The following is a 123,676-nucleotide window of genomic DNA, read 5'->3' as shown; positions in this document are numbered from 1 at the left end:
TTTTCTAAACAAAAATGTGTACTTTTGTTAACTTAGACCTTAATGTTTTTAAATTGGTCTAAATTATCAATTTATATTTTTTTTTTTGGTGTAAAATTATCAATTTGTGTGTGTGTGAATATTTATGTGATATTATATTATCGTTCTTCAATTTTTTGGGTCTAGATAGCAAACTCACACACACTGTTGAAAAGTGAGAAACACGAAATTCGAACTCATGAGCATCTACCATTTCAAATGTCTATACAACTACGGGTTAAAATGTATTTTAGTTTTCTATCATTCTTAAGTCTATCTTTTTGAATTTGGAAAATTGGAAACTAACATTTTTATCTTAATAATTTCATATCAGATGTACAAGATAAGTAAATAAGTTACAACTAAAAAAGGAAAAAAGATAAGTAAATAAGTTACAACCAAAAAAGGAAAAAAGATAAGTAAATAAGTTGATTGATGTTGATGCATCAAAACTGAATTGTTTAAAGGAACACTATTACCGCTAGCGACTAATTCCTACTTCTCACGCTATTCTTCACTGCCTAAAATTTGACACGGTATGCTCCAAACGTTATTGTGCAATTTGTCATCTTCAAACAAAACATTGAACATCGTTCTTTGTTTGAATTTTGAGTAGGTACCTGATTGTGACATGAGTGTTTTGATATCAAAAACTTGATAGCATGTCATGGGAGGATCTATGATAATGCGGACCACAATTTACTGCAGCCAGCAAAACCACGCAATCATATTTTAGTGACCGTTCGATCAAGATCGAGCGATCCTGATTTGAGCTCGGTCTTTTAATTAGACGATTAATTAACAATGACTTGACAGTGTGACTACAGGGAAAAAGACATTGCACGGAATCCTCTTTCCAACAATGCATGGTGTGATTATAGTCAATTCAGCCTAGAATTTAAAATATATATATATATATATATATATATATATATATATATATATATATATATATATATATATATATATATATATATATATATATGGGTCTTGCTACAAGCCACCCTTTGGTGGTGTCTTTTAGCAAGTCACACCTCAAGGTGTGATTTGCACTTTTTAGTTATAACTTTGCTAAAAGACACCTTCATAAAAGTAAGTTGGTGTCTTTTCGCAAATGCTCATAGAGTAACTTGCTAAAAGACACCTTCACAAAAGGTGTCTTCTAGCAAAACCCTATATATATATATATATATATATATATATATATATATATATATATATATATATATATATTGTACACTACTAAAAATCTCATCTTTTGTTACTGAAATTTTGATCACTAAAGCACAAAAATTGGTCACTAATTTATTTAGCGATCGAAATAGAGACCTTGTTTTCTATTTTGATTGTCTTTATAATCGTTATTTCAGTCGAAAATGTTAGACTTCTTTTTTTACAGCAGTTTCTTTTCGTTGGTATTCATAAATAATTTAACCAACTTAATAAAATATTAAACACACTTTGTTCATACTTAACTAATGCTTCTTTCGTCCTTGTGAGCTTAGCTCAGTTGGTATGGACAATACATAATATATGCAAGGTACGGGGTTCAAACCCTGGCTACCACCCAAAATCTAATGCTTCTTTCTTTCTTTTTTTTTTTCCGCCCAAAACTAATGTTTTTTTCTCTAAATAAGTCAATATTACAAAATAATTATTCTATATACAATAATTATTCGTCGAATTTTCGTTGAATAAGCTATGAATCGAAGATAAGAATGTACCGAACGATAACAAACGAAATAGAAAGGTTACCTTGAAGGAAGAAGAGAACTAGAGCAGAGAGAAACACTAGGGTTTTTTGTTGGTTGCAAGCGGTAGGGTTTGGTTTGGTTGTAAGGGAAGGTTAGAGGGTTTATAAAGTGATGGAATTGTACTGAATTAATTTCAAAACAAATATTTTAAAATTGTGCTAAAAAATATATAAACAATATATTGCTAATATATTTCAAAACAAATATTATTTTTTTTAGACCGAATTTTCTAAGATTTTCACTTCTCACCTCTTTGAAATTAAAATAATTATGTAGAGTTTTACGACACCGTGGTTCTATCTGACTCGAAAGATTAGTCTCTACAATAATTGTAAATAGAGATAACAATTCCGACTAAAATTATCCACTTTTCAATGAGATTAATTTAAAATGTTAATCAATAATTAGTAATAATTTTTCTTGAGAAGAATGATTAGTAGTAATTTTAGTGTCAAAAACTAATAATTACTAATGAATTTATTGAATTGTCAAACCTTTCTTTCTTATACGAGAGCACATTTTATGTTATGATAGATGTATAGAAAGAAAGAAATGGTATAGTCAACCTAACAATTGGACTTAAAGTGGTTGCGTAGTAAACTTCACCAAAGAACAAATCATTTAGAAGAAATTGAGTTTGATTTTTGTATGAAACAATTTTTGATCGGACTATATTTATCTCACAGTCACACTCCAGATTATTAGGGCCACATTCCCCTAAGAATTAAAGGGTTAAGACAAAAAAGAAAGAGAAATACTATTGTTAGCGAAAAATAGGCCAGCGAAAGTTTCACGACACATGTGAAATATTTTTAGAGTATTACTTTTCCCACCCTATGTCTTTCCTCGCGCGCCCTATTTTTTTTCCAAAATTACCCTCGGAGCTTTCCGGATTATATAATCCGGAATTGTGTGTTCTTTTGTTAAAGGGTGAAAAAATGAGTAACGAGTTTTTCCGGATTTTGTAATCAGGAAACTTCAAAAAATAGGGCGCGATACATGATGTTTCCGGATTACATAATCCGGAAACCCCCTAAACACCCTTTTTCAAGGTAAAACAGTTCGGATTATATAATCTGAATTGTATCAGCACAAATTCTAAACATGTTTGTGAAGGTGAGAAAAACACAAGAAGGGGGGTTGAATTGTGTTTTGAAAAATTCTTCGTTTCTCCTAAAAACTGAACACACTGATCAGAAGCTAAGTGAGACAGCTTCTGAAGTGATGATCAGAATCTAAATGCAGCGGAATAAAACAGAGAGAGAGAAGAAGAACGACACAAAGCAATTATACTGGTTCCTTCCACAATCCGGAAGTAGTCCAGTCCCCCTTGCACTTCCAAGGAGATTTCACTAAGAGTAATATCTGATTACAATTGCTCAAGCACACAAGCAAGAGACTTCCTTTGCTCAAGCACACAAGCTAGAGACTTCCTTTGCTCAAGAACACAATCAAGAGACTTCCTGCTCAAGCACAACTGCAAGAGACTTCCTAACTAAACAAAATTACACAGAAAATTGTTTAAGGTTGAACACTTGATATACAATCAGAGGTGCTCATAATATAAATCAGATACAGACTCAATGAACTTAAGAATTTCTAAGATATGACTTTGAGACACAGAAATTCTAAGTGAATGCAGAACAATTTCAGCAGAGGTTTGGCACTTGTAAAAATGTTGTGAGTCTTTCGTTCAGCGTTCTTGCATTACCAAATCTCTAGGTCTTCACTCCTTTATATAGAGGTGTGAAAGAGACGTTGTGAAATTGCCAGCACATCAAAGAGTCGTTGTTAAAGCTTGATCTTTCACCAATGATCTTTTGCCTGATTTGGTTGTTGTCCTATGAAGAACCAATTTGAAATCCATTCCTTATCCAAAGGAACATATATGCAGGCGAAACCGTATTCTGGAGCTGTTTTCTTGTCTTGTAGCGTGGACACAAAACAGAGTAGTGGAGAACGTGGTTGTACAATTCGTACAAAGTACAATGTCAACGCTTTCGTCCAAATTGCAAGCACATGCCTTCAAACACCTTTGAAATGACCGTTGCAATGTTCCACTAATTTTCTGCTGTGTTTTCGAATCCAATAGACAGCTTTTGCAATGTAGATTCTTCAATCTTTGAATGTTCTGCAAATCCAGTTGATCTTCAGCTTCTGGTGAAATGACTTCTGATGAGGCAGCTTCTGATGGTGCAGCTTCTGCAGCTTCTGATGGTGCAGCTTCTGCAGCTTCTGATGGTGCAGCTTCTGATGATGTGGCTTCTGGACCTCTTGTCTTCAGAAGCACTATTCTTCAGGAGCACTACTTCTTCAGGAGCACTATTTCTTCAGGAGCAGCTTGACTTCAGGAGCGCTTTTACTTTCAGGAGCGTATTGCCTTCAGAATCATCTAAGCTTCATTTTCTTTTGCTCTTTATTTGCTCATTCAGAACAAATCAATGATGTAACTTTTTTAACTGTGGTCCTGTACACTTGAACAAATATTAGCTAGTCCAATTTACAATTTTTAATACCTTGTTATCATCAAAACTTTTTAAGGTTCATTGTTAAACACATTTTGTTCCAACAGTTTGTAACATGGATAGTCATTTAAGGGACAATATAAATCTTCCTAACTCTCATCCTTCTGTTTTTGGGTCGTTGTTACCTGTTCTTAGTCAAAAATCGGGTTTTCGGGCTACTTAATCGGATTGCTCCGAAACTTCCCCAGAAAATCAGAAAAAATTCAAGGACCATGACTCCCTTAGAAGGAACTTCTTATGGGACTCTGCCCCTTAAAATCCAAAATTTCATCGTTTAGACCCATTTTTAATTTTTTTTAATTTTTCATATTCTCAAAAAAATCCAAAAAAATTTGCATTAGTTTTATTTGATTTTTAGAATTTTTTGGTGCTATTTTTATATTTTTATGATTTTATTTGACAGGTTTTTAGCATTTTTTACTTAGTTTTTTTTGTTGTTTTTAAAAGCAAAACTCAAAACTGCTGAAATGTGAGAGTCTGATGGCTGATTATACATAAGAATTGTCCGGATTATAAAATCCGAAATAGTAAACATGAATCCGGATTTGATTTTAAAATCCGGAATGCACAAGGACATTTTTGGAAATTTTACAGGGCGTGGGAGAAAGCCATAGGGTGGGAAAAATAATTCTCATATTTTTATTGCATGATTATTGTTGAATTGCTTGTTATCCACTCACCACACCCATGTATTCCGCTAGCACTAAATTTTAGTTGGCCAAAGGTTTTCTCGAAATGCTTTCGTGAAGCTTTTTGTCGCTGTAAATAACATAGCTCAAAAAGAAAATACAAAGGTATAAAGCGAGAAGATCACAAGAAATTTTTTATATTAGTTCACAACTCAAGCTGGATGTTACATCTATTCCTACCCGTAAGAGAGATTTGCCCCATTCACCGAGGACTTAATTCTCTATAACCAAATTGGTTAGAAGTCATTAACCTCCACTTCAAATGTTTGGTATTAATGTATTATTATTTACCAAAGCCATATTAGACCATGTGATTATCAAAGCATCAACAAACATACATGATTTTGATCATGTCCCACCAAAAATCAGGTCCCACCGAACCAACTCAAGTGTTTTTGATCATGTCTCGCCGAACCAACCTAAGAAGTCTCTCTTATGCATTCCTCTCAAGGTACCTATAGAAGTCTCTCTTATGCATTCCTCATGACCCATTCCTCATAAAAGGCTATATCCACTTTCCCGTCAATTACAAAAGTTTGAGTTTGTGATTATGTCTGCTATGACACAAAGTCATTCTAGGATTCTAACTCTCCATAGCGAGGATAACACAAATTCAATCATGTATCAATCCAAGTATTTATTTCTTATATAGAGAATATAATGAGTACTTGATTGATTTATCACAAGATCTACCCAAAACCATAGAGGATTTGCATTTGCGCTCATCTTGTTAAAGGCTTTTGTGAATGTTTATCCTTTATGAACATGCCTTTTTCTTTTCTCTCATTGTATCTTTGTTTCACTAAATCATTTCTTATTTCTCTTTTCTCTCTACATGGACATTCGGCATAATCGTCTCGTGTAGTTAACTGACAAAAATTGTCAACCTCATCATTAGAGATGAACTTTCTCTTAATTATGAGAGAAAGACCCATTGAGAGCATATAATTCTTAAAATCTAGCTATGTATACGAGTTTTTGCCACAGCAGTATTCTAGCTTTTGTGTAGATGAAGCCTTGAATCTATCTATGTTCCAAATGTAGAAGGCTCTCTCTAAGTACCAAATATTCAAGTATTCTAGACATACAAGGTTTTTATGATTCCTGTGATCACTTTTCATCAATATATTGTGCGACAACAGATAAAGTTTATCCTCGATGTTAGATATACTTAATCCAAAACTAATCGTACCAAATATCAATACGTAATTTTGTGTTTCACTTTCCATAAGTAGATAGTGAATAAAGGCATATGTTGTATTGTGGTATTCCGCATATTGTGCAATCGTACTTAATAGTCGTTGTTTTGTTGGATATAAAAAAATTCTGATTATTACTTCTAGCAGAAGGTAAGTACTAGATAAACTAGTATCTGGCTGATCCAACAGTTGTTAAAGTGAACATTACAAGTGATAACATTTTCAGCGAAGAAAGTTGGTCACTGATAGGCAAAAAACACCAATTTTTGCAACTATACCACCAAATGTAGTAATTATGAAGACAAACTGAACACAAATACTTTGGAAGATCAAAACCCAGTATAAAGCTTCTTATCAAGATGGGAAAATGTTATAACTAATCTATTTGTTGAAGTTAATTACTTCTAAACAACATAACTTTTTTATACAATTTAATAGTGGATAGCTCATATTTTAGTCAATATAGCATCATTCAACATCATCATGTGGGAACATTGATGTTCTTTTTATTATGTAATTACCTTGTATAGCTTGTGTGTGGCTCCATCATCATTCTCCGGAAGTTCTTTAAGAAAACTTGGCAAGTCAGCACTTCTGGGTCCAAAACTTGACAAGGATATAAAAACTGAATTTTAAAAAGGAGGAACAATCTCGTGAACGACCGAAAATAGGGAATCAAAACAATTAAGTCGAAAGATGGTATTTCAAAAACAACTCCTGCAATAGTATTTCAAGATTGATGAAGGTGAATGGAGCACATTATTTAAACCAAATAACTGGTATTGTCAATCACAAACAACTCTTGCAATCATCCAAAGTATACAAAGGGCAGCGAAAAGAAATGTGAAAAGAATGGCTGATACATTCTAGGGATAAAGAAGCACTAGAAAAAAAAATCAAAAAGAATCTGCATTATATCATGACAAAAGTCCACAATCACATGTGAAAAATAGACCAACAATATAAGAAGAATACTATAATAAAGATTTCAGATCCAGAATCATTATAGATGAGATGATGCTGCATATATAATATACTGTGGCAACTGTTAGCATAAGCAATTAAATTACTATCTATGATATGTACCATTTGTAGTTTAAGTAGGATTATGGAAATTGAACAAGGTGCTGCATGAATTATTTTACCAAGCAATGATTTTGTTGGACTAGAACACATAATGTTTTCAATAACTTAAAAGTTGATGCTTCCTGCCTCACAGACAAAGCATAAAAATGTAAGTACTATTTTAATAGAGTACATGAGCAATTAGTATCAAGTAGAGATTTTACATTTTATAAGAAATAAGTTTTTATTATTTGGTTAATATATTTCAAATATTAAAAAACAAAAAGAGTATGAGGGATACTTCAGTCCTTAAGGATACTCCAAGTCAAAGTTCTTAACATACAACACTATCTTTTTTTCTTCTTCTTCTTCAAAGATCAGATAATTCATTCATTCAAATAGCTAGAATAGCCGGCGATTACACCATGAGTAGATCACTACTCACTATTGGGGTAAAGTACAAAATTAACGCATAATCAAAGAGATACAACTCTAAGCAAATGACTTGCTCCTAGCTTATACATCTACTAAATTATGGTTAACTTGGCAAGATGATACCTTCATTTTCTCGACCATTCATGAACAAAAAACCACACATAAACAAAAAAAAAACCACTATATTTTTTTTGGTAGTGGTCGGGGTTTGAACCCCGAACCTTGCATATATTATGTACTGTTCCTATCAACTGAGCTAAGCTTACGAGGACGAAAAAGAACTATCTTAGAAACAATCAAAGGGATCATCGCACCATTCATGAAGCCCAATAACCAATTCCAAGACAATACCATCATTTTCTCGACTAGGCTATCAACTAGAACAACTTGATTAGAGAAAATGCAACTATGATTGCTCAATAGGTCCGTTAAATTGCTCAAATTTTCAGAAAAATGTTCATCGAAAGTTAGGACCCGATTGAGGTTTACACACACAAAAAATCGATCGGGAGTTACAATCCGGTTGAGCATATTAAGGGGATTATTGAGCAAGACCCAAATACAACTATTCCTTAATTCTCAATTAGCCCAAAATATAACAACATATGTCGTGGCAAGTATGAGGTGAGTTAGAAGTCCCACATTGGATTAAAAGTGAGTGTTGAGCAATTGATAATGAGAGTATCCATAAACTCAATGTCTTAAGGTTTTAGGTTAAGATGTGGTGTCCAACTCACTTGTGTTGTTGCTCTTGATCCAATATAGATGATAATGTTATCACAGTCAACGGTTGGACAAGAATTCGATCGGTTCCTTGTATCGAAAGTCTTTCTTACCAAGGGTGTTCAAGCGGCGTGTCCGTTGATGTGCTGGGCGTCAACGAAGGTGCATGCAAGTAAATGTGGACGAAAAAGCTTCCGCTTAAGGGAAAGCATATAACCAGATGAATAAAATGACTCGCACTTGAATGGTTGATTGTTGTGCCAAGTCTGAGGTGAGTTAGAAATCCCACATTAGGTCCCAATGTGAATGATCCTTCGAGCTCCCCTCATAACCCAACAACATTGACCTCCCTTTTTCATTATTTACTAAAAGATACACACTTCAAGAATAACTAGCACTGAGATAACTCACCCAACATCACAAATTGCATCCCAAGCCAATGACCCAAATATACGACACAATTTTCCTAAATAAGTTAATTCAAGTACGTAATGCACTCTTCCATTGGAACCTAATGCAACTCCTTCCTTAGAAAAATCTAAAGGAGACAAAGATGAGGGATAAGGAAATATAAACCGAGGAAACAGAAAACATAATGTCATGTGAACTCACCCAACATATATCAATTGTCAGACTCAAATGAAAGCGGTTCAAGGTCTTCAAAGCTCAATGGAAATCAGACACCAAACCTTCCTCCCGAACAAAAAAGTCTTCTCCACAATCTAAAAATCGCCAATAACACCTTACCACCTGCAAACACTATTGTTGGACGGGGACTGCAAAAAATCTTGAGAAGGCAACCATAGAGAACGAACTCGCACACCATGCCTGAAGGAGACTAACTCCCCTTTACAACTCATCATGCCAAAAGTTAGTTGTTATAATAGTGTCACTGTCAAATTAACCAGAAATTGATATTCATGTCCAAAATTTTCCTAATTAACAAGGAAAATAATTAAAAACTAAATAAACATAGTAACAAGAGTAATCCTTTTCAATGTTTTCTTAGTACTATATATGTATAGTGTTTCACTTCTCTGGAGCGAAGGATAAATTTTAGATAACAAAATGTGATATTCTAACATTTGATCATAAAATTAGTTGTTAATTTTTTTTCATGGTTATTGATATATGTGCATATTTCTGTAAATATTATAGTCAAAGTAATGAGTGTTGAATAAAAGGAGAAGAGAAAGAATAAAGACTTTTGAAATATGATTACATGTTCTGAGATGATTGATAATATAAATAACTTGATACAAAAGACTAACCGTATTTGATATTTCTACAAGACCCCAAATTGCATAGAAATAGGAAATCGGGAAGTAATTAATATATGTAGAGACTAATTTGAAAATATAATTATGTAAGACCCTTTAAGATGATAAACAACTAACCCTATGCAATATATGAATTATTTTCCGATTTCCTGATTTCTATAGGATTTGGGGTCATGTAGAAAGTTAGATGTGAATCCTCTTCTCTCTTTATCTTTGTTCTTTGGATTGGTTTTAATTGCTCTACACAAAGGTTATAGGTTTGTTCCAATTTGAATCTATATTTTCTTGGACTTTGTAGCTTTATTTCCTTTGCTATTTGTTTCGCTTTATCTTGTTGAATTCACAACAAGTGGCACCATGTAATCTTTTAAGTATTCACCATCGGTACTAAATGGGATATCGAGAAATTTGAGAAACAACGATTTCGGTGTGTGGAAAGTAAAGATGGAAACAATCTTGATTCAACATGTGTGTAGGTGCTTTGAAGGATGAGGCAAAAATGTTAGTCGCTATAACTCAATCAAAGAAGACAAGACGGAGATGATAGATAAGGCAAGAACTGCCATTATCTTGGTCCATGGAGATAAAGTATTGAGAGAAGTCATGAGGGAGAAGACACCGACAAAAGTGTGGACCAAGTTAGAATCATTGTACATGAGCAAAAGTGGTTGGCACAATGGTTATGCATGAAATAAAATCATTATTCGTTGAGGGTGCTAGAATCAAAATCTAAGGATCATGCTAACGAGTGTTCTAAAGACATTGTTTAAGAAATACACAAATAGAAAATATGTCCTGGAAATACAAGTAAAAATCGAATATCTTCAAGGAAGCGGTCGAGAACAAGGATAATTAGAAATGACAATAGGAAATGAATGAGGAAAAGAGTTCACGGAAGAAGAAAGTGAATGAGGAAAAGAATTCATGGAGAAGAATCAAACTTAAAAACTTGTGGAACTACCTAAGGATCAAAGGGTAGTTGGATGGAAGTGGAGGTCGATGCCTATAGCAGGGTGCAAGAATTTCTTGGACTTGATCAGTTTTGCTATAGAGGGTAATTCCAGCATTCAAAGAGAGCAACAAGTGGTTGATGGGTAAATATTGAGCATTACCACTGATTTGAATTCAAGGTGGAGAATTATGGGGAATATGTCTTCAAATATGTTTTCTTGTAACAAATATTCAATTTACTATGAGCCTTTACAATAGATACAAAAGAGTTACAAGAAATTAGTTTCAAGAGTTTGTTCATCTTCAACTCTTGAAACTAATTTTTTGTAACTCTTTTGTATCTGTAGTAAAAGCTCATAGTAAATTGGATATTTGCTCTCTCCCGCAAACACATCATGCTGAATTGCGTAAAAAAACTTGGTGTGAATCCTCTATTCTCTTTATTTTTTTTCTTTCGATTGATTGTTTGATATCTCTGCACATTGGTTCTAGGTTTGTTCTAGTTTAAATCGCTATTTTCTTGGGCTATTTAGTTTTGGTTCTCACTATTATTTGTTCCACTCAATCTTGTTGAATCCACAGTGGAAATTACTTTGACATAGATCATATATATCTACAAATTTTGACATTTAATCTATGACTATTTCTGACATCATCAAAATTAACATCAACAATGTGTGTGTCAAATAAAAGTGTTCATAAAAAAAAATCTAAAGTAGAAATTAGAAAGATATATAGGTAGAGACAAAAAATGGAGGGAGAATATATATAAATAAAAAAAAAAGGGAGGGAACGACAAAGAACACTACTAAGTACTAATTAGCATAATTGACACCCCGATGTCAAATTTAATATTATAACATCTCATATAATTCTTTAGCACATATATGTATTTTAAAATTCTTCCTCAGATTAAAAACTATTATAATATAGATTGATCATGCCTATAAAATTTGATATTAATTTAAATCATTTGATATGTCAATGAGATAATAAAAATTAACTCGTTTAATGTATCTCATTTAACATATCAAATGATTTCATATTAATATTAAACTTTATAAACATGATTTATATTATATTAGTTTTCCATTTAACAGAAAATTTTGTAATATGGATATAGGTAAATTGCCCTACATTTAAACACATTGATATGTTTATACCATGCACTCTCTTACTTAGAGAGTACAAAAATAAAAAGGAAACATAAAAGTTGCCCCTTGGGATCTGTACAGTAACTCATGGCACAACTTATTCCTCTGATATAATAGAAATTGAATCATGAATAATAAACAATATAAATATATAATTAAGTAACCAAAGCAACAACTCACAGGATTTTGTTTTAACGTTGGATTAAAAGATAACCTGCTTAGAGGCTACATGGTGGATTTGGTTTGGTTTTATTGGAACAAATGAAGCTGAGTTGAGAAATTTTCAACACTATTTCAAGCATTGAGAATTGTCAGAAGAGCATGAGCACACAAAAGTAATGGTATAAACATCATATACTAAAGGCTTTTTTGTGCTCACTCTCTTCTGTCAATTTCTGTGTCCCAACAACAGCCTAAATGTTATGGGTTAAGATTCTCTCCATTTATCAATCTCTCTAGTTCTTTCATTTGAAGAGATAAAGACACAAAGAAGTATCGACTTCTCAAGAGATCACTCATTTTAATACTATTGTTGAAACATGGTTAATGTGGAATTCTTAGGGCAATTTCTATGTTCCAAATTAAGAAATTCTTTTATACCAAAACAAGTACATATACAATTAAAAACATCCCAGATATGGAAACTTCACAGGAATAATTCAGAAGAAGATTTCAGAAATGCAAAAGGGAAAAATACTAATAATTGAATCAGATCTGAGGAAAAGAGACATACCTGTTAATAGAATAAAACATCATGGAAACATATAGCCAAAAGGAGGAGAGAAAAAACAGCAGATCTCTAAAATTGTTTGAGAAAGGATAACTGAGTTGTTTAAAATTTAGAATAAAACACTGAAAAAATAAAAACCACATAAAGATAAATAAACTTGGAAGTGGACAAAAATTAAGATAAAAAAAATTAAAATAAGAAAGACAAACACAAATTCCAACCAAATCTTTTTTTTTTATTTGACGCACTGAAAAACACTCTCTCTACGCCTGTATCTGTATCTCTGTCTCTTAATGAGTAGTGTTGTTTACTCAACTCAACAGAGAGAGAGACATGCAACACGTGGATAGGGCATGTCATCAGATCTCGTTAAACTGATGACTGATATGTGAGGATAGAGAGGAGAAATGAGTGCTGCTGCTTTTGCAGATTGCACTATAAACAAGGTCTGAGACTGAGAGGGTTTTCAACAGTAAAAATATCTTCATAAATGACAAATATGAGGCTTGGTTTGGTTTTGTTTGCTTGACCCAACCAACTCAAATGGACATGGAGTAGACTTTTGTACATGTGTGTGGCGTGTGTGAGAGGTCAAGAAAGAGAGAGACACTACTCTTAAATGCTCCTTTGCTTTTCCCACTTGTGCAACCGAAATTATCAGTATAATCATCAACTAACACACCCCACCACCCTCATTCTAGGTTGTTTAATGGGTGCCTTTTAGGGTTGTCGATATTACATAATTGAAAGGGTTTGTCCAGAAGTCCTAACTCAACTGGCAAAGGCCGAAATTGCAAGGCCGGACGTCGTGACCCTGGTTCGAACCCGGGATCTCACAGTTGTGTGTGAGTTTATTTTTAGTGGATTATCACTTCATCTAAGACCAAAAAAAAAAGGGTTTAATGGGTGCCTCTTAGGGTTGTAGATATTACATAATTGAAAGGGTTATGTTAATCGCTCTCTCCTATATTAGATGACTTGATTTGATCTTGTGTATTGATCATATAATATACTTTAACTATTCGTTTTTACTAATATATAAAAATAAATAGTATCATTTAGGATGTTGCTTGATTTGTCTCAATGAATATTCGTAAAATATCAAAAAATTTATAATTTTGCTGATAAATAATTAAAATATAAAAGATTAAAGTTATATTTTGATGTTTGTGATAAAATCAACAGTATCGCTTAATATGGACGAAGGGAGCAATGCTTATAGGGCGTTAATTAAGAAGAAGAAAAAATTGTATTGATTTTTTTTTTTTTTACATTTTCAAAAGTTTTACTATACAAGTTTTAAAAAATTTTATTATATTTATTTTCTTAATAACTAGTGTCTCAGGGACACTTTATTTTGTTGAAGAAATTGTCTCAAGGGCACTTAATTTAGTACTCCCTTCGTCTTAAAATAATTGTCTCTTTAGCATTTTTTTCTCTTTCAAAATAATTGTCACTTTAGAATAACAATACAACATTATTATTATTTTTCACTATTATACCGTTGTTTATTGAATTTCATTCAACTTAACTACTCCACTAACTACAATTAATATGTGTATTTTAGTTAATGATACTAATTTTATCATTAAAATCAACACAATTAATCATTTCTTTAAAAATCATGCACAAATAGGGCTGGCAATGAACCGAACCAACTCGAAAATAGTTCGAGACTCGATTCGACAATTGAATCGTTGGACGTGGTTCATGAACCAAATGAGCCGAACTTGAGTTGAAAATTAAGTTCGATAAATAAACGAGTTGAACTTGAGCTAAGTATGGTTCGACTCGTTTGGTTCATGAACCAACTCGATATATATATATATATATATATATATATATATATATATATATAATTGTTATTTTATATATAAAAATATGATATATAATTTATTACAAATTTCTTCTAATAATTATGTACTATTTTTTATATAAGTTATAACTAATTTGATTAATAAAAGAGAGAGGAAAAACAAGCTAATTACCTTGAACATGCTTTTAAACAAATATGCGGACTAAATAAGTCCCACATCGGACAGTTTTGAAAAAAATTAGAGAGGAAGAGCTTATATAAAGAGAAGTGCATCACATTGAAAACATGTATCGGTAGCATACAAATTGAGCTACAGTAATAAATGTAAAGGGCTAAATGAGTCCAACATGCTCCATAGCTTTATTATTTCTTATAATTATAATCTTATTATAATAAGATATGAGTCCAACATGCTCCATAGCTTTATTATTTCTTATAATTATAAGATAATTATAATAAGATAATTAATAATTATAAGATAATTATATTTTAGCTCTTTCTTTTTATAATTATAATAAGATAATTAATATGAGTCCAACATGCTCCATAGCTTTATTATTTCTTATAATTATAAGATAATTATAATAAGATAATTAATAATTATAAGATAATAATATTTTAGCTCTTTCTTTTTTTAAAAAAAACTTTTGAAATATAAAATTTGAGTAAACGAGTTGAACCTAACGAGTCGAACCGAGTTGTTCGTGAACTTTAAACGAGTCGAACTCGAGTTAAAAAAAAGGTTCGTATCGAACTCGAGTCGAGTTTCGAGCCGAACCAATTCTTATCGAGTCGAGTCGAGCTCAGACAAGTTCGACTCGACTCGGCTCATTTCCAGCCCTATGCACAAACCATAAACGACTATTATTTTGAGACGGAAGGAGTATTTCTTAAAGTTAGATGTTGATTGTTATTAGTTCATAATTTAATTTTTGTTTTGTTATTGATCTAAGGGCCAATACATATTTAAATAATGGAAAATGTTAATTAATGCTCCCGGACACTAGTTAAATAACTTAAAGGTTATGCTAACAAGTGTCTTTATTAGTGCACTAATTTAGGAAACTAAAAATAATAAGTTTGCATTGAATTCAACAATTTTTTAACTTTTAAAAAGTCAAATCTATCACTTTTCACCATTTCTCAATACAACATTTCTAAGTTTGTACTCTTAACCAATGCCCTAAGGGTACTCTTTAGCATTTCTCATAACTTAAATAAACTTTTATGAAATTAGTGCAATTAGTGCATTGAAAATTGAAAAAGTTTGATATTTTTAAAAAATAATTACTCCATCTGTTCCTTTTTAATTGTCACATTTTGACTTTTTACACAAACCAAGACAACAAATACTTTTACTACTTTTGATACAATAATTTATTTTTTTCCTATAATAACCTTAATCATTTAATACTTCATTTCATATATTTCTCTCTCTACAATAAATATATAAGGGTAATATAGGTAAAGCCACATTTAATGATACATTGAACTTTGAAATCGACAGTTAATTAGAAACATATTTTTTATGCAAAAGTGACAATTATAAAGGAACGGAGGTAGTACTATCAAGGCCCTTAAATAAAACACACATACTCCCTCCGGTAACATTTACAAGCAAAAAATCACTTTTTAGGTTCATTGAATACATAATGTATTTTGTCTATATTATTGACCAAATACATTAAGTATTGAATGAATCTAAAAAGTGTTTTTTTGCTTATAAATGTGACCAGAGGGAGTATGAAGGATGAATGTAATGATTCTTGTTTAAACTCGAGATTCTACATAAAATATCTCAACAACCAAACCACTGAGTAATAATAATGATGACCGATAATTGATTGTTCACTATATAAAGTGATCAGTACTCCATTTATATATCAACTTCTTCGTTCTATCAATATTTCTATATCTTTTTTCAGTTGAGCTCTACCATATTTCTCAACAAAGTTTCTCATAGGTTTTATTTTAGTAAAATGGTGTGTATATTTGATAATCGTTTGAAACTCTAATAATAATGATGGGTGTTGCTTTTTTGTAATTAGAAGTTCTAATGATATTTTGTTCTCGCAACTTTAATGATAAATCCATCAATGTCGTTTCGACAATAAAAAACAAATATTATAGTCTTAAACTTCAACCTAAGGATGATGGCCTTGGTCTTCGTCAAGATTTTAAATGTTTTCAAGCATTGATACATCATACTTCTTATGTTTTACAATGAGTGTTAGTTTTGCTAAATTTTACACATTAAGAAGTGAGTATATTAGAAGAAAGAAAATAATAAGTTTACCAAATTATCCTTATTAGTTATTAGCGTGGTTTATATTATCATTATCATAAATATGTGTAATATTATGCTTTTGAAATAATGTACATATACAATTGGAAAAAAGAATTAATAATACTACATCAAAAATTAAAAATGATATTTATTTTGAATTAATTTTGTTTGCTAAGGTGACATTCATCGTAAAGTATAGGTAGAACTGTGGAAGACCACATGTGACGTCACTTCTCCACTTTCTTAATTAGAAAAGGCTTAGGCTTCTTTATAGACGTCTATTTTGTTAAAAATGTTAGACCATGAGCCTTAAAAAAACATCTTAGGCCCCGTCTACTTAAGTGAATATGAATAATATTATTTATTATTGTATTAAATTTGATACTTTAAATTAAATGATAATTTTTTTAACCTTTTAACTAACTTTAGCTTACTAGTATACATTACTTTTTTTTACATATTTAAATATATTATTATAAACCGAATTGAAGTATAATATTTATATATACACACACACACACACACACACACACACACTCAAATTCTCTAAAAATTCATGCTAAATATCAAAAGGGAGTTTATTCTCGTTGATTTAATTTATTTGTTCGCTAGTCTATTTAAGCTTAGATCTTATTACTTATTTAAATATGTTCAGAAGAAATAGATTTTTAAACAGGCAAGTAGATCATATCAAACTTTCAAAAGGCCAGACTCAAACTTAAAAAGTAAGTCTATGACAGACCGCAGACCAGACTTGTGTCAATAGTAATTAATCACATAGTTTTATATACAACGAAAATTGTTAAGATAAGATTCATATTGAACTATCAACACGTTCCTAAGGGCTAGAACGCCTTCTACGAGGGCTCTGGTAACACTCCAAAGGACACCACCCACAAACATCCGACAACATGAGATAATTTATGACCAATCCTCGTAGATTCATCACTTTGCCTTGTTCCAAAGCTCTTGTTGGGGGGCTGTGGATGGTCAATATATTCATAAGGGCCTAAAAGCCCTCTAGAAAGGCTTAGGCGTCATCCAGTAGGGCTCCTGAGACCTAGGCGCGCCCTTCCAGAGGCGTCGCCTTAACCAGCTTCTAGAAGCATCTAGAGCTTGGTAAAATGACTTAAGGCCCAGCTTGCTTGAGGCTTGAGTCATGCTGAAGCAAGTCCACAAAGAGCTATAAATATACCACTCTTGATATCACTCTCAAGGTATCACATAATCAATCTAAACCCTAGATTCTATTATTGTATTCACTGCAAATACACATATAAATATAATTTACTTTTTTTATTTAATATTTGACATTCATAAAATTTGGGCTGGCTCCCACTATGTAACATGTTGGGTGAAGTTCTGTGTGAGATTTTAGATGAAGAAGTTCTATTTGATATGTGCGAGATCTCATTATAAAAATATTCACGTGGTAATAAATTTGTGGTTTTGATGGTACAGGATTCTTTTTCACGTTGGTATTCATGTCCAATTATTTGTAGCTACCACATGCTTTGTATAAATTAGGGTGTACGTAAAACATCTGCATGCGTGGTTCTCTGCTGTGCTGAAGACACAAGCGTGGTTCTCTGCTGTGCTGAAGACACCAACTTGTGCAGTGTCATTAAATCTGGATTCAAAATCTCACATAAGCGAGATTCTTTTACCTCAAAATCTATTTTTTTTAAAGCTGAAACAAACGCACCCTATATTTAAAATCAAGGCAAAATTTTGTATATACTAATTCATCGAAATTGACACCAGATAAAATCGAACATCACATTTTAATATGAGCACCCTCCAAAATCTCAATCAATAGCACAAGCCAATCAGGGTTATTATTTTGAATCATTATGTGAGATCAACTGAATATGCACCAAAGTGAAACTGTTTGGTGATGCCAAGTATTAATGGGATGGTTCAACCCGTTGAACCCTTAATGTTACCATTATGATTCGATTATTTGAGTTTTTTTATCACAATTTTGTCCCAATTCAAATGGTTTAAGGTAGTTACCTTAAACCATGATCGAAAGATCTTTCGAGTAGATGTTTGATTTGGTTTTTGATGCATTGTCATATAGAGATGACTTTTTTTTTAGGGAATATAGAGATGACTTATCCCATGTAATTATGATAGGGTGAAGTATCCTTGTCATGTCTGTACGATTGAAAAAATTTGTATACCATTATAATTACAAGTTTTTTTTTTTTTGACAGGATAATTACAAGTGGTTGGTAACTTAAACAATTTTTTTTACTTTCTTTTAACTCAATCTAAATAAATTAAGTTGGAATTTTTTTTACGCTACTTCCATTTTTTGTAATCTATTAATTTATATATATATATATATATATATATATATATATATATATATATATATATACATCCTATTTTATTACTTCAGTTAAAACATTTATTTTACACTACAAAAGGAAAGAAAGAAAGAAAAAACACTTATTTTCACCTTCCCTCGTATTTTGACCAAAAAGAAAGTGAAGATACTGAGGGAAAAAATTAAAGGAATTTGAAGAGTGAAATAAATTGTTACCCTTTACTAGTTTGTTCTTATATTCTAGTGGCGAGGAGTTCAGAGGTCACGGGATAAACAACAAGAACAATACTTCAAGGTCATAGGAGAGGAAGACGTCATATCTCAACCAAAAACCTTAAAATATTGAGTATATGGGTCACCTCTCTTATAAATCCAATATTTTATCCATATTGATAAACGATGTGTGACTTAACCCCACTCACACTTGTTATAGGGTGAAAAATGGAGTTACGGATTTTTCCGGATTTTTTAATCCGGAAACTTCAAAAAATAGGGCGTGTTACATGATGTTTCCGGATTACATAATTCGGAAACCGCATAAACACCCTTTTTAAGGTAAAACAGTTCGGATTATATAATCCGAACTGTATCAGCACAAGTTCTAAAAATGTTTGTAACATGGATAGTCATTTTAGAGACAATATTAATCTTCCTAACTCTCATCCTTCTGTTTTTTGGTCATTGTTACCTGTTCTAAGTCAAAAATCGTGTTTTCGGGCTACTTGATCGGATTGCTCCGAAACTTTCCCAGAAAATCAGAAAAAATTCTGAAAAAGTAGGGTATTTTTGGAATTTTTTGAAAAAGTAGGGTAAATTTGTATTTTTGTGGATAAAGTAGGGTAGAAATAAAAAAATTTCCAGAATTCCTTCTTAATTGATTGACACTGCATTGGCGGAGCCACGTGGGGGCAGGGGATGGCCATGGCCCCGCCATTATTTTTTTTGGAAATTGCCAAAATATCCTTGGGTTAATATGAAATTTACGACCATGCCACCGTCACTTTTTCCTGAAACACTCTTCTCTCTTCTATCTGGTCTGGCGTGAGTTCGACCTTCTTCTCTCTGAACTAATCCGGCACGGCGGCGCCCTCCATCTCTCCGTCGAAGCTCACCATACACTTACTCATCTTCTCTCTGTATCCATCTCTCTCCGTCCGTCACGGTTGCACAACCACAAACCCTAATTGTAAGTTATTTTTCAATCTCCTCATTTGATTTTCCTTTTTCGTTTCGATTTTAGAATCCTAAATCCATTTGTTGGTTTGTTGTTGTTGTTGATGATGTTTCTCTTATTGTTATTGTCTGGTAATAATTTGATTTTTGATTTGGTTTCACATTCAATTTCCAAATGATACACTGTTCAGTTGGTCTTATTTCTATGTTAGTTTGGATTTTTCATAAGGGTGAGACATGTAATGCATCATCATCCAGCCTTTATTTTGAGAATGGGAAATAAACTGTCTGCTAAGCTATACTGTTCTACTGTTACACAGTTACAGTTATACTGTTATTTGATTTCGGAAACAGGTTAAAATTGATTTTCGGAAATATTAACTTGAGTTTTCCCATATAATATTAACTTGTGCATGCTTATCTTTTTTTCTCAAGTGTTTTTCTTTTGGTATGAGTTTTGTTGTATCGTATGGCAATGACTTTTGAGAGGAGGATGTAATCAATAATTTGTTGTATCGTATGGCAATGACTTTTGAGATGAGGATGTAATCAATAATTTGTTACTTTTCCCACCCTACAGAGACATGTCTGGAAAGCCAATTGTCCAGCTTAATAGGACAACCTCTGTTGAGAAAAGGTGATATATGTATAAAACCTGGATGTTTTGCATCCATTAATGCCAATAATATCAAGCTTATCTACCTAAAACGAAGCTTGGTGTTCGAGTTATCGAAAAAGCCTGAAAGCTTTGTGAGTAAGGTGGTTGGAACTTTTGTGAGAGCCAGAGTAGACTCCAATGATCATAAGCTAAGGAATTCATATCAGCTTGTGAGAGTCATAGGTATAATAAATTGCATATAGATCTTGCTAGCTTTTTAAAGCTACTTTATATTTCGCAATATTTGGTTCTATGTATGTACTTTAAATGATTGATCATTTCTCTTGTTTAACTTTTAGGTGTTGAACATGATGAAATGTCTAATGGAATACTCTTGCAAGTTTCCCTCATGCCTAAAGCTATTTCCATCTCTGAGCTCTCTGACGAAGATTTCACAAGGGTACATGTAAATAGTTTGCAGTGAAAATATTATTATCATGGAATACGTATTAATTGTGTTGTTTTACTTACAGCAAGATTGTGAGGATTTACGGCAAAAAGTGAAAACTGGATTGCTCCCAAAATTAACTGTTGTAAGTTGTATGATACATGTGGTGAATTTCTTTTTTCTCAAATATATAGCAGATGATTTTAACTTCTTTTTTCCCTGCTGGCATTGGAAGGAGGATCTTCAAGAGAAGGCTACAAGTCTTCAAGAGGATATAACGAAACATGTATCCATTCTTGACTCTATGCATGTTAATATTTATCTTATTTTTTCCACTGATGTTCAATTTTTTCTGATCTATAACAAGTTTAGGTTAGATGTATGTTTTGGATTCTAGCAATTGAATACTCAGATTACATAAAGCCATTTTCTGTAGACAATCCTTTTATTAGAATAACAATTATAGATGATCACAATTCTCCAGTGAGTAAAACAAAATAGCCTTAGACATATAATAAAATTCATTACTTAGCTTAATTTCAGTCGAACACAAACTCTATCTTCAGAACTCTTACTTGCGATACACATTTGTGTTCTTACATGTAATCTGTAATTATTTTTGGTTCTGCGATTACCACTTTATAAATTTGTTAATCTATCACATTTTCTGATATTTCCTTGCTTTATGAATATGTTCCTGCTAGTGGATTGTGACGCGCCTAGTCTACTTGCAGATTCAAATCGAGCGTGTAAATAAAGAATATCCTTCTTGTATCATATAGAAATGATAAAATGAATTCTTAGTATCATATGACTTTAGCATTGTATACATTTCCCGCAACAAATTATGTCTTTGTCCGCGACCCATACATGTGTGTAGTAAAACGTACATGTATCTGGTTCACGTTTAGATTTAATACACATATTTTTTTTCTTAAGTCTGGACTAGTATATTATAGTGCCTCCTTGACTGTTTGTGTTGTACAAAAATTGCATTACTAAATGAAAAGGAAGAGCTTGAGCGACCACAGAAACTAGAACAATTGTTAAGGCGCATACCATCAGTTTCCCCCGAGCTTATGGAGGTAATGCATAATGATTCTGATGAAGAAAGTGGGGAAACAGATAGCCAGGACCATGACTCAGATGAGGTAAGTGTATTTAATTGAAGATGGTATAGATTGTAGAACAAAATTTGGATCATGACTTGGATGGGATTTAGGGTTTAGTGTATTTACTTGGATTGTAGAATATATACCAAATTTATTCTTAGATAATGTTAAATCCATAATTGTTTTATGCCCTTGCTGAACATGAAAACATTTGTTTTTTATTTTTCAAAGGAGCGTAAAAACAATTGATTTTTTTTCTTCACTTTATTGGTATTTACATGTTTAAAATCAATTGATTTTGAAACATGTACTTTTCAGTAGTTTTATCTTAAAATCATGCCCAGGCAGATATGCAATTTTGAATAATCACTTGTCCTTTATCGTCTTTTGTTAACCAATAAACTTTGTATGTTCTTTGCAGAACAAAATAAGCTTGGATGGCAAAGAAACACATGAATGTCTATTCAAGGAATTTGAGGAAAATGTTGAGGTGAGAAAAGGACTAAATGAAGACGATGTCTCTGCTGCACTTCCCAACAAAATAAAGGGTAAAGATTTTGAGCGTCATACAAGCCGCAGCGAAGGCGAAGAAGAAAAACAAAATTACTCCAATGGAAATAATGGTTATTCAGGTATGCATAAGCCTAACAAACGGAAGCGGTATAGTTCAGGGGAATTCGTTGGATGGGCATCAAGACCTCTCTCTAGCTTCCTGGCATCTATAGGGAGATATGAAACCGAACCAATGATGCGAAGGGATGTAAAATCTCTCATGTTTGAATACATTACGGAGAAAAATCTTTATCATTCTAAAGACAAGAAAAAATTCTTCCCTGACGATAAGTTGTTTCCAATCTTTAAAAAGAAAGTCATGTCAAAGTACAAGATATATCCCCTACTCAAGTTTCACATTGCGGAAAGATCGGTTGATTCGGCTGGAAATGAAAATCACGACCAAAACCAAAATTGTTCGACAGACAACAAGCATATCGATGATGAAACATGTATGGAAAACAGATTGTCAAGCTTAATAGAAAAACCTTTGTTGAAAAAAGGTGATACATGTATAAAACCTGGATGTTTTGCATTGATTAATGTCAATAATATCAAGCTTATCTACCTAAAGCGAAGCTTGGTGTTCGAGTTATCGAAACAGCCTGAAAGCTTTGCGAGTAAGGTGGTTGGAACTTTTGTTAGAGCCAGAGTAGATTCCAATGATCATAAGCTAAGGAATTCATATCATGTTGTGAGAGTCATAGGTATAATAAATTGCATATAGATCTTGCTTTCTTTTTTGACCCACTTTATATTTCTCAATATGTAGTTCTATGTGTGCACATTAAATGATTGATCATTTCTCTTGTTTATCTTTTAGGTGTTGAACATGATGAAATGTCTAATGGAATACTCTTGCAAGTTTCCTTCATGCCTAAAGCTATTTCCATTTCTGAGCTCTCTGATGATGATTTCAGAAATAATTTGCAGTGAAACTATTATTTTCCTGGAATACATATTAATTGTCTTGTTTTACTGACGGCAAGAATGCGAGGATTTGCGGCAAAAAGTGAACACTGGCTTGCTTCCAAAAGTAACTGTTGTAAGTTGTATGATACATGAAGAAAAAATGTTTTAGCTTTCGAAGGACGATTATCTGAAACAGTAATTGAAAATAGTGAAAATTAGTGTGATCCAAAATAACATTTTTAATAGTTATTCTTGATTCTTGTAGCGGTTTGACAGTAAACCATGTCATTGTTTTAAGTTGTCATTCGGCGACTATCCGCGACACAGTGAATTGTTTTTTTTTTCTTCTTAATTATATAGCGGAAAATTTGAACGACTTTGTTTTCCCTATTGGCATTGGCAGGTGGACCTTCAAGAGAAGGCTACAAGTCTTCACGAGGATATAACAAAACATGTATTCATTCTTGACTCTTTACCGGTTCATATGTATCTATTTTTCCACTATTGGTCAACATCTTCTGATTTATAACTTGCTTCGATGTATTTTTGTGGATTCTAGCAATCAAATATGAACACTCAGGTTTCATAAAGCCACATACTTTAGCCATTCTGTACTTATTTTGGCATCGATGTTTGTTACTCTTGGCATTTGTAAATCTATCTTATTTTCTGACATATTATGTGCCTTATGAATGTCTTTCTGCTAGTGGATTGCGAAGCGCCTAGTCTATTTGCAAATTCAAATCGAGCGTGCAAGTCTCAGAGGAAGAAATAAAGAATATCCTTCTTGTGTCATATAGAAATCATTATATGAATTAATAATATCATATATATGACTATAGCACTTTAGAAGAATAATGATATATAGACTATACTATAGTGCATCCTTGACCATTTGTGCAGTACAAAAATTGCATTACTGGATGAAAGGGAAGAGCTTGAACGACCACAGAAACAAGAACAACTGTTAAGGCGTGTGCCATCAGTTTCTCCCGAGCATGTGGAGGTAAAATATGGTGATTCTGATGAAGACCGTGGTGAAACCGATAACTAGGAGCCTAGTATCAATGACTCCTCTTCTTGCTGTGATAGTGTGGACCATTTCTTTCTCCATTTGCTTGATAAAACACTTGTTTGTACTGCTTCCTTAATTGACAAGTGTGAGAGAATAAGGTCTATAAGATGATCTGGTAAGCAACTAATTATGTCGGACTCCACGTCTATCGTCTTTAGACACTTTGATTGTTTTCTTCCCTTTAGATAGATATATTCAGATTCAGACGAAGGGTACACACATGAATCAAAAATCAAAATAGGTTAGTGTTTGTGTATATAAATATGTACATACACAAAGAGAACCTTGAAAGTTGAAACTCAAAGTAGTGTAACTTCAATATTAAATAAATATGAATAGCAGTTCTTAAATATTCTGAAATCAAATAAGATTAGCACTAGCAGTGTTTTTATTTTTTTAAGGAGTCAAACTAAGTTCACCGAAATTGGCACCCAAAAAACCTAACCTCATACCGGACCTTGAGAGGTTTATAACCGTGTACTGAATTAAATCTCTATTTAAAACTGAGTTTCAAGCAATGAAAAATATGATTTGAGTCATGAATCATAAATTACCATGTCCAATTAACTGATCAAGTAGTTCCGGAGAAAAGAACTTGATAACCTTTTGAAAGTGATAGGCTCATAGCTACAACAAACAAAAACATTAATCAGTTTAATGAACTAATTAATTAGAAAAGAAACAATTAACAAAGAAAAATAAAGAAGAAAGAATGCATTACAGTAATTCAGAAATTAACCAAAGTGAAAGGCGCGGCTATGTTCACAAAGTGAGTGAAATTCAGTAATTTAGGCCAAATCTATTTTTTTTTTTTTTTGAATTAAAACTTACATTAAAAAGGAAGAAAAGATTACAATATCATATCATTTTGGATATGAATGAAAATGGGCCTAGGGAATCTATTGGTCCAGGGCCTATCGGGTTCAAAGGCAGCCCAACGAGCAATTTCATGGGCAGCTTTATTCCCATTACGCCTAGTCCAACTAAAGGTAATATTCTTACAGCCACACATCTGAATACAAGACCGTATTATCTTCCCCCAGTAAGATCTATCCCCATCTGATGAGAGAAGAGCGTTAATGTTGACTTGAGAGTCTGATTCGATTATCACAGAGTCCACCTGCTGTTGAGCGATGAAAAGAAGAGCTTCATAGATTCCTAGTGCTTCCGCAAGTTTTGCATCCCCGCAACTTCGAACAACCCTTGTAGCCACTGCAACCGTGCCCCCATCCTCCCGACGAAGGATCAACCCCACACCCCAACGGCCATCACAGATCAAGTGAGCATCCACGTTGAGTTTGAGGAATCCCCTTGCAGGAGGACTCCAGCTGGTGTTGCAGCTATGCATGCAAGGATCGTTTGGTGAAGAGCTTTGGGAAGGAACCGCATTCTGGACGGTGAATTCTTGAAGGAGAGCTGTAGCTTTGGTGAGTGTTTCTAGAACAGGTACGTGTTTGTTTTGAAAAATGAGTAAATTGCGAGCTTGCCAGATCTGGTAAGTTATAGCTGCTATTGTTGCCATAGTGTCGTTGTCTATGGTAGAGAGCTGCTTAGATATCCAATCTATGAAAGTGGTATTGGTTGAATCAAATTTGATGGATAGGTTTGATGCAAACCAGGTCTGTTTTGCCCAATAACAATCCATAAACACGTGACTAATGTCTTCAGTAGATTCTGAACATCTAGGGCATAAAGGGTCTGTGATCATGCCTCTCTGAAAAAGTTTCTGCTTGACAGGGAGTCCCTCATGAAGGATACGCCAAATAAGGTGAGAGTATTTTGAGGGGATTTTAAGCTTCCAGAGTTTTTCCCATTTGTTAGAGTCCATATTGGTTGAGCAACTGGCTTCTGGGTTATTGGCCATAGAGTAGTCTTGTGCGGTTAAGTAACCAGATTTAACAGAGTAGTGACCATTACTAGTACCAGCCCAAACCAATTCATCTTGTTGAGGGTAGGGTGTGAGAGGGATTTGGATGATCTGGTCAGCCTCAAAGGGGAGAAATAGGGAGTGTATAGTGTCAGTCTTCCAAGATTTGGATTCAAAGTCAATAAGGTCCTTAACCATATTGAGGGTAGTGTCCTGAGGTTTAGGGGTCCAGACTTTATGGCCATGCTGGTTGGGGAGCCATTTATCAGTCCATATGTTGATGGACTCACCATTTCCAATCATCCAGTAGCTACCTTTAGAGAGAAGGTGTCTTGCCTTTAGGATGCTATTCCAGGTGTAACTCATATTGGAGGAGGGCTTAGCTTGGAGGAAGGAGCACTTTGGGTGGTATTTAGCTTTGAGAACCCTGGAGATAAGAGAGTTTTCATTAGTAATAAGTCTCCAGCCTTGTTTGGCAAGCAACAAGAAGAGGAGTCATTGATACTAGGCTCCTAGTTATCGGTTTCCCAGCTCCTACACCGTTATCATGTACAACTCCATTTGCTTCCATGGTTATTCAATCTTGAGTTACAAAACACAAATTGCACAAGCCTCCCCCATAATGTTTCCCCTTTTCCTTTCAATTTCTAGATCTTCCCAACACCAACAAAATGGGAGGTGATTTTACTCCAAATAACTTGAGAATTCGAAAATCTTCCCCCAAATTTTGAAGTAAAAATCCAAAATCAAAGTAGATAAATGAATCTTAAAACTCATGAAATGAAATCTGCAAACAGAAAAGGCTTGAACTTTAAAGATTGACACATACAGCACTAAGATTTACACATAATTGTAACAGCAGAAAGAAAAGCTAAGATAAATTGATTATTGAAAATGAAAATTGATAAAAAGGGATAATAGAAAAATGAAATGAGTAAAGTAAAATTGAAGATCGGTGATGAAAGAAGAAGTACCTGAGCTTAGCTTAGGTTGGTGAGAAGAAGAAGAAGAAAGCAAATGAGAGAGATGGATGATTTGTTCTTGGTTAGGATTGTTGTTGATCGGGCGGTTAAGATGAAATGAGATCTAAAGGTGGTGGACTGGTGGTGTGGACCATTAATGCTGCTCGCTCTTGACTCACTCACTATCTATGTATGTCACTCAATTTTCACTTTTCTTTAATTTAATTAATTCATTACTCCCTCTCTTAAATCATTTTATAAGTCCTTCTGAGCTTAGCTCAGTTGGTATGCACAATGCATAAAATTAAAATAAAAATATGTAAGGTCCGGGGTTCAAACCCCGACCACCACCAAAAAAAAATCATTTTATAGATTTTTTTTTTGCGTCCGGGGTTCAAACCCCGACCACCACCAAAAAAAAATCATTTTATAGATTTTTTTTTGCTTTAATTAAATCATTTTATAGATACATTCATTAATAATGTGTGTTATCCTTTTAATTAATGGATCAGAAGAAATATATAAAGGGAAATGCTAGTAACATGTAACTTAAATGGAAATTTTGTTTGGTAAATTGCGTCAATTTATTATTCTAGAGATTGAAAATTATTTTATAATAAATATTTATAATTTATGATAGGGTTAACAATGAATCGAACCAACTCAAATATAGTTCAGAATTCGACTCGACAATTAACTAGTTGAACTTGGTTCATGAACCAAATGAGCTGAACTTGAGTTGAAAATTAAGTTCGTTAAATAAATGAGTCAAATTTAAACTATCATAGTTGGGAAGTGAAAAAAGTATTTTGAGGATATTTTCAATTTTAATTGTTGAATTTTATTGGATTTTGTCTCTTTTATATGCACTAATTTTGTTGGTCTGTGGTAAGTTCGAATGATAATTTTAAGTCTTTTCTAATTAAATAAATAATAAATTACACGCCAACACAAAAAGGAAATATGCCCAACAACTAACAATAATAATAAAATAAGAGTAGTCTCATTTAATAAGAAAAAATGATGAAAAAAAGTTTCACATTGAAAGTTAACGGCAAATACATTGTCAATAGTCTAAGCTTCTAACGTCAAAAAAAAAGGGGGAAATTCTTCCCTACCCATGCCATTATAATGGGTACCATTACCCATCCTTATTTGTCAAATAATAAGTGGTCCACGTGAAAAGTTTGTTAACAAAAAATGACAAAAACCTTTAAAACCAGTTTTCAGAAAAACCGACTTAGAAAGTCCAAATTAAAAATAAAAATAAAAAAAAATGTTGGTATATTAAAAATCCAAAAGGAAAAATTACTCGTCAACCTTTTATTCTAAATCCAAATTATCAAGAGATTACAATAGTAAAATCACAAATTAAATGGTGCAAAGAAACAGTTTTGTATTATTTAAAAGAGGATTTTAATTATTTTCTGTTTAAAGAATATGTAGAATAACATGAGCTTTTAAAAGAAGGACTTGAAAAATTAGCCAGATAAATTATGGATGGATTAATAAATCCGTTTGGAAAAATAATACCACAACCATTCATATTAGAACCTAATTACAATAATATAATTGAGATAAGAAACCAAATTAAGTGGTTAAAAGAAACAGCATATTGGTTTCTAATAATTGAAGATGATTATTTTACATACTGGGAGTATGAAAATTTTGCAAATCTTTTAAGCCTCAAAGTACAAAAGTTTACACATGGCTAATAAAGGATTAGGAGAAAAAATACAAGATATTTATGAAAAAATAGTTATTTTGCAAGAACGACTAGAGAGAACAGTTTCTTTTATAGAAACAGTTTCTTTTATAGAAACTTCAACAGAATATTGGATAGACAAAAAAGAGTTTAAAGAAAAACTCAACGAAAGATTATCCAGATTAGAAGATAATCAAAAAGGGTTAGATGAAAAACTCTGCATGAAAATAGATGATTTAATTGATCTAATAAGTCTTTTACCCAAAAGAGACAAAAGTATAACTTTGGAAGATCTCCAACTCCTGTTTAAGGGGGAGAAGATGAAGAGGTAAAAGAAAAAACTACCTCGCAACAAATACAATTCTTTGGTCCTAAATATTAAAATGGACGAGACAGAAGAAGAAATAGCTAACCAGCTTAGTGAATTACAAACATTAATGGCGTCATTAGACATTAATGTAAAACAAAAAACAATAGAAGAATCAGACGAAGAAAATAAATTTGTCTATGATTTTGATTCAGAAAGTTCCTTTAGTAATGAAGAGGAACAACAAATAGGGTTAGTAAAAACAGATCAACCAGAAACCTCAGAAGCAGGTGGAAAACGAAAAAGAGAAGATCAAGAAAAATTTAAAGAACAAATGGTAATACAAGAAAAAATAAATGAAAGAAAATATAAAAGTATACCATCAAAATATATTCCAATTGCAAATTCGCAAAAAGAAGATGATGTTCTCAATCTTGATTGTATTACAGATAAAGGAAAAGAATTAAGAGAATGGTATAGAAAACATAAAGTAAATGTTCAATTAGATGTCCAACTAAAAGCCTTCAGCCCAAAAGATATCTTCAATTATCTTAAAACCAAAACTTTTGGAAATGCGATGAAATTCATACATGAATATCCAGATTCAGAATTACCAGCTACGGGAAATGAAACTGTAGATTATATATACCAGATCTTAAGAACAGAATTCATAGGATACGAAAGTATCGATGCTAAGAACGAATTAGAAAATACATTAATTCATAAAATTTTTAATTTAAGAATTTGTGATATGTGTCAAATAGATCCATTTATATGTGAATTTGAAGAATACTACTATGGTATTCATCCAACAAAAAGAATAGAATATAATTTATTAAATCTATTCTATAATAAACTCCCAAGAGGACTGGGAATAAAAATGCAAAGAATATTCGAAGAAAAAACAAATAATGAAATGGGTTTGGAAAAAACCTTAGGAGCAAGAATAACAACACTAAGACAGTGGATAACTGAACAGTGTATAGAAAAAACTGCATTAAAAGAAGCTCAAATAAAACTTTGTTGCAATCAGCTACAGGAAAGAGTAGGAAACTATGGTTGCAATAAACAAAAAGGACGACGAAAGAAAAAGATGATTGGTTCTGGTGAAAGAAGAGAAGAATTATACTACTTAACTCTTCCAAATAAGGTGGCTTGCCATGCAAGTAAAGCCAATACAACTTCTTCCCCTTTACCAGACAAAGCCCTTTGGCACTTTAGACTTGGTCATCTTTCTTTTTCTAGGATGAATACTTTACATTCTCAATTTCCCTTTGTTCATGTAGATAGCAAAGCTACTTGTGATGTATGTCATTTTGCTAAACAAAGGAAACTTCCTTTTGCACCCACTTGTAATAAAGCAAACAAGCCTTTTGAGCTAATACATTTTGATATTTGGGGCCCTATTTCTGTTAAATCCATTCATGGTCATTCTTATTTCTTAACTGTTGTTGATGATTTCAGTAGATTTACTTGGTTAATTCTCATGAAGTCTAAAGCTGAAACTAGACAACATGTTATCAATTTCATTACTTTAGTAGAAAATCAGTTTTCATGCAAAGTTAAAATCATCAGAAGTGATAATGGCCCAGAATTCTCTATGCCAAGTTTTTATAATTCAAAAGGAATTTTACACCAAACTAGTTGTGTTGAAACTCCCCAACAAAATGCTAGGGTTGAGAGAAAGCATCAACATATATTGAACATTGTTAGAGCTCTCCTTTTTCAGTCAAATCTTCCAAAACAATATTGGTCCTATGTTGCTATTCAAGCTGTTTACATCATGAATAGGGTTACCAGTCCTGTTATTGACAATAATACTCCTTATTTTCTTTTATATAAACAGTTGCCTGATTTACATGCTCTCAAAGTGTTTGGTTCTCTGGTATTTTCCTCTAGTTTACAAGCACATAGAACAAAACTTGCTCCTAGAGCAAGAAAATGTGTTTTCTTGGGGTATAAGCCTGGCATGAAAGGAGTAGTTTTGCTAGATATGAACAATAAGGAAATTTTCATTTCTAGAAATGTTACTCATCATGAAACCATTTTTCTTTATCAACCACTCTCATCACCTGCTACCTGGCAATACTACTCAAATAACTCTCCATCATCTGATTCTCCTTCTTCTTATGATGTCACTGATTCTCCTATTTCACTCCCCACATCTCCACCATCATCACCCATTCCTTGTGATAATGTTGACTCTTCCATCACTACCAGACCTGTTAAAACAAAACAACCTCCATCTTATTTGAAAGATTATGTGTGTAATTCTTCCTCTTCTACATCATCACCACTCTCTTCAGGTACTCCTTACCCTATTGCATCATATCATTCACTTGCACACTTATCACCTTCCCATAAGTCTTTTTCTATGTCTGTCACCAATTGTACTGATCCAAAAACCTACAAGGAGGCTTGTCAGTCTGAGCATTGGTTAAAAGCAATGGATTCTGAGTTAGATGCATTGGCTAAGAATGGTACTTGGACAATTGTTGACCTTCCACCTAATATTAAGCCAATTGGAAGCAAATGGGTCTATAAGATCAAGCATAAAGCTGATGGCACTATTGAAAGATATAAGGCCAGATTGGTGGCTAAGGGTTATAATCAGGTTGAAGGTGTTGATTTTTTTGATACCTTCTCTCCAGTAGCTAAACTTACCACTGTGAGAACTTTACTTGCTATTGCTTCCATCCATAATTGGAATCTCCATCAGTTGGATGTGAATAATGCCTTTTTACATGGAGATTTAGAAGAGAATGTTTATATGCATATACCTGATGGAGTTACAAGTGCCCCCAACACAGTTTGCAAGCTACAAAAGAGTTTGTATGGCCTCAAGCAGGCTAGCAGGAAGTGGTATGAGAAGTTAACTTCCTTATTACTTGCAGAAGGTTATGCACAATCAGCTTCAGATTACTCTCTTTTTACACATCAACAAGATGGTGATTTTACTGCTTTATTAGTATATGTTGATGACATTATCTTAGCAGGTTCTTCTCTTACTGAATTTGCTAGAATCAAATCCATCTTAGATGCACAATTTAAGATTAAGGATTTAGCTGTTCTGAAGTATTTCTTAGGATTGGAAGTAGCTCATTCCAAAGAAGGGATCTCCATATCACAAAGGAAGTATTGTTTAGATTTATTGGCCTCTTCTGGATTACTTGGTTCCAAACCTGCTAACACTCCTTTGGACACTTCCACAAAATTGTATCAAGACAATAGCAAACCCTTTGCTGATGTGTCTTGTTACAGGAGGCTCATAGGCAAACTACTTTACCTTAACACCACCAGACCAGATATTACATTAGCAACTCAACAACTCAGTCAGTTTTTACATGCTCCCACCACATTACACTACAAAGCAGCATGTAGGGTTATCAGATATTTGAAGCAAAATCCTAGTCTTGGATTGTTTTTTCCTAGAAAGTCAGAGTTACAACTTCTTGGTTATGTAGATGCAGACTGGACAGGATGTAGTGACACAAGGAGATCCACCACTGGTTTTGTTTTCTTTCTGGGTTCATCTTTGATATCTTGGCGCGCAAAGAAGCAACAAACTGTTTCTAGATCTTCCTCAGAAGCTGAGTATAGGGCTCTCTCCACTGCAACTTGTGAACTTCAGTGGTTGCTATACCTTCTAAAGGATTTGCAGACTAAATGTGTCAGACAACCAGTTTTATATTGTGATAGCCAGAGTGCTATACATATAGCTTCCAATCCAGTTTTCCATGAGAGAACAAAACATTTAGAAATAGACTGCCACTTGGTAAGGGAAAAGGTGCAGAAAGGAGTATTGAGACTGCTTCCAATTTCTACTGATGAACAACTTGCAGATTTTCTAACTAAACCCTTGCCACCACCTAAGTTCATTTCATTTGTATCCAAGCTGTTATACCCTAATTTTGGACCTAAAAATACTTGCTCAAAATGTTTTTCCATCTTTAATGTGTCTATCATTATTGAAGATTGTCAATTTGCTATTGTTTTACACTAATATTTTACTCTGCTTTATCTTCCAATTTTGCTTCAAAAATCTTTTCAATTGTGACTTTGTCCATAATTTCTTGCATTTTAAACCATCCAAAGTGTCTTTCTTGCATTGCAAGTCATTTTGAATCTGTCTCTGATCAATTGCATAGTTCTCTGCATTTTATTTCAATGTTATTCGCAAAATTCATAAAAAGGGTATTTTAGTCATTTCATGCATTCAAATTCATTTTAATCCCTGAAAATTGTCTCTGAGTCTTTTTAATTGGTTTGAATAAATCTTTGCTTCAATTCCATGATAAAATCCATTTCAAAAAATTGCATCTGAGTCATTTTGAGTCAGTTTAGTCCCTAGGGGCATTTTGGTCATTTCACATGAAATTTTGACAGAGAGAGGTTACTTTAAAGTACCTCATTTATGTAGTTGGTTCATTTTAGTCCTTTTTGTGTTTTTTATTGGTTTCACTTTACGTTGTTTTCAATTTACATTTTTTACCCAATTTTATTTTTTATTTGCATTTTAGTCCCTATTTTTCCTATTATTTTCATTTTAGTCCCCATTTTTCTTTTATTTTCATTTTAGTCCTTTTGTTATTTTCCTTTTTTAGGTCTGTTTCTTTCTATTATTGCATTTTAGTCCTTTGCAGTCCAATCCTTGTTTCTAACAATTGCAGAAAGGTCCCTTTTGTCCAAGTCATCAGTCCACGCCACATGTCAGCAAGCTATTGGTCCAGAGGCCACTTGGCAGCCTATAAAAGGCCACCTAAGCCCAGAACAGAAGGAGGACCATTCATTCAGTGCCAACTCAATAAACACCTTTCCATTCTCTCTCTAGAATCAAACAAATCAAAACCCAAAAAAACTCAAGAACACGATGAAGGTTGAAGCAAGCTTCAAACCCTAACCGTTTTCTTCATCCACAATTCCAACAAAAATCATCGAATCCACATCCAAAACTCATCAATTCATATAGAATTAAGCACCACAAGATCATTAGAAGCAGCAATTTCATCAAGAACGAAAGAAACAATCACAAACCCTAAGTTTCCAGAATCAAATTCGAAGCTAAAATCAAGCAAGTTCTTGACGGTTCTCAGTGATTCTTCGCAGAATCTTCATCCCTGAACCGTCTCTTCTGCAATTCAAGCTCCAATTCGTCACGTAGGTGACAAATTCGAAGCGATCACAGAAGGAAGAGAAGAAGAGAGAACGAGTTGAAACGGTACCGATTCGAACATATTCACAGAGGCGAAGCAGCAAGAGAAGAAGAAGAGGATTTTTACCGATTTATTTTCGGTAAAAAAAAGAGATCCAAGGAAACTCAGTGATTCAAAGAAGATCTTCGAACTTTCCAGTGTAGTTCTTGTTCCTATTCTCCGATTAAAATCGAGGTAACTCTCTCTTCTTCTTCCTTTGTACTTTTTCATAAGTTTTCGTCAATTCAAAAAGTTTAGATCTAGGCCTCATCCGAAAGATTTTGAGAAAAAGAGCCACATATTCTAAGAGAGCAGAAGACGACGAACACAACGATGTAAAAAAATTCAGAAAAGCCTCCAGGTACGGCGGCGCCGCCGGCGAACCACCGTACCTGCCGTCGTTGTGTTCGCCGGAGAAGATGATCGGAGAAGAAGAGAGTTGCAGAGCTTCTCTCACTAGGAGAGAGCTTAGAGAGAGAGAAAGGGAAGTGTGGAATGAAATAAACCGGTTTCCAACATATATATAGAGTGTGAACCGGACCGGTTCATGTGAACCAGACTGGTTCACCTTTGGCTCATCTTTCCTTCAATCCTCACCGTCAGATCTAGGCTTGATCCATTTGGATCGATCTGACGGCTTGTGTAGCTTCCTGTGATCCAAATCCAGCATATGTGTGGGCCTGGGCTTGCTTTTCTGCAGATTTCCTATTTTCTTTGTTTTTTACTGCTTCATACACTATGTTTCGATTGTTACACCACTGCTTACCTAAAAAAAACTTTGATAAAATTCTAGAAAGTTTCCTATGTGTTTTTAATGTATTTCTTGATATTCTTGTGTTTGTTTTACATATTGAAAACTGTTAAAAAATATATGTGATGTTTCTCATTAGTATTTTCACTTGTTTTGTTAAATTTTGGGAACTTTTGTTATGTTCTTGATTCAAATACTTGGACATATGATGGTGCTACTTGGTGTGTGATTCCATGGTATATATGCCTCTGAATTAGTGGTTATTTTACTGTTTGGTGTGATGATTTGTGACTTACTTGTGTTACAAGTTATGTAGATAGTTCTATGTGGAATTAAAGTGTAAAATAGGTCTAAAAATGTTTCATAATTGCTTAGTTTGATACTTCTCTCTAATCCTCATTGTTAAAACTGAAATGAAATCTTTGAAAATTAATTGAGATATGAGGATTATGGGTCATGTATTTGCTTTGTTTTTGTGATACATTCTTAGATGTATTTTGCTTCTTTTTGTTAAGTTTTGATGCTTTCCTTTGTTGTTAATTTTGTTACTTTGTTATGCATTTTTTTTTACTTGCCTATATTTCACTTTGATACCTTATGCTACTAACATTTTCATCTCATGTTTCATACATTCCATAAGCATATTTCATCCTTTAGTTGTAGTTTATTTCTTGCACTTTAATTTTCATGCCAAGACTTAGCATGTAAAAACTTAGGGATTTTTGTACTTTACCTTATGCTTTTAATTTCTTGCAAGACCATAGAATGTAAACTAGGGCATATGTAAGGGACAATGGACTCTAATGATGTACACCGACACAAGCACCGACACATGCACACACATCACATGGATATTTTAGATGTATGTTTAGGGTATGCATGCCTTAGATGTATGTTTAGGGAGTGTATGTTTAGATGTATGTTTAGGAACTTTGAAACTTAGACAAAGAATCCTTTTTTCCAAAAAATATGAACAACATCACTCAAATAATTTTCCAAATAAACCTTGGGATCAAAATCCCATTGAATTTTCCCTTTATTTTCTTAAACAAAAATCTTAATGAATTTTAATCATACTTAGACTTCATTTTTGCAAAATAACTAATTCCACCTCACTCTTTTCCAATCTTATGCCCTTGAGGCCTCTCTCTCTTATTCTTCAAAATCCCTTTTTCCAAATTAAAATCAACCAACAAAAACAAAAAAACATTTTTGGAAGAGAACTACGGTGGATTTGATCCCTTAAAAGGGTACGTAGGCAAGGAACCAATATTCCTTCAATTCAAATAAAACAAAAATTCAAACACATTCTCCTCCCTCCAATTCTTCACTTAGTAAACCTTTAGGTGTAAATAACACTTTCAAATAGCATTTAAAAATAAAGCGCGCGCGTAGAAAGTAAAGACGGTTCCTATAGGATATTATAGTCGTTATGGGTGCCTAACACCTTCCCGTAGCGAAAACGACTCCCGGACCTCGATTCTCAAGGGTTTTTCTTATTTTTCCCTTCCCAAGAAAAAATGAGATATCAAAGGTTAAAAAAGGTTCAAACTTAATCAATGTTTGACACCCGAAAAACCAAGATAAAACACAAGCTGGGTTTGATAAACGTTTATCTTCCTCCAGCTTGTGGGAGGCTATTGAAGCACAACATGGAAAGCTTAGAATGCAAGATATTGAATGATAAAGAAGAGGAACACACTACACCAGCTTTACTTGTACCGCAAGAAACCAAAACCCTAGAAGGAGAAGACAGCTGTAACAGTTTTATGAGTTAGTTACAAGTGTAGCAGTTATATGATGTATGCAGTGCACAATAAGCTAGTCTAGTCTTGCAAGCCTATGTGTATAAATATCAAACACCTTGTAACAATTCATTACAACTGAATAATATCAACTTTTACTCTCTTTTCTCTCTTTTCCTATTTTCTGTTAGTTTTTCAATAGGTTACATCGATACTGGTGCAACTCTATGTTTTGGAAGAACATCCATTTCAAAACAATGGATAAAACTCAAAAAACCAAAAGAGTTTATCATTGCTGATAAAACAAAACACAAAATTTGGTATGTTTTGAAAAATGTATTTATTAAAATTGAACATAAAAGTTTATGTTAAATCAATATATAATCATGATTCAGGATTAGATCTAATAATTGGAAATAACTTTTTAAAGTTATATAATCCATTCGTTCAAAAAATTGACACAATATCATTGACATGGTTTAATGTCAATAATCCAGAAGAAAAAGAAGTTATTACCACAAAAATAATAACCAAAAATGAAATTTTAAAGGCAATTTCAGGAAAACTAAATGTATTAAGAAGCATTTGGGAAAAAAGAAGATTTTACTTAACGGTAGAACAAAATCTAGAACAAAATTTAAAACAAGTATGTTCTGATAATCCTTTGGATTCTACAAAAAATAAAATACAGGACTTAATAACCATAAAGCTTAAAGACCCAAAGAAAGAGGTTAAAGTTTTATACAAAATGCCATATTCCCCAGAAAATAAAGAGGAATTTAAAAAAGAAATTACAGAACTATTAGAAAAAGGTTTAATAACACCTTCAATTAGTCCACATTCAGCCCCAGCTTTTTATGTCAGGAATCATAGTGAGATAAAAAGAGGCAAGGCAAGAATGGTAATAAATTACAAGAAACTTAACGAAGCAACCATTGGAGATTCTTATAAACTACCTCGAAAAGATTATGTTTTCGAAAAAATTAAAGGTTGTAATTGGTTTTCATCTCTAGATGCAAAATCTGGATATTGGCAATTAAGGCTTTCAGAAGAAACTAAGCCTTTAACAGCTTTTACTTGTCCAGAAGGACATTTTGAATGGAACGTTTTACCATTTGGTTTAAAACAAGCACCATCAATATATCAGAATTTATGGACAACACCCTTAAGGGTCTTGATCATATTTGTTTTGTCTATATTGATGACATTTTAATTTTTACTAAAGGGAGTAAAGAACAACATATTAAGGATGTTATAACTGTCTTAAACAGAATTAAAAGCAAAGGTATTATTTTATCAGAAAAGAAATCGATACTTTTAAAACAAGAAATCGAATTTCTTGGTCTTATAATAAGAGAAGAAGGAAAACTTGATTTATCACCACATGTAAAAGAAAAACTTCAACTTTTTCCAGATCAACTTGTTGACAGGAAACAAATCCAAAGATTTTTGGGATGTCTAAATTACATTGCTAATGAAGGATTTTTCAAAGGTCTAGCAGATGACAGAAGGATTTTACAGAAAAAGATATCTTAAAAGGTACCATGGAAATGGACACCAGAAGATACTGAGGCTGTAAAATCAATAAAAGAAAAATTAAAAGTTTTACCACAACTATACAACTCAACAGAAAATGATTTTTTGGTTGTAGAAGTGGATGCAGGTCAGTTTACTTGGGGAGGAGTTTTACGAGCTCTACCTAATGGTAAACAAAAATTGGGACTAGATCTCAATGGATATGTTGAGGGCACAACCCCACAACAATCCTATATCATTGATGGCGAAACCCATCAGTTAAAATCAGATATCCCTAAAGGGCGATCAGATATAAAATCAGTATCAACTGATTCAAGGCTTGATTATTCAAGTAACAACATCCGATTTAAGGATAAAGAACTTCTACTTTGTAGATATATTTCAGGATCATTTAAAGATGCTGAAACAAGATATCACATAAACGAGAAAGAAACCCTTTCTTGTTTAAAAGTTTTAGAAAAATGGAAAATGGATTTAATTCCATCAAGATTTTTATTAAGAACTGATTCAACTTATGTTAGCGGATTTTGGCGCTACAATTTAAAGGTTGATCATAAACAAGGAAGACTTGTTCGATGGCAAATGCGCATCCAACAATTCTATCCTTATATTCAACTAATAAAATCAGAAAACAATTGTTTTGCAGATACATTGACAAGAGAATGGAGCAAGCTCTAAAAGTGCTTCAAAATAGCCTAAAGCAAAAAGATGAACAGATCCAGCTTCATCAACAAAAGATAAATCAGCTCTCTTTAGAGAGGGGGGAGATGATTAAAATGATTGAAGAACTAACTAAGTTCGTAAATGTTGAAACACCAACAACAACGATAACAACAGGCGAAGAACCAACAAAAAAGACTTTGAATGAACAACAAAGTTTTTCATCAACATCTTCAGCATGTTCTATGCCAGAAGAAGATACAAGGAAGTCATGGGCATACAAAGTCGAAGAAGAAAATGAAGAGCTAAAAAATGGTTTAGACCAACCAAACGTTGTCGACCCAGTCAACAAACAACTAGGAAATAAGGTGTATGTAATCTTTGACGGTCTAATGAAGGGTATCTACACCAATTGGGCGATTGCAAGCCTTCATATCAATGGCAAAAACGTCAGACACAAAGCTTATCCAACCCTGGAAGAAGCAAAAAAGGCTTACAAAGCTTCTTACAAAGAAATAGCCATTGCAAAAGACATTGGTCAACCATCAAAAATGGAAAAAAAAAAAAAAAAAAAAGGTCTCAGTGGGATCTATCATAAATCTCCAGAAAGAGAAAAATAAGCCAAAAACCCTGGATGACTTCATGGGAAAATGGAGATGGCTAGTAAACTTCAGCGAAGAGCTAGCACTTGAATGTTTTTACCCGGTCAACACCAAGTATGGGGTGAAAGCTAATACAGTTCCAGGTATACCCAAGGAATTGCTCAAAGAATTTTATGACTATGGAATGCTCAGGACTGTATATCTTGAGGAAAAAGAAGGTCGTAGGTTCCAGGAACTTGCTGATCTTCCAAAAGAAATTGGTGACACAGCAAAGAGGTTTAATGATTTTCTTGCTAAAGGAAGAGAAATATTCCTCCAATTCGAACAAACATATCCATGGTTCGAAGAAAACAATCAGATGGCTGTAAGACCACGAACAATTATAAAGATAGGAATCTCAAATAAAACCTATCTAGAACCAAATACAACAAATGTTGGATGGACTTTAATTTCATTTGTCCAACAAATGCAGTATTTTTATGATCAGTTAATTAAATATGGCTCATCCATTATTAATTACAAAGTTTTATATGTCTCAGATTTTTGTTTCATGATCTGTGATTCAAAGAAGAAGGTTTCAGAAGAACACCTTAGACAAACACTTCACTTTGAAGATTTATTTTCAGGATTCGAAAATGGTCTCTACCGGATCCCAAATGAAGTTCAGCAGGAGTGTTGTCAATACTTCTCAAAATACAAAGGGCATATCTGTAAATGGTGTGCAAAAGACAAAGTGTCGGCAGAAGAAGACAAAATATCGACAATTCCAACAATTGGAGATAAGGCAAAAGAAAAAGCCTAGACACGCGTCATGTAGATATCATGATGTAGTAGTGGAATCTTATCATCTGAGTCAGATGGGGTCCACTTAGAGATAAGAATCTTATCACTTTAGGTGGTAATGCGTTTTCTTTTTTCCTTTGCGTGCTGTAATTGCTTTTCTTTTTAGCTGGCAAGATTGAGACATGTGACCAACTTGTGAGTCTCATCTGCCTATAAATAAGAGCCTCGATGCTCACTTGTAAATTACAACTTAAATCAATGAAGTAAGTAACATATAGTTTGAAAAACGTTTTTTGGGAAAGGACTTTGCAGGATTTAGAGTTGTCATAACCAAATCAAAAGATTTTAAAGCTTCAACCATCAATAATCGAAAGATTATTTCAAAGTTCAAAAGATCGAAAGATCAGAATCATCCAGCCAAATTCAGGTACGATTCTATATTTTACAATCCTCAGAAATTTATAATGGAATTTAGCATGATAAAAGAAAATTCATCTGGCTTTATAGCAAATGTATTAGTAGATCATATAGAAAAGGTAGATTTTACCTTAAAACCAGAAGAAAACTTCAAACAAAAAAGTATTTTTTCTTTAATAAAAGAAAAATTATCAAGAGAAAACATTCTAAAATATGGAATGATGGTAGGAGAAGTTGCTATACCAATGGAATCAACAGATGGATTTGTTGTAATATCCATAATAGATAAAGATGAAATTAACAATAGATTAAAACATCTATCATTAGAAAAAAGACAAAAGATAGGATATATTCATATATCAACTATCCAAATAATCATAAAAAGTACTTTTATGAAAGGAATAGATTCAGAACTAGAACTTCTTATAGAAGATGCTAGAATGAATAATAAACATTCACTAATAGCTCAAGGTGAAGGAAATTTAAAATATGGAAAAATAAAATTCGACATAAATCTACAAATAGGCTTGAGTCTAAATGATATAGATCTAAACAGATCTTTAGTAATTCATTATAAACTCAAAGATCAAGGTCTTATGAGACCAGGAAATCATTCTTTTAGTATAAGCTATAAGATGAACTATGCATTAAGTAACTCTCATTATAGTATAGAGTTTAGTGGAAGGGAAAAGATACAAATAGATGAACTATTTGCTCCACTAATAAAATTAGAATCACCAATTCTAAAACCATTAAAAAGGTCAAAATCTATTATGACAATAGAAAGAACACCTCTTCTAGGACAAGAAGAAGGTACTAGTGAATCAAAGTTTCTACCAGCAAGAACTTCATTAGATAGTAATGAAAAGAAAAGACTTAACAAGACTTTATCAGAAATAAAAACTGAACTTTTAGGCATTAATAGAAAATTATAATGCCAGGAATAACAATAAAAAATGAATTAAGTTTATTCAAAACAAAACTAGAAAAATTAGTTAACAAAATAGAAGAAAATTTCTTAAGAATAGAAATGAAAAATACGCTTTGGGGAATTCGTGATTTAATGATTTTACAAATTTCCTATGTAAAAGAAATGATAGAAGAATTAGAAGAAACAGAAAATATTTCTGTTACACAAAGAGAAAGAGCAAAAACGCTCTTAAAACCATTTCAAGGGTTAATTAAAATCAAACAAATGTTAGACCAAGTTCGACAAAATTCCGCTGGCGACACTGCGCCCAACCTGGTATCAGAGCCAGTCATACAATCCTAAGGGATAAAACATGAAAATAAAAATAAAAATAAAAATATTTTATTTTCAAAAAAGGCAAAAACTTTTTAAAATTGCTTTTTTGCTCAACCAGCTTAAAAAAGTCTTATATGATAGAATTTAACCTGTTAACCGATTTAAAAAGTCCATATGGGTACAAATACCCTGCCACGTCAGATGGGTACACAAGTTGTCACAAAAAAAAATAGTCTAAGCTTCTACATAAGTTAAAATGTCCCGCATCGGTGGGTTTAAATCAATACAGATGAGGTTAGCTATATAAAAAGAGGGAAGTGTGCAATGGAGCTTCATTGTACTAACACTCAACAGTAAGCGCTATTGTTGTTTTTGTATTCTGCACAAATTTGTGTGTTATGACTTTTATTTATTTTAATATGTACCTTTTAAAAAAATTAAAAGCTCAAAATTTTAAAAAATATATTTTAAGTAAAAAGGTTCGTGAACCTAACGAGTCGAGCCGAACTGTTCGTGAACTTTAAACGAACCGAATTCGAGCTTAACAAAAGATTCGTATCAAGCTCGAACCGAGTTACGAACCAAACCAATTCTTATCGAGTCGAGCTCAGACGATTTCGACTCGACTCGACTCATTTCCAGCCCTAATTTATGACATCTTTAACATGTGTCTTTAAAATACAACTTAATATGATCTATGATTAAATGATCAAAATTATGACATCTTTAACATGTGTCTTTAAAATACAACTTAATATGATCTATGATTAAATAATCAAAACTTTACGTGAATCATATGTCAGTTTGGTTGTGGGAAGGAGAGGCAAATTATGATTATATTTTATGATAATTTGTTAACATAATTTTATTTTATTTTTGAACAAGAATGGGCTACAAACTCCAAAACAAAGAAACTAGAAACTAGCCAATGAAGCCAATTCACTAACCAAAACACAAACATTTGTTTGTAAGAATTTGTTTTTTCACACCTCCAAACTTTCCCGCGTTTTCTATTTTGTCATTTATACCATCTTTTAGGTTTTATAATTTGAAGCGTTGTTAGATTCTAAAATCTCAAATGATTACTTTGAACCCTTCATCTGACAAATCATTTTATTTATTTATTTGTAAAATCTTAGTTCGAATTATATAATCAGAAGCGTGTTATCTTGCCTTTAGATTATATAATCCAAAACCTATACACACACATTGCACCTAAAGTTTATGATGATATCGACAATGTCAAAGCCAAGATTCCCCCACTCCGTCTCTAGTTAGTAATTCTTCCAACAATGTTAAGGCGGAGTTTGCACCTTCAGTTAATCATTATATTGATCACCAAATACATTTTACTACTAAAATAAAGTTTACTTACTACACATGCCAAGTTGTTGATGCGGGGTTCAAGATGAAGCAAGGAAGTTAGAATTTGCTATTGTTATTGAAAATCATATAATGGAGGAAATGATGAAAAATAATTTGTGACTTGAAATTAGGGACGAAAAACACAAGCATCGGATGACTCAAACTTTTTAAGGTCATGAATTTGAAGGACTTCTAAAATAGGAAATAAATAGGATTCTTCCTGAGTTTTTTTTTTTTTTTGACAAATGATTCGAGTTAACAATCTCAGTAGTATTTCCAAAAAAATATTCTAGAATTATCGTTAAAATTATCAAAGTAAATAGAACCATTTTGTAGAATAAAAATGGTCAAAGTGTAACTATTTTAGATCACATAGCCTAAATCTATCATTAAAATTATATAGAAACACAACTTAAAAACTATGAACTAAAAACATATTTAACCCAACACAAAATCACAAAATTAGGTGCGCTTGAAGGATTAGTAGAGTGGTAAAATAAATTATCCTAGAAACAATAAAACTGAAACCTATAATCGTATATATAGTTCTCAAACCACCCTGATTAGTAGTTTGCACTCCTCTCTTCAATACCTTTTCCGTCAACTTTCACCGGACAACCTTTTCCGCCGCCGTGGCAGGGTTGAATCGATGACGGTGCCTTCTCAGAGATGGGGCTACATTCGAATCATGTCTGGCACAATCATCGGAGGCATCCTCGGTTTCTATGTTATGCACCGTATGGAGATTCGTTACAAGGTTCAGTTGAATAATCTGAAACCCTTTTGCTTTTTCATATTAATGATTTTACCTTTTTAGTGTTTGAAATGTGTCGTTGTTTGCAGGAGAAAATGAATGAAAGGCTGAGAAAATATGAGGATGAATTGAAGAGGAAGATGAAGAGGGAAGAGACACTCAATGAGTTTGAGATTGAAGAATCATCCAAGTTTTGAATTTCCATTCCGTATTGTAACTTTTCTTTTTGAGGTAGCATTTCTGCTTTCGACGACGAATTTTTTAGAAATTGTAGAAAATTGTTTTTAGTGCCATAAGCAGTAGTTTCTGTCAAAGCTGTTAAATCTTCCACCTAAGGAAAAGAGATGCATAGAATATCAATATGGATTATGTTTGAGTATCATGATGATTAAACCCGTTTGAATCAGTTTATTTTGTTTTTTGTTGAATAATAATAACAGTCGAAGAAGAATGAAATTGCTGCTCGAATGAGACTTGTTTTGGCTTATTGAGTCATATTATTTGACTATTGGGTGCATCGTGAGGTGATTGATTATAAAATGATTAATCCAATGTTATCATAGTGGGGTCGTAATGTCGTATAGTATATAAGCAGCAATGTTGTCAATTGCAGATAGCGAAAAATAGCTGATTGTGAATATTCCGCTACACAATTGTATACAGCACCAATTTAACTGCTATTTGACACATTTTTACTAAATAGCATATCGTAGAACAATAGCAGTACAGCGCCGCTATGGCTGTTATTTAACAACACCGTATATAAGAAAGGAATCTGGATCCTTTGTTGTTGTGCAGACCCTGCAGCAGCAATAATGAGGGTACGAGTAGAGTGAAAATGCATGAAAGATGGAGTAAGAGAGGTGATGAGAAAGATGGAGAGGTGGTAGGAGAGGACCATCTATATCCTGAAATTGAACTCTCCTTTACTTTTCTCTACATCTATATCTACTCTCTATCTCTCCCTGAATCTTACTCTCTCGATTGTTTTATTATTTTTTAACGAAGAGATAGGGTGGGATTAAGAGAGAGATAGAGCGTGAGGAGAGAAATGGAAACAAAAAGTGAAGGAGAGGATCTAAATCCCTATATCCTCCCTATCTATCAGATTCAGATCCCTTCATTCAGTGTTCCCTTCTGCACTCTCTGCTGTAATAGTCTCAATCACTGAATTAATCTAATGGCGGAGAAACAAATAGTCAAATAATTAAAAGAAATCTCTAAACCCCCAAGTTAACTGTAATCAAATCTTCATGAAGATGTCAAAACATTTACCAACCTACAAAGATGTGGTTATTTTTTTTTGGATGGACTTCTTCTTTGGGACACTGATTTACTGAAGTGTTTTTTTGGGGTGTGTTAGTGATCTACTAAAGTGTTCTTTTGGGGGTATATTAGTGATCTGCTACGGTAAGCCAGTAACAATTTCTTTATGTCGTATGAATTTCTTCACGGTTGGTGACTTTTTTTATGAACTTGGTAATATCATATCATAGTTGACACCATTTATTCCAACGTTGTACTTCATGTGTGCGCTTTATGTTGCTATACCATATGTGTGTGACTGTCTATATATTTACATGAGTTGAAGACGGTCTAACTGTCTTAAGTTTGTTTTTTTTTTTTTTTTGAGTAAACTGTCTTAAGTATTTGTAATGCTCAAAATTTAGGAAACTAATTAAATACAGTGAATTGAACAGATTCAATATGGCTCAATGACTATCTCCATTTTACAATATAATTTCATTAATTCAATTTGAAACTTGTACATGATAGTGGCAAGTAAACCCATAAGCCCCTAACTCAATTTTACAACTGCGATGATCAGTAGAAAACAAAGGTTGGACCATAGTTTCTTTGCTTGAGCCTTATTTGCTTCCACCTCCTCAATCAACATCACCATCAATTTATTTGCTTTAGCAAGTTGGTCTGTTGAAGCCTTACAAGAGTTGTTGCATGATATCATCTGTTCACTCTGCTTCCAGAAACAAATGAACAGTTTGTTTTAATGTTGTTTTTCAACTTTAATTATGTTTTTCACAAAAAAACACTTAGTTATGTTGATTTTCAGGGCTTAATCACAGGTTGATTGCATTTATAAGTAGTTTATTATATTTATACATATATATTAACTAAATTCAAAAGGGGAGGAGGGTGGCCATGGCCCCATGTTGGGCCACCCCCTCTCTCTGCCACTGGATTTGCCTAATGCATTGGATTGTAGCAGTAACTTACCATTCATTGGTGAGTCAATTTATCCGTTACCATAGTAGCAGTAAAATGAAGATGTAGCAGAGAAGTGAGAATAGTTTTGTACAGTAGTTTATTCGCCATGATGCGGCATGGTTCGTGTTTCTATCCCGTCGCTGCTTCTAAAGAAGAGGCTCCCTTCTCAAAGGCCATGGTGTCCTAGCCGAACACAGCTGTAAGATGAAGAAAGAATGTGTACAGTATGGGCGAGAGCAAAGAGATGATCTTCTCGCCAATTGTGGTTGGTCTAGTTGGTAAGGAGCAAACTCAGACCCCACAAAGGTGTGAATTCAATTTTTGATGACAGCGTTATGACTTCGTTGGTGCACAATTTATATGTACCTGTGAGCTCTTTGAACTTTATCTTCACTATTGATAGAAAAAATATACTTGAGAGAATCCATTTCAGGGTGACACCACAATGAATACATTTCCTATCACCAAAGTATGTGGAAATCTTAATAGTCTCTCTCCTATGACTTCCTTATTATTTTCCTGGTACATTGACTTCATAGTTTGTTGAGCATGAAATGCGAGATGGCCTTCACAATGAAAAGCCAGTTTAATTTCTGATTGGGATCATCCCTGTAGTAATGGGATGAATTATGTTTTGGAAATGAAAGTATAAGAACTCAACATAAAAGTAAACAACGGAAATGATCAGTTAGTCCATACTAAAGAAGAATTATACATAGGTTCGGAAATCGGTTTCTATTGCTAACAAACTATCTCCCCCGTTAACAAATTAATCACTAATATTTGTCTAGAAAAATGTTGAGTATCTAAAGTGACCATATCACAAGTTGAAAAGTCACACCAAAAAACTACTCTAATAGCGCAAATTAAAAAGAACCAAAGTTCATGCTAGGTGTGGTAAGTTCGCATTCCTAAGTAAAAAGAAGAGACTAATAATAGTATTATAAGGAGTTCCCAAGTGAAAAAGAGAGCATCTTTCATAGGATTTGAGTCATCTGAAGTGACTATCTCAGGAGTTGAGAACCTATAGACGGACACTACTCTCATGAAGTGCACACAGAGAGCCAAATGTTCATTACTTTTTTACAAGAAGGGTCAAATATTTTTTATCTGAAAAAGAAGGGTCAAATATTCATACTACTTAGATTTATATGCATGGTTTTGCGTATATCAAATTGGATTAAGGCTAATGCTTCAATGTTCCACCTTTTAACCAAGTGGTGTGCAAAATTATTCATATCTACGATGACTCTAGAATTTCAAGTCGTGGGGATGATATTCTATAATAAGAAAAGTTAACAACATACACTGCCATATAGGTATGTTAGGGGGTGTCATGGAGTCTCGCTTTGTTCCATTTTTACTCAATTTGTTATCACTTATGAGTGATAGACACACGAGATAAACCATTATGACTCATTAGTGGAGTTCACTTAAAAAAAGACCTATCTAACTACCACTTGTGTCTATCTCTATCATAAATGGACAACAAATAAAGCAAAGTAAATGAAGTAAAGCCGAATTGTATTCATGGGCAGAGCCGATGGAGGGGGTGATGGATGACCAGAGTCGAACGAGTACTCTAGGATGTGCATTGCTAAGGAAGAGAATTAGAAAACGCTAAATATTCTTTTAATTCCAGTGATAGTTAATGAAGATTTTCTATATATCAACAAAATACTTTTTAGCACTACATATTATTTATCAAATACATCAATGTTTACCGACTCGTAACTCTTGCTAAAAAGATTTGAGAAAGTGTTGTTTTAAGATTTTAATTGTGTCGATCAAAACTGTTTACACAAGTTTTGCATTAATGATACCAAACATAGAAGTACAGAGACAGTTGCCCAATAATTTGTCGACTAGATACACAATAAGTGGAGTTGAATCATCTCTAAAAATCAGGTTATTTCGTTTAGGCTCGTTTTTCTTTGGAAAATAATCATATTTGACGACGTATTTGATATCAAAATTTTGATGTGAATATATCATTTTCTACTTAACTAATGCTACAAGTCACTATATAGGATTTGCAACAAGAAAATGACTCATATAAAGTTGAATAGCAAAAGGGATTGGGTTATCAAAGATGTGGAAAACAATCATACCTTAATCTTTCTTTTTTCTTCTAATGAAAATGGCTCATTTAAAGTTGAATGGCAAAAGGGATTGGATTATCAAAGATGTGGAAAACAATCATACCTTAATCTTTCTTTTTCTTCTAATAATAAAGCCTATTTCTATTGGCCTTTTTTTTTTTTTTTTTCTTTCTCATTTAAGGCAATTATTAAATAAAATACATGACCCAAAACTGATGTTTCTCTAAATTGAATCCTAACTGAAAAGAACACAGATACCGTGTGAAAAGAGAATCACACTTGAATTCAAAGGTTAGATTAATGCACAAAAATCCCTCTTGAGCTCCCAAGATGACAGCACCTCGACAAATATATAGATGTCCTAGCCTCAAAATTTCTACTCTTCGTCTTCATCGTCATCTTCGGGAGCCTCTTTTAGCCACTACAGACAAGAATAAATAAATGACTTACATAAGAAAGTAATGCATCTCATGGGATAGTTGAGAAGATGCAAGTAACATAATATTAGTTTTGTACGTGTGTAAAAATAGACGAAGATACTCACTTGAATTAATGGTTGAGCTTGGTTAACAAATACTTTATCCGCCTCATCCGCGCCTTTCTTCTCATCTTCCCAACTCAAAATAGCATCTTCTTCAATAATATCCTCGTTATACATGTAGTGCAATATCTGAAAGCAGTTAAGGAGTCAAAACACGAAGGAAAAGAGAGTCCAATGTAGTGTGAGAATATGAATCTATTGACTCCAATCATTTTACAAGTATTGTATATAGACAGCATGAAAATGGGAGATCTCAGTATAACAAAATAACTCTACTTTCTGTCAGCAAAGCAAGTAGGCGAGCGTGAAAATTTGTTGGAACTTCAATTGTGTTAGGCGAGCGTGAAAATTTGTTGGACCTTCAATTGTGTTAAAATTCATTTCACAACATTATTAACTCACTGGCTTTAGTTGTGATTCATCTTATAAGTATTTTCCTATGACCAGAGGATATAACACTGTCTAAAGTTGAGTCCATGTTATAGTTTTTCTTTCTGAGGTGCATAAAAACATCACGCATTAAGAAGCTTAATTCATGAAATATATAAAATTATTTTTAATAGTAACAGATGATATACAGCAACTTCATACTTAGATAACCTTTCTGACATGCTACCAACTGAATAAGGACAACTCAATAACCTAACCAGTAAAAGATAAAAATACCTTTGTGAACAATGGAGCAAACTCCTTCGCAGATTCCAAACACATTTCTTCAAATTTTAGAATCACTTCGATCTGGAGCAAAAAAATTGGACGTATGAGTTTATTTACAAAAGATAGTTTTTTTTCTTCACAAGCCTTATAATGAACATTGGATGATGTCATGATGATGAAATCACAATAAAAGAAGAGTGGCATAATCTCAAAAAAGATCCAGATTAAACTAAAAAATAATGCAATTGGTAATTCTTCAAATTAAAGAACACTACGCATATGAACATGAGTAACTTCAACAAGGAGAAAGAATTAACAGATGTACCTGCTCGTCCGTATCATTCAGATAGGATGCAAGAACCTTTTTCCACTTGGTAAGTACAACATGAACATTCTGAACCAAGCCATCTGAAAAATTAATCCCAGAGGCAATAATATAAATTAATCTCAAAGGCAATAATAAAATCATCAAGCAAACCCCTGAGAGTTCAAAATATAACTATATGACCAACATATATACATGTTGGAAAGTAAGATTGGGCATGAACCACTTAGCATTACCCCACTAGGAGGAGTCAGCTCCATGGATACTAACACCAATGTACTTGTCATAAACCAAAATTTCAGTAAAACCATATAGAGCAAGCGCTATTACAGTGGTTTCAGAGAACTCAAGAATGAGATAAAACTTGAAAAGAATAGAAGTGCATTTCTGCACTCAATCCTCGAATGAATATGATACAGGTAGGATGTAAGAACCTTTTTGCATTCTGTAAGTGATTTAGCTAAAAACTTATGCCAGTGGCACACAGTTCAGCACTTAGTTGAATGACTAAACTATAGATAATACAGTAGTTACAGTTAAATTATACTCTGATAGTGGTTTCTCTTTATATTTAATTAGGTATCCCTCTACCCCTTTCAATTTCAGTATCTTCTATTTGATTCAACACTTTCCTCACTAGAGACTCCCAGTTAATTCATGTAACCTGAACATTCTGCATAATTTGTTACTAAATATATCTGATAGGTTTTTCCCAAGATGCCAAGTTTTCCAACCATATCCCTCAAAAAAAAAAAAAATTCCAACCATATTCTATGCCTGATAAAAAATAAACGGGAAAGATTAAAAAGACTCTAACAACAGGAATATGGATGAAAGCTCACCAGCTGAACTATGGGGCAAGTCTACAGCATACTTCATCATTGCATAAAATAAAGCTCCAGCACAATCAGCAGCTATCTTGTTGTATGACAACCTAACACAAATAAAAATGTTTCTACAAATTAGTTCCTAGCGAATGCAGATTCAAAGTGTCATTAAATAAAAACAATCAACACATATGACGAGAACACCAGAGTCAAAGAATTGCAGTTCCAGAAAAATAATAGTTATGAATACACTCCATGAAGATGGCATAGCTTCTAGACAAAATTGAACACTGGTTCTTTAATATATTTAGATAGGGTCAGTTGAGGTTGGATGGTCTATGACTAGAGTAATGTGTGACTGTATGTAGTAAGTTTTGACTAGTGCCTGTGTTACAGTTATTGTGCACTAGGTTTCTGTTCTGTTTCTTTTTTTGAAGGGAGGTTTCTGCAATGTTATGTACCATAGTTCTGTTGTTTGTATCTAGTCTATTTTAAGAAAGTTAATATGTATCTATAGGATATTCTAACTCCGTTGAGTCGGTTAGTAGAATAACTGTCAACTTTGACAGTTATTATAAGTCTGTTAGCTGCTTGCACTGCCAGCTTTATCATGTTATTATTAGTTCGGACATGAAAACTGAAGGAAACTCAAGTATTTTATACCAAGTATATGATGCATGCATGAGAAATATGAAAACAACTTACTTTTAAAGGTTTAACACATTCAAAAATATGTTTAACATCCAAAATACAGAGGGATGCCAGATATATATCGAACACACATATTTTGATGCATGAAAATCAAAATAATAGACTCAATTTCAAATAATAGACATAAGTGTATTACATACTTCAAAGAATTGACTTCTAAAGTCAAATGGTTTTCTTGTATGTTTTCAAGCACAGCCCTCAGAAAAGTTGCTTCAACCTGCAAATGACAGAATATTAAAAAATGAATATCCACAAAATGCAACCGATGTAAGTTTATATGTCAAAAAACTCACCTCTTTGTCAAAGTCATCTCTTAAATCATCATTATCATCGTCATCTGAATCATTAGGATTAGGTAACAGCTCCCCAGAAGGTGGAAGAATACTGCCATCATGAATTAACTCCAGTTCATCTTCCATAGCTTTCACTGCCTCCAAAATTTTATCTTCAGTAATAGGTGCCACTGAATGCCTCCACTCTTCCTCATGACCTCCTTCACATTTTGGCCAAACATAACCAGCCCCACCAAAACCTAGCTGATTAAAAAAAGAAAGTAAAATAAGAAACAGTGAATTCCCTTTAAAATGAAAATTCTATCAATCAAATCTTAGTGTAACTAAACAGAACATCTCTATCACAGCATGTATCCACTACAATCATTTGCATGGTCCAGATGAATTGTTCACTAAGAAACACAAAGTATCAGTAAATTACTAGGTTGGAGTTAAGCAATCTCCAGATATATTGTTTATACACTACCAACGATACTTGAAAAATCAGATAAGATAATATATTGCGAATAAGTTTGTCGGTGCTCAGAAGAAAGACGTCTCTCATATATCAGCTTCAAACTTCAATCTATATGTCCTTGTGAGCTTAGCTCGGTTGGTAGGGACAATGCATAATATATGCAAGGTCCGGGGTTCAAACCACGGCCACCACCAAAAAAAAAAAAACTTCAATCTATATACTCATGATGAAAGAAAAAAAAAACAGGGATCACATGACAAAATCAACAAAGAGTTGAATTACAACAAGCACAGGGTGAAATTAAAGCTAGAGGTACTCCTATCCTGTGTAGATCTGTTAGTTTAAGTGCAACAGTCATAAACTAGCCCATCTCCCTCTCACATCAATGAAGAAAACAATGACCGAATAGAACACAGTTCTAACACAAACAGTTACTTAGTATCTTCAGGCTGGACAACTCAACCAAATAGATTTCAATCAAAAAAAAAAAAATTGCATTTGAACAGACAACATTTATCCAATGTTAAATGTAAATTAAATTCTACAATTTGGTTGACGGAACCAGAAAACTTACATCTCTAAAATGTTATTTGGCAGTAACAATTATATTAAATATCAACAGAAACAATATGACAGCAGTAAAGCTAAACAATGGTCAACAACATAAATTAAGAAGTTTTCCGGAACAAACCTCTGAAGCAGGGTTAAAATGTCCATCCAATAATTCAGAAGCAGTTTCTCCATCTGACTTATCCACTGTGCTGGTGATGGCTGCATAAATGAAAATGGTAACTGAAAGCTATATATATGCATTTAACCTATCTACATACAAAAAACATATCCACATCCACACATAGTATAAAGAAAATAAATTTACTTGCAACTCAATGGAGGATAGCATGAAAATCAAGTAATGTATTTTTTTAGGACCTAAATTTTTATCAAATACCAGTTACAGTTAAGGACCTCAACTTTATTAAATTTAAAATATATTTTTATAAATTAAATGATGAAAAGACAAAAATATCAAACTTGATAAATGAAAATGGTTTATAATAACAAAATACATGGTATATATGTCCTCCAATTCCCATTCTTTTTTTAAATGATAAATATTTTTTAAATGTTTATGCACTTATCGAGGATCTGAACACTTTTTCCACAGAAAAACTAGAGAAAGAGGAAGACTAAGAAAAATTGTGTGAGACCGTTCATTCAAAAGGACTCGAATCTATACAGCCTCTCTAAATTGGATTTTGAAAACCATACAAGAGAGGTTGACCCATGTACTCAAGCCAACAAAGTTAGAAAATGTTTCAATAGTGACTATTGCACTTTCAAAAACATACTGACTAGCCAGAATTAGCTAAACAATTACATCTCATTCAACAACAGTTTGACCAAAACACTTAAATACTAATGCAATAATCCAATTCTTTGCAAGAGAAAAATCTTTAGGCAAGCTGATAGAACCCATAAATTTGAAGGTAACTCTGTATTATTTAACTGGAAAATGATGAGCTCAAAGCTCTTACAAAGATGAAAACAGAAAACTGAGAGGATAAACCAGAGTTCAAAGAACTCCTACCAGAGTTAAGCTCCTAGATCAGAGAGAACTTCTCTCCTACACAACTCTCAGCAAACTTTCTGACTGCTTCACCGTCTAGGATTCCCTCTGTTTAATAACTGAAATTCTCCCTTGATTCCAATAATTATTCTAACTGTTTGTGTTCCCTCCCACAGCTTCTACAGGCTTCTAGAAGCTGTACTTGTGTGGTTTGGGCCCAGTAATTGGGCCAACACATGTACAGGAATTCAGGGTTCTCACACAAGCATTAAAGAAATTTATTCCAATCCAAAATATTTATAAAAGATTCAGTGTATGCACCTCGGTATCTCTTTTATATTATTAGAATTAAACAAATCAAGTCTTCTTTAAAACCAAAACATCTAATCAAGCTCAAAATACATATTTGAAGAATTAAATACCACCAATTCATTCAGTTCTAAGGAAAGAAAATTTTCCTCACTATCAGCCAGGCAATATTTCATATGCTAGCAGCAATATCTCATTTCCAATTGCTAATAATGTAATTCAATAATAATAGGGCACAGTTAAAAGCTTTATGAAAATTCGGCAATACCACTAGTACTATCAGCATATTCGAGCTCTTCGTCGCTATCTTCCTCAACCGGCTGCTGTAGTAGAGATACTTGTGAATAAGGAGGAACAACAAACTCCTGCCCAACTACAACCTGGAAACATGAAAGACAACTAAGTCCCTATATTTCCATCTTACGAAGAATAACTGGAAAAAAGTATCTATATTCCCATCTAATGAGAAAAAAAAACAGAAATAAACAAGCACAGAGAATTTCACAAACATCTTACATACACTTAGGATCATCAAACATGAAATAAATCACTACATTGTTATATGTACAGCAGCATAAGAAAGAAAATTATGACCACTACTAATGGTTAATATATTATAATAATACTAAAATACTAAACACACAAATTAAAGGCTTCAATTATTCTCAAGCATCAACTAAAGCATATAGTTTAAATACTTAGATTTAGTGACCACCTGAATATTGTGGTGAAGTGTGAAAAATTTCAAAGCAGTCCAAACATATGAGAAACATGAAGGATGGAAGTATGGGTACTAAAATTGTATCAAACCTTAAAAGACAGCACAACACCAGGTTCCAGAGCAGATCCTGATTTCATAATCACCCCCTCACATACAATGGCATGCCTAAGTTCACAGCCATCTTCTATGGTGACATTGTCCCATATATAGCATCCCTCTATGTGTACGGTTGACCCGATTTTGCATCCTACTCCGACGACGGAATTTAAAATCTTCGTGTTCTTGCCAATTTTGGTGCCAGATCCTATAACAGAGAACGGGCCAACAACAGCTGATTGTGCTTGCGAAATATCTGATAGGGGAGAAAAGAATTTGTCAAAACTTCATACATTCAATTAATGGAAACAACACAATAGGTAAAATTAGTTTTGACCCAGCAATCTACAAGGGTGATACGATAATTACTTTCATTATGAAATAATACAATAATTACTTGCTGACTTAATCATTCAAAAAAATGAAGTTTATATATAATGAACAGCATGAATTAAGCAAACAGGCAAACATATAACTGGAAACTAGAGCCAATATAAGCTTGCCATTTTATCATTTAATGTTACAAACTTTTCACCAACACACCCAATTAGCACCAAAACTTTCATCCATACCTGAGCCACGGTATATTCCCTGTCTTTCAAGCTTCGTAGCTGTGTTGCCAAAATTCATAACATCTGGTACCAGTGGATATGTCCATCTATGAATTATATCCTTGCTGACAGTGTCATAACTTCGGAAATTATCAATCCTTGCAGCATAATCTGCGCGGATTTCATGAACAAAAATTTTGTATCCCATTATCTGAAAGAAATATAAGGTAATGTTGATGAGGTGCATACAGAATGCTAAAATCAAGAATAAGTGCCACAAAAGAATATATTGGAAACATAAATGATGAGCTTTAGGACATGTGCAAAAAACAAAATATATTTTCTAAGTCTAAATGTCCAATGCAAGTCCATAAACTGTTGAAGTGTTTCAGTACTGATGTACAGTTTATCAATATGAAAGAGCATTCAATTTTTTAAATGTTCTCAACAAACAGGGCACCTCAGACGAAATGTAGGTCTGCCTGTAAGAGATAAACAAGTAGATCTTTTTTCACGCAAAAAAAAAAAAATGATTCAAAAGGATAAGCTTTTTCCATCTATTAAAAAGGATAAGCTGATTCAAAAGGACTTAAGAACTTCTGAAACAATAATTCATGACAGTTCAACATGTGGAAGAGAAATTACATCATCAAGAAGCAGTCCCTTGACAAAATGACGCCGAAGATGTTGGTAGTCAAAATTGTCTGTAAATAGGCTAAGGACTTCCGGCGAGCAGATGTCAATGTAACAATCCTGCAGAAAAGAAATCATTCACTTAATGACCTCAGAAAGTTTCATAGCTTCTCAGGAGAGAGATATGACCAAACAAAGTAGCATTAATAATAACAGTAACTAGCTCTGCAATCAACTGACAATAAACTTCAAATAGTAATAAATCATTGATTCATTTGGGAATCAAACAATCATTTCCTAGCATAGCCCAATCATGAGGTTGAAATGACAATAAACATCACAGGTATTTTTTTTTAGGAGAAAACATCACAGTTATTCGTGGTCATGAATATCTAAAAATAAATAAATACATGCATTTTGTCCGATAATAATTCGTTTACGAGCACGTAGCTGCAAACCAATTTCTCTTTAGTGTGAAGTTAACCTGAAAGCAAAGCAGAAAGATAGGAAAAAAGGGGCTCAACCTGCTTGTCATGGTGCAGAGAGAGGGAAGGATTATCAGCAAGCAATGAATTTTCAAGATGTAGAGTGCCTTTTGAGAAGTCTGCTTTATCCTCGTAATACAAAAGTTGCTTGGTATTAGGATCAATAGCCATGAAAATTTCATCGGTACCAAGTCGAGACTGATGGATAGCTGGATGAGTTTTTGACCGTTTAATAACCATGGTCATTACAGCATTACTATCTTTCTTCTTCCTTTCTTTATGTTCTAAAAGTGCCTGAGTAAGCGACATGTTGCTTACAGTATCTCCACTGATAAGGACAAAGTCTCCTTGTATCTTCAAAATAGAAAATAATCCAATAGTGTTACTACACAAAACTAAATTAGTAAAAGCGTGAAAAGAAACTACATTAATAATCACTACTCAGACAGTCACAAACAACAACAGCATGACGTGTAAACTGTATTAACTATTTTAAATAATGCACCAAATTATAAAAACAAATTACTATGACACATGTAAGGTTCTGATTGCTTCCTTGTTCCTTTAAAGAACCAATAGAACAGAGCATACATAAATTCTCATCATACAGCTATGCTGCTACTACTAATGAAACAAACAACAAGAGGTGAGAATGACTTATTATCTTTTACAAGACCAAAATCTGTTTATTACAAAAACAAAAAAAAGAGAACTCAATTCTAAGAAAGCCATAACCTTATCTAGACTAGGAGGTAGCTAGGGTTCTTTACATGTAAGAAGACACCTCATCTTAAAAAGCTTGGAAGCCCAAATACTCCAAAAATGAAAGTATTGTTTCCTAACATGCATTTAATACCGATATGGGTCCGATATGTACCTACAATATGTACCCAGAAAGTATCCAAATTTTTTTATTCTTACTAAAAATATTCCCCTCAATACTCCTCAGGTACATCTTCGAAACATATTATCAACTAAAGACATTATTGCCATCCAGATAAGATACATCTTTAATACTTTTTACTAAATACTAAATACAGACACAATTGTATGCTTTTTGTGACACATCCTAGTCTAGATAAGGTTATGGCTTTCTTAGAATTGAGTTCTCTTTTTTTTGTTTTTGTAATAAACAGATTTTGGTCTTGTAAAAGATAATAAGTCATTCTCACCTCTTGTTGTTTGTTTCATTAGTAGTAGCAGCATAGCTGTATGATGAGAATTTATGTATGCTCTGTTCTATTGGTTCTTTAAAGGAACAAGGAAGCAATCAGAACCTTACCTGTAATCATTTTTTTAATTAAATAAATGAAAAATGAAATAAAAAAATAAAAAAAAATCAGAAAAAAAAAAGAATTAAAAATAAATCCCTCATATAATCTTTTTCTATATTAAATAATTAAAAAAGAAATTGAAAATCTTTAACATAATGACACATGTCACTTTTGCATTGGTCGAAAACTCTCTTGTTCATATTTTTCCCTCATCTTCTTCATCTTCATAAACATTCATCAAATAAATCCAGAGGATAAAAAGAAAGAAAAAGAAAGACTTCCTCCATCATCATCATCATTTTCAACACCACTCCATGTCTAGAAAACCAATTATTCTCAATTTAAAAATAAAATCAAAAACCCCAAAATCCCAATTAATCTTTTTCCACCGATTTATGTATACAATCATAAATCATGTCATCTGGTTCAAAGCAATAATCACTTAACAAACACAAATCATTCTAACATTACTGTCAAATTCGAATCCTTTTGATAATTTCTTTCAAATTCGATTCGATTTCCACCATTACTGTCGAATTCGAATCAAATATGTTTCAGGTCTCTTCTCCTCTTTTCACTATTTTCTTCTAACATTTGGTTTTTTTTATTTTTCTGGTGTCGTGCTTTTCTGGAAGAAAGATGAATATAGTTTAGCTTGGAAGCTTTGAAAACAAGAAGATAAATTGATAAAGCAAACAAAAATGAGGTGGAAGAAATTGTTAATGATTGGGTTTGTGCTGTTATGTTGAGAAGAGATATTGGCAATAATTTGGAGATTTATGGGTGGAGGAGGAAGAAGAGAACGAGAGTGAAAGAGGAGAGGATGAAAAAAAATCATATAATCATTTTTTTAATTAAATAAGAAATGATTATACGGTTATATGGTTTTCTGATTTTTTTTTTTTAATTTTTTAATTTAATTTTTCATTTATTTAAATAAAAAAATGATTATATGGTTTTTTTTATTTTTTAATTAAATAATTACACACGTGGCGTGCCACGTAAGCGTTGACCGGTCAAAATTGGCAAAAAGGGCCAAATTTGCAATGGGGCTAAAACTTAGGGGGCCAAAATTGTAGTTTTCATACTTAGGGGGCCAAAATTGCAAGTTTTTGAAAGTTAAGGGGGGAAAAGTGCACTTTAGCCTAAAATATTAAAGTATTAATGAGCAACAAATAAGTAATGCAAATGTCTTTTGTTAGCATATCTTAGCCATTCCTTGATTTTCAAAATTTTCTCTTTAATCCTTAAATCAGTGCCATATTGTACCCATATCATACTATGTATCCAGGTTTCTTAACTGAAAACCAATTCTAACCAAGAACACAACAACCATTGTTCAATACAGACTTCAAATTATAATATCAACTTTTTAAGTCTTAAAATACATGTGAATACCAATGTAGCATATTTACAATAGCTAGAAATTTTCAGACATAAGTTGAAATTGAAGAACGAAATGAAGAAAATACATACCACGTTGCGCTCGTATATAACACGCAGTGCATCTCCAGCACTGACACAATTTTGAGACTCAATAGTTGTTACAGTAAAATTAGGTTGATTAAACCACTCAGATTTCTCCAAATAGTTAATCACCTGCTTCGCATGAGCACAGCAGAAAACAAAAACCTCTTCTACACCAGCTGATTCAAGCCATGTCAATGTGTAATTTATCATTGGAACATTCGCCAATGGCAAAAGCACCTTAAATCAAGAAACAAATAAATATATCAAAATTCAAATAAAAATAATGAATTAATGTTAATGAGTAAGTTATAATCGAAGCATTCACCAATGGCAAAAGCACCTTAAATTAACAAACAAATACGGCCTAGTTTAGATAAACAGCTTATTTGCAGCTTATAGCATAAGCGCTTATCATGATAACCGCTTATGTATAACCTATTTCTATATCAAAAGTAAACATGATAACCGCTTATGTATAACCTATTTCTATATCAAAAGTAAATTAAGTTAAATTGTTTTTATATAAGCTATAAACTGTTTTCATAAGCTATCATGGTGAACTGATGAAAATAAGCTGAAAACAGCTTGTAAACATGTCATCAGTTATTTCCATAAGTTCTTCCATACAGCCTCACAAAATTTATGTCATAACATAAGCTCAAATAAGTAAATCCATATTCTTATATATGAATGTTGAAATTGTTCTTATATATGAATATGAATGTTGAAATTAACAACAACAACAAAGAAGGCTTTTCCGACTAAGCGGGATCGGCTACATGGATCAAATTACGCCATAATGTTCTATCATAAACCATATTTCAGTCCAACTTATTAATTTCTAAATCTCTCCTAATAGGTTCTCTTATAATTTTTCTCGGTATCCTCCATCTGATCTACTCTCCTAGCTACATCTCTACATGCCCAAACCACCTATGCCTATTTTCAACCACCTTTTCTACTATAGTTGGTACTCCAACTCTCTCTCTCTAATATTGTCATTTCTAATCCTATCCCATCTAGTCTTACCACACAAATGTTCAAATTAACCAATGTGAAATTTATCATCGCAACAATCACCAATGGCAATAGCACCTTACAACAACAACCAAAGCCTTATCTCACTAAGTGGGGTCGGCTACATGGATCAAATGACGCCATAGTGTTCTATCAAAAACCATATATGGATTCATTGACCTCTAAATCTTTTCTAATGGTTTCTCTAATGGTTTTCTTAGGTCTTCCTCTACCTCTTCTAACCTGACTCTCCTCCATTTGATCTACTCTTCTTACAACGGCATCTACGGGTCTTCTCTCTACATGTCCAAACCATCTAAGCCTATTTTCTACCAACTTTTCTACTATAGGTGCTACCCCCACTCTCTCTCTAATGGTATCATTCCTAATCCTATCCTGTCTAGTCTTGCCACTCATCCAACGCAACATCCTCATCTCCGCTACGCTTACTTTACTCTCGTGTTGGCTCTTAACCGCCCAACACTCCGTACCATACATCATTGCCGGTCTGACTGTTGTCCGATAGAACTTTCCTTTCGGCTTAAGTGGTACTTTCTTATCGCACAAACTCTGTAGCACCTACACTTTTGATCACCGAAACGTATGATTACAATGAATTACGTGATTTTCTTTTCAAATTATTATCGGTGTCGTGCCAGTGTCATATCAATGTCAATGTCTAGTGTCAGTGCTTCATAGATATATAAAAAAAGGGCAACCCGGTGCACTAGAGCCGCATATGCAGGGTCCGATATATATATATATATATATATATATATATATATATATATATATATATATATATATATATATATCACATTTCAAAAACTCAAACCAAAAACAATGAATTCATAAATTCAACCAAAAATAATGAATAAACGCATCAAAATTCAACAATTCAAACAAAAAATAACAAATTCATGTTTATGAATGAACATTGCAAGAATCAACAAAAAAATAGAAATTACCTTGGGGCGTTCAAGAGTGATAGGTCTAAACTTGGTAGTAAAACTATCAGCCAACATAATCGCCTGTAACGGAACACGAACAAGCTCATCGTGGTCCTCTGAAACCCTAGCAGCGCTTTTCTTCGGTGCTCCCATTTTCTTGGTAATAAATATAAGTGACCCAATTAAAAATTTTAAAAGTTACATACCAAACCTAAACTAAAAAATAAGATAAGAGACAAAAAAAAATTATTTTAACCAAACTACAACTTTATTGCATAACTCTAGATATCAACTAAATAATTAAAACCAACACATCCTTAATCAAGAACATAGTCACATAATTCGTCGGTAAAGTGGAGAACCGCGAATTGGTTCGTGCGAACCGGTTCGCGGTTCTTTCGCGTATTGGTTCGCCCAAATTCGTTCACGAATTCGCAGAAACAAGCGCACCGCAGAACCCGCAAAAAAAATCTGGAAAAAAAACATACCGGTAAACCGAGGTTTTGTTTTATGAAGATGAAGAGAAGAAATAGATCCAAATCTCAAGTGGTGGTGAGAGTTTAGAGGCTTGAAATCGATTTTGTAATAGCAATGAAGTGTGGCATGTATATCTTTTCATCCTTCCATGTTACCCGTCTGGCCTTCTGTATCTGCGTTTTCTTCCTGCGGCTGCACGTGTTGCTAGGTTGAAGAAGAGAGTTGATTGGGCTGGGCTGCACATTTTCTGACCCGACCCATTTAATTGACTCTTTATGTTGGCCTTTTTTTTATTGTTTCTTTTCAACCATCAAAAAAAATTTGACCCACCAAAAACCATTAATCAAGTTGCACTTTATTTTTATTTTTTTTAAAATAATAATTTTATTTTTGAAATACTTATTTCAATCATTTACTTATATTTAGAGATTAGTAATAAATTTTAAATTTTGTTTAAAATTCTAGTAAAAAATAATATATTTTTTAAATTTATTGATAGTTTAGTATACTTAATTGGATAGTAATAGTACTACGAACCGACGCGAACCGAAGCTCTATACCCCAGACGTACCGAATTCTTCTGATGTCGCGTACCGCGAACCCGTACCCGTACCGCGTACCAAAGCGAATTGCGAATTGTGTGACTATGATCAAGAATAAAACTCATGCACTCAGTGTTAAAGCAGCTATCAAATTATATAATGTAAAGGCAGTGACGAATCCAGGAATTTTGGAAAGTGGGGCACCACGTATATATAAATTTGAAACATTAAATAAACATATATATATATATATATATATTTCATTTATATATATATATATATATATATATATATATTTCATTTTTAATAGCATAAATATACAATCTTCTTTTCAAAAATCTTTCCATTGCTTAGTGCTAGAAATCAAATAAAAATACCACAATTAAAATTTTGTGATCATTTAGTAAACTCATGTACAATAACGAATAACCCCAAATTCCTTAAAAAAAAAAAAACGAATAATCCCAAATAAATACTAACAAACCCTAACAATGGAATTTCCACCATTAAACAAAAATTCAAGACCAATAAATGAAATAAACAAATTAAAAACTACAAATGAACAAGATTGAAAATATAAAATAAGGGGGCTTACCTATTAGAATATTAACTATGGAGGTTGAAGAAAACAGTGGCAGAAAACTGAATAAGGGAATGGAGTGCAGCAAGTATGATGGGGTTGTCCTTGTTATCAGTGTGTTCTATTCGATTGGAAACATGCGGTATCAGATTCATGGATTTGTGAGTGAGGGAGGGTGATGGAAAAAATGCTGAGAAATGAATGACGAGAGAGAGAAGACAATTGAAATTGGTAAAGCATACAAAGATTGGAAACATGTGGGTCTCACTTCTTCTATCTACCCTCACGTTTCTTCCACTCCTTTCTTATTATACTATTTAATTATACTATTTTTTTATTTTTTTAATTGGAAATGGTTGTGTATGTGATGTTATGTTAAAGTGTGTGTTTATGTGTGGGTCAATAGAAAAGTGTTGTGTATTTTTGTGTGGGCCATTTAGTCAACATTTCAACTATAATTATATATTACTATATTTCTACCACCAAAAAAAAATTTCAAAATTTAGTGCAGGCACAAGCCCACACAGTCTTGTGCTTGCATCCGTCCCTGTGTAAAGGTCTAATCTAAAATCTAAACTCCATAAAAACATTAAAAAAAAAAAAACTTTATCACTGAGTGAGAGGCTTACGAAATGGAAGTGAGATTGGGAAGAGAGAGAGAGTGAGGATGGAATCGGAGAGAGAAGCAGCAAGAGAGAGAGAGAGAGAGAAAGAGGTTGGTGATTGAAGAAGAGTCAATAGGGAGGTGTTTGGAACCAAAAACGCTTAAAGCTTCCAGCGTTGTAGCCACTAGAATCGATTATGGGCTTTTGGGTCTACTATTTAGATTAGAGTATTACTTTCCCCACCCTATAGGTTTCTCGCGCGCCCTACATTTTTTCCAAAAATGCCCTTGTGCATTCCGGATTTTAAAATCTGGACAATTCTTATGTATAATCAACCATCAGACTCTCACATTTCAGCAGTTTTGATTTTTGCTTTTAAAAACAACAAAAAAACTAAGTAAAAATGCTAAAAACCTGTCAAATAAAATCATAAAAATATAAAAATAGCATCAAAAAATTCTAAAAATCAAATAAAACTAATGCAAATTTTTTCGAATTTTTCTGAGAATGTGAAAAATTAAAAAAAATTAAAAATGGGTCTAAACGATGAAATTTTGGATTTTGAGGGGCGGAGTCCCGTAAGAAGTCTCTTCTAAGGGAGTCATGGTCCTTGAATTTTTTCTGATTTTATGGGAAAGCTTCGGAGCAATCCGATCAAGTAGCCCGAAAACACGATTTTTGACTAAGAACAGGTAACAATGACCCAAAAACAGAATGATGAGAGTTAGGAAGATTAATATTGTCTCTAAAATGACTATCCATGTTACAAACATTTTTAGAACTTGTGCTGATACAGTTCGGATTATATAATCCGAACTGTTTTACCTTAAAAAAGGGTGTTTATGGGGTTTCCGGGTTATGTAATCCGGAAACATCATGTAACGCGCCCTATTTTTTGAAGTTTCCGGATTAAAAAATCCGGAAAAATCCGTAACTCCATTTTTCACCCTATAACAAAGGAAAACACCATTCCGGATTATGAAATCCGGAAACCTCAAGGGCATTTTTGGAAAAAACGCAGGGCGCGCGAGAAACCTGTAGGGTGGGAAAAGTAACAAATTATTGATTACATCCTCCTCTCAAAAGTCATAGCCATAAGATACAACAAATTATTGATTACATCCTCCTCTCAAAAGTCATTGTCATACGATACAACAAAACTCATACCAAAAGAAAAACACTTGAGAAAAAAAAGATAAGCATGCACAAGTTAATATTATATGGGAAAACTCAAGTTAATATTTCCGAAAATCAATTTTAACCTGTTTTCGAAATCAAATAACAGTATAACTGTAACTCTGTAACAGTAGAACAGTATAGCTTAGCAGACAGTTTATTTCCCATTCTCAAAATCACTCTCAAAATCAAGGCTGGATGATGATGCATTACATGTCTCACCCTTATGAAAAATCCAAACTAACATAGAAATAAGATCAACTGAACAGTGTAATTTGCAAAAGGGTTTATTAGGGTCATTTGGAAATTGAATGTGAAACCAAATCAAAAATCAAATTATTACCAGACAATAACAATAAGAGAAACATCATCAACAACAACAACAAACCAACAAATGGATTCAGGATTCTAAAATCGAAACGAAAAAGGAAAATCAAATGAGGAGATTGAAAAATAACTTACAATTAGGGTTTGTGGTTGTGCAACCGTGACGGACGGAGAGAGATGGATACAGAGAGAAGATGAGTAAGTATATGGTGAGCTTCGATGGAGAGATGGAGGGCGCCGCCGTGCCGGATTAGTTCAGAGAGAAGAAGGTCGAACTCACGCCAGACCAGATAGAAGAGAGAAGAGTGTTTCAGGAAAAAGTGACGGTGGCATGGTTGTAAATTTCATATTAACCCAAGGATATTTTGGCAATTTCCAAAAAAATAATGGCGGGGCCATGGCCATCCCCTGCCCCCACGTGGCTCCGCCAATGCAGTGTCAATCAATTAAGAATGAATTCTGGAAATTTTTTTATTTCTACCCTACTTTATCCACAAAAATACAAATTTACCCTACTTTTTCAAAAATTTCCAAAAATACCCTACTTTTTCAGAATTTTTTCTGATTTTCTGGGAAAGTTTCGAAGCAATCAGATCAAGTATCCCGAAAACACGATTTTTGACTAAGAACAGGTAACAATGACCCAAAAACAGAAGGATGAGAGTTAGGAAGATTAATATTGTCTCTAAAATGACTATCCATGTTACAAACATTTTTAGAACTTGTGCTGATACAGTTCGGATTATATAATCCGAACTGTTTTACCTTAAAAAAGGGTGTTTATGGGGTTTCCGGATTATGTAATCCGGAAACATCATGTAACACGCCCTATTTTTTGAAGTTTCCGGATTAAAAAATCCGGAAAAATCCGTAACTCCATTTTTCACCCTATAACAAAGGAAAACACCATTCCGGATTATGAAATCCGGAAACCTCAAGGGCATTTTTGGAAAAAACGCAGGGCGCGCGAGAAACCTGTAGGGTGGGAAAAGTAACAAATTATTGATTACATCCTCCTCTCAAAAGTCATTGCCATACTGTCATACCCCAAATTTTGACCATTTGATTACACCGACACGTGTCCTTTGACCCTGATTAGTCTTTGACTTTTCAGTCGAATTTTTGGCAAAGAGGTATTTTAAAATACCTCATATGTTGGTTCCGAGTCGGGCCCTCTTCTCTCAATTGTTTTTTTATTTTTAATTTCCATCTTTTATTTAAATACTTTTTAGTTTAAATAACTTTAGTATTTTTATTTTAGTTCGTTTTCGTTTTTCAGTTGCTTTTTTGATTTATTATTATTATTATTATTATTATTATTATTATTATTATTATTATTATTATTATTATTATTATTATTATTGTTATTATTAGTATAGTATTTTTAGGTCCATCCTTTGTTTTCCTTGTCCCTCATGCTAATCTATCTCCCAAACATTTGTCTGCCACGCCTCCTCCACTGAGTCTGCAAACTCACGCCTCTGCCCATGCTCAACCCATACCCCCACAAACGATGCTCATGCTTCACATTCCCACAGACAAGTTCACATGGGATGCACTTTGAAGTCAGCAAACAATTTCGTTGAGAAAGGACTTTTCTTGCTGCTTATAAGGACATCAATATACAGTTTCAAGGGGACGAATTTTTACACACACAGAGAAAACCACACAAAAAAACCTGCATCAAAATTCAAGTCACTATAACCAAACGAAACACCCCAATATCAAACCCCAAATGAAATCAATTCTAACACAACCGCACAGCAGACATAAACATCACAGACACAACCTTTTACGCACAATACACACAGCCATGCCATAATATAAACCAATCACAAATCAGTAACAATTTCAGCCAACAATCTCATAAACACACAAAGTTCATTCATAAACCAACATCAACAATACCAACCGAAAATCCTTCCTAAAATCAACCCACCAAACCGATTCAAAACATAGCAAAGAGGTAGTTTGTTTCTTTTGTTTGTTAGATCTAAGGTTTAATTTAGTTTTTATTTTGTTTTGTTTGTACAAAAAAGGGGAAACAAAAGAAAAAGAAGGAAGATGTAGGAAGAAGTAGAAAGAATAACGAGAGCAGGAAAAGAGAAACGTATGTGAAAATGAAGAAGAAAACCAGCCCATAAGCTTATATGTACATGTCAAACCGGTTCGGTTCACCTTGAACCAACCCAGGTTTGAACCGAACCGGCTCACTTCAGGCCCAGCAGCGCCTTCTCCCTTAAGCCCAAACCCATTTTATTTCCTGCATATCCTACCTTTTGATTGGACCCTGCATTGCATTCTTATTTTAGTTCATGCATTACTTTTCCCACCCTATGGCCTTCTCGCGCGCCCTATTTTTTTTTACCAAAATACCCTTTATCCGGATAATATATTCCGGACAATATTCGGAATGTATAATCCGGACCGTTTGAAAATCACCCTGTCTCGTGAGGACTTGCGAAACTTGGGGTTGGTCAGTTGAAATACAATCCGGATAACATAATCCGGACATAACAGTTGTATTCCGGAGAAGATATTCCGCACGCCCTGTATTCAAAACGAGCGGGAAAAAGTAGACGTTTTTTTTCCCGGAATATGTAATCCGGATAGCTAGGTTATATATAGTTCTCCAGAACCTAGCTGAAGTAGACCACCTTTATAAAAAACACTCCCTACACCTCTAAAAAACACTCCATTTGGGCGAAATCTTGGTTTGGAGCAGCAATCTGGCCATCAAAGGGTGTTAACATCATCATTTTCGTCTGAATGCAAAGGGAATGTGTATATAAACCTTTCCCTAGTCGATTTTTAGGCGATTAAGATTTGATCACGTTGTATGATCTTCACTGTACTTCTCCGGAATACGTAATCCGGACTGTATTCATGCATTCCGGATAACATTTTCCGGAAACCAGCAGTACAGAAACTGTGTTCATTTTCTGACTCTGTTTTGCACTGTTTTCAGTTATGGTTGTTCCTGTTGATCCCCCGAATGATGATGTACCTCAGAATGAACCTCCTGTTGTGGAAGAGCTTCTTTTACTTGAATATGCGCATGATTCCGGAGATGCCAAATCCGAGAATCCCCCACCACCACCCCCGAAAGTAGTGGATGCTCCTCCTCCTATTCCTCCTGTTGTACCACCTCCAGTTGTTGCTGTTTGTATTGACCAGTGAGAACATTTTACCACCAAACACAAGTTTGCAACACGGAATGATTTGTTGGAGTGGGTTCGGGAGAAAGCTAGGAAGCTTGGGTTTTCCACTGTTATTGGTAAATCCGATAACGGTGGCAACGGAAGAAATGCATTTGTTACTTTGATATGTGAAAGGGGAGGTTCATACACTGAGTACAAGAGAAAGAGTCGGCGTGAGATAGCTGGTTCGGTTAAATGTGAGTGTCCATTTAGGCTGAGAGGTTACTTGTTGACTGGTGGTGAGTGGAGCCTCAAAGCTGCATCTGCACACGCTCGGTTGAAAAAGTATCTGAGTAGTAGTATGGGTGATTTGAGCACAAACTGGAAATCCGTTCATGCCATGCTAGAGCTGCAACATACCGCAATACATGCTTCGTTTCAGACGAGCATTATCATGCTTGAACATCGGTTCAAAGACAAGGTGATGTGGTCTAGGTTGATCCGGAACATTTCAAGGGAAGCTTTGCATCATCTCGTAGTGGAGTACAATAAAGCACTTGAAATTGGTACGGATAAATCAAGATGTGGTTGTTTGAGTTTGATCACATACGGGTTACCGTGTGCATGTATGCTAGCTTTGAAGATCAAGAACGGCACCGCCATTCGTTTGGAAGAAATTCACACCCACTGGAAGAGGTTGGGGTTCGAGTACGAGGTTGACCCGAAGCTTAAAAAAGAAGACATCTCTCTATTGCCAGAATGGGATATTCTCCAGGTATTTTGTTCAAAACTGTCTCTGTTTATGTTCTGCCCAGGATTTCTGTTTCTGTATTCTGTACTGGTGCAATCCAGATTACATAATTCGGACATAACAGTTGTATTCCGGAATATGTAATCCGGATAAGTAGCATTTACGCCCCATGCAAGTGCATTTAAGGCTCATGCAAAGGGTGTATCGGGAAGTTCCGGATTATACAATCCGGATTAGCTTGTCTATTTCGGATTGTATAATCCGGAAGTCACTAGTAGTAACAGAATGGCATGTTTCTGACTGGTTTTCCTCTGACTGTTTTGTTACACATTGTAGGCGCGGTTCAAGGACGCCGATTACAACATGAAAGTGCATTTGAAAGAACAATTCCGGCAATTTGTTTTACCGGAGACCACCTCTATGCGTCCACCGCCAAATAAGGTCACCACCAAAGGAGCTCCAAAGAAAGATAAGCAAAGCATTCGATCAACAAGGCGGTCCCCTTCCCTATGGGAGATTGTTGACTCCCAAGAGCATGAAACACAGGGTTCATAGACACGGTCAACAGGGACAAGTAGAAAGAGAGCACGGAAAAGCAACATGTCTCCTACTCCTCCTAAGCCAATTCCAAAAAATCCCAAGAAGCCAACACCCGTTGAGGTCCACATACCAAACAAAGACCAAATCCCAATTTGGATGCATGGCTTTATTGAAAAGGTTACGGATGTACCCGGTGATGGCCATTGTGGGTTCCGAGCAGTTGCGGTCCTACGTAACTTGACTGTTGATGATCACGTATTAGTCCGGTACAACCTTTACAAAGAGCTTATCGGTGTAGAAAATGACCGCTATCGGAGGATGATTAATGATGATAGGCGGTATAAAGAGGTCTTGGACGCTCTATCCTACTCCGGTATTGGCAATGCACCACCGGATAAATGGATGACAATGCCGGATATGGGGTTCCTCATCGCACAGAAATTCAACCAAACTGTTGTTGTGTTGTCTATTGGAAAATCAGAAACCTTTTTCCCTCTATGTGGTCCACCGCCGCCTCCAACTATCGATCCGTTGATATGTCTAGCATATGTGAATGACAACCATTTTATGGCCTTGAAATTGAAGGATGGTTGTCCGATTCCTCCCACTTCCGCTCTATGGAGACAATACCATCGAGAGGATGTAGACACATGGCCTGATAGATATGTCAGCCGGATGGCAGATTATAATGAGCTAAGTCGGGCGGCGGGTGTTGAGGTCATAGAAGATGATGAAGAGTTGTACGTTGTTGAAAATCTTGATCCCGATGAGAGGGTTGGTGCTGGTCCTGCTCCTGGTGTGAAGGTTGAAGTGGATGATAGTCCCATTGATCTTTCGGCGCCATAGATTAGATATATATCATTAGTTTAGTTGAAATGTATATCATTAGGTGAAATGTGTAATGATATAAATTCAACTTTTTTTTGGTATAATGATATATATATATATATATATAATCATTTTTTGATATAATATTTAAGTTAATTGTCTTTTATACAAACATATATAATGATTTATTGAAGAAAAAAAATGATAAAAACCACAATGACATGAAAATCTGTTTCAGTTCTGTGCACTGCTTCATTCCGGATTATATAATCCGGAAATCCCCGAGGGTAATTTTGGAAAAAAATAGGGCGCGCTAGGAAAGGAATAGGGTGGGAAAAGTAATACTCGCATTTTTATTCCTTTAATGTCTTTTTGTTTTATTTCCTCATGCATTTCATTTAGATTAGGTGTATTATTATTATGTTGTATATTTATCTGTTGCATTATTTATTTATTTATGTCATTTATCTTATTGCAAAAATTAGCATGTATTTAGGTTAAATGTAACACCATAAAAATGAGAAAAATAGTGTGTGTGCGTGTATTTTATTTATCGCTTTATATATTGCTATTAGGGATTTTATAGTGATCCAACGTCACTACAAGTCCACACGTCTTATTTTCAATGCTTCCGTTAGTTTGATTTTCACTCTATATTCAAAAACGACAAAAACATTCAAATATAATCAAAAAATCACAAAAATATTTTCATAAATAAACCTTGATCCTAAATCAAGTGATCGTCTTTTTATTTTACTTTCTTAATCAAATCATCAAATCATTTTAATTCTACTTTGAGTCTATTTTCTTTAATATAAAAAATACAAACAAATTCTAATTTGCCATTTGGTTTTTTCATTTTAAAACATTTTTCAAAACTATTAAAAAAACACAAAACAAATCAAACGTCATTTCAACCCCGAACTACGAGGTTTTGATCCTTCACGGGTACGTAGGCAGAGGATATGCTTCCTTTCAAATCAATAAAAAATGTAGATAATTAGGTCTCCATTTTCTTTATCATTTCAAATTCCATATTTTTTAAAAGCAAGCAAGTTTATAGCACAAAAGTTAAATAAAATCAAGAGGTTCTCGTAGAGTACTACGAATATTTAGCGTGCCTAACACCTTCCCTAAATATAACCAACCCCCGAACCCTTAATCCCTAAAAAACGTGGTATTTGAACCTTTTTCCACTTTCTTTTGAAAAGAATTAAATGTTCAGTCGTGAAATCAAAAGGGGTCTTCGACCGTCCGAAAAATGACGCGACAGAAATGGCGACTTCACTGGGGAATTAAAGTAAGAGGGTTGAGCCTAACTTGGTGTTATTTAAATTTTGTGTTATAAACTTGCTAAAAAAAATAAAAATGTTTTAAATAAAAGATGGAAATATATGTATGTATATTCTCATCTTCTTCTTTCTTCTTTCTTTTAACGTGAGTGGTGAGATAAGTCCTACACCCGGACTTGAGGGAAATTAAGATAGGACCGGGTATAATCATAGTTTCCTTGCCAAGAGTACTCTTCGGTATTGGTACATGTGATAACCCACTCAATGGAGGGATCTTGGAGGTATACTTTTGTCGACGTGAGTACTCGCGTATGGCATGTTACTTTCAAGTGACCGTCGAAGTTGATAACCTTTAGTCACCTTTAACCCATCTTGGCTTTTTAGGACGTAGTGCGGTGGCTAGTCGAGAGTACTCTCGTATTGGTCGTCACGCGATACTACACCCAAACGAGACTAACCGATGAATATTGTTGGAACGAGAGTACTCTCGTCACCTAACAAATATTCGGACGTGGTTGAAAACTTTGGGAACCTTGATAGGACCCTTGATACAAATGCAAATTAAACCATAGTCCTTACCAAATGACGTTGTTACACTTGGCTCCAACATTATGGACTTATACATAACCACGTTTTCACCGTTTGTGTAGCATAATCATGCATACATGCATACATGCATAAAAACTTTTCTCATCAAAACATCGAAGGACTTAGATAAGTTTTGTAAACATCAGAGATATTCTACCTGGTAAAAAGGAACACCAAGAAATACAAACTTTAAAAATCTTAACTAAGTTTTTGCTTTTGTTGAGAACTTCTTCCTTGGTTTCGTTCTTACCTTTTGAAATGTATCATTTGAACAATCATTTAAATGACAATTTTTGGGACACTTATAAATTTACAAAGAAAAATATATACTGACACAAAAATCAAAGCAATAGAGAGAGAGAAAGTAAAAAAAGAATGTGAGTTTGAAAGAGAAAATTGTCACAAAAATTATCAAAAAATGGTTGTACAAATATCATTTCTCTTTAAACTTATGTACGATTTTAAAAAAAATTATTTGTGTTAATTTTAATGGTAAAATTAGTATTATTTACTAAAATACTTTTATTAATTATAGTTAGTTAAAATTTGTTTTTATTTATAAGAAAATGTCACAACTTTTAAAGTATAATTATTGCTTAAGAGACTTTTCTACCCCTAATTTAATATTTGTCTTTTCAATGTTAATGGATGTATTTAATGTTTCGCAACTTTTTATAGGTGTATATTTGTGAAAATATTTAAAAAGTTATAGTAACAATTAATGATTGTATTGGTTTTCATGATTTTTTTTGTTTTTCTTCTTATAATAAGGACCGAAAGGAGTAGTTATTTAAGATTTGTTCACGATTTTTAAGAAAATGATTAATTGTGTTAATTTAAAGGTCTTGTTAACGAGTGCCATCGGGGCACTCTTTAAGGATTCTAAAAGAAGAAATTATATTATAAAAAAGTCAAAGATTTCGATTTCCGATGCATTGATTATACATATTTTTATGATAAGTTATAATTTAAAGCCTTAACCAGTGCCCGTTAACATTTCCCAATAGCAAAAGCTTCTCACCAAACAAAAAACATCCTTACATTTATAAAACAAGAGAGAATTTTGTTGCATGAATTTGAAGATGACTTTGTTTGAAAACTAGCATGAGTTAACTCACGCAGTTGTAAAATCAATTGGGTGACTTAACTCACACCGTGAGTTAAGTGACGCAGATTTAACATTAACATGAGTTAATTTACGGTGGAGTATTTTTGGAATTTCAGTTGGGAACGGGAAAAAACAGCTGGGTAAAGAGCAGAATTCATTCTTAATTGATTGACACTGCATTGGCGGAGCCACGTGGGGGCAGGGGATGGCCATGGCCCCGCCATTATTATTTTTTTGAAATTGCCAAAATATCCTTGGGTTAATATGAAATTTACAACCATGCCACCGTCACTTTTTCCTAAACACTCTTCTCTCTTTTATCTGGTCTCGCGCGAGTTTGACCTTCTTCTCTCTGAACTAATCCGGCACGGCGACGCCCTCCATCTCTCCGTCGAAGCTCACCATACACTTACTCATCTTCTCTCTATATCCATCTCTCTCCATCCGTCACGGTTGCACAACCACAAACCCTAATTGTAAGTTATTTTTCAATCTCCTCATTTGATTTTCCTTTTTCGTTTCGATTTTAGAATCCTGAATCCATTTGTTGGTTTGTTGGTGTTGTTGTTGATGTTTCTCTTATTGTTATTGTCTGGTAATAATTTGATTTTTGATTTGGTTTCACATTCAATTTCCAAATGACCCTAATAAACCCTTTTGCAAATTACCCAGACATGTTACTATTCAGTTGGTATTATTTCATGTTAGTTTGGATTTTTCATAAGGGTGAGACATGTAATGCATCATCATCCAGCCTTGATTTTGAGAATGGGAAATAGACTGTTTGCTAAACTATACTGTTCTACTGTTACAGAGTTACAGTTATACTGTTATTTGATTTCGGAAACAGGTTAAAATTGATTTTCGGAAATATTAACTTGAGTTTTCCCATATAATATTAACTTGTGCATGCTTATCTTTTTTTTCTCAAGTGTTTTTCTTTTGGTATGAGTTTTGTTGTATCGTATGGCAATGACTTTTGAGAGGAGGATGTAATCAATAATCCTAAATAATAGACCCAAAAGCCCATAATCGATTCTAGTGGCTACAACGCTGGAAGCGTTAAGCGTTTTTGGTTCCAAACACCTCCCTATTGACTCTTCTTCAATCACCAACCTCTTTCTCTCTCCGATTCCATCCTCACTCTCTCTCTTCCCAATCTCACTTCCATTTCGTAAGCCTCTCACTCAGTGATAAAGTTTTTTTTTTTTTTTAATGTTTTTATGGAGTTTAGATTTTAGATTAGACCTTTACATTATATAATTTGATAGCTGCTTTAACACTGAGTGCATGAGTTTTATTCTTGATTAAGGATGTGTTGGTTTTAATTATTTAGTTGATATCTAGAGTTATGCAATAAAGTTGTAGTTTGGTTAAAATAATTTTTTTTGTCTCTTATCTTATTTTTTAGTTTAGGTTTGGTATGTAACTTTTAAAATTTTTAATTGGGTCACTTATATTTATTACCAAGAAAATGGGAGCACCGAAGAAAAGCGCTGCTAGGGTTTCAGAGGACCACGTGTTCCGTTACAGGCGATTCTGTTGGCTGATAGTTTTACTACCAAGTTTAAACCTATCACTCTTGAACGCCCCAAGCTAATTTCTATTTTTTTTGTTGATTCTTGCAATGTTCATTCATAAACATGAATTTGTTATTTTTTGTTTGAATTGTTGAATTTTGATGCGTTTATTCATTATTTTTGGTTGAATTTATGAATTCATTGTTTTTGGTTTGAGTTTTTGAAATGTGATATATATATATATATATCGGACCCTGCATATGCGGGAGCTCTAGTGCACCGGGTTGCCCTTTTTTTATATATCTATGAAGCACTGACACTAAACATTGACATTGATATGACACTGGCACGACATCGATAATAATTTGAAAAGAAAATCACGTAATTCATTGTAATCATACGTTTCGGTGATCAAAAGTGTAGGTGCTACATTGTAATATCCCGCAAGTCAGCTAATGGAAATTTTATCTGTTAAATGTATCAGAGGACTAAGATTCATGGAAAGCGAGTATGACAAAAATGTTAAGTACGAGGAAAGCTAATATTATGTGATATCAGTCAAGCATGGACTTATGTGTCAGTGTCAGGTAAACACGACTAAGGCGAAGGGCAAAGTGGTAAAACGTCGCAAGTGACTATATAAGGCCACAAGGGCCATTTTCCTTCATTTTTACCAACACTTTCTCTCTCTAGGTTTTGAGAGAAAGGATTTCTCTCCTCCTTCTCTCTAACGCCGCCCCATTCTTCCTTCCTCTAGGCATCAAAGTCTTCCAAAATCATGCAATTGGTGGCTTAGCAAGCAAGAATCAAGTGGAGGAAAGGATTAAAGCAAGGTTTGGTGAAAAGGGTAAAGATCAAGAATGGATCAAAGCTAGGGTTGATGCTTGGAAATTGCAAGGAACATGTTAGGTGAGTTCCATAGATAGATTACCACCCTTTGGGTTGTGTAAATTCATGTTACAAATATAGATTTATGTTTATGAGAGGTTTTTAAACCCTAATGTTCTTTTGATCAATTCTTGTCAATTACTTGTTAGTTTGCCATGAAATATGTTATTTAAAGTCAATATATATTGCTGGATGATTATGGTGCATTGCAGGATCGAATTTGACAAGTTTTGGGTCAAAACTGGAAATTTTGTACCACAGACCCGAAGAACTACGCTATTAGCGAAATCCACGCTAATAGCGAAATTCTTCAGGCAGGCCACGCCCCAGGTGCGCTATTAGCGCAGGTCTCTGGATGGGCCAGCATGCTTTTGGCCCGTTGGTCCATTCCAGGGTCCGTGGTGCGTTCCGATGCTTTTCTTTCAACGTTTTACAACTTTATAACCCTAACACAACATCTAGGCAATGCACATAACATCAAACGATTCTCGAAATGAAAATCATGGCAAACTTAATAGGAATGGCAAGAGTGAATCAAGAGAGTTTAAGCCGATATTACTCGGGTAGCAATGAATTAAGAAAGGGAATGAATGTAGAGCCTCGACATAATGTTGAGAACTAGCAAGATAGCATGAATGATAGGTATGGCAAGTATAGGATATGAATTCCTAGAATGATAAGACGCGAAGTGTATGTTCTTCGCATATGATCAAGTATGTAAGTCGTGGATGGACTAGTTAATCTCTCCACCATGATAAGTATGTTTATGAACATGTATAAGTTACCGCTAATCGGAGCGATTAAGGTTCCAAGGTAAATAAGCAAGTATGTATATGTTTAACTTATATGCATGACAAGACCATGATTTAATATGTGTAGGTGACATGTCTCTTGATATCCACATCAGGGGGATACAAGGGGTTCTCATGATGAGAACGATTCAAGCCGTAAGGGACCCGCATGTCACTGAGTAAACAAGACGTAGGTGTTCGTGTCTCTTGTTATCCACGCCAGGGGGATACGGGAGGTTCTCGACCTAAGGGGAACGGTTCAAGCCGCAAGGGACCCGCACGACACCGAGGGAGTCCGATGTACGTACATCGGTCATGTATGGGATTGATCTCGGGGTTACTCCACCCAGGACTATCCGTAAAATGAATCAAGATAATGACTGTTTGTTCAACGCTAACCCAATGAATGAACTTAGATACGACTATGTATGTTATGTTTATGATTATGTTCATGATCAAGCAAGAATGAATCTATGTACGTTTATGTTTAAGAACAAGATCATTAGATGCTACAAGCAAGAACAAGTTATGTATAGAGCAAGTTATGAATATGATACCGATGACGATCTTAGGTTTCCCCTAATCATCCGGTTTAGAATCGTGCCATGATTATGTTATGTTTAGGCCTCGATACATAGAGTGTATTCTTGGCAATGCGGTCTAGGTTCCCTCAGCCGCCATGACACGTATAGGAAGTGAAGCCTATAACAAGTTAAGATAAGATTATGACGGCTCTAGTATGCACTACCGTCTAAGCATGCAAGTCCCCACACACGTATAATCAACCGTCAGGTTGTAATGTAGACACGTGGTGACCGTAGGTTTCCCCTTGAGGTTGCCTATAGCCTAGGATTTAGGGGAACTCACTGAGACATTATGTCTCATCCCAATCCTTATTTGTTTCAGATAAGCAGGATGTTTATGCATGTTCGGAGCCGGATGGATATTACTTCAAGGGTTCGTTCGTAAAGCTGCAGGACGATATGGACATCAAGGATGTATTTTTATGTATGGATGAGTTGTATTGTAATATGATTTATACGAACGTGACTTGATGTAAATATTATTCATTCGTAAAATTTTATGTTGTATATTTTAATGTATCCAGTACTAATATTAATGCACGTGCCAGACTTTCTAGATACGTCTGGTATGGGTGTTACAATTGGTATCAGAGCATGTCGATTCAGACCGTGCCTTGGGTCATTAAAGTACAACTAAGGTAGTGGGACCATTGGGTTCCAGGTAGATGTTCTATTTGTTGTTGTTAGTTGAGCCTGATCAACTCAATTTAGCATTCAACGATTAGAATGGATGCCTGAGAGCTGAATAGGACCCAGGAGGAACGAAGTATGTGATGAAGATGCACTGGAAAGTGTGAACTCAGAAGTAAGAACTCGGATAAGTATTAGTAAGAGTTTGATCGTGCCAAAAGGTGGTCGGTGAACTAATCAAGCACAAGTGAGAATCCTCCGGGAATGTAAGGCATGTTAAGAAAGAACGTTCCGACAAATTCGAGTATGATGTTAGTGATACGTCATGTCCGTAAGTGAAGAAGTTGAATATATATATATATATCTAAGCATGACCGAAAGTTTCGGTAGGAGTCGTTGCTAGAATGGAATATATATTCTGGAACATAAGTACAAGACTACAAGTTAAGGATAAGTTGATATGTGTTGATGGAGTTAATAAGCTCTCAGGGATTGAGATATGAGAATGGAAGATAAAGATTTATATGTTCAGCGAGAATAAGGTTCTAACAGTGGATGAAGTTGAAGTCTTATGTGAAAGTTTTATGTTAAGTGAGGTGATGAACAAGATATTAGATTCTAATGTGCCGTGAATTGAATGGATTGGTGTTAATGCTTGCCATGCAACAGTTATGAAATTATTATTTTTTTATGATGACCAGAATGAATGATGTGCACTAGATTACTTGAGAAAATGAGGTTTTTATGCCAAGTATGTTTTCTGGAAAACTAATTTTTAGAAAATACGCCAATAGCGAAAATTTCGCTAATAGCGAAATTACTCCAGAGGATTTCGCTAATAGCGAAACTGGGGCAAAAATTTTCAGTTTTTCCACAAACTGTCATTTCGTCTCTAGGGCCTTAGTAGCTATTGGGGGTTGTTTTCACAATCTTTTATGTAACAAACACTCTCTATAACATCAAGTATCGAATGCACATCACACCCTATGATTTCTAAGGAAGAAAATTCATGGACAACTATTAACGAAATCAATCCGGTTCAAGGTAACATTAGAAGTTAACGTGGCAAGAACTGGCGAAGAGCGTGGGTCAAGAGTTTTAAGGTTTCGACTTATGGAACGGATTAAATGGATGCAAAGGCATGAGATGGAAAGTAAAGTGTTAGAGAATTATGCGATGTCACAAGATTTTCAGGTTTTATGAAGTCATGAATACCCCCGGATCTATGTTTTGCTTAATTGAATTGCTAAAGCCCGTTAAGATGTTGAACTCAAAAGTTTACAAGATTTTAGAAAGGTAGACACATATGGGTGATTGGAGTTGATGTTTATAGATTTTAAAATGGAAATTTTGTAGGTAACGGTCGTTACGACTCACGTGGAGTGGGCTAAACTCACCGGAACTAAGGTTGGAAGACATAGTTGTGTTGTCAACTTATTCCGTGGCTCTAGAGCAACGACTGAGGCCAAATTTATTACATTTTTATATAAAGAGAAATCGTCAACGCCAATGACCCGTATGTTAAATTATGATGTTTTCTTAAAGAAAGAAATTAACGAGCAAGCATTAGTTGATTACGCAAAACATAGTACGCGAGAATACAAGAATACAATGAAGTATGATCAGGGAAAAGTATGTATGAATTTATGAAGAATCCCCTATGGGAATTGAGATGTACTCGAAAACAAGTTAAGCGTGATAAGTATATGTCATAAGGTAAACTCAACCAGTGAGAATGTAAGGTCTATCCCTAAGTAAAATAATATGGTAATGCGACAAGTCTACCATGAGATTCAACCTTGCAAAGTATTGTGAGGTGCATGTTTATGGCAATGGTTGTCATATGAAAGGTTTTGAGAAAGGCTCAAGAAGATGATGCTCATATGGGAAAAAGAATGTGAAGTTCAGCCGTCTCAATGGATTAAAGTATTGGTTAAGGCCAACTGGTGGGAATCAGAGTGGCACAACGAAAGTTAATTGGTGTAGTTGCTAACAGTAATCATGGAACATGGAATGCGATAGTAAGAGCCTTCGTTAGAAGCATTATGAAACAAGCGAGAAGTTCTCGAAATGTTAAGTAAGAAAGGAGACTTATATAATCAGTCATGCAAAAGGTAAAAGTATGTGGATGTGTCTTCATCTAAGTAAGATAGGAAAGGCTAGGGTCACAACAAATGAAGAATATGTACTATGATAAGAAAGATGTACGTAAGGGTATGTGTTATGACAAGAAAAAAATGCAGGTAAGAGTTGGAAGGTTCCTTTTTGTGACTCAAAGTAGAGATTGAATTATTAAAGTGTGGAATCTGTATTAAAAGAAGAAGTGTTATGCATGATAAGGGATAATATGTGATCGTTACCGGATATGATGTTTTGAAAATTCAAGTTTATTGTTCTTAGAATGAGATAAGGTTATGAGGGTCAAGGATCCTATATGATTTATGTTATGCAATTATGTGAGTCTCCCAGATATGTATGTAAGTCAAGGAAGAATACTAAAGAAGTTACTTTTGAAGTTCAAGAATTTCATTATGGATGGAGATAAACCATGAGTTATGCACGAGGAAGTGCATATATACTCTCCTATGTCAAACTTGTTAAATGATCACGATACTTGCTATGAAAATGGCAAACTATGATTTATAACTTTTAAAGTTAAAACGGGTAGTAAGGGACTTTGGAACGATGATTATTTTAAAAACATGATTTCATAATGTTTTCTTTTAAGTTATACAATTATTCGTTCCAAGGACCCAAATACCAAAGTTTAGAAAATTTTCTTAATCAAGATGTTAGAACAAGTATCGTTATTATCTAACAAGATGCGACTCTCGAGAGTATGTAGGACACCATGTAAGGTAAGATTTAATGAAGCAAACATCAGTCTTTCGAAAAGTCTTATGAGACGCACAAGTATATGTTAAGAGTATTCAAATGCAAGAGGTCTAGGTCGGAAGTTTTAAGAGTATGTAAGTTACAAGATGGGTTAATGAATGTTATATGTATAGGTGTAATTAATTTCACCTCTCTACGACAAGTTATATGAGTCATCCATGAATTCGGGTGCAATAAGAATGGTAATGAGATCGAAAGATTTCTTAAGACTCTGAAAAGAGACAAGAGATTAGTAGAATCATCGAGATAAGTAATGTTAGAATGAGCATATGTCTCCGGGTACAATAAGTAAACTAATGTATGAATTATATGTTTACCCGATAAGATTATGTATGCATGAAAAGATGTTTTAAAGTTACAAGTAAGCACTGCAGGGCAAACCTGGGATCTGGTAGGATTCCAGTTAAAAGGCAAATCCTGAGTGTTCATGTTTATGACAAGATACCTTTAGGAATGGTTTATGTTAAGTGGGTAAGTTACGTGTCTGAGACAAGAAGTTATGTGTAGCAAGGTAAGTTCCAAGTCATGATATACTAAGATAACTCTAAGATTGAGCTATATTGAGATCAAGAAGGCTATGTTCAGTTACATGTGGGTTAAGAAACAAGATGAGGACCTGATGCGATAAACCCTTTGGATATGTATGAATGAAAAAAAAATGTTTGACTTAGACCATAGATGATAAGTTTTTGTCATGAGGATTGGTAGTTGATCTCTAAATTTCGAGGACGAAATTTTTTTTTAAGGGGGGTAGAATGTAATATCCCGCTCGTCAGCTAATGGAAATTTTATCTGTTAAATGTATCAGAGGACTAAGATTCATGGAAAGCGAGTATGACAAAAATGTTAAGTACGAGGAAAGCTAATATTATGTGATATCAGTCAAGCATGGACTTATGTGTCAGTGTCAGGTAAACACGACTAAGGCGAAGGGCAAAGTGGTAAAACGTCGCAAGTGACTATATAAGGCCACAAGGGCCATTTTCCTTCATTTTTACCAACACTTTCTCTCTCTAGGTTTTGAGAGAAAGGATTTCTCTCCTCCTTCTCTCTAACGCCGCCCCATTCTTCCTTCCTCTAGGCATCAAAGTCTTCCAAAATCATGCAATTGGTGGCTTAGCAAGCAAGAATCAAGTGGAGGAAAGGATTAAAGCAAGGTTTGGTGAAAAGGGTAAAGATCAAGAATGGATCAAAGCTAGGGTTGATGCTTGGAAATTGCAAGGAACATGTTAGGTGAGTTCCATAGATAGATTACCACCCTTTGGGTTGTGTAAATTCATGTTACAAATATAGATTTATGTTTATGAGAGGTTTTTAAACCCTAATGTTCTTTTGATCAATTCTTGTCAATTACTTGTTAGTTTGCCATGAAATATGTTATTTAAAGTCAATATATATTGCTGGATGATTATGGTGCATTGCAGGATCGAATTTGACAAGTTTTGGGTCAAAACTGGAAATTTTGTACCACAGACCCGAAGAACTACGCTATTAGCGAAATCCACGCTAATAGCGAAATTCTTCAGGCAGGCCACGCCCCAGGTGCGCTATTAGCGCAGGTCTCTGGATGGGCCAGCATGCTTTTGGCCCGTTGGTCCATTCCAGGGTCCGTGGTGCGTTCCGATGCTTTTCTTTCAACGTTTTACAACTTTATAACCCTAACACAACATCTAGGCAATGCACATAACATCAAACGATTCTCGAAATGAAAATCATGGCAAACTTAATAGGAATGGCAAGAGTGAATCAAGAGAGTTTAAGCCGATATTACTCGGGTAGCAATGAATTAAGAAAGGGAATGAATGTAGAGCCTCGACATAATGTTGAGAACTAGCAAGATAGCATGAATGATAGGTATGGCAAGTATAGGATATGAATTCCTAGAATGATAAGACGCGAAGTGTATGTTCTTCGCATATGATCAAGTATGTAAGTCGTGGATGGACTAGTTAATCTCTCCACCATGATAAGTATGTTTATGAACATGTATAAGTTACCGCTAATCGGAGCGATTAAGGTTCCAAGGTAAATAAGCAAGTATGTATATGTTTAACTTATATGCATGACAAGACCATGATTTAATATGTGTAGGTGACATGTCTCTTGATATCCACATCAGGGGGATACAAGGGGTTCTCATGATGAGAACGATTCAAGCCGTAAGGGACCCGCATGTCACTGAGTAAACAAGACGTAGGTGTTCATGTCTCTTGTTATCCACGCCAGGGGGATACGGGAGGTTCTCGACCTAAGGGGAACGGTTCAAGCCGCAAGGGACCCGCACGACACCGAGGGAGTCCGATGTACGTACATCGGTCATGTATGGGATTGATCTCGAGGTTACTCCACCCGGGACTATCCGTAAAATGAATCAAGATAATGACTGTTTGTTCAACGCTAACCCAATGAATGAACTTAGATACGACTATGTATGTTATGTTTATGATTATGTTCATGATCAAGCAAGAATGAATCTATGTACGTTTATGTTTAAGAACAAGAGCATTAGATGCTACAAGCAAGAACAAGTTATGTATAGAGTAAGTTATGAATATGATACCGATGACGATCTTAGGTTTCCCCTAATCATCCGGTTTAGAATCGTGCCATGATTATGTTATGTTTAGGCCTCGATACATAGAGTGTATTCTTGGCAATGCGGTCTAGGTTCCCTCAGCCGCCATGACACGTATAGGAAGTGAAGCCTATAACAAGTTAAGATAAGATTATGACGGCTCTAGTATGCACTACCGTCTAAGCATGCAACACGAGAGTAAAGTAAGCGTAGCGGAGATGAGGATGTTGCGTTGGATGAGTGGTAAGACTAGAGAGGATAGGATTAGGAATGATACCATTAGAGAGAGAGTGGGGGTAGCACCTATAGTAGAAAAGTTGGTAGAAAATAGGCTTAGATGGTTTGGACATGTAAAGAGAAGACCCGTAGATGCCGTTGTAAGAAGAGTAGATCAAATGGAGGAGAGTCAGGTTAGAAGAGGTAGAGGAAGACCTAAGAAAACCATTAGAGAAACCATTAGAAAAGATTTAGAGGTCAATGAGTTGGATCCAAATATGGTTTTTGATAGAACACTATGGCGTCATTTGATCCATGTAGCTGACCCCACTTAGTGAGATAAGGCTTGGTTGTTGTTGTAAGGTGCTATTGCCATTGGTGATTGTTGCGATGATAAATTTCGCATTGGTTAATTTGAACATTTGTGTGGTAAGACTAGATGCGATAGGATTAGAAATGACAATATTAAAGAGAGAGAGAGAGAGTTGGAGTACCAACTATAGTAGAAAAGGTGGTTGAAAATAGGCATAGGTGGTTTGGGCATGTGGAGATGTCGTTAGGAGAGTAGATCAGATGGAGGATACCGAGAAAAATTATAAGAGAACCTATTAGGAGAGATTTAGAAATTAATAAGTTGGACTGAAATATGGTTTATGATAGAACATTATGGCGTAATTTGATCCATGTAGCCGATCCCGCTTAGTCGGAAAAGCCTTCTTTGTTGTTGTTGTTAGTTTCAACATTCATATTCATATATAAGAACAATTTCAACATTCATATATAAGAACATGGATTTACTTATTTGAGCTTATGTAATGACATAAATTTTGTGAGGCTGTATGGAAGAACTTATGGAAATAACTGATGACATGTTTACAAGCTGTTTTCAGCTTATTTTCATCAGTTCACCATGATAGCTTATGAAAACAGTTTATAGCTTATATAAAAACAATTTAACTTAATTTACTTTTGATATAGAAATAGGTTATACATAAGCGGTTATCATGTTTACTTTTGATATAGAAATAGGTTATACATAAGCGGTTATCATGATAAGCGCTTATGCTATAAGCTGCAAATAAGCTGTTTATCTAAACTAGGCCGTATTTGTTTGTTAATTTAAGGTGCTTTTGCCATTGGTGAATGCTTCGATTATAACTTACTCATTAACATTAATTCATTATTTTTATTTGAATTTTGATATATTTATTTGTTTCTTGATTTAAGGTGCTTTTGCCATTGGCGAATGTTCCAATGATAAATTACACATTGACATGGCTTGAATCAGCTGGTGTAGAAGAGGTTTTTGTTTTCTGCTGTGCTCATGCGAAGCAGGTGATTAACTATTTGGAGAAATCTGAGTGGTTTAATCAACCTAATTTTACTGTAACAACTATTGAGTCTCAAAATTGTGTCAGTGCTGGAGATGCACTGCGTGTTATATACGAGCGCAACGTGGTATGTATTTTCTTCATTTCGTTCTTCAATTTCAACTTATGTCTGAAAATTTCTAGCTATTGTAAATATGCTACATTGGTATTCACATGTATTTTAAGACTTAAAAAGTTGATATTATAATTTGAAGGCTAGTGACATATGTTTTTCACATCTATATCAGAATATATTATTTCTACTATGAATGTGTTGGCTTCGCTGGGTAAGAAATCAGATTTTAGAGAGAAAGAATCAAAGAAACACATGCAGGGATTTTTCTGCAAGGGAGAATTTCCCTTTTCCAACAAAATACAGTTTTTATTATGATCAATCAAAATGAATGGATCCCAAACATGGGGGTAACAGTATTTGTAATCTTCCTTGCTGCTACTAACTACTAATTTCCAGCCTTTCCCTCTCTAACTACTAACTGCTGCATAAACTTAGTGGTCCCTATTCCTTCTAGAGAATTTTGGAATCTCTTGGCTCCTAACAGAATGTGTCACAAAAAGCATACAATTGTGTCTGTATTTAGTATTTAGTAAAAAGTATTAAAGATGTATCTTATCTGGATGGCAATAATGTCTTTAGTTGATAATATGTTTCGAAGATGTACCTGAGGAGTATTGAGGGGAATATTTTTAGTAAGAATAAAAAAATTTGGATACTTTCTGGGTACATATTGTAGGTACATATCGGACCCATATCGGTATTAAATGCATGTTAGGAAACAATACTTTCATTTTTGGAGTATTTGGGCTTCCAAGCTTTTTAAGATGAGGTGTCTTCTTACATGTAAAGAACCCTAGCTACCTCCTAGTCTAGATAAGGTTATGGCTTTCTTAGAATTGAGTTCTCTTTTTTTTGTTTTTGTAATAAACAGATTTTGGTCTTGTAAAAGATAATAAGTCATTCTCACCTCTTGTTGTTTGTTTCATTAGTAGTAGCAACATTGCTGTATGATGAGAATTTATGTATGCTCTGTTCTATTGGTTCTTTAAAGGAACAAGGAAGCAATCAGAACCTTATATGTGTCATAGTAATTTGTTTTTATAATTTGGTGCATTATTTAAAATAGTTAATACAATTTACACATCATGCTGTTGTTGTTTGTGATTGTCTGAGTAGTGATTAGTAATGTAGTTTCTTTTCACGCTTTTACTAATTTAGTTTTGTGTAGTAACACTATTGGATTATTTTCTATTTTGAAGATACAAGGAGACTTTGTCCTTATCAGTGGAGATACTGTAAGCAACATGTCGCTTACTCAGGCACTTTTAGAACATAAAGAAAGGAAGAAGAAAGATAGTAATGCTGTAATGACCATGGTTATTAAACGGTCAAAAACTCATCCAGCTATCCATCAGTCTCGACTTGGTACCGATGAAATTTTCATGGCTATTGATCCTAATACCAAGCAACTTTTGTATTACGAGGATAAAGCAGACTTCTCAAAAGGCACTCTACATCTTGAAAATTCATTGCTTGCTGATAATCCTTCCCTCTCTCTGCACCATGACAAGCAGGTTGAGCCCCTTTTTTCCTATCTTTCTGCTTTGCTTTCAGGTTAACTTCACACTAAAGAGTAATTGGTTTGCAGCTACGTACTCGTAAACGAATTATTATCGGACAAAATGCATGTATTTATTTATTTTTAGATATTCATGACCACGAATAACTGTGATGTTTTCTCCTAAAAAAAATACCTGTGATGTTTATTGTCATTTCAACCTCATGATTGGGCTATGCTAGGAAATGATTGTTTGATTCCCAAATGAATCAATGATTTATTACTATTTGAAGTTTATTGTCAGTTGATTGCAGAGCTAGTTACTGTTATTATTAATGCTACTTTGTTTGGTCATATCTCTCTCCTGAGAAGCTATGAAACTTTCTGAGGTCATTAAGTGAATGATTTCTTTTCTGCAGGATTGTTACATTGACATCTGCTCGCCGGAAGTCCTTAGCCTATTTACAGACAATTTTGACTACCAACATCTTCGGCGTCATTTTGTCAAGGGACTGCTTCTTGATGATGTAATTTCTCTTCCACATGTTGAACTGTCATGAATTATTGTTTTTGAAGTTCTTAAGTCCTTTTGAATCAGCTTATCCTTTTTAATAGATGGAAAAAGCTTATCCTTTTGAATCATTTTTTTTTTGCGTGAAAAAAGATCTACTTGTTTATCTCTTACAGGCAGACCTACATTTCGTCTGAGGTGCCCTGTTTGTTGAGAACATTTAAAAAATTGAATGCTCTTTCATATTGATAACCTGTACATCAGTACTGAAACACTTCAACAGTTTATGGACTTGCATTGGACATTTAGACTTAGAAAATATATTTTGTTTTTTGCACATGTCCTAAAGCTCATCATTTATGTTTCCAATATATTCTTTTGTGGCACTTATTCTTGATTTTAGCATTCTGTATGCACCTCATCAACATTACCTTATATTTCTTTCAGATAATGGGATACAAAATTTTTGTTCATGAAATCCGCGCAGATTATGCTGCAAGGATTGATAATTTCCGAAGTTATGACACTGTCAGCAAGGATATAATTCATAGATGGACATATCCACTGGTACAAGATGTTATGAATTTTGGCAACACAGCTACGAAGCTTGAAAGACAGGGAATATACCGTGGCTCAGGTATGGATGAAAGTTTTGGTGTTGATTGGGTGTGTTGGTGAAAAGTTTGTAACATTAAATGATAAAATGGCAAGCTTATATTGGCTCTAGTTTCCAGTTATATGTTTGCCTGTTTGCTTAATTCATGCTGTTCATTATATATAAACTTCATTTTTTTTGAATGATTTAGTCAGCAAGTAATTATTGTATTATTTCATAATGAAAGTAATTATCGTATCACCCTTGTGGATTGCCTGGTCAAAACTAATTTTACCTATTGTGTTGTTTCCATTAATTGAATGTATGAAGTTTTGACAAATTCTTTTCTCCCCTATCAGATATTTCGCAAGCACAATCACCTGTTGTTGGCCCGTTCTCTGTTATAGGATCTGGCACCAAAATTGGCAAGAACACGAAGATTTTAAATTCCGTCGTCGGAGTAGGATGCAAAATCGGGTCAAATGTACACATAGAGGGATGCTATATATGGGACAATGTCACCATAGAAGATGGCTGTGAACTTAGGCATGCCATTGTATGTGAGGGGGTGATTATGAAATCAGGATCTGCTCTGGAACCTGGTGTGGTGCTGTCTTTTAAGGTTTGATACAATTTTAGTACCCATACTTCCATCCTTCATGTTTCTCATATGTTTGGACTGCTTTGAAATTTTTCACACTTCACCACAATATTCAGGTGGTCACTAAATCTAAGTATTTAAACTATATGCTTTAGTTGATGCTTGAGAATAATTGAAGCCTTTAATTTTTGTGTTTAGTATTTTAGTATTATTATAATATATTAACCATTAGTAGTGGTCATAATTTTCTTTCTTATGCTGCTGTACATATAACAATGTAGTGATTTATTTCATGTTTGATGATCCTAAGTGTATGTAAGATGTTTGTGAAATTCTCTGTGCTTGTTTATTTCTGTTTTTTTTCTCATTAGATGGGAATATAGATACTTTTTTCCAGTTATTCTTCGTAAGATGGAAATATAGGGACTTAGTTGTCTTTCATGTTTCCAGGTTGTAGTTGGGCAGGAGTTTGTTGTTCCTCCTTATTCACAAGTATCTCTACTACAGCAGCCGGTTGAGGAAGATAGCGACGAAGAGCTCGAATATGCTGATAGTACTAGTGGTATTGCCGAATTTTCATAAAGCTTTTAATTGTGCCCTATTATTATTGAATTACATTATTAGCAATTGGAAATGAGATATTGCTGCTAGCATATGAAATATTGCCTGGCTGATAGTGAGGAAAATTTTCTTTCCTTAGAACTGAATGAATTGGTGGTATTTAATTCTTCAAATATGTATTTTGAGCTTGATTAGATGTTTTGGTTTTAAAGAAGACTTGATTTGTTTAATTCTAATAATATAAAAAGAGATACCGAGGTGTGCATACACTGAATCTTTTATAAATATTTTGGATTGTAATAAATTTCTTTAATGCTAGTGTGAGAACCCTGAGTTCCTGTACATGTGTTGGCCAAATTACTGGGCCCAAACCACACAAGTACAGCTTCTAGAAGCCTGTAGAAGCCGTGGGAGGGAACACAAACAGTTAGAATAATTATTGGAATCAAGGAAGAATTTCAGTTATTAAACAGAGGGAATCCTAGACGGTGAAGCAGTCAGAAAGTTTGCTGAGAGTTGTTTAGGAGAGAAGTTCTCTCTGATCTAGGAGCTTAACTCTGGTAGGAGTTCTCTGAACTCTGGTTTATCCTCTCAGTTTTCTGTTTTCATCTTTGTAAGAGCTTTGAGCTCATCATTTTCCAATTAAATAATTTACCTTCAAATTTATGGGTTCTATCAGCTTGCCTAAAGATTTTTTTCTTGCAAAGAATTGGATTATTGCATTACTAAAAGTTCTGAAAAACAATTGCATTTAAGTGTTTTGGTCAAACTGTTGTTGAATGAGATGTAATTGTTTAGCTAATTCTGGCTAGTCAGTATGTTTTTGAAAGTGCAATAGTCACTATTGAAACATTTTCTAACTTTGTTGGCTTGAGTACATGGGTCAACCTCTCTTGTATGGTTTTCAAAATCCAATTTAGAGAGGCTGTATAGATTCGAGTCCTTTTGAATGAACGGTCTCACACAATTTTTCTTAGTCTTCCTCTTTCTCTAGTTTTTCTGTGGAAAAAGTGTTCAGATCCTCGATAAGTGCATAAACATTTAAAAAATATTTATCATTTAAAAAAAGAATGGGAATTGGAGGACATATATACCATGTATTTTGTTATTATAAACCATTTTCATTTATCAAGTTTGATATTTTTGTCTTTTCATCATTTAATTTATAAAAATATATTTTAAATTTAATAAAGTTGAGGTCCTTAACTGTAACTGGTATTTGATAAAAATTTAGGTCCTAAAAAAATACATTACTTGATTTTCATGCTATCCTCCATTGAGTTGCAAGTAAATTTATTTTCTTTATACTATGTGTGGATGTGGATATGTTTTTTGTATGTAGATAGGTTAAATGCATATATATAGCTTTCAGTTACCATTTTCATTTATGCAGCCATCACCAGCACAGTGGATAAGTCAGATGGAGAAACTGCTTCTGAATTATTGGATGGACATTTTAACCCTGCTTCAGAGGTTTGTTCCGAAAAACTTCTTAATTTATGTTGTTGACCATTGTTTAGCTTTACTGCTGTCATATTGTTTCTGTTGATATTTAATATAATTGTTACTGCCAAATAACATTTTAGAGATGTAAGTTTTCTGGTTCCGTCAACCAAATTGTAGAATTTAATTTACATTTAACATTGGATAAATGTTGTCTGTTCAAATGCAATTTTTTTTTTTATTGAAATCTATTTGGTTGAGTTGTCCAGCCTGAAGATACTAAGTAACTGTTTGTGTTAGAACTGTGTTCTATTCGGTCATTGTTTTCTTCATTGATGTGAGAGGGAGATGGGCTAGTTTATGACTGTTGCACTTAAACTAACAGATCTACACAGGATAGGAGTACCTCTAGCTTTAATTTCACCCTGTGCTTGTTGTAATTCAACTCTTTGTTGATTTTGTCATGTGATCCCTGTTTTTTTTTTCTTTCATCATGAGTATATAGATTGAAGTTTTTTTTTTTGGTGGTGGTCGTGGTTTGAACCTTGGACCTTGCATATATTATGCATTGTCCCTACCAACCGAGCTAAGCTCACAAGGACATATAGATTGAAGTTTGAAGCTGATATATGAGAGACGTCTTTCTTCTGAGCACCGACAAACTTATTCGCAATATATTATCTTATCTGATTTTTCAAGTATCGTTGGTAGTGTATAAACAATATATCTGGAGATTGCTTAACTCCAACCTAGTAATTTACTGATACTTTGTGTTTCTTAGTGAACAATTCATCTGGACCATGCAAATGATTGTAGTGGATACATGCTGTGATAGAGATGTTCTGTTTAGTTACACTAAGATTTGATTGATAGAATTTTCATTTTAAAGGGAATTCACTGTTTCTTATTTTACTTTCTTTTTTTAATCAGCTAGGTTTTGGTGGGGCTGGTTATGTTTGGCCAAAATGTGAAGGAGGCCATGAGGAAGAGTGGAGGCATTCAGTGGCACCTATTACTGAAGATAAAATTTTGGAGGCAGTGAAAGCTATGGAAGATGAACTGGAGTTAATTCATGATGGCAGTATTCTTCCACCTTCTGGGGAGCTGTTACCTAATCCTAATGATTCAGATGACGATGATAATGATGATTTAAGAGATGACTTTGACAAAGAGGTGAGTTTTTTGACATATAAACTTACATCGGTTGCATTTTGTGGATATTCATTTTTTAATATTCTGTCATTTGCAGGTTGAAGCAACTTTTCTGAGGGCTGTGCTTGAAAACATACAAGAAAACCATTTGACTTTAGAAGTCAATTCTTTGAAGTATGTAATACACTTATGTCTATTATTTTGATTTTCATGCATCAAAATATGTGTGTTCGATATATATCTGGCATCCCTCTGTATTTTGGTGTTAAACATATTTTTGAATGTGTTAAACCTTTAAAAGTAAGTTCTTTTCATATTTCTCATGCATGCATCATATACTTGGTATAAAATACTTGAGTTTCCTTCAGTTTTCATGTCCGAACTAATAATAACATGATAAAGCTGGCAGTGCAAGCAGCTAACAGACTTATAATAACTGTCAAAGTTGACAGTTATTCTACTAACCGACTCAACGGAGTTAGGATATCCTATAGATACATATTAACTTTCTTAAAATAGACTAGATACAAAGAACAAAACTATGGTACATAACATTGCAGAAACCTCCCTTCAAAAAAAGAAACAGAACAGAAACCTAGTGCACAATAACTGTAACACAGGCACTAGTCAAAACTTACTACATACAGTCACACATTACTCTAGTCATAGACCATCCAACCTCTACTGACCCTATCTAAATATATTAAAGAACCAATGTTCAATTTTGTCTAGAAGCTATGCCATCTTCATGGAGTGTGTTCATAACTATTATTTTTCTGGAACTGCAATTTTTTGACTCCGGTGTTCTCGTCATATGTGTTGATTGTTTTTATTTAATGACACTTTGAATCTGCATTCGCTAGGAACTAATTTGTAGAAACATTGTTTTTATTTGTGTTAGGTTGTCATACAACAAGATAGCTGCTGATTGTGCTGGAGCTTTATTTTATGCAATGATGAAGTATGCTGTAGACTTGCCCCATAGTTCAGCTGGTGAGCTTTCATCCATATTCCTGTTGTTAGAGTCTTTTTAATCTTTCCCGTTTATTTTTTATCAGGCATAGAATATGGTTGGAATTTTTTTTTTTTTTGAGGGATATGGTTGGAAAACTTGGCATCTTGGGAAAAACCTATCAGATATATTTAGTAACAAATTATGCAGAATGTTCAGGTTACATGAATTAACTGGGAGTCTCTAGTGAGGAAAGTGTTGAATCAAATAGAAGATACTGAAATTGAAAGGGGTAGAGGGATACCTAAATATAAAGAGAAACCACTATGAGAGTATAACTTAACTGTAACTACTGTATTATCTATAGTTTAGTCATTCAACTAAGTGTTGAACTGTGTGCCACTGGCATAAGTTTTTAGCTAAATCACTTACAGAATGCAAAAAGGTTCTTACATCCTACCTGTATCATATTCATTCGAGGATTGAGTGCAGAAATGCACTTCTATTCTTTTCAAGTTTTATCTCATTCTTGAGTTCTGTGAAACCACTGTAATAGCGCTTGCTCTATATGGTTTTACTGAAATTTTGGTTTATGACAAGTACATTGGTGTTAGTATCCATGGAGCTGACTCCTCCTAGTGGGGTAATGCTAAGTGGTTCATGCCCAATCTTACTTTCCAACATGTATATATGTTGGTCATATAGTTATATTTTGAACTCTCAGGGGTTTGCTTGATGATTTTATTATTGCCTTTGAGATTAATTTATATTATTGCCTCTGGGATTAATTTTTCAGATGCCTTGGTTCAGAATGTTCATGGTGTACTTACCAAGTGGAAAAAGGTTCTTGCATCCTATCTGAATGAAACGGACGAGCAGGTACATCTGTTAATTCTTTCTCCTTGTTGAAGTTACTCCTGTTCATATGCGTAGTGTTCTTTAATTTGAAGAATTACCAATTGCATTATTTTTAAGTTTAATCTGAATCTTTTTTGAGATTATGCCACTCTTCTTTTATTGTGATTTCATCATCATGACATCATCCAATGTTCATTATAAGGCTTGTGAAAAAAAAAACTCTCTTTTGTAAATAAACTCATACGTCCAATTTTTTTGCTCCAGATCGAAGTGATTTTAAAATTTGAAGAAATGTGTTTGGAATCTGCGAAGGAGTTTGCTCCATTGTTCACAAAGGTATTCTTATCTTTTACTGGTTAGGTTATTGAGTTGTCCTTATTCAGTTGGTAGCATGTCAGAAAGGTTATCTAAGTATGAAGTTGTTGTATATCGTCTGTTACTATTAAAAATAATTTTATATATTTCATGAATTAAGCTTCTTAATGCGTGATGTTTTTATGCTCCTCAGAAAGAAAAACTATAACATGGACTCAACTTTAGACAGTGTTATATCCTCTGGTCATAGGAAAATACTTATAAGATGAATCACAACTTATGCACTACTGTTCTGTCTAAAGCCAGTGAGTTAATAATGTTGTGAAATGGATTTTAACACAATTGAAGGTCCAACAAATTTTCACGCTCGCCTAACACAATTGAAGTTCCAACAAATTTTCACGCTCGCCTACTTGCTTTGCTGACAGAAAGTAGAGTTATTTTGTTATACTGAGATCTCCCATTTTCATGCTGTCTATATACAATACTTGTAAAATGATTGGAGTCAATAGATTCATATTCTCACACTACATTGGACTCTCTTTTCCTTCGTGTTTTGACTCCTTAACTGCTTTCAGATATTGCACTACATGTATAACGAGGATATTATTGAAGAAGATGCTATTTTGAGTTGGGAAGATGAGAAGAAAGGCGCGGATGAGGCGGATAAATATTTGTTAATCAAGCTCAACCATTAATTCAAGTGAGTATCTTCGTCTATTTTTACACACGTACAAAACTAATATTATGTTACTTGCATCTTCTCAACTATCCCATGAGATGCATTACTTTCTTATGTAAGTCATTTATTTATTCTTGTCTGTAGTGGCTAAAAGAGGCTCCCGAAGAAGACGATGAAGACGAAGAGTAGAAATTTTTTGAGGCTAGGACATCTATATATTTGTCGAGGTGCTGTCATCTTGGGAGCTCAAGAGGGATTTTTGTGCATTAATCTAACCTTTGAATTCAAGTGTGATTCTCTTTTCACACGGTATCCGTGTTCTTTTCAGTTAGGATTCAATTTAGAGAAACACCATTTTGGGTCATGTATTTTATTTAATAATTGCCTTAAATGAGAAAGAAAAAAAAAAGGCCAATAGAAATAGGCTTTATTATTAGAAGAAAAAGAAAGATTAAGGTATGATTGTTTTCCACATCTTTGATAATCCAATCCCTTTTGACATTCAACTTTAAATGAGCCATTTTCATTAGAAGAAAAAAGAAAGATTAAGGTATGATTGTTTTCCACATCTTTGATAACCCAATCCCTTTTGCTATTCAACTTTATATGAGCCATTTTCATGTTGCAAATCCTATATAGTGACTTGTAGCATTAGTTAATATTAACATGCATAAAGTCAAGAATGAATACATGTTTCGTTATATCCTCGTGAAGACTTGTAGCCTTCTCTTGAAGATCCTCCTTCCAATGCCAGCAGGGAAAAAAGAAGTTAAAATCATCTCCTATATATTTGAGAAAAAAGAAATTCACCACATGTATCATACAACTTACAACAGTTAATTTTGGGAGCAATCCAGTTTTCACTTTTTTCCGTAAATCCTCACAATCTTGCTGTAAGTAAAACAACACAATTAATACGTATTCCATGATAATAATATTTTCACTGCAAACTATTTACATGTACCCTTGTGAAATCTTCGTCAGAGAGCTCAGAGATGGAAATAGCTTTAGGCATGAGGGAAACTTGCAAGAGTATTCCATTAGACATTTCATCATGTTCAACACCTAAAAGTTAAACAAGAGAAATGATCAATCATTTAAAGTACATACATAGAACCAAATATTGCAAAATATAAAGTAGCTTTAAAAAGCTAGCAAGATCTATATGCAATTTATTATACCTATGACTCTCACAAGATGATATGAATTCCTTAGCTTATGATCATTGGAGTCTACTCTGGCTCTCACAAAAGTTCCAACCACCTTACTCACAAAGCTTTCAGGCTTTTTCGATAACTCGAACACCAAGCTTCGTTTTACGTAGATAAGCTTGATATTATTGGCATTAATGGGTGCAAAACATCCAGGTTTTATACATATATTACCTTTTCTCAACAGAGGTTGTCCTATTAAGCTGGACAATTGGCTTTCCAGACATGTCTGATCATCGATATCCTTGTCTGTCGAACAATTTGTTTTTTCATCTTGATTTTCCTTTCCAGATGAATCACCTGAATTTTTCGCAATGTGAAACTCGAGTAGAGAATATATCTGAGACTTCAACACAACTTTCTTTTTAAATATAGGAAACAACTTGTCATCAGGGAGGAATTTCTTCTTGTCTTTGGGATGGTAAAGATTTTTCTCCTTAATGTATTCATTTATGAGAGATCTTATTCCCCATCGCATCATTGGTTCCGTTTTGTATCTCCCTATGGATGCAAGGAAGCAAGATAGAGGTCTTGATGCCCATCTGACGAATTCCATTGAACTATACCGATTCTGTTTCTTCAGCTTATGCATACCTGTATATTCTTCAATATTGTTGGTATCATTTTGTTTCTCTTCTTCTTCTTCACCTTCACTGTGAATTTTATGAAGCTCGAGATCTTTACCCTTTCGATAGTTGGGCAGTGCAGCCGAGACATCGTCGTCAGTGAGCCCTTCTCTTTCTTTAACAATTCCCCAGTATTCCTTGAATAGACATTCATATGTTTCTCTGTCATCCAAGGTTATTTTGTTCTGCGTAGAACGGACAAATTTCATAGGTTAACATAGAGATCACATACATCTCCTTAAATATAAGTCGAATATCGTATAAAGTCCCCTCATTGGATGTGATGTGACCATAAAATGTGTTTATAAGTGGATAATTCCCACCTTACAAGCCGGTTTTGTAGGTCTAATATGACCATATACCAATACCAATTTGATTATATAAGTTTAGTTGTTTCAACCAAAAAAAACAGATGAACTTGACAATTTTGGTTCTAATTGTAGCAGAAATATATGAACAAACACTTCTTTTGTTTTAAAAATAGTCTAAGCTTTCACCATCTAGAATCCATAATATTTGGATAAAATTGCATATTTACATGAACATGGTTATGAGATGAAATTACTGATAAGTACATGTTTCAAAATCAATACGTAAATACTAGTGTCCTATGTAGGTACCTTGGGTGGTGAGCTAAGTGACGTAGAATGAGTTTTAAAAAAAGGAGGTAAAACTAACATAACCGCCACCTTACAAACATTCGCTTAAAAAAAATATAAAAACCAACAAAAACAACATTTTTTTTATGATCTAGAATAAAAAAATGATGAAAGTGCACAAAGGGTCTTTTAACAAGTTTGGTAAAAATTCTGAAATCCAAGTTATTATCACACCTACCCCCTCAGAATCATGGTCCAACTTTAGTTCTATAATCTTTACTATCTCCAAACAGTCACAGCACAGGCCTTGAACACCTCTAACTAATGTAAATTCCAAAGTGGAAACACACTTTTTGCATACAGCATTTGGACAACCAAGGCAACAAAACTTAGAGCGTTTACTGCAGTTGTAGCAACAATGCCTACCTGAAAATACAAATGCATGCAAAACGTTACTTTTGATCTCTACCAGTTAACCTCATAAATAGCATTTTCATATATCAATACATAATATAGAGAGAGAAAAATTAAAAACATAAAAAAAAACATGTGACAAATTAGTACCGCAATAATGTTAAAAATGTTGTGTTTCAACTTTCAAGTTTGCATGGAACCGGCAAGTAAATAAAATATTAATAATAAATCCAAAAAGATGAAAAGGCTTACCACAAACCCAAGATTCTACGGTATCAAAAAAGGAATCATCCTTTCCAACACAATCAGGAATATGGCTTTGGCCGTTCAAGTTTGCACTATTCTAAATCAATGGTTGTAAAATGGGTTGTTTTAGAAACTGTTCATGAAAAGAGTTGTAAATATATAAAAGAATAAAAGCTAGTGTTGGGATAAGACGTCATCAACTATTCAATCAATGTGTCTTCTCAATTGATTATATATTTTCTAAGATTCAATTACATATCCACCTCTCCCTCATTGTATGTTTCCATGTTTGGTATAAACGACACGAAATTCTTTATATCAATTGACTTCTAATGCGTATAATAGTCAATTGTTTCAAAGGAATGACTGGACATTGTGTGCGCATGTGAACATAGATCTATGTCTAGGAATTAGAATCTACACATTATTTAATCCAGATTTGTTAGATAAAAAGTCGATGTCTCGCAAATTTTAAATCAAAAGCTCGTTTTTCGATTGCACGTTGGAAAAAACACTAATTGAATTAAACCAAAGACATACTCCCTCCGTTTCAAAATGAGTGTCGTTTTAGATGTTTGCACACATATTAAGAAATGCAATGATTAAGAGAAAGAGAATAGTTATTTTACCAAATTATCCTTATTAACTATTGGTTAGTTTTAAAAGTAATACTTTGGAAGTAGTGTGCATATTATTAATTGGAGGGTACAATTGAAAAGAAAAAGTTATTATTGCATTGGAAACTGAAAGCGACACTCATTTTGAAACAAATTTTTTTGGCTAAAGCGACACTCATTTTGAAACGGAGGGAGTAACAAAGTGTGATTTATATATAACCAGGACGATAAGTATCTACATGAAATTCATAGCAACTAGACCTAATCCCAACTATAGATATGATTAGCTTCACAAAATACGAAACTAGAAGAAAAGAGATTTGACGCAGAAGTTGTATTACTCGATCTATCTTGTCATAGTTATCTCCCTCTCTTTCTATGTTGTTTCTCTTCTTTCCTCTCTACAACAGACCTGGTGTCTCTTGTGTATGGTGATATCTAAAAAAGAAAGAAATGTGAGCTTCTTGATATAGAGTCTGGAAATTGAAAATTTGCTCAGCGAGGCAAAATTAGTTTAGCGAATTTACCTTTCTTCATGATTAAGCCTTTTCCAGCTCAGAAACCGCCCAACGGATTGGTCTGATTATGAAATTTACTTAGCGAATTTCTGCTCGCCCAACGTACTTGATTGGATTCTGAATAATGAAAATTCTAGGATTTTCTACCTTGACTCGCTTTTGGATCGATTTGGCTCACTTAGAGGAATTGCTTAAACTGAAAATCTTAGTTCTTTTCCATCTCCTCAACAATTCAATTCAAAAGACCTACAAAAAGGAATGGAAAGTAGCCAAACTGGTATTATTTACATGATTTTTGAGGATTTTATTGATTTTTATTGTAAAACAAGTTAATCATTTATGTTAATAAATATGTAAAATAACTTAAATCATTTGTAAAATAACTAAAATCTAGCACTTATCAATCACCCCACGTTCAACTTTAGTCTCCCCTTCTCAGCGTGATCCATTGACAAGGTTCTTGGTGCGTAACTCCATTAGAGATCATGTATTCTCCCTCATTTCTCAAAGCAGTCAGTGGTGCTAAAAACATAGAAGTGGTTTTCTCGGGTCATTTTACCGTCCCACTTTGTTTTGACCCAGTTATGAGATTTTGACGATCCACGTATTGAGTTAGTGACCTTGAGAATGAATCAAATCCCTCATTCGACTACTTTAACATCGCCTAACCTTCGCTCAAGTGGAAGGCTTTCTTGCATAATAATCTGATTGCCAATTGATGAGATCGGCGATGATTATTTTTAGACTTAAACACTATATGAAATTGATGGAGACACTTTTGTGAGTCAGATGAGTTCCCTGATGTGCTGAATGGTGGAGACAAGTCTGATTTTCTAAATTCTTTATATAAGTATATGGCATCGACAATAGTTTTTGCACCACATCGTCTTCTCTTAATCCGTGTTTTAGCACCTTTCTTCTTTTATTGGGCCAAACAATTGGGCAACTCATGTTTACACAATGCAAGTCTCTATTCTATTAATCAAGAATGTATATAAATATATAACACACACAATATAAATAAACTACTATTTTCAATCATTCTATTACTAGGAAATGCATCAATAATGTCACAACTTCAGTATTAGTAATCTACTCAAACAATCCACTCGTTTAGTTGAACCAATGAGATGAAACATAATCTACATAAAGTTCCTGGTTAATGAAGAAATTAAAGGCATGAAGTCATGAACGCCTAATTAACTCAATAATTAAAAAGCAATAATTTATTTAAAATGACTCTAAATTTATCAATAAATTAACAAAAATAATCTAAATTGTTGTGAAAGTGACTCAAAATTGGAGTTTGGAGGCCAAAATTGATGTTTGTTGGAAGACCCAAAATCGGCGGCCGATTTTGGAAATCGGCGGCCGATTTTGGCTGCAGGTTGGAGCAGCTTGGTTCTGGAAAAATCGGCAACCGATTTTGGAAATCGGGGCCCGATTTTGCGTGCAGGTTTTTTCCAAAAACGTATTTTTGGGCTATATTTGTTACAATTTTATGGGAGTTACTTTTACTATAAATATAGGCATTGTATCAGTGTAAACCGGGAGATAGAGGGGGCTGAAACAAGGGTTTAGAAATCAAACTAGGGTTTGTATAGAGTTTGTCTCTTGGCAACAAACTAGGGTTTGAAGGTTGATTCACCTTGGGAAACACTATTAGGATTGAGTCTCTTGGTTACGGGAAGAGGCTGGGATTTGGGTAGAATTAGGCGGGAGACTTATTCTTGTAACCCATTGATATCCCTTTTGTAACGTTACTCATCATATAGTGGAACGGAGGGCTGCTCTCTCCCCCAGACTAGGTCGATTTGGACCGAACTGGGTCAACAGATTCTTTTGTGTTCTCTCTTCTTTTCTTTCGTTGTTTTTCTACTTTTGCGTGTTTAATTGCAATTCACTTTGATATTGGTTGCTTAATTATCCCTTGCTACACACATCAAGTTGTTATTGGTGTTTTTTCTCGTCGAATTCGCAACATAAATACTTACTCTAAAGACTAAAAAAATCTACGACATATGAGAAATTAGATCAAATACATTCAAGTCCTCATAGATTCATTCAATTGATCTGAATCTCCATAAGTTTCTAGTCAAGTTAAACGAGGATTGTAGGACAATTTCCGACATTGGATACAACTCCAAGACACAGAAATTCCCCCTTAGGACCCCAAGATCTAACAAGTAAACTTTCACTATCATGCTCTTATAGTTTGTCAAACCCTGCCTATCATTATGACATAAACATAACGCCAAACTATAAACGTATCACATGATAAATGAGTATTAAACCCTCACAAAAATATTGGGTATGAAACCCTCACATATCTCCCTCTCTTCGTCATCCTAGATCACTCCTTACATAATGAAGATCATCATGAACATAAGTCGAGTAACTTCGCATATTCAAGTTGACTACGACAATTTGGGAGATGATCCAAAAGATTCATGAAATTGAGGAGAATGTATTTTGTTAAGAGTTTCTATTTTCTTTCGGAAACACTAGTTTTATTTAGAAAAAGAGTTTAATTATGATTTAAACAAAACGTTTATACTACTACCTAGATAAGCTAATAGAAAACATAGTACACTAATAACTTATAAATCATAATCAAAACTACACATAGAAAACATAGTATATCGCTCATATTTAGGCACCGAAGAGGCAACGACGGATCCAGGATTTTTTTATAGTGGGGGAACTATATATAAAAAAAATTTGTAGCATTAATAATTGTCCTCTACGATTATTCATATTATAGAAACTTTGAATGATATGTATCTATAAAAATAATTAATCAATCATTTAATTAGTAATCCCCTACTTAATTTCGCATCTAATTCTTAATATATAATAACTTGAGATATATGATGATAAGTGTGGGCCAAAAGATAAATGATTTGTGATAAGTGTGATCTATGTGGTCAAAATATCAACTATTGATACATTATACTACCAAAAAAATTGTTTCTAAATTTTTTTGTAGACACAACCCCACAAATCCTACAACCTGCATCCGTCCCTGCGAAGAGGGTGAGGGGTGGTCAGGGGCGGAGCCACCTATTGCCCAGGGGATTCAAGTGAACCCCCTCAACTTTTTGGATTTACCCCAATTATCCTATGTTTTTCTCTGTTGAACCCCCTGAAATATAACCTTTGAACCCCCTCATTGCACCACCTCTCTAATTTGTGACCGTAAAAGCTGCACCTACACTTGTAAGTTGTACTCATGCCTGCACACCTAGCGACTAACTTCTACCTTTGTCCTTTAGTGACTACTTTTGTTGTAGAACACTGACCAAGTGTTTGCATCTTTTCCTTTTATTTTATTTGATTTGATTTACTAATATAATTAATTTCTTTAACTTTTCCAAGGTATTATTAACATCTTAATTTATTGTTAAATCACTAAAAAAAATACCCCAAAAAATGGCATGATTTTAATCAAGAGTCAAGACGTAAACACAGACAAAGGTGGTTATTTTGATAATAGCTTCAAGTCTAACATATATATTACATAATTATTTGAAGAAAATGTTAAAAGTGTTCTTAGGCTGATTTGGTTCTTCCTCAATGGTACCTTTAACAAAACCCATTATTTAATGATCTCACGGTCTCTAATTTGTGTATATTCCGTTCCAAAAATATGTCATTTTAATGGATAAAAATAATTTAAACGAGTTGAACTCGAGTTAAAAAAATTAGGTTACTCGAGCAAACGAGTTGAACCTAACGAGCTAAACCGAGTTGTTCGCAAGCTTTAAACGAGCCGAACTCGAGTTAAAAAAATTGTTCGTATCGAACTCGAGTCGAGTTTCGAGCTGAGTCAATTCTTATCGGAACGAATCGAGCTCGGACGGGTTCAACTCGACTCGATTCATTTCCCGCTCTACTAAATTGTTATAAACATCTAACCTAAGGACAATATATGATATTTGACCTTTATAAAATTGAAAAGTCTGAACCCCTTGGTTCAGGATCCTGGCTACGCCACTAGGGGTGGTGTAGTTGATCTGGAGGTACGTTTCAAAGGTATCATTGTATTCTGAAACAATATTGTATATTTATCTTGTAACACCATAATAATCAAAATTGTTGTCATATAATCAAGGTGGTAAATACAATTGGACGAACTACATAAAGAAAATCGTGTCACATATTTTGTTTTGCAATTTTTCATTTCTTTTATTTTTCCATTACTAGTTGTTATTCAAGCAAATAATAAAACATATGCTTACATTATCGCTCTAAAAATAGCGGAAAGAAAAACTTGACAATTTTGTGCCCTAGTACATCTTAATTACTTTAAAACTGTTTTAAATGGAATAAAGTCAATAAAATTTTGGTTTTGTTTGTTGTATTTGTAGATATTTATATGGTATTTTCCTGCTCCACAATAATAATGTAGATGATCTCCACCATATATAATAAAAATAATTTAGAACCAAAAATCAAAATACAAAGTTTTCTAGGCACCAACCGTTAGATGGATGTAACTGATTAACTGCAAGGTTTGGCTATTATTCTTCCTTGAACAGCAGACAATACATTATTCTCCTATAGTAAATGCCAAACACCTTCACGTGACACATGGAATCTCCCAAGTCCTAACTCATGGATGGTGCATTGAATTGACCGAATAATCTTATCCCCAAAACACACTAGGGCAATTATTTGCCCGCCCAAAAAGTACATGTGATACTGTAATGATGTCAAGATTTCATTGGCTAAGATAAAATCTGGCCATATATTTGAAATTTGAAGATTAAGATGCAATAATGGTGTAGAAAATACGATGGTATAACAAGATTGACAATGACATTTCTCAGTCTTCCTTGGAGAAACAATGTAGGGAATGAATAGAGAAAAAAGGGGAAGCAAAGAGAATTAAAGGGAATAAAATATTTTAGAATTATTTGATTGATTGATTTTTTGAAACGGAGAAGAGAAGGGGAGAAAATTTGTTTTGACTCAAATTTTGCTCCACCATTTTTTGTTTGCTTAATTTGCACCCATGTGCAATCGTGCATGGCTTTTCACATGGAAAAAAAGAGTTTGAAATACAAAAAATTCATGGAAACTTTAAAGAGCTGAACTCTTTAATCTATACGATGATTCTTTTCATATAGAATAAATCAAGATCGAACCTCACACATCATACTTTAGAGCTTGAGTAATATTTTGATTGTATATTTTTGTTGTGTTCAAATATTGAAAATCTTTAGTAAAAAAAACAAATGAAAATCTTGGAGTAGAAATCACGAATTGCTAAGTAAAAATATTAAAAGTATTTGCTAAAATACATATATTATTTGTTACATATATATATATATAATTATTCAATTTGTTGAGTACATTGGTACTATACAATTTCGCTAAAAACAAAAAGAAAAGTGCCCTCGATACTCATATATGAAACATACTCCATCCGTCCCTATATGTAACCACCCTTTCCCTCTAATAAAAGGGTGTTTACATATAGGGACGGAGGGAGTATAAGCTTACAAATATTTAAATATTAGTGTTTGGAATAATTATGTCTTCGTATTTGTAACGTTGTTGACGTCAAAACTATTAATTAAAATAAATCATTTAATCCAAATCAGTACTCATCTAATTGTAGTTAAATATTTTATCAACCTTAGTCCAATATTTTTTTTAGGTAAAGTTAGTAAAAATAACATTTTATCAATCTTGTAGTCTAAAAAAACATTTTAATTAGATTAATCAGGGACGGGACGATGACCTAATATATATCTTAGGAAACATTTTAATATAGTAAGTTGTATAGTGTATAGAAAATGTTATTAAAAAAATATGGGGTGGGAGGACCATGGCCTCTAAAGTTAGGATATGCATTTATAAATTATCTCTCAACGTCATTGCGATATTATATACTTCTTAGCAAATGAACCTGTCTATATTCATTATTGTCGTTAATATTTTATACTATTAAGTTAATAATATCACTGGTTCACCAATAGGTAAGACATTATCACTCAAATCAATATCTAGCATACATAATATTTTCAAACAATTAATTAGATTCATTTTAATTTTTATGCCAAAGCTTCACTTAACGGAGCAGTAACTATGAATGGCAGATCATGTTTGTAAAGATTCATCTGCCATGTTATTCGATTGAAAAGTATTTCCATTGATAACCAAGTGGTTAGCTAGTTGTCGTTTGAAGAAAAGATTTAGAGGCGATGATTAATGAATATTCTAAAACAGTATCGCTCTCGCTTTGATAGGGTTTAGGGTTTAACAGGAGCACCGCTTCCCACCTTCCCATCATCGTTTTTCACTCATAATCCCACCGTCCGGTTTGAAATTTCCCGTGTCTTCTACCTAAAACCTCCCTTATTCTCTCCTTGTGAGATGTTTGTTGTTTAAGTCTCTCCTTGTAGGAAGTTATATTTTGTCTCTCCTTTGTGAGAAGTTTTCCGTCCCTTTTCTTCCTTTTTCATGGCAAAGCTCCTCTTTAACTTTTCACAGAAAACCACCACGACCCTTTACCCTTCTGTCATTGTATTTCATCACTTCTGCTGGAACAAGTCACATAAAGTCCCTCCACGGTCTTCTGGCCTTGCCAAGCGTGATTTTCCATCTGCAGGGAGGCCTCTGTTCCTTCCTCCCCCCACTATAAGCTCCATGACAGGATGGGTATCAATTTCATCACTAGTTGTCCGACCACTTCCTAAACCGCCCCCAAGTCACAAATTAACCAGTGATCTGATCCCGAGACGGCCCCCTCGAAAGCCACCATGGAAAAATTTTATTGGGGTTTCTCTGCTATCTTCCCGTTTGAGAGTGTGGTTTGGCTCCATGTTTTTGATTCTCTATTATTTTAGTTACTGTTTTGTTTGCTTTTTGTTATTGTTGGTTTATTTCAAGTTTGCATGTCATGTGTTTGTTGAAATGCTAGTGAAGGATTCGTCTTATCGGTACTTTGTTATGAGTAAGGAATTCATGGCGACAATCAGCAAACTCAACATCCTCTCAGCCTCACATAGGACTTTTCAACGTATGGTTGTATTGGTTATCACAGAGACCATTTATAGTCAATATGCACGAACAACAGCACAATCTTTTTTCCGGAGTTGGATGACATCAAAGACTGTGGATCTCAAAAGTTTGGTGATCTTGGACCATAGGTGGAAGGAATTAGTCTGGTTGTTAGGGTAATGTTTTTGGAGTATTGTTGCCTTTTTGTTTTCTGAACTTTATAGATGTATCGTTAGGATGTATCCTACTATCTTGATTGTTAGGTCTAATCTCAATTTATGGGTGTGGGGAATGTCCCAACTCTTAATCGGCTGTATTATTTTTTGCCTTTGATTGAATGAAGTTTTTTGACTGTCAAAAAAAAAATGTTTGTAAAATAAAAATAATAGTAACAAAGATATATCACATGCCATTTGAAATAATTTTTTTATTAAAGCGAGCCTGCACATTAATTTTCACACTACCATATAAAATAAAGAAAAATATAACTTTCAAAGTTCTAATTTTAGTTCTTTCAAAAAATTCCTCAAAAAAAAAAAGTTCTAATTTTAGCTCGATAAGACCAGTAAGCTAGAAAACTTGTACCCAAAAAAAAAAATCCAATAAGAAAACAATTGAAGTAAATAGTTCTTCACAAATTCATATATTATTTTATTTTTCTTGAAAAAATTAATAAATAAATAAATATACAGAGATATAAACAAAAAGGAAAATACCAGAACCCCAATAGTTAATACCAAAATTCTTGTCGAATTATAACTGATTATTACAATTGGCAACTTCTAAGGTGGAGTATTTACAGTCTCACCAAGATAATACTATCTACATCCTTTCAAAAAAAAAAAAAAAGATAATACTATCTACATCTCCATAAGATTCAAGCTACTCAAAAAAAAAAAAAAAATCAAGCTACTTAAAAAATAAAATTAAAAGGCCAAAATCAAATGCAAGAAAGCAAAATTTGTTAGAAAGCAGCCAATTCTAGCTTATATTATACTATACCACATTAATAATAATAATATACACAAATTTCATATATGATTTATATTCATATATTATACACCACATTAATAATAATAATATACACAAATTTCATATATGATTTATATTCATATATTATACACCAAAAGTCCAGAGAATCTTAGGCATGACATTGATTGGGCCATGTTACCAAAACACGTGGCATCACTCCCCTTGCCATGACCAAACAATGTCTTTGAGAGCAGGCCTAACATCTTCTTCAAACAACTTGACATATTCAAAAGTATCACCGGAAGATTTAGAAAATTCAACCACCGCAAGCTCCGGCGCCACCTCGTATATCTCGGCCGTCACCGCCAATTTTCCTTTTCTCCCTTCAATCAACCCTTGTAACCTTAATTTGAAATCTTTAACCTTCTTAACCTGAAACCTTAAACCTTTCGCAGCACTTTCAATTTTTGTTACAATTTCTGGGACAGAACACTTTGAAGTGAAAACCGAACCTCTTTTTTTCTTTTCTTCAAACAAACCTGAAAGATCAAATCCCGAAGACATCGAAGAAATAAACTCGAACGCATTGAAAAATTGCGGCGTTGAGTTAATCAAATTCACCTTTGATTCCAACTCCAAATCATCATTTGCAGTAGTAGTTGTTGATAAACATAAACCTTTTTGAAACCATATGGAACTTCATGATTGAAGCAATAGTGATTCTTCTTTCAGGATCCGCCACAAGAATCTTTGAGATTAATCTCTTTGATTCAGGTGAAAACCAAGGTGGAAATTGATATTCTTCTTTGAAAACTTTATTATACATGGAAATTAAATTTTCATGTTGAAAAGGTAAAAACCCAGCAAGTAAAGCATAAAGAATAACACCACAAGACCAAGTATCAGCTTTAAAACCGTTATAACCTCTTTTTCTAACTACCTCGGGTGCCACGTAAGCAGGAGTTCCACATTGAGTATGTAAAAGCCCGTCCTGACGAAGGTGTTCAGGCAAAGCAGAGAGACCAAAATCGGAGACTTTAAGATTCTCGTTTTCATCAAGTAATAAATTCTCCGGTTTTAAATCGCGATGAGAAACACCTCTACTATGGCAATAATCTACGGCACTTATAAGCTGTTGGAAGTACTTTCTTGCAAGTTCTTCCTTAAATTTACCTTTTGCTACCTTCTCGAATAATTCGCCGCCACGTGCATATTCCATGACAAACAAGATTTTGGTCTTTGTTGCCATGACTTCTTTAAGGTTGACGATGTTTGGATGTTTTACTAACCTCATCACTGAAATTTCACGTTTGATTTGTTCCATCATGCCTTCTTTTTTCACTTTGTCTTTGTCTACCACCTTAATTGCTACACCTTCTCCGGTTGAAATTTCTTTGGCATAGTACACTTTTGCAAATGTTCCTTTACCTAGTACTCTTCCCATCTCGTACTTGCCAAATAACATGTTTGCTTTCACTTCTTCCATTGGAAAAAAATAAAATAAAAACTTAATAGTATCACAAATTAAGCTAGTAAGTATTGCATGATTAGTTTTTTTTGGGATTTGATTTGTGGGTTTTTTTTTAAGAGTGTTGATAAGTTATTAGGCTATAAGGAAGGGAAGAAGAGGGTAGAGACTTAGAGGAATGTTGGTTGTGTGATGTAGGTTTGGTTGGGATTTGATAGTTAATAAAAGGGAGAGACAAAAACAAAAGGAAAGAGAGTGGTGGTTTGGCTGGTATCTATTGGAACACTTGTTGTTTTGATTTTCCTACATTTATAAGAGAGCACACGGAATTGAAATTTAATTAGGTTATATAGGGTGAAAGTGAAGGCCACGTTAAGTTTGGGAGCCTTTGTAGGGCCTTGGCATTTTGTATATTAATCATAGTTTTAAGAATATAGTTTAGGCAAGGTTGTCTACGTGGTCTATTTAAGTTTTAATTATACTCTTTAGTCTTAATTATAGGCAAAAATTAATTAGAGAAAGTTGATAAATTTGGTTTAAAATTTAAACCAATACATCTTTTATTTTATTGAGTTTTGTTAACTAATGCCCTGAGACACTCTTTAAGGATCCCAAATTTAGCAATTATTCATTCAAAAAAATCAACTATTACAATTTTCAATGCATTAAATACACAATTTTTCATAAAAAAACTTATCATTTAAAGTGCTTAAGGAGTGCCCCGAAGACACCCGTTAACATTTTCCTATTTTATTTTATCAATTTTTGCTTATATTTAAAAACAAAGTGATATTTTAGATTGATCCTTTAACTTTTGCTTAAAATGGTCATATATTACATTCGGTTTGCGTTGTTAGTTTTTAAATTATACTTCTCTTACATTATTGTTCTTTATGATTAAATTATTCATTCGATTAGTTTTTTATAAGAGAAAATTTAATGCATTTTGTTTAAAACAAGAGTAGAGATATATGATGAAATTCGAATGAAAATACATAAGCTATCATGACATGGAACTATCCTAGATGAACTATGAACAACTTTATTGGTTTGTCTCCTAATAAACTTAGCATCAAAGGTTGCTAAGTCAAAAGAAACTAGGCATCGACAATAATTAATGATCCAAAATCCGAGACGTGGAGTGTACGACCAAAGATACTTTCAACCACCACCTTTGAGTCCATCTCAAAATCCATATTTGCCAGTTGAAGGTCATGTACTCACTAAAGAACAGACTATAGTCTGAGTGCTTCTTCCAAATCAACATCTAGTAACGGTGATAGCCACTCCGTTTTATCCAACACAAAATGACTTCATCATCTCGAATACACATACCAAAGCAATTTTGTTGAATTCATAAGAAAAAGAGACATCCAAGATACTCCCTCGGGTCCTTATTATAAGAAACATTTGACTTTTTAGGTTCATTGTGTAAGTGATATACCTAGTCTATATTTATAACAAGATACATTAATCTATGAACCAAAAAAGTCAATTGTTTCTTATAATAAGGACCATCTTAGAGTGATGAGTCTGATTAAGGATGCGAGTCCTGATAAATTGGACATTGACCCAACTATTAAAATTCATTCAATTAGTTGTAATTTGTTTATTGTCATAATTAACAAAATGATACAAAAATTAATCAAATTCTATTAGTTTAAGAGAGGTGTCATCATAATGATAAAACCTTGGTTATGTAACTATATGAACACGAGCGTTCAAATTCCACTTAAGACAATGGTAAAATAATCAATAGTGTTATGTTATTAATAAGAGCATTGCTATATGTCACGAAAGTAAATTTCACGACTTTTTCACGAACGTGTTCTAACTTGCTTTGCCTGCTGCCTGAACAAAAACAAATCTATATATCCATGCACTCAGCTTTTCTCCATGTCCTGCCATTAAATCTAAAACTACAAACAAAATACACCTTAAAGGATTTGGCTGTGGATATTATAGATTTATGGTAAAAAAAAAAAAGAAGGAAGTGGAGACTTTTAGTCAATGGGCCAACTGAGTCAAATTCAGATACATATAGTGCAACCGATGGAACCAAGTGTCTATTTCGATGGTGGATAGGTTCTGTGATAGAACTCACTCTACAGCAAAGTGATGGTGAGGGGTTTTGTGATGGAATGGCGGTGACGAACAGCGAACAAGGACAAAGGAACGGTGACGACGAACTGACGATGAACGATGACAGCAAAGGAAAGGCGACGATGTGATGATATGTGGAAGAAGTGATAGACGCCATGGAACCAGGGAAGGTGAAGCAGTTGTGGTATGTGGAAGAAGAAACTAAACCGGAGAGAGAAACGGGATAATGACACAAACGTGTCAAAGAAAACAAAATTGAAATAAAATAGGCAAGTTGAATGTTACACGTAATTCATGATACTATCGGGATGTTTTTTGTCGGGAGATGTAGCATTTTCCTATTAATAATTTATTTTTGCAATTCCTTTTTAAAAAATCAACTTTCTATTATAAATTTAAAAAAGAAATGTTAACAAGTGCTTTAGAGTATTTGTTAAAATGTCTAAAGAAGAAATTTTGTCTTAAAAATAGTATACTCAATGGATTGAAACTTTAAAATGTAACATTTTCTACATAAAATTTATAAATTATATCTATTTTTGAATTTTTAATAGGTGTCTTAAGACACCTGTTAATAGGGATGGGAATAGGCCAGGCCGGCCTACAGGGGCCTACGACCTAGCCTACGACAGGTCAGGCCAGGCCAGGCTTTTTTCTTAAATAGAGAAGGCCTAGGCTTTTTTTAAGCCTATTTAGCTTAAAAGGTCAGGCCATAGACCTCTCAAAAAGCCTCTTAAGCCTATTAGGCCGACCTATTTAAGTAATATGAATAATATTATTTATTATTATATTATATTTTGTATTTTTAATTAAAATATAAATTTATAAACTTTTTCAATAATTTAAGCTTTATTAGTATACATTAATTTTTTTGCATATATAAATGTATTATTATAAATTAGAATGGAAATATGATACAATATATATTCGAATTCCTTAAAACCTCGTGTTGATAATGTAAAGAGAGTTTAATTTAATTGAACTATTAGTTTGTTAGTCCATTTAAACTTAGATCACATTGCTTATTTAAAGATGTTCATAAGATATAGGCTTTTAAACAGGCTAACAGGCCGTATCCGACTTTCAGAAGGCCAGGCTCAGGCCTAAAAAGTAGGCCTATGACAGGCCGCAGGCCAAGCTTAGGCTTTAAGAAAATTTGGCAGGCCAGGCTTAGGTCTTGCAAAGCCTAGCTCGGCCTAGCCTATTCCCATCCCTACGGCTGTTAACAATACCCAATTTAAAATAGTAATAATAATGAGATCAAAGAATAAAAAAATAATGATGATAGTGATTATGATAGTATTAATAATAGAGGTGAGAAGGTTTGCCGACTTGGCGCTCCGTGACTCGTTTTCATTGGGGCACTTGTTGGTTGATTTTCTTGGTCCACAAGCACACAGAAAAAGATCTAAAACTGAATTATTTGTGGGCTATTTTGTCGTCTCTTTCCACCTATCTCCCAATAAATAAAAACTGTGTGTCCCTGTTTTTGCCTAATAATGATAAAGATAATAATAATGATAAAGATAATAATAATAATAATAATAATAATAATAATAATAATAATAATAATAATAATAATAATAATAATAATAATAATAATAATAATATTGTTTTAATAATAATAATAATAATAATAATAATAATAATATTGTTTTTTTTTCTCTTTTCATTTTTTATTTATGAACATTAGTAGTTTTTTCTTTAATCATCTCTTTTCATTTTTTGTTTATGAACATTAAGTAGATAATAATAATAATAATAATAATAATAATAATAATAATAATAATAATAATAATCAGGCCCGGCCCTTGGGGGGTGCAAACAGCTCAATGGAGCTGGGCCTCCCCAAGGTATGGGCCTCAATAAAAAAAAATTAGCCCAGTAAATTCATAGTAAATACATATAGGGTGAGTAGTATAACAGAGTTACTGCAGTGGCTTGTTGGTTGGTAAAGTTGCATGTTGGTGATACCAAGGTCTTGGGTTCAACTCCCAATCCTTAATTTTATGTTACATGTTTTATTTATGTTACATGTTTTATGTTTTTTATGTTTTTCTTTTCCTTTTTCTTCTTGTTCAACTCCCAATCTTCATGTTTTATGTTTTTCTTTTCCTTTTTCTTCTTTTCTTTTCCTTTTTGCTTCTTTAATTAATTTTTTTTTGGTAGTGTTTGCTTCTTTAATTAATATATTTTTAGTATGAGTGGCTTTGATTTAGACATTATTTTTTTATAGCTTTTCATTTTTGCATCTTTAATTAATATATTTAGTATGAGAGGCTTTGATTTAGACATAATTTTTTATGGATTTAAGTTTCATCTATCCTCTCTTCAATTTAGCCAAATTCTCCTTAACATATTGGATTATATATTTTAAAATGAAAACAAATTTTTTTTTCTTCTTATTTTGTTAGAACACTTGTAATTTTTGGCCCATACATATTGTATAAGATAGTTAAACTCTAACAACAAATACCATAAACATTTTTTTTTTAATCTTTACGAATCTTATTTTCTATTTAAATAGATAATTGATCTTTTAAAAAAATTATGTTTTTATTTTATTAGGGGCCTATTTTTACATTAGAGCCGAGCCTCCAATTACGTAGGGACGGCCCTGATAATAATAATATTGTTTTTTTTTTCTCTTTTCATTTTTTATTTATGAACATTAGTAGTTTTTTCTTTAATCATCTCTTTTCATTTTTTGTTTATGAACATTAAGTAGTTTTGTCTTTAATCATTATTTTTATTTATTGATAATATTTTATGTCGTCTTACTTTTATAAAATATATTTATTTTCTCTTTTCATTTTTTATTTATGAACATTAAGTAGTTTTGTCTTTAATCATTATTTTTATTTATTGATGATATTTTATGTCGACGTACTTTTATAAAATATATTTATTATAGAAAATATAAAAAGATGGAAACAAGGTATTTGATTTCTTCCTCTCAAAGAAAGTTTTTTAATTTCTTCTTCCCAATTAAAAAAAGATCCGATTCCCTGCTTTTCTGGTCTTGAAAATCTTGAAATCATATTTTCTTTTTCTATATAAAAAAGTTTAAGTGAGTTGATTCAGAGTTCGTCACGATTAAAGTAAATTTTAAAAATATGTTTATAGATCATCCATTAAAGTATGAACACGCAGCAGCAAAAATGGAACTCAGATGTTTGTAAGGCAGGGTATTGATAGTTAGTTAGTACATCCCTTCTAGGCTGGTTGCATTGTTTTGTTTGGCTGGGACAATCTCGATTACTTATTAGGAAGTTCACCTAATTAAATAGTTTTAATTAAATAATTGCCGATATAAAAAAAACTCTCAGTTTCATTGTAACTGACATTATTTGACTAAATAATTTTTTCATTTATTAAGTATACGAGGAGTGAGCTTGAATGTTCTCAAGCGTCAAGTGCATGAAAATTGAATAGGTCTTTCCAAAATAAAAAGTAGGTTCATATGATTTTCTAGGGGGTCCAGGTTCATATATATATATATATATATATATATATATATATATATATATATATATATATGTATATATATATATATATATATATATATATATGTATGTATATATATATGGGTTATGATAGAAGACACCTTTTGTGAAGGTGTCTTTTATCAAGTTACTCTATGAGCATTTGCGAAAAGACACCAACTTACTTTTATGAAGGTGTCTTTTATCAAAGTTATAACTAAAAAGTGAAAATCACACCTTAAGGTGTGACTTGATAAAAGACACCACCAAAGGGTGGCTTATAACATAACCCTATATATATATATATATATTTTAATCCTAAGGGCATGACATTCCATTCAAAATGCCCAAAAGGCACTACAAATCCGGTTTTGTACTTGTCTTCTTCTTTTAATTGAATTTGATAATATCCAGATTTAAGGTCGAATTTTGAAAAAACACTTTTATTTTGTAATCTATTAATTAAATCTCTTTTATTAGGAATTGGATATCTAATCCATTGTAAAGCTTTGTTCAAAGGTTTATAATTTATGACTAATCTGGGACTCCCTCTTTCTAACTCAGCAGCGTTTACTACATAAAAGGCTGAGCAGCTCCAAGGAGATTTACTAGGCCTAATTAAGCCTTTATCTAAATAATCTTGTATTTCTGTTTTACAATAATCCATTTGTTTCTCATTCATATGACTGGGTCTGGCTTTAGTTGGTATATTAATTTCTTTAAAATCCGGCTCATAAGGTAAAGATACAGTATGTATTTTTCTTTTCCAAAAAGCATTCGGCTGCTCGGAACAGAGATTTTTAATAAATTTTTCTTCTATATTTTTAATTATCTCTTGAATCCTTTTAGATTGTAATTGTTCATCTATTCGCTTATAATGGATTTCTTTATTAATAAAATTAATCTGTTTTCTTTTTAAATCTATTTGATTTAATGCAGAAATATTATTTCTTTTTACCGAATTAATATCTCTTATTTTAGGTTGATGTATAAATTCAAATTTCACTGTTCTTCCTAAGGCTTCTGTAATTATTTCTTTATCATTAACCATAAAGGGATATAACAGCGTTAAAAAGGGTGTTCCTAAAATTATATTTTCTTTCATATCTTTCACTAATAAAAAAGAAGTTTTATAACATATCTGATCTTTACAAATTTTTGCATTAGATAATTTATACGCTACCTGTAATCTTGCCCCATTAGCTCCGGCAAGGACTTCTTTAGTTTTTTCATAATATTGTGTAGGAATTAAACCTTCTTGGATACAATTTAAGTCTGCTCCAAAATCTATTAGAGCATCTAATACATATGTATGGTCATGGACTACTAATTCTATTTTAACATGCCATTTATGTGATATAATTCTAGCAATATTGGCTATGTAACCTTCTTCCTTATTATCCTTTTTAGAAGATTCTCCTCTTTCTTGTTGAGATACTAAAAAATTTCCTTGTAATTCTAAGAATTTTAACTCTAAATTATCACTTCTCTGCTTAAAATAGCTATCTGCTTCTTTTAACTGTGTAATTTCGTTTTTTAAAATTTTTATTTCTTCATTTAAATCTTTAACAGTAACCTCTTTAGGGGTTTCAAACATTTTCATTATTTCCTTAAATTCTATTTTATGTACGTCATTTTTATGAATATTATTGTCTTCTATAATATCTTTGATTTGTTTCATAAAAGCGTTTTTATTTTCAGAATCTTCCATTTTGTCTAAAATAGTAATTAGCTTATTAGCTTGACTATTAGTAATTACATTAATAGTTTTAATACAATTATTGCAATTGCAAAAATCTAATCCAGAACATTCCTCTTCTGGTCGATCTTGGATGTTATCTTCCCAAGTTTCTAATTGATTAAGATCTTCATAATCAGATATAGAATTATTAGAATCTTCTCTTGAAGATTGTTCTTCTATCGATTCTTCTTTATCTGATTCTAACATTAATTTTTGTAAGGAGTTAACAATACTTTCTTTTAATTCTTCTGAAATATCTAGACTACTAATCTGCTTAATTTCTTTGACCCTGCATTTATTAGAGTAATGACCGAACTTTCCACATTTATAGCATTGAACATCTTTAGTATTTCTAGATGGTTTATGGGGTTTTTTGTAATTTTTTCCCGAACTTTTCTTATTATTTTTATAATAATCTTGATTATCTTTATCTTTATTATTAATAGTTTTATAAGGTTTATGTTTATGAGAATGAGAACTCCTTCACTTAGAATTAGAGTTTTCTTTAGCTTTCTTACTACTAGGGGCTCTTAAAGGAGGTGCCCCATATTGTTCGCAAAATGATCCCATTTCTCTTCTATTGCTTCCTAATTCACTCTTAATTTTTCTTTGTATTTTAAAATCGGTGCAAACCTGCATACCGGTTTCAATAATATAATTAGAAATTTCTCCTAAGGTTAAAGTATCATATGGGATAGTCCCATTATGCGCTCTCTTAAGATTTTCTTTTACTTTATCAGCAAATAATCTAGGTAATCCTCCTATAAATCTTTCTTTCCAATATGACATGCCTCCGTCTGACCTAAGACATAATTTTGAAAGAAACATATCTCTATACCACCGATAATCAGACATAGTCGGACAATAAAGATTCATTAATTGATCGGAAGCTCTTTGTTGGAGTTTAAGAGGTTCTCCCACAAAGAATTTTGTAATTAAATAGAGAAGAGTAGTCACACAGTTCTCTTCATTAATTCCATTTTCAGTTTTTAAGGCTGTATCAACTGTAGTCTTATCTACTGAGGAAACTATGTTATCCCACCATCCTTTTAATTGACCAGTAAATCCCATAACTAACATATTTTTTGTTTGCTTATCAGAATTATTTTTAATTTTTAAAGCGGTTGCCGCCATGGTCATTTGTTGAATAACATCTAAAACGTGTTGTTCGGATGCACCATCTATATTCGACTCTGTTATAGCTTGTCCAGAATAGGAGTTTTCTACAAAATTAAACCTCTCTTCAAATTGCACATCTGCAAATGAAGGGCGAGGATAAAAATTTCTAGTCCTAGGTTGTGGACCTGGTCCTAATCTATTAATACTACTTTCTCCTTGAGAGAGAGTATTTATTGTGGACAAAGAGGCTAGATTCATTTTATTTAATTTTAAAATTAATTCATCTATTTTTTCTTCGGGTCCTAATTTCATTTTAGTAACTGTTTCTTTAGAGGGGACCTCATACTTATATATGGGTCTATTAGGATCGAGTTTAGTTATAACTTCCTCTTTAGAAGTAGGAAGTATTCCTTCAATTCTACTTAATTGTTGTGCTATTGTATTTAATGTTTGATTTGTATAATTTAATTGTGTGTGTATATGGTAAAAATCTTTTCTAGTGTTAATTACTGGTGGTTGATCTGGATTTTTAATTGTTTTAAAAGGTGCCGCTTCTAATTCCATATTTTCAACTTTTAACATAATAGGTTCTAAAGGTGGATGCGTAGAAATAATAATTTCTTTGCTTGTAGTTTTCCACTGGGTGGTCATTCTAGTATTAGTATCTAGGAACATTTTATCAGTATAAGGATTAGGTATTTCATACTCTAAACAGTATAATTCAAACCATGTGAAGAAATTAATATTAATCTCATGATAATTCAAGAAACCATAGAATTCTTTTAAGTAATGATTTGTTAATTCTTTACTAAAGGTGGAAAAATACCATTCTCTCTTTAGTTTATTATGATCTCCCATAAAGTTAATTTTAATCCAATCTTTATCTATTTCAAAAGGTTCTTCTTTTGTTATTGTATTACAAACTTGAGACCTAGTAGGAGAAGGTGATCTAGATGGCGATCTAGGCCTTTCCTGCCTATATAAAGGAACGGGAACTGTTGGTTCAAAATTGACTCCAGACAATCCTACCCTTATAGTTGAGTCTACTGATCGTCTAGACGCTGAGGGTTGCGTGCTAGATGATGAACTAATACTGCTGGACCCATAATACCTATGAGACTGACTTCTATTCATTCTAATTATGACAGATCCCTCTCTATCTTGGATCGTATGACTAATAGATCTAGATTATGGGTTGTCATTTTTAATTATGTTTTGTAAAACCCACTCCTCGGGTAATTTTTCAATTATTTCTGAAGCAGTTAATATCTTAGGAGTTATTACCATAGTTTTATTGAGATTGGCTTCTATAATACAGGTTTCATTTCTTGAGGTTGCTTTTAATGATTTAAAGTCATAATTAACCTTAGAGACTTTATAAGTAATTCTACTTATTACATCTAAATTAGCAACTCCTGGTACGAAAGTATCTCCCTGAGTTACCACACAAATAGCTAATGAATTAGGGGTAAAAGGATTAGTTAGACTCATACTAAAATTGGGATGACAATTAAAATATGCTGGTCCACTGTTTAAATTTGATTCTAATGTAGCTATTGTTGATTCATGAAAATCTTTAATTCTTGTATCACGTAATACCAAAAGTAAAGGGGTATTTAATCCTAACCTGTGTAGAGGTTTAACTGCTATTTGGATTAATCCTAGATGAATATATTTATATCCATCTTTTTGATGTTTATCAATTAATTCTTTTTTCAAAGGTTTAATAACTTCATATTTATTTACAACCGAAGTTGCAGTTTCAACAGTGTGAATTATCTTTTGAGCCTTAAACTCGAAAGTACTAAGTTTATAAATCTCTTTTAGCTTTATTTCTGGTAAAGACCAATTGGCTAATTTATCTTCTATTTCTTGAATTTCTAATTCATGATTTTGATATTCATCTTGATTTAATTCGTCTATATTAGGATTACTAGATGTTGAAGGACATAATGTTCTATTACTAGTACTTCTACGACTACTAGATCCTAACTGACTTAAAGCCCTTATTATCTGAGACATAATTCAAAATCTTTTAAACAAACTATAGAGTTATTACTTTTAAATTCTTTATTATCTCTCTCTCTCTCCCCCTTATAGTTTGTGCCTATTTGCTTCTATAGTGTGCTAAACCAACGGTTTCACGGCCTAACCCAAGGACTTACTACCTGGACCACACACTAATGGTTGCAAAAAGATTAAAGGTCAGGGTTACCAAGATCAAAAGATGAAAGAAAATAAAAATTTTAAAACTAAAATAAGTTTAAAAAACTTTAAATTAATTTCAGATAGTATCAGGCTCTGATACCAGTTATGCAGAATGTATATATGAAACAGCCCTTTGCTCTTCAGGGAAAACTAGTATAGTAAGATGCAAACGGGTTATACTTGTAATTAAAGAGTTGGTTTCAATTTCAAAGCTAAAATAATTTCTAGGTACAAAATTAATGATATAAATACTAAAGCTTATAAACATGATTTTATTTATAATATAAGCATAAAACGTACAAGAGTAAAGAGCTTTTTAAAAAAAAACTTAAAAGCTTAAACTTACAAGAGTTTCAGAGCTCAGGATCTAAGAGTGCTTGCAGAGGGATATGCTTGCAAACTTCGAATGCCTTAACAACTGAAAGACTTGCCTATTTATAGGCTAGATTGAAGTCCGGACTTCAAAATTATACACCGGATTTGAAAATAAAATACATGGCCGACACTGGCCGAAAGCAAAAGTAAATAATGTGGCCGACAAAGTTATTTGGCCAAATAGTAAAACATAGTGGTCGACATGACCTGTAATTATTACTAGGCGCCAAAATGGCTTTTAATAAAGTAAAAGTAATGTCACACCAATAATTGTTGATAGTGTTAATCAATAATTCCATAGCAATCGTCTTCATTTTCTTGAAACTGTTCTTCGGTGGCAGATTCGCCATCACTTTCTGAAACTGTAGACATAGCCTCTTGTAATTTTTCAAAGAATTCTTTAGGATCCGAGGTGGATGATAAGGAAGCCATTAATTTTGCTTTGTTAGCTAAGAAAGGAGATTCTTCTGAGACATGGACTCCTTTACATTTTGAGGGGTTATTCTTGAACCACTCATCTAATACCTTAGAATTTAGAAGAGCGGGATTAAACTCAACCCACCACTTAATTTTTATTTTCTTGACTAATTCTTGACCAGAACAATCGGCCCAGATCTGCTGAGTAGCAAAAGACCAGGCAGTAATCCAAGTTATCCCAAAAACGGCACAAAAGGCCAAAAGACTTTTATGCTTGGGACAAGTAGTGGCTTGAGAAAATCTCTCATAGGCTTGTAAAGCGTAATCTGGTAATATGTGTTTGTTAAGACCATATACCTCGAACCATTGGACAAACCAATTAGGAAAGGATAATGAGATCTTCTTATTGAACCAAATGAACCAGGTATGTTCATATGGTAAAAGATGCAAAAAGGAACTCCATGCATCCATATAATCAAAGTAGTTATAATGTTGAGGAGAAAAAACCCTAGAAAAGGATTTTTTGGTGTAAGGAGCCATTCCCCAATCCGATGGAGATAATATTTTATTAATCTTGAATTTAGAAAATTTAATAGATGAATTTTCTCTTTTATGAGTCAGGGTAATGGAATCTGAATCAACTAAGATAAATTCGTAATATTCTCTGGTTTTTGATAAATCTTTAGGTAAAAACCAAAACCCTGGAGGAAAAATCTTTGAGGTAATTTGCAAAAGTGAAGACCCTTCTGGGCAGTAATGAGATTCTAATGGAATAATTGGCAAAGCAATTTCTTTAGTAATAAAGTTCGTCCTCTCCAGAGGAGGAGGAGAATAATAAGCTAATGGTGAAACAGATGACTTCTGAGAAGCCGTAATTCTCTGATTAAACTGTGATGGTGAAACCAGCACAGTTTGGGCTCCCGTTCCGGAGGAGGAACTAGGAGAGGTAATTTTTGATATGTAAGTAGGAGATGATCCTACTACAATCTGTTTATCATTTTTTGGTAATGAAGGGCCATAAGAATCTTTACTGGAGGTTAACTCTTTAGAACTCATGATTTTCCCTGCAAGAATTCTCTTGTTAAAAAATCTGGCAAAGCATTTTTAATTCCTTCAATATGCATTATTTCAAAATCAAAACATGCAAGTAATGATTGCCATCTGGCAAAAATATGTTTTGAAACTAAATTTTTAACATCCTTTTGTAAAATACTTTTCGCTGATTTACAATCGGTTTTTAATATGAATGTTTTTGAAAACAAATCATCTTGAAATTTCATAATACATAAAACAATGGCTAAAATTTCTTTTTTAATCGTGCTATAATTTAACTGAGGTCCAGTCCAAGTTCCCGAATAAAATCTGACAACTTGTTCTTTCTTGGATCCTGGTAAAACTTGCTTTACTACCCCTCCAAATCCTAGATCTGAGGCATCGGTTTCCACTATAAGACTAGCGTTAGAACAAGGGATTCCTAGACAAGGTAATTTTTTAACTATTTTCTTAAGGTTAATAATACTGTTTGTCATGGTCTCATCCCAAGGTGGAGGATTCTTTTTAAGACGCCTAAATAATGGAGCACAAATGACTCTTAAATTTGGTATGAATTCAGACACATAATTAAGACATCCTAAAAATCTTTGTAATTGAGTTTTATCTCTAATTTCATTAGGAAATTTACTGACAAACTCTAATGATCTACTAATAGGAGTATACATTCCTTGACTTATGTCAAAACCTAAAAATCTAATTTTTGATTGAAAGATTTTTAATTTTTTCTCTGATAAAGCTAATCCATTAGCTTTTATAATTTCAAAGAACTTATTCATATGTTCTATATGTTGATTAATAGAGTCTGAAAAGACTAATATATCATCTAAAATATACTATTATAAAATCAGAATATTTATTAAATATATCATTCATAGTATTTTGAAATTCCGAGGGTGCATTTTTATTAAATATATATAGGGGCTGTTAATTTGCACCCACCTAAAAACACTAAGGTGCAAGTTAACAAGCTGCACCTACTTGTACTTTACTAAAACACCCTTTTGTCTCTATTAAACTTTATTTTAATTAAAAGGACATTTTTGTAAATAGGATAAATAATGTTTGTTTATAATAGAAAAACATGGGTGTTTTAGTAAATAACTAGTAGGTGCAGCTTGTTAACTTGCACCTTAGTGTTTTTAGGTGGGTGCAAGTTAACAGCCCCCATATATATATATATATATATATATATATATATATATATATAGAGGGTTGTTAACTTAGATCATTAGACCAACTTTCTTTAAAAAAAAAACTTAAACCAATCTAAAAACATTAATGTTTAAGCTAGCAAATGTGTATCTTTTCATATGACAAAAAAAATATTCACTTATTACTATTCAAATAAATTTTAAACAATTGATTATTTTTGTAAATTTACGAAACAATTTTTGAAATGTTTTATTGAAAGAAAAAAAATGAGTTCAATTTATTAAATTATCCTTTATTTTAAATTGGTTTGAATGGGGTAAGTGATTTTTTTCTAAACAAAAATGTGTACTTTTGTTAACTTAGACCTTAATGTTTTTAAATTGGTCTAAATTATCAATTTATATATATTTTTTTGGTGTAAAATTATCAATTTGTGTGTGTGTGAATATTTATGTGATATTATATTATCGTTCTTCAATTTTTTGGGTCTAGATAGCAAACTCACACACACAATGTGTTGAAAAGTGAGAAACACGAAATTCGAACTCATGAGCATCTACCATTTCAAATGTCTATGCAACTACGGGTTAAAATGTATTTTAGTTTTCTATCATTCTTAAGTCTATCTTTTTGAATTTGGAAAATTGGAAACTAACATTTTTATCTTAATAATTTCATATCAGATGTACAAGATAAGTAAATAAGTTACAACTAAAAAAGGAAAAAAGATAAGTAAATAAGTTACAACCAAAAAAAGGAAAAAAGATAAGTAAATAAGTTGATTGATGTTGATGCATCAAAACTGAATTGTTTAAAGGAACACTATTACCGCTAGCGACTTATTCCTACTTCTCACGCTATTCTTCACTGCCTAAAATTTGACACGGTATGCTCCAAACGTTATTGTGCAATTTGTCATCTTCAAACAAACATTGAACATCGTTCTTTGTTTGAATTTTGAGTAGGTACCTGATTGTGACATGAGTGTTTTGATATCAATAACTTGATAGCATGTCATGGGAGGATCTATGATAATGCGGACCACAATGTACTGCAGCCAGCAAAACCACGCAATCATATTTTAGTGACCGTTCGATCAAGATCGAGCGATCCTGATTTGAGCTCGGACTTTTAATTAGACGACCAACAATGACTTGACTGTGTGACTACAGGGAAAAAGACACTGCAAGGAATCCTCTTCCCAACAATGCATGGTGTGATTATAGTCAATTCAGCCTAGAATTTTTAAAAAAAATATATTGTACACTACTAAAAATCTCATCTTTTGTTACTGAAATTTTGATCACTAAAGCACAAAAATTGGTCACTAATTTATTTAGCGATCGAAATAGAGACCTTGTTTTCTATTTTGATTGTCTTTATAATCGTTATTTCAGTCGAAAATGTTAGACTTCTTTTTTTACAGCAGTTTCTTTTCGTTGGTATTCATAAATAATTTAACCAACTTAATAAAATATTAAACACACTTTGTTTATACTTAACTAATGCTTCTTTCGTCCTTGTGAGCTTAGCTCAGTTGGTATGGACAATGCACCACCACCAAAAAACTAATGCTTCTTTCTTTCTTTTTTTTTTTCCGCCCAAAACTAATGTTTTTTTCTCTAAATAAGTCAATATTACAAAATAATTATTCTATATACAATAATTAACAAGGCTTCGGTCATAGTAAAGAAAATATATTAAATTTACAAGGTTTTCCATCATGTATCAATATATTC

At 33.4% G+C, this 123,676-nt stretch overlaps 5 protein-coding genes, 1 long non-coding RNA gene and 2 pseudogenes across 10 annotated transcripts; 4 read left to right on the top strand and 4 right to left on the bottom strand.

Moving 5' to 3' along the window:
• Window positions 1-6,505: 6,505 nt before the first annotated feature.
• On the bottom strand, window positions 6,506-13,149 carry LOC146952411 (uncharacterized). Of its 4 annotated transcripts, XR_015006180.1 has the most exons (4): window positions 12,745-13,149; window positions 12,527-12,645; window positions 7,272-9,158; window positions 6,506-6,791 (listed from the first exon to the last, which is right to left on the bottom strand). It is a non-coding gene; the product is annotated as an uncharacterized LOC146952411 (long non-coding RNA). The 4 variants fall into 4 exon arrangements; XR_015006177.1 differs by having other exon boundaries at window positions 12,527-13,149; XR_015006178.1 differs by lacking the exons at window positions 12,527-12,645; window positions 12,745-13,149 and having other exon boundaries at window positions 7,272-7,393; window positions 9,021-12,517.
• A 7,695-nt stretch (window positions 13,150-20,844) lies between these two features.
• Window positions 20,845-25,040, top strand: LOC146952410 (zinc finger CCCH domain-containing protein 44-like). The gene is made up of 9 exons (XM_085739851.1): window positions 20,845-20,975; window positions 21,092-21,192; window positions 21,266-21,325; window positions 21,416-21,466; window positions 22,191-22,331; window positions 22,714-23,551; window positions 23,668-23,889; window positions 24,160-24,210; window positions 24,464-25,040. Exons 2-7 carry the CDS (start codon window positions 21,109-21,111, stop codon window positions 23,778-23,780), a joined length of 1,287 nt encoding a protein of 428 aa, XP_085595977.1. The 5' UTR covers window positions 20,845-20,975; window positions 21,092-21,108; the 3' UTR covers window positions 23,781-23,889; window positions 24,160-24,210; window positions 24,464-25,040.
• A 19,418-nt stretch (window positions 25,041-44,458) lies between these two features.
• LOC146952409 (uncharacterized) lies at window positions 44,459-45,129 on the top strand. Its single transcript, XM_085701603.1, has 2 exons — window positions 44,459-44,726; window positions 44,813-45,129. Exons 1-2 carry the CDS (start codon window positions 44,619-44,621, stop codon window positions 44,918-44,920), a joined length of 216 nt encoding a protein of 71 aa, XP_085557729.1. The 5' UTR covers window positions 44,459-44,618; the 3' UTR covers window positions 44,921-45,129.
• A 3,913-nt stretch (window positions 45,130-49,042) lies between these two features.
• On the bottom strand, window positions 49,043-63,740 carry LOC146952408 (uncharacterized). Its single transcript, XM_085701555.1, has 16 exons — window positions 63,550-63,740; window positions 61,954-62,091; window positions 59,975-60,205; window positions 57,264-57,578; window positions 56,752-56,859; window positions 56,128-56,317; window positions 55,549-55,811; window positions 55,007-55,118; window positions 53,554-53,633; window positions 52,406-52,648; window positions 52,253-52,329; window positions 51,417-51,508; window positions 50,575-50,657; window positions 50,259-50,330; window positions 49,596-49,721; window positions 49,043-49,472 (listed from the first exon to the last, which is right to left on the bottom strand). The coding sequence occupies exons 2-16, from the start codon at window positions 62,086-62,088 to the stop codon at window positions 49,428-49,430; spliced, it is 2,172 nt and encodes a 723-aa protein (XP_085557681.1). The 5' UTR covers window positions 62,089-62,091; window positions 63,550-63,740; the 3' UTR covers window positions 49,043-49,427.
• Window positions 63,567-70,088, top strand: LOC146952407 (uncharacterized). The gene is made up of 4 exons (XM_085739591.1): window positions 63,567-63,699; window positions 68,611-68,804; window positions 68,886-69,557; window positions 69,870-70,088. The coding sequence occupies exons 1-4, from the start codon at window positions 63,567-63,569 to the stop codon at window positions 70,086-70,088; spliced, it is 1,218 nt and encodes a 405-aa protein (XP_085595717.1).
• Window positions 70,089-79,415: 9,327 nt separating this feature from the next.
• LOC146952406 (uncharacterized) lies at window positions 79,416-95,091 on the top strand (annotated as a pseudogene). Its single transcript, XR_015025013.1, has 16 exons — window positions 79,416-79,496; window positions 79,659-79,709; window positions 85,216-85,446; window positions 86,634-86,948; window positions 87,352-87,459; window positions 87,891-88,080; window positions 88,398-88,660; window positions 89,090-89,201; window positions 90,594-90,673; window positions 91,574-91,816; window positions 91,893-91,969; window positions 92,697-92,788; window positions 93,544-93,626; window positions 93,870-93,941; window positions 94,499-94,623; window positions 94,747-95,091. The product of XR_015025013.1 is annotated as an uncharacterized LOC146952406 (transcript).
• Window positions 95,082-97,985, bottom strand: LOC146952405 (uncharacterized protein At5g08430-like). Its single transcript, XM_085741376.1, has 7 exons — window positions 97,962-97,985; window positions 97,705-97,795; window positions 97,277-97,464; window positions 95,784-96,624; window positions 95,567-95,667; window positions 95,434-95,493; window positions 95,082-95,343 (listed from the first exon to the last, which is right to left on the bottom strand). Exons 1-7 carry the CDS (start codon window positions 97,983-97,985, stop codon window positions 95,254-95,256), a joined length of 1,395 nt encoding a protein of 464 aa, XP_085597502.1. The 3' UTR covers window positions 95,082-95,253.
• Window positions 97,986-106,804: 8,819 nt separating this feature from the next.
• On the bottom strand, window positions 106,805-108,605 carry LOC146952404 (CBL-interacting serine/threonine-protein kinase 25-like; annotated as a pseudogene).
• Between the last annotated feature and the right edge of the window lie 15,071 nt (window positions 108,606-123,676).

Source organism: Medicago sativa, chromosome 1 (assembly GCF_051527215.1).
Source record: "Medicago sativa cultivar Bolivia chromosome 1, Bolivia_mono, whole genome shotgun sequence".
Taxonomy (NCBI): Eukaryota; Viridiplantae; Streptophyta; class Magnoliopsida; order Fabales; family Fabaceae; genus Medicago; species Medicago sativa.
This window is presented reverse-complemented; position numbering and strand designations above follow the sequence as displayed.

Coding starts and splice junctions, on each gene's coding strand:
- LOC146952405 (XM_085741376.1), bottom strand. CDS start 97,985: ATGGAAACATACAATGAGGGAGAG. Junction 97,465..97,704: donor CGTAGAATCTTGGGTTTGTG/GTAAGCCTTTTC, acceptor TTGTATTTTCAG/GTAGGCATTGTTGCTACAAC. Junction 95,344..95,433: donor TGCTCCCAAAATTAACTGTT/GTAAGTTGTATG, acceptor TGGCATTGGAAG/GAGGATCTTCAAGAGAAGGC.
- LOC146952407 (XM_085739591.1), top strand. CDS start 63,567: ATGGAGGTTGAAGAAAACAGTGGCAGAAAACTGAATAAGGGAATGGAG. Junction 68,805..68,885: donor TACCACCTCCAGTTGTTGCT/GTTTGTATTGAC, acceptor TGGGTTCGGGAG/AAAGCTAGGAAGCTTGGGTT. Junction 69,558..69,869: donor CAGAATGGGATATTCTCCAG/GTATTTTGTTCA, acceptor TACACATTGTAG/GCGCGGTTCAAGGACGCCGA.
- LOC146952408 (XM_085701555.1), bottom strand. CDS start 62,088: ATGGGAGCACCGAAGAAAAGCGCTGCTAGGGTTTCAGAGGACCACGAT. Junction 57,579..59,974: donor TTATATACGAGCGCAACGTG/GTATGTATTTTC, acceptor TCTATTTTGAAG/ATACAAGGAGACTTTGTCCT. Junction 50,331..50,574: donor TGAATGATACGGACGAGCAG/GTACATCTGTTA, acceptor TTTTTGCTCCAG/ATCGAAGTGATTCTAAAATT.
- LOC146952409 (XM_085701603.1), top strand. CDS start 44,619: ATGACGGTGCCTTCTCAGAGATGGGGCTACATTCGAATCATGTCTGGC. Junction 44,727..44,812: donor GTATGGAGATTCGTTACAAG/GTTCAGTTGAAT, acceptor CGTTGTTTGCAG/GAGAAAATGAATGAAAGGCT.
- LOC146952410 (XM_085739851.1), top strand. CDS start 21,109: ATGTCTAATGGAATACTCTTGCAAGTTTCCCTCATGCCTAAAGCTATT. Junction 21,193..21,265: donor CTGACGAAGATTTCACAAGG/GTACATGTAAAT, acceptor TTTTACTTACAG/CAAGATTGTGAGGATTTACG. Junction 23,552..23,667: donor TCATGTTGTGAGAGTCATAG/GTATAATAAATT, acceptor TTTATCTTTTAG/GTGTTGAACATGATGAAATG.